At 40.9% G+C, this 140,457-nt stretch overlaps 1 protein-coding gene across 1 annotated transcript; it reads left to right on the top strand.

Moving 5' to 3' along the window:
- Window positions 1–38,437: 38,437 nt before the first annotated feature.
- Window positions 38,438–133,526, top strand: fgf11a (fibroblast growth factor 11a). Its single transcript, XM_031735019.2, has 5 exons — window positions 38,438–39,553; window positions 86,121–86,231; window positions 104,696–104,799; window positions 129,501–129,699; window positions 131,317–133,526. The coding sequence occupies exons 1-5, from the start codon at window positions 39,361–39,363 to the stop codon at window positions 131,457–131,459; spliced, it is 750 nt and encodes a 249-aa protein (XP_031590879.1). The 5' UTR covers window positions 38,438–39,360; the 3' UTR covers window positions 131,460–133,526.
- Window positions 133,527–140,457: the final 6,931 nt, after the last annotated feature.

Below are 140,457 nucleotides of genomic sequence, written 5' to 3'. Positions count from 1 at the left end.
TCCCTTTTAACAGGAAGAAGCTGTATGCTAGTGGAGCAAACCATTATAAACACAAAAGGGTGTTTATATGTAGTTAAACGTCTGCAAAAATAAACATGGATGTAGCTTCCGGCTGGAAAAATTAAGCCCTAAAAATGCATTCTATGTGAAAGCCACATGATGATGATAGCTGCGTTTGTTAAAAGATTTCCGCTTCTATAAAAGTCTCTTTTACACATTTAATAAAAATACTGTTAATTTTCACGTAGTTTCAACAGAATTTTGTGTGCCACCCATTGTTTCTGGACTTGGCCACCACCATCTTGGAGCCAAAAAATATCATGTTATTGATTTATTGGGTAACAACCTTGATTAGCAGCTGACATTAATAAACTGTACAGGTACAAAAAATGATACAGGATAACTGCTAATTCCTGATAAGTAACACACTAATTAAACACTACAATTTCGCTTACCAAAGCTGGAGCACATCGTTCTTAGATGGACTGTACCTCACAGAAAGCCAAATATTTTGTTAGATATTTTGATAGATGCTATAAAATGAACCAATTGCACAACCTTAATCGAGAGGTTGAGTTCAGTAGCTTGACATGGCAGAGATTAGGCATAGTAAACATGCTTTTTAATGTAAAGTTGGGCAGTTTTAAGAAGCCTTGCCTTTTGCGCATCGGTGGAAGTGCAGTTTTTAGCACTTGTATGCTAGCTTTATTTTTCAGCCCTGGGTGCTACGTTGCATGCTAGCTATTGTCTATTGGCTAGCCTTGGAACCAAACACAGTTAAGACAAACCTCTAAGCTATGTCAGGAGCTTAGACCTTACACCTTTCTCGTGGTTCACCTGCATTTTCTTGTAACTTTAAAGCATTTTCTCAGATGTCTTTGTACCATGAGGACGACATTTGTTAGGTATGATTCGCTAGTTTGAAATAATCGTTGTGCACAGAGATGATTAATCTGAGGAAAGAAGCTAAGCTGATTTGAATCCTCTTGAAATTTGGAAATTTTCTACATACAGCTAGCATGCTAACACGTAGCTTCACTTGTGATTAATGGCTACATATTCCTGATCCCTGTTGGCAACACATTTGTAAAATGATATAATAGGTACAAATTTATTTTATGACTCAGTTTTTTAATATTTTTTTGCCACAGTAAAATTTGAGCACACATGTACCGTGAGAGTAACGGGACTCTGGCTCATGTCGAGTCTCTGGTGCTGAGTATCTAGTGATGTGTACAGTAACAGCCAGCAGCAGCAGCGAGGTGACATGAGGTGGCTGTCATTCAGCTCTATCTGCATATATAACATGTGCTCCTTTGTCTCAGCCACTTACTCCTCTTGTCCATCAACGTCTACATGTGACGGAGCCGAGCTATGGCTCAGTGCTTCATAGACGGAGACAGAATGGGGGGGTGCAGGAGCAACTACAGGAAGGACAGTGAGGGAGACTAGAAGAGAAGCAAGTGCTGCGCTGAACACAGACAGCAATTCACGTCTTTCACACTGTAGGATGAGTCATCGCACTCGGCACTGCGCTGTGAACGAAACAGAATGGGGAGAGACACCTGCAGAGAGGGGCTGTAGAGTGTGACAGAGGGCTAGAAAGCATCATACAGTCACATAGAGGAAAAAACAAACAAGCAAACAAGCAAAAAAAAACCCCAACAACCCTAGTGTCTGCCGAATCTCCTGCTGCAAATGGGAGGAAAAGGCATCAGTGACAGACAGGAGGGGGGGCAGAGTGTTTGAATAGAAACCGCTCTGAGTTATAGAGAGAAATTGAATCTTGATGCATTTGTGCAAAGTCAAATATAATATATAAAACAAAAAAGTATATCAAAGTGATTGCTATTAAGTTAAAGGTTCCAAAGTTGTACGTATGAGATGCTGAATGTTTGTAATGTTGAAGGAAAACTTTACAGAATTGTTGAAATGACTCCTGTTTTTATGGATAAGTCGTCATCTTAGAATGATCCTGAAGATGCTTGGTGATGATCTGTGGAAGCGCAGATCATCTCCAGTGCAGCTCACTCTCTGGGCAGTATTTACTTTTAAGGGAGTAGTATTATATTTTGTAAATGTTCTTCAAATGTACTTTAAGAAGTGTGTAGTGCAGTAAAGATCACAGACATTATGTAGGAGTGGGTAATGGATAATTGATTTGTAAATAACTTGAGCTTATTAATAAAACATTGCACTACAGTATATTTCTGACTAACTAGACAGCGCATTCTCTTTCTCTTGACAGTATCTTTTTTAGAGATGTAACACATTTTGGGGCCAATTTGAAAGAAAGGCAGATGTGAAATGTAAAGAGAGGTCAGAGGTCAAATTTCACATGATAGTTGGATGGAAACTATAAGAATTAGAATCTCCATATAGCAGGATGATTTCCTAAAAACAAAACAGCAGGACAAACACTCCCAGAAACATGACCTCCTTGGTGGCAGTAGCTAACTACATACCCATCCTTCACCCCTTTATTTCAGAAGAACTTTCTATGGTTGTTGGTGGAGGTGTGGTCTCTGGCTCTGCTGCAGGAGAGGGGTCATGCAGCGAGCTCCAGGGGCAGTACCGGACATGCTGGCAGAGCAGCTGTGGGCAATTTACTAATCAAAGGTCTTCCATATTCAGTGATGCCGGGACCAGAGCTACCAATGACTACTGGTAAGCTGTTGGACTGGAGCTGTAAATGGACTAATTCTTACCTTTTACTCTCCTGCAGCACTCAATACAACATGCCAGATTTACTTTCTTCTAAAGTAAATTCTTCCTAACTACATTCATACTCCGATGGCCACATTAGAGAGGATTGGGGTTAGTATCGTAGGATACCTGACATACAGACTAGAGGAGCCAGGGATTGAACCACTAACCTTCTGATCAGCTGGTGACCTGCTCTACCTCCTGAGCTACAGCCACACCTGTAGCTTCCTGTAGTCCACCTGAGTGTTACAGTAGCAATACAAAATTTGCTTACGAGCATGTTCCATCTGCGAGTGGTGACTGGAGTTTACATCATCGAAGTGCGTTTTCCAAACATTATGTTCACTTTAAAACGCTTTATGTTGAACCCTAAATGTAGTCTATACATGTATTAGTGCTACACAATGAGGTTGCCCATTGGTTTCTCATTTTTAGCATTGTGTCAGTCGACATTTTAAAGGGAGAAATTAATTCCAGAGGCCAGAGATCAACATGCTTTTGAGCCTCCCTCAGTTGGCCATTCAAAGAACTGCACTTCCATTGCAATCGCAATATATCAGCCTCAGGTCGATAAAGTGGATGCACCTGGTGATCCAGGTTACCCTTCACAACTATAAATACTTTGTATCGTTCCTTAAGCAGTTTTAGGTGCAAAACATTTCTTCTGGTAAACAGTCCGTTTGAGCAGGCACTCTGGGATGGAAGATCTAGCAGAGGACACTATGTTGTCAGGACCAGAGCATTATGGATCCCTGCCTCATGTTTTTCTCCCCCCTTTGATTTGAGTTGACAAAACCTTTTCCAGCCAGCTGGGAACAAAAAGATCTTCAATTACAGGCTTTCAAAAGCAAGGTTGATAGCAGAGGACACGTTTGGGTGTGGAGGACGAGTTGATCCACACCATTATTCAACAGTACACTCAAATGTATTCAGTAAGTGTATGGGAGCAAATCAAGGGGCCTGGGTGGAGGGTATGGCAGGAGTTGGATTAGTGTCGTTAAACAAGGACATAGGAGAAGCTGAGCTGGAGGAAGATGCAGAGGTGAGAACACATGAGTCATCTTCAGACTGGTCTATCTGAAGGATTCTCGCACTGTCCTCTCACAAAATTATGCAGTTCAGCTCATTATGGAGGAATGAGATTAAAGCTGAGTTCTGAGATGGCAGTTGTGTTGTGTCCATGGCATCACTTCTGACCTACAATTTTTGTACTGGAGAAAAAGAAACAAAAACAGGTTAAAAACATTTTAATCTTTGGTAACCATTGTGTCTTCCTTTATGACAGGAACCAAAAGTTAGCTGTAGGAAACAAAGCCGTAAAAGTGTGTTGATATCACAACAGCGTCCTTTGGTGGCACTGTTGTTCAATTATAGCACCCTGACAAAAGTTTAACTCGATAGTTGTGCACTTCCTGTTGCCAGTGGTTATTTCCTGTCATCAGCACATGCAGTCACTGAAATGCCACTGACTTTTTTCATCTCAGCTAGTTGGTTTCTATGAAGATGCACCTTTAGTCTGGATTAAAAAGTCTTTTATCAAGACTTGTCACGGAGAGCTGCTGCATCTCCCTAAATGGCTGAATAGGAGATTCCTACAGCATGCATGAGATTGTGGATACTCATACAGTCAAGTCTTTAGTTGGTATTGATTAAAGTATATGCTGTTGTTTTTCCTTATCTCGAGGCATTTAAATGGAGGACATGAACCAGTTTTAATTACAGGGCAATAATTTGGTCAATCAAATCAATTATTTGAACCAATCGCCTGTGTTGTCATTTGTCACGGTTCACTAGCTCCTATTGAGTGGAAAAGGGAACCCTGTCAAAGAGTAACACGAGTTAATGGGAAAACTCAAAGGAAAGTCAAAAATTTTGTGGCGCTACGAAAAGCAGATCAAAGCAGAGCCATCAATATCAAATTGCGAATGGAAGCATCGGCTGAAACGGATAACGACAAAACCACAAACAAAGGAGAGCAGATCGATGAATGGAATTGGAATCTTTGCTGAGCCAGTGGTTGGGTCAACGACTTGAAGCTGGATGGAGATCTATAGATGTGGTTCCTTTGAGTTACACTGATAAGAGAATGGAGCTAAAGATTAGGGCTCCATCGGGCTCCACCCGCTTGGTGTTTTCTGTTAACTCTTCTGTTGTTGTGTTGGGCTCATATCTCATGTATGATGCATACTGCAAGGCATATTCTTTTAACACCATGCTCTAAATGTTAGATTTCAGATTTCTACAGCTTGCAGTGATCCCAAAAGGAGTCACAGCTTTTTACTTATATTTGCATTCAGAAGTCAAATATAATCAAACTTTAATAAATGATAAGGTAGCATTAAGGTCAAATACTCTGTATGGAATTGGTGCCAGGAGCCAATAAATGTGCTCAACATACATTTAATTTTGATTAAGCCCCTTTAATGAGAAGTAATTACACCAGTCACTATACACAAGGTCTATGGCTTATGGGCAGTTTGACCTGCTAGTCCTTTTAATAATGTATTTAAGTGTAATGGGGCGAAAAACATTAGATGATGACACAACAACTGTGTAGTCTGAACAAATTGCTTTTGGTATGACAATCAGCCAATGAAGATATAAGGTGTCATTGAAAAGTTCTGACACAGGTCAGTCTGGCCCTGTGGTCCAGTTCCTCTGTGGAGTTTGCATGTTGTGACTGTGGCTGCTTGGGTTCTCTCTGGGTCCTTCAGCTTTGTCCTTGAGTTCAAAGATATTCATGTTGAAATAACTCACGATTCTGAGTCAGGTGTGAATGTGAGTGTCATTGGTTGCGTGTCTCTCTGTGTAAGGTCTGTGTTATACTGGGTGTACCCTGCTTCTCGACCAATGACAGCTGGGATAGATTCCAGTTCTCATCACTGGAAGTGATCATTGAAGCAAAATTTGGATCAGTCTGAAACAGAACTTTGATGATTGCTCTTTGTGCAAGTTTGAGCTCCAACATAGAATGTGAAACCTGGACATGGAAAAAACTGGACATCGAAAACCCGGAACATGAATAGACAATCTGACGAGGAACAAAGGGAAACTCACAAAATATAAACACACAAAGGTGATTAGGGAGAGAGGAAACACATGTGAACCCAGAGGAGGCAAATAGACCAAACGACACAGGGGAAGCAAAACTAAATTCAGTTCAATTTCAATTCAATTTTATTTATATAGCGCCAAATCACAACAACAGTCACCTCAAGGCGCTTTATATTGTAAGGCAGACCCTACAATAATACATGCACAGAAAACCCAACAATAAAATGGCCTACTATGAGCAAGCACTTTGGCGACAGTGGGAAGAAAAAACTCCCTTTTAACAGGAAGAAACCTCCAGCAGAACCAGGCTCAGGGAGGGGCGGGGCCATCTTCTGAAAGAAGGAAGACAGGATAGAAGACATGCTGTGGAAGAGAGACAGAGATTAATAACAACTCACTGAACATGGGATGAGAGACTGTCAAATAAAACAGGAAACACACTAAGATATACTAAAACTCCCTTGACACAGAACAAGGACATGACTAGGACACACAGAGGGCAAAGGACGTAAACACAGATGACACAACAGGCTCACACAAGTGACACAGGGGTGAGACGAAGACACAAGAGGAGTCTCGCAGCCAATAAACCATAAACTGGAAATACAAGAAAAGTCAAAAACAGAAAAAACTAAACCCAAGGCTAAACTGTAAAACTTGAACTTAAACCAATATTACAAAGACTCAAAAAACACAATAAATTCAAAGTGCTGGGTCAAAAGTCCCAGCGCCCTGACAATGTGTTTGTGCTGGTGGTAACTTTTTGGCATTTTAATGGAAGCAGCTGAGTTTCAATATGGCCTGCTGTGAGGTACAGCCCATCCAAGAAGTTTGTGGTTTAGTTTTAGTGTGTAAAATCCTAGTATTTTATTAGTCGCTGATGTAGCAGTGTTAGTGTGTGTCTGTGCATTGCACCTGTATGGTTTAAGGATGCAGCTTGCAAAGTGCAAAGTTAAATAATAATTCCCCGTGTGCTCATAATAGCTACCATTTTCACATCACATACAAATATTCTGCTGTTAATGTAAAAATCTTGATTGATGTGGCTTCAAAGTTACATGAAATGAAAACTTTATGCTGGAAGCCAGCTGCTGATTTATGCATGACAAATGTTAGAGGCCTATATTTTGGGAATTGGTTATGGCACTTCAAAGATTAAAATTCAAAACTGAACAGCTATATGTTCAGGAATAATGCATTGTGTTACTGACTGACCCTGTGTGTGTGTGTGTGTGCATCATTTGCAGAGGATGCTTGCTTTGTGGATGTGCATGTTCCTGGTTTGTTATATCACACTGGGGTTAATCACAACGTGCTGTCCTGATTGGTTTGAAGCTAATCCCCCCTGGAACATTAGCACTAACGGACATCCTCACACAGATGAATGCACACACACACACACATGCACACACACACACACATGCACACACACAGCCTTTGCTAGACACGCTTGTATAGAGCCATTCATCAGTGAGTTTTTTCTCTGCTCCGATCCTCAGGCGAGCTGGTACTGCTGATGAAGATTTAGGACCTCCGCTATGAGGTGTGTGTCTCCCTGTTAACACTACGTCTGTCCCCTTCCCCACACAGTCGCCCATGTGAATGCTGACATGTATGTAAGCTGCCCACAAAGGCGCTCTCACTGTTTAAATGAAAGATGACACTTCTGAGTTTTATTTTCCAGCTTCTTTTCATGTCTTTGTGCGTTGCCAACAGACAGAAAATGCTCTGGTAATCTCTGTGTGTGTCTGTGTGTCTCAGTGGTATTGCACAAGACGTATAAGAAGGATTGTGTAAGAATTACATCAGAGAAACACTCTGCTCTGATTGGCTGGTTTTGGAGGTTCAGAGGCGGGGTGCGGTGCATTTTGTTTATCAGTCCATTACCCTTGTAGGAAGATAAGGATTGTCCACTAGATGTTTGGGATGCACTTGTGTAGCGGTGTGCAACTGCCACACACATGAACAATTCAGATCTGCGTACAAAGTGTCCCCTTGTGTTTTCCAAGCTGGACAAGGTCACAAGAGGCATCTAGAGTATTCCTCCACGCAAGCAGTCAGTCATAGCAGAGCTGCTGATCCACTCACCTCTGTAGAGGTCATATTTGCCATCCCCAAAGCCCCGAGGCCTTTGAGGGAACATCAATCATTACAGACCTTGGATACATGAACACACACGTATACTTTAACACTATAGAACTATAATGTGCCATAGGAACAGCCATGGCTATCCCTTTCACCAAGGGATTTCTGTTCCTTTAACACCCAGGTTGTATTTCTAAAGGGCATGCATAGAATAATTTTCACTGTTGTTGAAATTAGAGCGGTTTGATGTGACGTAAAATAGGTTCTTTACAGGCTCCTGCTGGCTTGACTTTGGTAAGCACAAAATGTCAAAGCATCTCAGACACAGATCAAGGTTGTTTCTGTTGCCCTCATCAGTCACTGTAACATCTGCAACAATTTCACACCCTTTGCAACATAGTAAAAGCACAAGGACATGAAGGCTTCTCTTCCTTACAATGTACATTAGCACTACCTCAAAAATAGAGCCATTCATTTTTCGTTTGTGCACTACATTCTGAATACTACTGAATATTGAAAAAGAATGGTGAATGTGGGACTGATGGTTATCTGCTTGAATCAGAAGAAGGTGCTCTTGTGTCTGTGCATCTTATTATAGAACGCAAACACAAGATGTTACAATCTTTTGTTGCCAGACAGACACATCCACGCGACACTATAGTATGCCCAACTCTTTTCCAAGTGGACTGTGAGAATAACAGCTTTAGTGCGATGTTTGCAGTTATCTGGATGTGAGTTTGCAAATGTGTATAATCCGGGTCTTGAGCTAGCCAGTTGTAGCTCTGTACCTAATGCACAAGCAAAATAGTTTTTTATTGGTGAGCAGGTTCGTCCGACCTACGCTGGACAACTTTAGATTAACTCACTTTGCTTTGAGGAAAAACTAAATAGAAAAAGGTTAAACCGAGCTCAAGTTGTGAATTAAATAGTTACACACATGTAAAAATGTCAGAAGATATTTTTCAGACATTTCATAAAAAATAAAAAATACTGGTATAACGAGCAGGCCAGGACTTTATAAACCAGACAAAATTAATTAAAAACTAGAGGAATAATGTACAGAAGAGGCTACCACAGGGCCCTGTGAAGTTTACAATTTCACGTAGTAACGAGAACTGCAAACCAAACAGAGATAAGTGCTGTGGCCTAGATTGTACGAGTTCTCGCCTGCCTTCCAGCACAGTATCAGCACTACTGTTACTTATGCATGCATAGCTGGTCAGGGCTGCACAGATGAAGTTGGCTCGGCTTAGCAGAAGCAAAAGCCATCTTCTTCAGATAACAGCAAATACTCTTACGGTAATTTATATTTTAATTTTTGTCTTAAAATATTCAATCCCCCTACCCTTACACGCGCACAAACAGTGTCTTAAGAATTCAAACCTTCTGGCAATCCAAGCTGTTTGAACTACAGACGTATTTAGCTGACTAATATACAGAGCTAAAATGTATTCAAAATATGGAGATATTAAACCTGAATATATTTACTGTCCAGTACAGTCAGCTGGAAATTCTACTTTGTACAAATTGTGAGCAGAATATCATTTTAAAGGATGTGTATCATAGCAATGTATGACAGTGCCACCTGATTATAGCCCAATCTTCAACCTTCCTCTGAAGAATTCTTGAAAGAGTAGTTGTCAAACAGCTGACTGATCATCTGCATCTTCAGTCAAAATTCATCACAGTACAGAAACAGCATTAGTGACGGTTACTAATGATCTTCTTATGGCTTCTGACAGTGGACTCATCTGTGCTTGTCCTGTGAGACACGAGTGCAACCTTCAATACCACTGACTACAATATTTTACTGCAGAGATTAGTGCATGCTGTAGCTACTGCACTGCAGTGGTTTGAATAATATCCAATGTGTACATGTACTTATGGAGCTCCACAGGGTTCCGTGCTAGGACCAATTATTTTTCATTATACATGCTTCCCTTAGGCACTATTGCTTAAAGCTAGATGTAGATGATGCCCACCTTCATCTATCCATGAAGCCAGATAACACACAACAACTACTTAAACTTAAAGAATTTCCTGCTTCTAAATTCAGATAAAACTGAGGTTATTGTACTCCGCTCTAAAAATCTTAGAAACAGAGTATCTAACCACATGCTTAGTCTGGATGGTTTTACCTTGGCCTCCGGTAACACTGTGAGGAATCTTGGAGTCATTTTTTGCCAGAATATGTCCTTCAATGCACATATTACACAAATATGTAGGACTGCCTTCTACCATTTGCATAATATCTCTAAAATTATAAAAATCCTGTCTCAGAGTGACACTGAAAAACTTGTTCATGCATTTATTACTTCGAGATGTTACTATTGTATTGTTCATTATTATCAGGATCTCCTAAAAACTCCCTGAAAAGCCTTCAGTTAATCCAAAAATGCTGCAGCAAGAGTACTGACAGGGACTAGAAAGAGAGAGCAGATTTCTCCTATAATGACTTCTCTTCATTTGGCTCCCTGTTAAATCCAGAATCAAATTTAAAGTCCTTCTCATCATATAGAAGGTCTTGAATAATCAGGCCCCATCTTCTCTTAAAGACCTCATAGTACCCTCTCACCCCATTACAGCACTTCGCTCTCAAACTGCTGGTTTTGAGAAAGCATATAGTTAGAGCTAGATCAGGTGACTCTGAAGCCTCAGTTCATTACTTTGCAATAGACCTAGGCTGCTGGGGCCTTCCCATGATGAACTGAGTGTTTTTTCTTCACTGACCTCTTTTAAATCCTTATATATTTTTACACCACTCTGCATTTAATCATTAGTTATTTTCAAACTCTGGCTCTTTTCCACAGTACATGTTCACCCTGCCTCGCTCTATTACCTTTTTACTACTAACGTTTTCTCTGTATTATTGTAGCTTACAATATAAATGCTACTATAAAGTGTATTGAGTTGACTGCTGTTGTGATTTAGTGCTATATAAATAAAACTGAACGAGAACTGAACTGATTAAAAAAACATTTCACTATAATTTATGATCTGATATCTGTTTGGGTACATTTGAAGCATTTAGATTGTTGAAATTATGGGATTTGAATGAACTGCTCTCCATTTAAGAAGGATCAAACTTATTTTTGATGTTTGATGCCTTCATAAAGCAAAACTAAAATATCTTAAATATTACAGTCATAGACAAATTCTCTACCTTTGAAGTGTTTAAAAAGAGATTTATGAATTAAATGTATTAGTATTAGTAACCAAATATTTCACTCTCTCCTGTGGTGTCCTCCAGGGCTCGCTTCTGGGACACCTGTTTATTCATTTTCTACCTGGTGTCCTTGGAACAGATTATTAAGCATTTCAACATGAACTATTACTTAATTGCTCATGCTATTCAGCTTAACTTGTGACTGAAATGATAAGGTTTACAGGTTATCTAGGTTAATGGACAGTCTAAAGACTGTCAAATACACTGATGATAAGGCAGAATTTTCAATTGTTGCACCAGAAAATGCAGCCTACATGATAATCTAGGGCCCATGTCCTCTGCTGTTTACATCAGTGTGTGTAATCTAAGATCTTTGTGTAAAACAGCTCTGTTGCTGCTAGGCTACATCCTGGAACAAACAGATGGTTCCACATCACTCCCTCACAAACGGTTTCCTCTTCACTGGCTCTGTATCGACTCCGTTTAAAATTTTCACAGCACAGAGACTTGCATTGTCAGTTGAAACACGGTCGAGCTGCTTCGAACTCTCTCCCATATAAGTCAGCCGGTCTGAAATGACTGTTTTTAAAAATTAATTCAAAAATATTGTTAATAAACAGTCTCTTCCCCACGGGTCTCTGTTTCAGCACATCTGAGATACTGAGCTGAAGGTGGTTTGTGAAGGTGGCCCGAGTGTTTTAGACATGAAAAAGTGTTGTTTATTAACAACTTTTCACATGGAAATCATGTAAACACTTTGAGGAGGGGGAAATGTCATTTCTGTAAATTCACTTCTCACTGTATTCATTTGATCCTCTTATAATAGAAAATATACTGTTAACTACATTTATTTATTTTGCTTCACAACAAACTGTTGCTGACTTCAAGAGAGATCCGATCCCAACCTGTGATCCTCAGGCGCCCGCAGAAACATTAACTCTCTTCATGTAAAACAGATGTTCCTCATTCCTCAGCTCCGGCTACAGCTGCTGCTCTCCACTCGAACAGCACAGAATAGATAGGCTCTCCAGGATATTTATCATTAAGTAATTGCGCACGGATCCAAGTGAGAGTCATTATGCTGAAAGTAGAAAATAATCTGGGGTGATTTGGCTCCCCACCCATCAGCCTCCCTCTGCGTTCTCTCCCATTGCCAGCCATTTTCCCTCCTTGGTCTTGCCATCCTTTTCCACTTAATCCACCTTGTTGTGCCCTCCCCCTCTTTGCTGATCTCCTCCCTACTTTTCCCCTCTCTCTCTATTCTCCTCTCCCCCTAAAAGTGACCAGATGCTGGCAATTTCATGACTGTTGACTTATTTACATTTTTGCAATCATGGGAACGCATGAATATTTATGCCGCTGGTGTCTCGCTGCGGGGCATCTGCCTATACAGCCTGCTTATTTGATGTGTGTTTGAGCGCATCATTTCCATGATACCGTGTGTGTATTCACAGTTGCATTCTGTGTGTTCCTCAGCCATACATTTCAAGTGTGTACTTTTGTCAGCAAGCAGCGAACAGCTGGTGTGTGTGACTGTGTGCAAAGCGGTACTGTACTTCGTTCCTCCTTTCTGTGAAGGAGCGTGAGGACGCAGATGAAGAAAGCCAATCACTGTTTTATGAGGACTAAACCCTCATGGCACACACATTCTGTCTTTTCTCTCCCTGAACGCTGCTTATAAATGGATTATTTTCAGAGCGCTGGAGGATGTGCAAGGAATGAACTACCCTGAGTTTGAGGCTATAAGTACATCTATGCTTGGCTGATACAGTACAAGTTTTTTAACATAGCAGTTCTCATAACATAAAACTATTTCATACTTTAATCATAGTGTATTTTGGCTCAGTATGTTTTGTATTGAGCATATTTCAGGCATGTAAAATAGGTTTAGTACTGTAAATGACAGTTTATTCAAACAACTCGTATTTTTGTTTCCTCGATTTAGAGCCTCTTATGTTTGCAAAAGTTGCTACTTTCCTCACTTTGAAGCAGCTGGAACAAAGTGAATTGGCACGCTGTGTTGTTTTGTTATCTTTTCATTCCTTGCCTGAGGGGCAGCTGCACGGTGTAGTGGTTAGCACTGTTAGCTCACACCAAATGGCCCTGGTTTCTAGTCAACTGGGCCCCACTGGGACCTTCCAGCATGGAGCGTTCGTCCTGTTTCTTTGTGGGTTCTAACCAGGTAAATACCCCCAAATTAAATAAATTAGGCCTAAATTGGCCTATGGCATGAATGTGAAGGTGTGATTGTCCATCTCTTTGCGTTACTGCTATGATAATTGGCAGTCTGTTGATGGTGAACACTGCCTGTCACCCATAGTCACCTCAGGTAGGTACCCGCCTCCTGTGATCCAGACTTGGGAATTTGGTTAAAAAATGAATGGATGATTATACGATCTTCCAGTCCTTTTAAATAAATATCAAAATCTATAATGGCATATATCATGAAAAGTTCCTTACAGAACCATTCTGTTATCGTCGCCTTTATGATTAAGGTTTAGTTCAGTTCAAGCACAAAATACTCAACTATGATGGCTTGAGCGAACACAAACACACTGCAACTTAAGAAAATACAAGGAAATAGAAACATGTTCCAAAAGCACACAAAACATCGGTCTTATGAGGCAGATAAAGATGTAAGGTAATCTATTTTTAATTGCATGATTTATGTAATATTGTAGATACATGTTTGCTATTAGCTGTTCACTGTTAGCTTGAAGGGAGGGTTACTGACTTTGCTGTCCAAAGGCAACAATTAACAGGATTATTCTTATCTTCATGGCAAACTCAGCCATATGTTGTTTTACACTCATGTATTCAGGGCTGATGTACGGGGATTGCAAATCCGCCAAGACTCAAGCTGGTACATCAAAGTAAATAAGATCAAACACTGAATTTCATTTGTCAGCAGGTAATATAATCCGCCTAAATGATCATCGCTGCTTTTCACAAACAAAAGCGTCTTTATATTGAGACCAAAATGGGGAAAAGCATTTAGAAACACTGTCAGATTTTTCATGTGGTTTGTAGTTTTAAAGGATGGTTCTGATGGCTGTTGGAACACCCTCATTCACAAAAGAGGAAGTGGTTTTCAAGTCTATCGTAGGAAAAAAAGAGTTTTTCTTAATATTCACTATATTTACTGTTTCCTATGTCTTATAAACAGCCGAACTGGATGTGGCTCACGTGTCACAAGTTAATGTAGCAGATGATGGATTCTACCTTTTCCTTTAATGCACTTTTAAATTGGCTCTCACCAACTTTCTGCCACACTGCACATACCACACAAATGTAATTAAATGAACTTCCTGCTTTACATTGATGGAGAAATTCTAACTTAATTCTAAACTAAAAGTCAGATCCCTTTAATTCTTTATATAGTTTAGTTTTGTGTGTTTTTCTTTTATTCCGTGGTGACTTTTAATGATTTTTGATGTGTGGTTTGTTGCAGTGACTCATCTTTTTCATGCAGTTAAACCTCACAATGAAGGTTAAAGACTCTTTGTACATGTGTTTTTAGATTGTGCACCGAGGGAGAGAGCTGAGTGTGCAAACAAAGGTGACATGCACAAGGAAAAACATTAGCGCTATTTATGCCACTGGCCGAGGGAGCGACTGCGTGCACACACATACACGCTGCAGCATGACAAGCGAGGGCTGTATGATTTAAGACTCTGGTCATGTTCTCCTCCATTTCCTCTTTAGCATAGCCACGATAGCTTGCTCTCTCTCTCTCACACACACTCACATACACAAAAAACATGTAAAATGATATAGAGAACCTCAAGCTCTCTTGCATGATAACAAAACATAAATTTGTGCAGACCCATCCGTGTGCACCCCACAGTAAACAATTCAGGGTTTGCTGAGGTCATGAAAGGTTAACTGAGTGATTTCACCCAGTAATTATTCCTATCTAAGAAGCAGAGGATAAACAATCACTTGCATCTTCCACTCCTCATTACCCCCTTCAACCTGTCCCACTAACCAAGCACAACACTGCACATAATGCATGGTGTTCACTCTGTTTTCAGTAAGCCACCTAATACCTTGAAGACCTTTTAATGTAGTCTGGAAATGATCTCCTATATAAACTTCTTCATCAAGCTGCTGGTTAATTTAGATCACAGACTCAGCAAAACGTGGAATAGTTATGTTGGTTCACAGTAAACCTTGTTGTGGGGCTTCTTCTTGGAACAGAATTCATCAGCACACACATCAACACATACCTAAATTATTTATTTAAATGTATTAATTTATTCTTTAGGCACTTTATTACTGGCAGCCTGTCACAAAAAACATATCACTTGTTCCTGTTTCTTTAGTAAATTCTATCAAAAATGCCAAAGATAACACAGTTTGACAGGCAGACATTTCTGCACCAAAAAGTGATTCCCAAAGAGATGTGAGACAAATATTCGGCATGGTGTGCAGTGTTTCCTTAAAAAAACAAAGAAGGAAGGAAACTGGACAAGTGGAGGATAAAAGAAGAGTTCCAAACCTAAAAAGAAAAATATCTGCAAAAGATTAATAGTATCTAAAAGTCAAGTCCTTAAAAAGTAGGAAATAATCCAACAAAGACCTGACACCTGCGAGTCTCCATCTAATGTTCGCTGACGGCTCATCAGAAACATCTCAGTTAAAGGGAAATATAGAAAAAATGCTGAGGTAAATTACACAAGAACTGGACGCAAAATGAGTGGCAACAGGTCTTGTAGAGTGGAAATGTCAACATTATTGAAGCAGTGTGGGATCATCCTGACAGAGAACGGAACAAAAGGCAGCCAAGATCCAAAGAAGAGCTTTGAATGTGCTTCAGAGAAGCGTGGAGCACTCTTCCTGAAGACAAGAGCTGAAGTATTTAGAAGAACCTACGAGAGTTCAGGTTGTGTTGACGAATAAAGGTGGTCATACCAAACAAACTCTGTACAAACTCTGTTTATGCCTTATTTACTGAATTTCCATATACTTTTGCATGTGTTAATAATCTGCTGTACTAATTTCCCTCAAATTCCTAAAGACTGTTACAGATCACTGTAGATATTTTTAATCATCTTTCCCGGCACAAAATCAACTAATGCTATCTACAGAATGTTTTACTTTGAAAGGTTTTTAAACAGAAGACTTGACAAAGAGTACCCACAACAAAAAAGAAAAAAAAAAGAAGCAGTTCACTAGCTGGGCCCACGTCATCATTTTAGGTTTCACAGCGTTTTAGTAGGTAAAAGTGAATGCTTTGACATGAATTGAGCTGCGGTTTGGGGAAGGCCTCGAAGGGGACTGGCGATGGCTCGCAAGCCTGGCAGATCCCCATGTACTAAATAGGAGTGAAGAAGTTGAAGAATGGAGAAGAAGGAGGGAGGAAGGGTGGGGCACGTAAACGAGAATGATCAGATTGCAGAACTAGGGGAACCTATATAGATGGCAGCCGGAAGGAGCGTGTCTGGAGGCGTGGTCCCGCTCCTGAAATTCAGATACATAATCTCCAATACATGAAATGCTGAAAAGTGTGTTTTGTTGTGTTAACTAATTATTGAAAGTAAAATCACATTGATTTAGTGATCATTAAATGTGTTCAGAATTTGCAAGTATTGGTAGCGGCAACACTCGCCCTGTAGTTTTTTCCTTCAGAAGAAGTCTACTTGAGAGAGCAGATTTCTCCTATATTGGCTTCCCTTCATTGGCTCCCTGTTAAATCCAGAATTGAATTCAAAATCCTGCTCCTCACATACAAGGTCTTAAATAATCAGGCCCCATCTTATCTTAATGACCTTGTAGTACCATATCACCCTATTAGAGCACTTCGCTCTCGCTCTGCAGGCCTACTTGTTGTTCCTAGAGTATTTAAAAGTAGAATGGGAGGCAGAGCCTTCAGTTTTCAGGCCCCTCTTCTGTGGAACCAGCTTCCAGTTTGGATTCAGGAGACAGACACTATCTCTACTTTCAAGATTAGGCTTAAAACTTTACTTTTTGCTAAAGCATATAGTTAGGGCTGGACCAGGTGACCCTGAATCCTCCACTGGTTATGCTGCAATAGATGTAGGCTGAGGGGGATTCCCATGATGCATTGAGTATTTCTTTTTCAGTCACCTTTCTCGCTCACTATGTGTTAATAGACCTCTCTGCATTGAGTCATACCTGTTATTAATCTCTGTCTCTCTTCCACAGCATGTCTTTATCCTGCCTTCTTTCTCTCACCCCAACCGGTCGCAGCAGATGGCCCCGCCCCTCCCTGAGCCTGGTTCTGCCGGAGGTTTCTTCCTGTTAAAAGGGAGTTTTTCCTTCCCACTGTCGCCAAAGTGCTTGCTCATAGGGGGTCATATGATTGTTGGGTTTTTCTCTGCATGTATTATTGTAGGGGCCTTATAAAGTGCCTTGAGGCGACTGTTGTCATGATTTGGCGCTATATAAATAAAACTGAAATTGAGTTTAAACTTGTAGTATCAGATCGATACTAAACTTTGCAGTATGGACAATCAATACTTTGAATACACTCTTGCAGTATAATATGTGCTTAGCTCACAGAAAGTAACACTTTATTCCATTTCTCATGGTTTTTGTCCTTGTTCATGGTCAGAGTGTAATGCACTCACAAGACACGTAGGATTGTTCTGTGTAGTACAAGCACAAGATAATCAATCCTTACTTTGTTCATAATTCCTTTCAGACTGCTTGACCCAAAACAAAAATAATCAGTAAACATAATTTCTTACACATGTGATCGTCATTGCTGCAGCTAAATTCAGTATTTTTGGAATTTCACTTTTGCCAGAAAGTTTAATTTTAGCAGCCATGAACTTCCATATCCTGTAATATCTTTTACATTTTTTTAAATGTAGTTTTTATCTCCTTTGCTTCCTCCGAACAACCCTGAAAGCACACCTAAATCTAACAAATACAGCATCCAGGATCTATTTTTACTTTCATCAGTGCCATCGTTCAGCGCACTTCTTCCCCTCAGGAGCTTGACTGCCTATGAGCCTTTCATCATCTCACCCTCATAAAGTCAGCTCCACCATCAATGGTTTATTAATAACATTATGGGCTTCTAATCAGATTATCTTCTTGAACTTCATCTCTGGAGAACTCTCATTATCCAAACAAATGCTAAACAAGCTTCTGATCCGGGACTCAATTTGATCTCCAAGTAGCCAGCCAATCAGCTGCTTCTTGAACTTTTTCCAAGCCTCAGGAAACCACCCACTCAGTGTGTGGGCCTCATCCATGGTGACCGATCGGCTGTTGACCAGGCTGTATGGATGACTGTCCCCTGGCTACTGCTGTCAGATTCGAAAAGCTCAGCAATAATGGCTAATCCAATTTAGCAAATCCCCGCTGTCAAAAACTCAACATACAGCGCCCAATACAGTGGGGAACATATCTGCAGAATACACATAAGACCTCATGCTGTGCCATGTTTCATCATGATTCATCATGGAGAAAAACTCTCTAAGCTAGTAACATCAAAGGCCGGTCTCTGGGCTGTCTTCATGTGCCAGGCAGACTCCAACAGGACAGAGCTGTGAGTACAGAAGAAGAAGAAGAAGAAGATCTTCTACAACAGAAGATGTCATAATTGTTGAGATCAGGAAATAAAGATGAAAGACTGAAAGACTAATTTACCCAGAGGGTTGACTGCCTTCTCAAGGTAACACAGAGGTGAGATTACAAAGACACAGAGCCTGAGGCGAAACCGCAGGAAGACAAAGGATGGAACATGAAGTGATGAGAACATACTGGGGGAAAGAATTTCTGCATGTGTGTGTGTGCTGAAGTGATACAGTGGCTGTCATCCAATCATTAAATATAGCAAAGCTGGGATGCAACCAAAGTGCAATTGTGTGAGGAGGGAATGTGGAAGAAAAAGGAAGAAAGAACTTCTCTTCCTCTCTACTTTAGAGCATGCTCCTAACATCGCATGAAAGCAGCTCTACAGCTCTATCTCCACTTCCCTCTCCATCCTTCGCTTCCTCTTCCATCCCTCTTTTCTCCTGTGTGGATCATGGCAGACTAATCTCAATCTGTTTCGCTGAGATATCACACAACAGCTCTGTAGCTGCAGCGGCGCCAGCCCATTGGGCTCGCCGGTCTGCCAGCCGGCACCGGCTCGCGGCAGCTCTGGCGCTTGCCTCACTTTAGTGTTGGGGGGGGGGGGGGGTTTCCATCAGCCGTGCACAAACACTCAGCTCAGCTGCTCCAACAGCGTCTCTCTGCCATTGTGCCGATTGTTCCGTCCCCTGCTTCACTCACCGAGACGTTCACACTCGGCTTCCCAATGACACTGAGACTAATTAAGACCGCAAGTAAAACGCTCAGGCTTTTAAGCAATCCTATAAATTTTTCTAAACTGAAATTAAGGTTTTTTTAATGAACACATGGGAAGCAATTGATTCGCTTTGATGGGGTTTCACATAAAGTTGCTGAATTTTCCCAAAATCCCAACAGTTTTTAATGACAGTTTCACTTTTAGTGGCTCCGGTTGATGTGTCACCACTGAACCAGCCCTTGATGGGAGCTCCTCTGTGAACAATTGCTTAAACGTGTTTAATTAGATGCTACACTGTGTGTCTCTGCGTGTCTGCGTGTCTACGCTGTTACACAAAGTGAGAGTACAGTCTGTAAAACTGTGCCTCTGCTGAATTTCCCAGGTGTGCACACCTTCATTTCTATCACTTTTACTGCCGCTACAGACTTTTAATCACAGATTACAGCTTCTTAATGCCAATTAGACCAAGATCACATCATTATTATAAGTTCATTAGATTTAAAAGACCTCTTAATATTTCTGAAACTGTGAATGCAATACTTCACCGCACTCTTTATTTTAAACTTTTGTTCTTCTTGAGGCGTTCCCAGTTCATTTGGCTTATGACCCCTTCCTCACAACTTGGCACCAGCAGCATTTTTCTAGGAGTGGAGGTAAATCAAAGTAAATCAAAGACTCATAATGTGCTACCTGAATACTTCATAGCAGGGATGTCAAACTCATTTTGGATCGCAGGCCACATACACACTTAGATCTTGAATCAGTGTAAAGAAGTGTAGCATTTCCAATGTATGTCAGGTTTTCTACGTGATAAAGAAATGTTGCTGTAGATGAAAGACATCTGTCAGCATAACTCTTTGGGCTTTCTAAGAAATAAATGTTTAAAATTAGAGAAAAAGTTCTGGTAGCACACTGTCCTGACTGCCCTGTAGTTATAAAACAGAAAGTTTTATTGAATTCATAGAAAAGTAGCGTTTTAAAAAAATGCATATCCATTGTAAATAAAGAAATGTTTCCATTAAATTGTCTTTCATTGTTTATTTATTGCTTTATTTCTTTGTTGTAGTATGAATGAGTAATTGAGAAGTCTTTATTAGGAGGAAAAGTTGTAAAACTTGTGAAAATATAGTTAAAAGTCCAAATTTTATGACCTTCTTCACATTTTCCAAAGCAGCACAGAGGTTCAGATTTGAGTCTTTGCTGGCCCCTGAGCCTCATGTTTGACACCCCAGCTTTATAAAGACCTGAACCTTAGAAAAGAATAAAAATAATTCTGGATAATATTGTTTCTTGATCTCCTGCTGCCCCAGATTTACTATGACACATGGGTCCAAATCCAGAATGGCAACTACTAAACACAGGACACCAATTACCTTTCCACCCTAACAACCAGTCAGTGGCCTAAACTAAGACCAGTGTGCCTCAGTTTTGCAGTCGGTGCTGCCCAAAGGCTCATGATGGCTGGTTTCTTAAAGCTACTATGGCTACTGCAAAGTCGTTTCACAACAGGACTCCCCTACTGAACCTATACATCCATCTATTACCTGCAGTCTTTGCCTAAAGGTGAGCTAGAACATAGTTTGGCAATGGCACTGATCACCAGAGGCAGCTAACGATTTCCAGGACACAAAGAGCTGCGGTTATCTCAAGCAGAAGGCTTTGTGGGAAGCATTTCAGTCTGGCAGTTATTCCTACAAGGCATCAGTTTCTGTGCCTCCCTGAGGTAAACAAAGTTCTTGGTCTGCCCACGTTTTACAAAACCCAGGATCCAGTACTTCAGCTACTATTCTGCTCATCCCCAAACTACCACTTTATAATTTGAAATGGTCAAGATTGTAGGAGTTAATTAAAGTTATGCTTTTAAGTTAAACAAATCTAAAGAGTAATTGTGGTTTGTTACAACTTTCATCTCATTTTGCTTCTTTTGATCATTAGTAACTGGGTAAAAATTCAGTTGTTTTACCAGTTTGAAACAGTCTGTTTTTTATTGCATAGGAAAACACAGTAAGTGTTTGCCACGTAGACTCTCAGCTTATCCCTCCCTGGATATATTATTCAAACAGAAATATCTGCAGGTGGATGTTGGGGCGGTGGAGGGGTTGAAACAGCGGACAGGGATGCAGTTCCACTGACATGTCAGAAGGATATAAGTGACGCCTGCCTGAACTTAGTTGCAGTTCCGTTAGTTTCCCACTGCTCATGTTTTTGAATGTTTTCACAGCAGTTTCACCGACGTCCCCAGATACGAACACTGCTACTTAGACGAATGCAGGATAACCGGGTTTGTGAAGATTTACCAATAACTGGACAAAGCTGTGGATTTATCCGTCTTTTCCACAGCGTAACCCATCCTCACTTTGACCATGAAGCTGTTTTCATTTTCCACTCCACTTAATCTGTACTGCATTCATCTCCTTAGCTGTTTGTCAATAAAAACTCCCCACGTATCACTCTGCATATCTACACCAACCTCCTAAACACCCAGAAGTCATCAACCGCTTTTAATTAAAACTTGAGGAATAGCGCTCATTTGCGTGGAAGCAGACATGCAGCAAGCAAACGGTGTGATGGGGGGAAAAAAAACAAAGTTGTATCGTGCTCGCCCCACTTCTTCCACAACTCTCAAAGGGAGTAAAGAAAGTTGTAATGAACAAAATGAAGGAGCTGCTGGAGGCCTCTGAGCTGCGCCCAGCGCTGTGGAGAGATTGTCCGCTCTGCTCGACTGGGTGTTCGTATCTGCTTGAGACAACGGGTCAGTTCTCTTCCTCCTGTCTCTGTGTTGCTCAGTCCGCTGTGGCTCTGTAAGTATTCAGAGCTGTTAGCCTTCTCTTCTGCTCCTCTAACTCTGTCGGTTTAAGTGGCTCTAATACTCCCTTGTCAGCTTCCCCTATTCTTCTTCCTTTTTTTTCCCATCTCCTCTTTCCATTTCCTTTCATGTCTTCTTTCCCTCATCAGCATATTTCTGTCCGTAGACATAATGTCAGTGTCTCCTCGTGTCTCCTGGCTTCTCTGTCCCTTTTTCTTTCTTTTAAAATGTCATATCTGTGTTGCATTTTGTTGTCCTGTCACGTCCTGTCCTGCTCTGTCTCCTCAAATAAAGCGTCAGTGAACCTACCTGCTCTGAACCTCTGCTTATGAGTCTAGCCTTACTGTCTGTGTTTGTGCCCACACATGAATATTCATGGTCGTGCCTGCAAAGGAGACACATACAAAGAGGCAGTGTGTGTTTGTGTGTGTGTGGAAGAGAGTGACTGGTTCGCAGATGGAGCTTCTACTCTTCGCCTCATACTGTATACTCAGCAGCAGGAGCGCACACACACACACACAGCACTGTAGATGAGAGGAGAGGGCTGTTCCTTGATCCGTGTATTGTTTTGGAGATTGCCAGAGAGCCTTCTGAACTGAGTCACTTTTATTTTGCTGAAAAGAGAAGTTTGTTGTAGCAGCAGCTGCTGGGATCCTGCCTTAATTGCCTTGATTCCTTAGGTATCTCCGCCCCTTTGTTCTTAACTGTGTGTTTTTATAAGAGAGCAGATCCACAGAGGCACCCGCGATGTAAAGTGCTGTAGTTGGAACATTTCTACAGGGAACCCTTCGAAGTCGAAGAGCAATACCGACTGAAACATTAAGTGAGCTTCCATCCACCTAATTTTAAAGTGACCTATATACAATATTCTGCCAAAACAATTCACTCAGCCATCCAAATCATTGTATTCAGGTGTCCCAATCACTTCCATTCAAGATTCAAGATTCTTTATTTGTCACGTGCATAGTTATACAAGTACAACACGCAGTTAAATGTGACCTGATACGATCCACGACTGTGCAAAAAGGGGAAATGGTGCAGAACCTTCTGCCTGATTGCAGAATTTGTAACAGTTTATTGCTGGGATGGGACGGGTCCTTCCATATCTGAGCTGCTCTAGTCCAGCATCTCCTGGTGTAAATGTCCTGTAGGGAGGGGAGAGCAGCCCTGCTGCAGCGTTCTGCTGTAAGGATCACTCTCTGAAGAGCTCTTTGGTCCTTAGCTTGGCTGTTCCCATACCAGGAGCAGGCCACAGGTGTATAAAATCAAGCATGCTTCTGCAAACATTGGTCGCTCTAAGGAGCTCAGTGAATTCCAGCTTGGTACCGTGATAGGATACCACCTGTGCAATGTCCAGTCTTGAAATTTCCTCACTACTAACTATTCAATGGTCAGCTGTTAGTGGTAATATAATAAGTGAAAGTTACTGGGAATGACAGCAAAGTGGTAGGCCAGGTAAAATCACAGAGCGGGGTCAGCGGGTGATTCACTGGAAAAGCTGATAGAAAAGGTTCTTGTATAACATTTTTGTCTATTAATAAAGCTGCCAGTAACCATAGATGGATTCAAGTTATAGTTATTGAGTCATTTATAAGTTATGAGTCATTTCTTCTTTGATGTGTTGCCCTCTGTCATTACTTGGCATCTGTGTCCCGTGTCTCTGTGTCCTTTCTCAATCTGTTGTGTCTGCTGCTGAATGGGAAGATCACATAGGAAAACAGTTCGTTCCAGTATTTTGTACTTTGAGAAATAGTCTTAAATCATCTATGATCTCATCATCATACCTGTCTTTTCACAATCCTGATTGGTTGGGTAACCACTTGCTCCCGGCAGGAAAAACAACCTTGACCGGAAGTCATTACACCTTCATCTCTCAATAAATACACAGTGTCACAGAAACAGTCCAATGTCTGGCTTTGCTAAAATAAATGGCGACAGAAGGTAGTGCAATATTTATGACAAGACAATAACAAGTCCTGCCAAACCTCAAATCTAATGAAGCTCTTAGCAGCGCACAATGTTGACTCGAGGCAAAAAGCTGTGCTGTGCTTTTATGCAAATACAGGCATTTTTGTTTGAAGCTGATATCTAGCATTAATATCAAGCTTTGCTGCCTTGAATGTTTAGAAGAGTTTCATATTTTTATCTGCTAAAATAGAGCAAGAGTTTGTATTTTCAAAATAAAAGAAGCAAAAACAAGCTAGAAGGTTAATGTCACTTTGTTTGGTGAAGACTAAATAGCGAAAGATTGGGTCCAGTAAGAATTAAGCACATTTATTCTGCTCATATAGCATATCAAGACTCACACTTTTCTCTTTAGCTGAAACTAACAGCACCTGTACTCATTAATTGTCATTTTGGTTGCAGACTTTGGCCCCAGGCTGTTTGCAATGTTTTTTTTCTTTTTCTTTTTAATTGAATTCTTAATGAATTTCTGTGAGCTGCTTCCTTGTTACTTGTCCTGCAGACACAGAATTGAAGGGATGGCTGCTTTACTGCACCCACATAATCACTTTTTGTGAGGAAAACAGGGGTTTAGTTCTTTCTGCATGCTCAAATTAGAGATGAAAAAGTTGGTGGGTTGCACAAAGGATGCAGAAATTGTGGCTAACTAGATGGGTAACTTGCTAAGCAGCAAGCAGTACACATTCGTGTGTGACTACTGCTGTGCAGCTTAGAGTAATGTGGTTGAGCACTGAGAGGCTGGCCAGCTTTGTCACGGGTACAGCATGGATTACAGCTGGCCATGCTGTTTCTGGCTGTAACTGGTTAGATCGTATGGTGTTGAGGAGGGAGTACTTTCACTGTGTGTATAGCTTCTGCCTGACTGCTTGAACAGCTGTGTCAAGTCTAGGGGCATCCACATATAGTAAACTGTTTGGACATTTGGTACATTGATAAGAATTAACCCAAAGTCGTCTTTAGTCATAACTCTGTGATATCAGAAATCTTTTCAACATTTTCTCCCCAGTCTTGGCAAACAGAGGACAAAATAATGCAAGTAAGGTCGTAAGTTTCCACGCACTCATCATGAACTTAGGTGTCATCATAATTTTGGGTTTTTAATCATTTCTTTAAACTGTTCTTTTCCAGAGTGGAATAATTGTATAGCACAAATCTGACTTTAATAATGACTTTAAAAGGAAGATTTGGGTTCAGACGTTGGAAATTATATTGAGTTTTCTGTATTCCAAACAGGCTCAAAAGTAAACATATAACTTACCTAATATTTGGTTTAATGTCTCCTAGCAAGTCGCACAAGTACTAAATGCTTTTAGAAGCCATTGACAAGCTTCTGGTATAATTCTGGCTGAATATTTGTTCACTATTCTTGGCAGAATTAGTAGAGATCATTTAAATTGGCACGAACCAGACTTTTGGGCATAGTCCACAAATTTTCAATGGATTGAGGTCTTGGATTTGGGAAGGCCATTCCAGCAGTTAAATTGTAGCTTGCTTTATCTATTCCAAAAGCAACCTTGATGTGTTGTTGGGATCATTGTCTAGTTGGAACATGCACCTGTATGTAGTTCTCCTTCTTCATTATTCTAACCACTTGTACCATGGTAAATGGACTCCTTCTTATATAATGCTTTTCTACTCTCCCAGAGCACTCAAAGCTCTTTATACAACATGCCTCATACCCCCATTCACTCCCATTCATAGAAGCACTTTCTTCTTTACTTAAATGCTTTCTATCTAGCATTCACACCAAGGGCGTAGATTTGGTTTTGGCATCGGTGGGGACGGATGATTCAACCACTGAACCCTGCCCTGTTTCTGTTTTTTTCCTTTTTGTCTTTGCTTCTTGATAAAAAAAGGAGAAATATACTTGCTTACAGATGATATTCTACATGCTTTTAAACCATTTAAAATTACAATTCATAGTTTTATATGTGAAGCACTAAGGGAACACTGAATGTGACCTGCTGGTTTATGTCCATAAAACTACTCATCTAAGATTACCACAAAGTAAAAGATCTCTCAGCAAAATTCTGCAACATTTTAGGCACTATTGCCCCGATCAAATCAGTGAGCTGGGATTTTTTATTCTAAACATGAACTACTGTTACAGCAACAGACATGGACTACTGGTGCCCCACACAACAACTCAATGTCCACTATGTGAAGGAGCCAAACTGGAGCCTGCTCCTCTTGTTAACTGAGACAAACTGCTGGTATATTTGTTTTCCATCTATACTGTCCAGTCTCTCCTGGTGAACATGGTACAGCCTCTGTAAATTAATATCCTGGCTTGCTCGAGGCTGCTGTTTTCTCTGACAGTTTCAATCAAAATTAGAAATGCTACTCTGGGACTGAGATAACTAATAGTGCTGCCTGTTGTGCAGTTAGTTTCCAAAACACGTTATTCATGGTTACATACAATTTTAGACTGATGTGGGCCAAAGCCTAGCATAGCCTGTAACGATATGATGATGGACACATTTTATGAGTGAACTTGACTTTAAGTGACTTACAGGTTTCTTTGAAAAATACTTTCTTATATCCAGGTTCTTCCTTTTTGCTGCCATCCTCCTCTCCTCCTTGCAGGTCCTCGCAGCGCAGGCTTGCCGCTGCTAAAACTAAACAGAGCTCCCTGAAAGGCACAGCCAATCACATTGGCCATATTTGTCACATGAGGTAGGACTCCAGTAGAGAACGTAATTTAACTCTTTCTGCACCGCTGGGTAAATGAGACATTGACAGATCGTTTTTTTCTTTCTATCGGGTTTGTTTTTCTTTACTCGAAGAGATCAAATTATTGGTGGGGACAATTCAATAATCACTGGATATTGGTGGGGACATGTCCCTTCCGTCCATGCCAAATCTACACCCTTGATTCACACACATACATACTCCAAATTGTAACTTGGGGTTAGTATCTTGCCCAAGGATAGGGCTGTAATGGTCCAGGTGAGCTCCAGTGTTTTCCTATACCTTCCTGTGTTCTCTGGTATCCGCCCTGAACGGAGAACTTGTCATGCTACCTGCTCAGCTCACCTGTTCCTGATCCACAAGCTATCGGCAGCTTCCTCATCTTTCCTTTGCCAGTTCTTCAGCTAAAACCTCATGTTGGTAGCAGGCCTCCTCGTTTCAGGTTCTTTGTGAAAGACTCGTACCTACCTTACCTTCTCTGCGCTTCTAGTTGCCACGTTTCTCCATCATTCTACTGCCCGCAGCTCAGGATCTTCTGGACGCTGATCTCCATGACAAGAGTTCATTTTATCGCTGCGCACTTCAGTGCTCAGGTTTGCATCATTCACCATCTTGCTTGTCCTCCTGCCACCGTCTCTTGTGAATCTCTGGAAAACCAGGTTGGGATCTTCCTTCTCACTCACCACTCTGGGAGCTCACCTGGCCATCCACCTCCCCCAGAGCTGTGTACGGTCCACCAGCAAAGTAAGACTGCTTTCCAATACTCCTCACTTCTCCTGTCTAGTTTCCCCTACAATCCTCTCTAACCACAATCTCCCTCTGCCCAGTTCAGACCTGCTCTCCTCTGTGTTGGCATTAATTCCTGTGCTCAATTAAAATCAACTAGTGGAAACCTTACCATTGCCTTCTGTACTTGAATCTGCTTTTGGCTTCTCGCACTAGCCTCCGGGCTCTACTGACAGTAGCAGCAGGGACTGAACCACCAACCTCCCGATCTGCTCTACCTCCAAAGTGGGGACACATCTGAACAACTTGTACTTGCCTACAATTGTTTGAACTAATGATTTTTGAATCTGCAGTTGTGTAGAAAGCGCCCATTAAGCTTTTAGAGTTGACTTCCCAAAGCCATGACCTCAAACCTATTGAAAATTTATAGACTATACTTAAAAAGCCTGGTTTGTGCCAACAAACCAGCTAATTTAAATGAAATCTACCAATTCTGCCAACCAAACATGGTTGCTGGTGAATGCAGCTGCGTGAACCAGCTCTTCACTTGTTCTCCCAGTTGCACTACTAAACTTAGGAACCTCCAATACAACGAAGAAGGACAAACAGGGGATAACACAAAGCATGCATGTTGCCTTGTGCCTCGTTTCTTGCACGACACAAGGTAAACACAGATTAGCATCCTGGTCCAGTCTCACTTCCCACCACTGAGAGATTTATTTGCAGCATCTAGGGAGGTCAAAGCGGTGGATACCTTCATTATGTGTTCATTAAAGCCCCCCCACAGAAATACCCTCCACATCAATCCCAATTCGGGGCTCATTTCTCTCAGGCCTGTACGAGTTAAACAGCACTGACTGACACAAAGGAACGGTGCATTATTGGATTATTTGAGACAGCGCAGAGCCGCTGGGGTGTAATTTACCAGCATCTAAACCACAGCTGTACCTGGAGATTTAGAGGTGAGAAGGGGAGAACAACACCAGCAATCACACATAACGAGGAAGCGGAACTCGTACACCATTTATAAAACACACAAATGATAAACACGCACTTTTTCCAGCCTTCATATTGGCTTTGACACGGCTCCGTTTATGGTTTTATAGATGCGTTGTATGTATTTTCTATCTTTATTGGGTATATTTATCTGTGACACCAAAGTCCCAGCATGACGTAGGTTGAAATATGGCGCCATAATGCATTAGCGCCCTCAGCTACCTCCGTGCAATTGCTGATGTCGAGATGACAAATCCTGAGCTATATGTTGCATAGCTCGTATTTTTTTCTGTACACAGTATAGATGCTTGAATGCAATAAAAAGCATGCACTCCTTCATTGCTGCATGCCTCAACACACATCCCGAAATTCCTTCCTTTGAATTCTTCCCCAGCATGAGACTTTATGAATTAGCCTCGGGCTTCCTGCTATCACATGCAGTATATACTGTGTATATATGCTAATCTATATAAGACAAGGCTGCAGCCCTCTGCACTGCTTTCTTCTGCTGCCCTTCTTTACACACACATCCACTCCTGCTGGCTCACAGCAGGGGGAGAAAGGGTGGGTGACAGATAACCATGCATGAATACTGTACAGCAAATGAGCCATGAACCGGTTAGCACGAACCATTAGTTTTATTTTTTGAAGTGGTGTTTTTCACTTTGACTTTCCGCTGGTGAGTCACACACCGTCACAAATAAATGGCCGTGTTGTTTGGGGAGGTTAAAAAAACACAACAAGGAACTTAGCTGTCTGTAAATGTGCAGTCTATGAATTTTCTTCCAACATATGTTACAAACAGTAGTTCACAACCTTCAATCAAAGATTCCTCAAAGCCACAACTTGTATATTTTGTCCAGCACCAAGAAGTGTGTGCCAGTCAGTATCCAGTTTTATTCACATTCAGTCGAGCAGTTTTTACCTTTTCCATTCCCTGCTGCTTTTTCTGGCATTTTATAGCCTTCGCTGAATCCCTGAAAACTGAATATCATTGAGCCGCCCACAGCGAAACACTCACTGTGTCATCATTTTTTTAACTGAATGCCTCCCATCTGTTTCAGGGAAAACAAAACAAAACAAAACCGTGTAATTGATGCATGATATTCACTCCTCAGCGTTAGATAAAACAGACAGATGATGAAGAAAAGGATGGTGAGGAGAAGTAGAAGTTTTGCAGATTGTTGATCGCTGACACTCACTTAAAACAATGAAGAGCTTTACATTACTCACTCTTGCTTTCCTGTCATTACAGTTTAATGTAAACCTTGAGACACAAACAGTTTTTTTTATAATGGGAACTCCCCCTTTGTACATTTTCCTGAGGGTTGCTGACAGAGTTTGTGAATCACTTCTTACTCTAAATTAACTGTCACGTTTTGAGCTAGCCTGAGAATAAATTAGCATTTAGTTTTCATACGTATCAATCAATATGACGACTAATATCCTGTCATGCAGGGAACATAAACTAATGTAACATATTGCGTGAAAATAGTTATTTAATATTCCCACTTGATCCCAGTTCTTTTGATAAATTCGTGAAAGAAAAATAAACTTGCTAGCACCCTGTGAGGTTAGAAACTCCATTGCTGACAGGAAAATAATTTCTAATACTTCAAATTTATTTATATGTACAAAGTTTCAAGTACTATGACTTGGACTTCAAAAGTGATTTCTGCTCTCCTCATTTCATATCCCGAAAAGGCGAATCATCGTAATCTGGTTAAATTATAACTTTGGAACAAAGTCAAAAAAACTTGTGTGTTTGTAACCTGTGTAATTCTCCCAGACTTCTTACGGGATTTAGTGCGTCCACTTGCAGCCACAGTCTTTGCAGTCTGTGGTGTTGTGTGTCTAACTAAAGAGTGATGAGTAAGAGGAAGCTTATGGAAAAGGGTAAACTGTCAGTTGGGTGGCTAGATCTGTGTCATCAAATTCACTTGTCTCACACACACAGACCCACAAATGAAAATTTGCACATCTTGTCCTCTTTGACCTTCTTTGTTTTATTGTCTCTTTCTCTCTCTCTGTATTTATGTCTCTGTGTCTTGGCCAGCGTTTCTGCTCATCTCCTTGGCAGTTCTGTTCTCCCTACTGGCACTATCTGTACTGTGTCTTGACCCATGGGCGCCAAGTAATGTCTTGGGCCTCTCCACAGTCTCCTAAACCAAAAACCTTGATGCACCAGTTGTTGTTGGGACTGGACCCTCTAAGCTGCCAGGCTTAAAAGGTGCCAGAGCTGGCACAAGGGATGATTTAAAAGATATGTCAGAGGCTGATCGTGGTAGGATGACTTGTGATGCGGGTTGGTGTAATTCTGTAGAGAGTTATGGGATGGCCTGGGGGTGGGATGTTTGGGAAAGACACCCATGGTGCTGTAAGAGGAGAGTGCAGTGACAGAAAGAAAGGTAATTACTATTTTTAACAACTTGGGAAACTGCAAGACAAGGGTGTTATGTGCATGTATATGCAGGGCTAAGTGGTTACTTGCTGGGGGTGGGGAGGATCCTGCAGTCCAGCAAAAACAGCGAGGAAGAGCGACCAGTGACAGGTTTGCCTACAAATCACAGAATCATCTTCCATTTGCCTTCTCAGGAAAAAGCTGGCTGCTCCGGGGGCTGACACACTCTTGTTTTCCTGCCATTACAGTTTAATATGAATCTTGAATCACAAACAGGAGAAGATCGGGGCTCCATTTTTCTTTTTAGCTTATGTTGTGAGTTTTATCATGGGAACTCCCACTGTAGTAAATATTTCCTGATGGTTGCCAGTAGAATTTGTAAATCACTCCTTACTGTAAATTGACTGTCTAGGTAAATTAGTATTTAGTTTCTCTTCACTATTCAGGCTGAAATCCTATTCATGTTTTGCGGGCTTCTACATTCATATCAGGCTCGGCTAATCCGGAGTGTAGCACTGGTCTGACTGATCCCAGGGTACGTAAACAGTGATGCAGCTGCAGTTGCTAGGAGTTCTTAAATTAGCCCTGGGGACTTTCTCGTAAAGAAACAAACACTGTGGCTAAGTTTAAGTGCTGCGAAGCAGGTGCCATATTTCTTCAGTGGTCCCTTTTTATGGACGTTGCAACACAGAATCTATTTTGGCTCTGTGCATAAATGATGCTCTGAGTGTCGTGTCCATCACCGTTTCAGCTGTTCAAAACTAGATAGTCCTGATGTGCCTGGGAAACATATTAGTCATACCAAATGGGAATGGGAAAGCGTTTGCTTTTCTACTCTTACACTAGAAATACACTGGGTATTGGGCACCGCTGAATTTGTAAGTGTGGTCAAAACAATAAACAGTCTCTAATGTTATGGTAGTTTCATTTTAACGAAGAGAGACAGAGTATCAACCAACAATCAAGAAAAACATGTTACATAAAAGTTATAAATAGATTTGAATGTCATTGAGTGAAATAAGTATTTGATCCCCAACAAGCAGCCAGAACTCTGGCTCCCACAGACTGGCAGTGTGGCCATGCGGCACACAGATCACAACCAACCAACCAACCAACCAACCAATCACAGATACTCCTGATCTCTACTTGTATTTTGTATAAGGCATAATTGTCAACAGCTGTTAAAGGTCAGGGACAAGACTGTCGATCTGCACAGGCTTGAATGGGCTACAAGAGCATAAACAAGAAGCTTTATGAAATATAACAACTGGTGCGATTATTTGGAAACGGAAGAAATAAAAACCATCAATCACCCTCGGCTGGGAGCTCCATGTAGTTTTGTGCTGCTTCACCACCTTCCACATAGTGATGTTGGCAGATGGGCCAATTGTGGTCATGGGGTTACTGACCACTCAGAGCTCTTCATCAGTCTCTTGACTACAAGTCACATTTAACCCATAAATTCACATACACAATGTACTTGAAGTACTTTATGTACCTCAAATCCATCGTTAACTAACCAAACATGCATGTATTTGAAAGTAGCTGGAACACCTACAAAAAAAAGCCACATAGGCGCAGGTAGAATATACTCCAGATTCAAGACCAGGATCTTCTCCTTATCAAGCACCACCTGTTCCCCACTCATACAGTACCAGCTTGTCATTCACACAGTAAGCCTGTGCTGAAATCAATCCATCAAAAAATAAAAAAAAAACATGTACTCTATATTATATAGGATATATATGCCACGTTTTAACATTCTATATAGCGTATATTATAATCTGAATATAGACTTATACAGCTGCACTTCTTGTTGGAAATCATCAGAGAAATCATCCACTGCTGGCCATTAGAAAAAAGAGAGGTTTAAGACACTTCCATAAAGATTTTTGCTTGATATGAAAAGTAACATTTGATGGTATATTGGTGAAAATATGTGTTAAAAGTAGTGATGGGCATTTCAAGAAAAAGTGCGGGTTTTACTGGGAATTTTTTTAATGAATTTTTTGATTATTTCAATATCATGGCCACCCCAAAATGGTGTCAGATGTTAGTGCATAGTTTAAGAGAAATTCGAGTCCTAACTGCAGAGCACCACACATGCTTTACTGGTCTGATGCATGCAGTCAATAATGTGTTCTTCTATTTTTGTCGCTAATGGGACTCAGCAAACAACTTCTAGGTGCATTGATGGGAAAATATTGGCAATGAAAAACACGTTTTAGACAAAAAAAACAGCTGCAAAAACTTTATGAGTATTTGAAAATTTGAAAAATACACTTTACAGCTCTTTTTTTAATTTATTGATGAATGTTGAAGAATATAAACATATATATATATATATGTATTTAATATTCAATATATAAATGCAGAAATGTTTGTGCCTCTGAATCGCTTCACCATCAGTCAATTACCTCTCAGGGTCCTTTACATATAGTCGAGTGGATTTCATTAGTCTTTCTTTGAAATTACTTACAAAAGCTTGTACAGTCACACGCCTTGCTTGATTTGAATAAGAATTGTGTGGTAATTTCATTGTTGCTACTTAACTCAATTCTTATTGGCTATATAATCACTGAATAGGTGAACAGCTTGATAAATGACAGGTAGAGAGGTAAGATGTGATTAATTGCCATAATTTACCATATTGCTACATCCTTGGCAACTGAGTGATGCCCTGCTGCCAGCTTCCCACCTGTGTCATTCAGCCTGGGCATTCATAAATTTGCCCTCCGGGATCAAAATTTGAACATGGGCCAAAAGAACAGAAAAGGTATGGAGATGTCAGCTGAAGTTAGAGGCAACTGCCAGTTCTCTCACAAGATTAAATGCACTCTAAATCTGTAGCTACTCCTGCCTTTCACAATCACCTGCTCAAACCCCCAAAGTGCTAAACTTGTTTTTCTTTCTTTCTTTTTTTAAATTTAGGCTTTAACCAGTGTAGTCTTTAGAGATTGAAACAGTTTTTATCTGACAGAGTAAGAGAGTCTTGGTGGAAGTGGTAATTACAGGATGTTAGCTGAGCAAGCAGTCAGCACAAGTATGTTTATTTTTTAAAAGGAATGACTTACTTGGATAATTGGTGGGTCCAGAAAATTTTAGGCATCATTGATGGAACATCAGAAGTGTCACCCAAAAAATACTACTCAAGGTCATAATGCTCAAGTTTTTCTATACATTTTACGCACAAGTCATGGTCTTCTTCAGCAAGTTGAGGCTACGTCCAGGGGTATAATTTCCAGGGGGGATAAGGGGGTTATGACCCCCCAGTAATCAGACCCAACCAATATAACCCCCCCAATAAAATTATGAATTATCTTGCATAAATAGGCTGTTGATTTTCTTTACTCATTTCAGGTATTACCAGCAAAATAGTTGCATGTTTAATCATCTTGAAATTTACCCAGATTTATTTATTTATTTAGACAGAGATCTTGACCCCCCCAATGTTCAGCACAAAGTTACGCCGATGGCTACGTTGACACTAATCCGGATAAATTTGAAAAACGGCGTTTTTGTCTAAAAACGCTCCGCATCCACACTATCGTTTTCAATCGTTTTCATCCACACTGAAAACGCTACGTTCCTGTACTGTGCATGCGTGAAACGTAAGACGATTCAGCTTGTGTCATTTCCGTCTGACGTTTATTTACTTTCCAGCTCTTTGACACGTTGCAGCAAAATGTCGAGGAAAAGTGCCAAGTTTAATCTGGAGCTATCTGGAGCGTGTACAAACTTTAATAGGGCTGTCAAAATTGAGAGCAAACAAAACAACTGCTGTACAGTGCCGTCCGCCATCTTAGTTGAACTGGTCACATGACTGCATCATATGACTAAAATGCGTCATCGTTTTCGAAAGCCTCGGTTTTCGCAGTCCACTGTGACCCTAAAACAGCATTTTCAAATGTATCCACTTTGGAGAGCATTTTCAAAACGCTCAGTTTTCCTTGACCAAAAACGCGGACAGTGTGGACGGGAGGCCAAAACTGAGAGAAAAAGATGCGTTTTCAAACACACTCTTTTCAAAGAGTGGACATGGCCTGAGTTCTCATGTTGGATTAAATGTTCCTCCAGGTTACTTAATTGATAATGCTGTTATTACAGTAACTAAAACTTCTTATAAGGGAGGGTTGGCTGCACTCTAAGACTGTAGTTAGAAGGATGGACTATGTACTAGTATTGTATTGTAAACACCTTTCTTTGGGTTTTTAGTGAAAAAATATTTTTTAATTAGCATTAAACACAAAATACAGCGTTTGTTGATGATTGTATCATTTGCTTTGAAATATGAAGGGATCATAAAATAGACTGTGCTAGTCAGTGCAGCAGATGCTGACACACTGGGTGGAGTTGAACTTTTTTTCTGACACAACCTGGTTTAATTATGGCTGTGATCCCCTTCAAATCGACTCTTTGCACTTAGAGTCCAGTACTCCTAATATGATTGGAGTATTCTTGATTTGTAGAAGACTTGATCTGATCAACTTTGCATCTACCATGTATGCTAGATAGAAGCTGGACATAACAGCATTTCCAACAAAGTTGCAGGCGAGCCAAAACTAATAGGCAAATAGTGCACGTACAGTGAGCTTGTGTTTGTTGGTGTGGCCAAAGTTTTTTCAAGTATGTAGGCCGGTACCACAGAGTACTTATAATAGACCTCAGTCTTTATATGCAGAATGACTTTATGAAACGCAACCCCGTGATTGACAAAAAACAAACAAACAAAAAACCAACAAACTCTGAGGACACACCTGATCAAGCTCCTGAGCTGATGTGCCAGTTCAGGTTTAGGAGGTAGAGCAGATGTAACAGGGTCATAAATTACATATTGTTATAATTACACAAATTTTATTTGCCAGTTTATACCTGACTTTTAGGACCTTCAAGCCTGTAGTTATACATAAAGTACTTCAGCTGGAGCCCCTCCTCATTGTTTTTCTTCTTCTTTGGTGCAACCCTATAAATACAGTGTAGCCCTTTGGCCTCTCCCCTTTTCTACAATTGCCCTGTGGGAGAGGTTGGTGTCATTTCTTTCTAGATACTGTACAACACACATATAATGTATATTTAGCGACCCTATTGTTTCTGATTGTGTGCGTTTTGTTTTTAGTTCAACTATTGTGATCATTGTGCCTGTCTTTGCTAGATGCTGTAAATGTGTAGTACGTGTGCGTCACATATGTGTTGTGGGGACAGTCTATGCTAGCATGAATAGATAATTCTTGCTAGCTTGGAAGTTGTGGTGGGTTGAGCTAACCCTCTTCCCTACTGTTTGCATTTGGTTGCAGGAGCTGGAGTGGGCAAGTTAATGACTTGGAGGTCTTTGTTTCTTTTACCTTTCATTGTCAGACACAACACAGGAACACACCGCTTACACTGATCATCTAATAATTGAAAGGCTGGTTTTTCCATCCCTAACCCCAAGTTGCTCTCAGATGAATCCTTCAGAGTGTAAAGGTTAGAGAGAAAGTACTTATTTAGAAAAAGCACAGGGGGCAGGGAAAGTGTGGTAGTGTAAATACAGCAAGTTGTACAAAGTGCTTTGAGCACTCAGGTAGAGTATACCAACGTCTTTGTACTCAGCTACATCACTCAACAAAGTCAACAGGACCACATCATCCACAAAGCATAGATATGATCCTGACACCACCAAACCTGATACCTTCTAGGCCCTGGCTGTGTCCAGAAGGTTTTGCAAGAAATAACAGTTGGACACTGACACCCAACGGGTCTAATAGCACCAAAACGCTCCCAAACCAACTTTCCAAGTGATTTGGTTGAATTCCTTCTCCAAGGCCACAAAGTATATGTAGGCTGACTGGACAAACTACCACACACCCTCAAGTATCCTTGAGAAGTTAAGGAGCTGGTCCATTGTTCCATGAATACAAACTTTCAAGACAATTCATCAAATATATTAATATTTTATTTTTATTTTGTACATATTTTTTGTCTTTGTTCAGGTTAACTGCACACATCTGGGAATGTGCATTAGTTCAATATGGTCAGTTTGGTAAGAAACCGAGACACAGTGGGTCAATAATTTTGTCTTATTGGAAGAACGAACAAATGCCATCAGAAATGCTACACGTGGAGCGTTTGAGTGGTGTGCTTGAGCTGCAGGAAACTGAGCTCCAGCCTAAATTACAGAAAATGAAACTAAGAAGAACAGACAGCGTCTTGTTAGCTGTGGCATTAAAAGTGAGTATGTGCCTGTTCTAAGTAGAGAAAAGTGAGTTCTGGGTAAATTTACATGATGTTTAATGTACTTTACTAGAGCGTTTAATTAGCTAGCTGTCTAGCCTGTCTTCCATACTGGTGTCTGTACACAACCTTACAGTGCAGTTTAGGCCCATTAACAAAAGTCTTGGTGTAAACACTCCTGTTTCATTCTGCGTGATATGACCCCATGATTATGTGATGTTGTGTTTGTGTGCAGATAACATGACGGCAGAGATAGGAGGTCCTGACTGAATCAGGCTATGTGTCACAGCATCTGTATGTCCTCATCACAGCGGAGAACGCAGCACCAACAGCCTTGTTTAGTTCAACTCTTTAAGGCAACATCACTTTAGATGTTTTGGAGTGGAGGTGGCTCGGTCTGAACTGGTATAACATATGAGAGGTGATAGATGGGAGATAGGGGAGGAGGCGACGGTGAATCTCAGACGTGGAAGGAGGGATCTGAATGACAGAGGGGGAGGAGAAAAGGGAGGGAAAAAGAAGAGCAAAGGGGAGGGTTTAGGGAAATAGATTTCAGAAAGAGTGAGGGAGGGAGTGTCTGTGTGTGTGTGTGTGTGTGTGTGTGTGGGTGAGAGAGAGACAGACAGAGCGAGAGAAGGGAGGGAGTGAGCGTGTGAAGCACGCTGCCAGCACACGCTCGGTAAATGCACTGTGAACGGGAAAATGCCGGAAAGCGAGTCACACACTCACATTAACACACACACACATGCCCGTCGTCTGTGTCACACACCCTCACACCGGTACACCTTCAAAGTATATACACATGCACACACACCCATCTCCCACATTCACTCCCTTGCACGTGTGCACTGGGGCTGAGAGAAGCCTTATACCGGAGACACAGACTTTCCTCTCACACGGACGCCGACTGTGCAGATGGACTCGGCAGAACCACACCACACTGCTGTCACCCACCAGTAGACACTTTTGCACGCGCACCGGCAACACAGCACCCACCGTAAGGCAGAGCTACCTGCTTGCACACACCCCCCTTCCTCTGTCACTCCCTTCTCCTCATCACCTCTCCCTCCCACCGTCTCTCTCTGTCTTCCTCTATTCATTCATCTCTCTTCCCCCCCGCTGTGAAGTGGCATGAGTTTCTGAAGGACACAGCGCTCGCTCTGCTGTGGTGTAGTGCGCTGCTGTTAGAGTTGGAGAGCCTGATCCGACAGGGGGGATAGATAGACTCACTGCACTCCCTCCCTCTCTCTCTTTCCCTCCCTCTCTCTCTCTCCCCCTCTGTGTCGCTGTCTGTCTCTCTGTCCCCGCGCTCTCTCGTTCATGAATGTCACCTCTGTCTCTGGGAAATGCTGGATTTGTCAAGTCTCCGTCTTTTTCCCTGTCTTCTCTCAGGGCGCGGGTGAACGCGACGGGGATGCCAGGGGAGCCTGAAAGATGCCGAGGAAACAAGCCGCGCTCCGTCCAGCAGAAGCCGCATCCCTTCATCAGCTTGCGGAGCTGATACCTCAGGTCGGACAGTCACTACTTCTTCCTCTACTTCTCTTGCTCTGACTGTGTTTGAGGTGGAGAATTTTTACAGGTGAAGGCAAAGAAAGGACGGGAGTCACAGGCTGTCCCAACAGTGATACTCCTGTCTTTTTGGAGAGTTAATGTTTGGACCCCTTGTTTTTTGTCCCAGTGAACTGCATCAGGCTTCTTATTTTTGGGACTGAGCAGGTGAAGAGGACTAAATTTCATCTTTTTTTTATGGTTCTTGTTTTATAATGCGACGAGTCCCGTTTTAGACGGGGTTGAGACAAACTTCATTTGTGCTCGGAGTACTCTTAGACTGGGACAGAGATGTCAGAGGGATAGCGGCTAGACTGCACTGGAATTTGGGTGGATAACAACATGACTCGTCCTGGCAGAGGTAGAGTGACGTGCGAAAGCTTTACTTGAACCGGTCTCCCAACCACAACGCACAAATCCCAGAAGGACATATAAAGGCAAACGACCACTCATCCAAACCTCCGTGAGCAGTGGTTGTCAGACTTGGGAGGGCTTTTAAAGGATCCACCCTTCTCTTTCCTCCACCTCCAACTCTTCCTCCCTTTCTCTCCTTATTTTTCTGCTCCCTCCCAGTTGATTCGTCCTAGGAAGCCCCCTCCTCCGCTCTGCACCCCTCCCTCAGCGGTGCTCCGTCGCCCTGGGTGAGTGGGCAGGGGGGTGGCCCACGGTACCCCCCGACACCTGGGTGCCACCGAGCCGCCAGAGGCTGGTGAGGGGGCAGCTGGGTCAGCACTGGGAAGATGGCCGCTCTTGCCAGCTCCCTCATCCGCCAGCGCAGGGAGGTCAAGGACCCCCAGGCAAACCGGCAGATCGCCAGCAAGCGAAAGCCCTGCCCGAAGAGCAACAAGTCACTTTGCCAGAAGCAAATCCTCATATTAATATCAAAAGTTCGATTATGTGGCAGTCGAGGGAGAAAACTGGAGAAAAGACCAGGTGAGTTCCTAAAGGCCTTCCTCATTCAAATCCCGTTTTCCAGTTTGGCACTTCCCCTCTGTAACCCCCACCCAATCCCCTCTTTTTCTTTGCTCTGTTTGCTGCCCTTACTGGATAACTGAATTTTGATAGTTGACTTGCCAGACTACAGATTAATCCTCAGCTGTAAAGCCTGTAATTTCAGAGTTCAGGACTTAATCTGAATCTGGGAAACATTCCAGCCCATCTTCCTGGTAGCTGTACCCAACATGTCCTGCGTTTATTGTAACAGGGCTCATACAGGAAATGGACAGAGTAAATTCCAGCTAATACACTCAGCTCTGTAACACTCACCACAGGCATCAGCCAACCTGTGCTGTGACTTTAGTGATGACTTTGTCGGGGTGCATGTGGACACATTTACACTCACACACCCGCACAGACACACACACACACTCTGGTAATCTGCAAGCCTACGGTAAATGTGGCCCATGCATGCAGTGATTTACTGGGAAGTAAAAATGTCAAGAGGTCGCTCATTTGTAATTCTGACAGCCATTACTCTCCCTGTGCTTCCTTCAAAACAGGTTAAACACACTTTGGACTAACATGTCTTGTTTGCATGTTCGGTCTAAGTTTATTCTTTTTTTAATTTTTCACACTGAACTAAACGAGACAGTTGATTTATTTGATTAATGTGACCTTGCTGCACAAGTTGCACAAAAGGGGTAGTGCCCCTGATATAAACCTTTGGGGTCTGTTAGAAAATACTTTTCTAATTTTAGATAAAGAGAGGCAGGACTGGGTGGTGAAACACAGGCACACGTACACGTGGAGTGGACTGGGTCAGTGGTCAACTGACTTACTTGAGCCATGTGGATTAATCTTAAAATAATCATTAAACTCAGTGAATTATCAAAGGATTAGGAATAGGTGTAACTCTGAGTTTATAGCTAGCCATATATGCTTTAGAGACAGGGGAAAAAAACAAAACAGATAAAGCACATAATTTTTCAGGTATGTCATTTTATTATATTTGTGCCTTAATTTTTCAAGACATTTTTTTCAGATTCAACCCTGCCAACAGATTAGTATGGAAGCCCGTTTCGGCCACTTAAAGAAAAAAAAGTATTGATAACTCAAAATTCAACTTACTTTCTCAAAATCTTGAGGAAAGTAACGCGAAAATTTGAGTTAGCTCTGCCAATCAGTAATCTACGTGAAATACACCCTCAAAATCGCAACAAATTGGCTCTTTCGAGAGTACGTTTGCTGATAGTAACGCCATGTGATTCAGCTAATAACACAAGGATTTCATCATTTGTGAAGCCACGCTGAAAATACTCAGCAATTTGTGCATTCATGACTGGCTGTAATACTGGTAGCTTAGCTGTAGCATTTTAGCTGAGGGCTTCAGCTTCCGGGTAACAAGGAAATGACGTTATTCGCGTAGATTACGGATTGGCAGCGCTAACTCCAAATTTGGAGTTATTAACTCAAAATTTTGAGAAAAGTAAGTCAAAATTTCGAGCTACTTTTCTCAAAATTTCGAGAAAATAACTTGAAATTTCGAGTTATGGATACTTTTTTTTGGTGGAACGAGCTTCCATAGATTAGGGATTGGGGATCTTAAAACTTAATAGTATTTTTAATTATTTGTCTTTCTTATATTTTTCAAGCATCTAATTTGCGTTTAAAAAAGACTTTTAGTAGTCTTTTTTTTTAACCTGTTTTTGAACTCAGATGATTGGGAACTACACTGAGGAATATCAACATGCTGCTGTCATTACTATGTTTCACATTATTAATAAAACATTAGACAATCTGAACAGTTGTGTGTGTGACCGGAGGTGATAGTGGACTGACCGGTTTGGACGTTGCCTTTTCCCGTCTACTTGCCCTCCGCTGTCCTTTATTGCTACTCAAAGTATGCGTGATTCTGTGCGCCTGTCTGATATTTATTAGTGGTATGCCGAGTTCATTGTGATAATTACGTAGGGAAACCTCTAGCGTGTGAAGCAGCATCTGCCATAGAGGCAGCTGCTCTCTATATTATAATTATGGTTGTAAAATATGTTGGACAGGCCGTGGCATTGCCAGCTCCTTGGGAAAAGGCCACGTGCGCTACCATTCCCATTGTTTAAAGCCATTTACATCCTGCTGGCTTCACTGCTTCTCACACTCCTGTGGATTTATTATCGTAATCACGGGCACGTATGGAGGCTGTGGTTTGAGACACATTACCAGCTTCTCCATTTCAAGTTATGATCTACAGAGGCCTGTGTTGAGCACTGTGTGTGACAGGATATCTTCATCATGTGTGCATGTGTCATGGACCCCCCCGTGTGTCTGTGTATGCTAGCTGGTGAGTGCGAGTTTGAATCCTCATCGTGTGTGAGTTTCTCCCTCCCTCTCAGAGATTTACCCGAGGCTACAGTTGACCCCTGGCCAGGAATAAACAACTAGAATATTCTTACGCTGTGGCCTCTACCTCCTCCTCTTCTTCCTCCTCCTGGCATCACTTCAGACCAGCTTGCTTACAGCTTGCCTTCACTTTGCTTCCAACTGCCTTCCATTGTTTCCATGGGCTTCATTTGCCTTCTTTTGGCTTATTCTGCATGCTGTGGCTTACAGTCTGTTGAATAGTCATGTATTTTCATTGGTTGCTGTTATCTGTCATGAACTTCCTTTGGCTCTGGTTACCTTTTATTGGTTTCTGTTAACTTTGAGACCATTAAAATAAAATTCAGCCCAGATTTAACTACAGACAATCTGACATATTACAACAAGAGAGCTTTCACAGACTTTTAAGTAAAAAAAAAGAAGCTAAACACATTAACTTATGATGAATAAGGTGCACATGTGCAAGTGTCCCCAAGGCAGGTAGAGAAACACTGATCAACCCCAGAGCAACATGAACACACTCAGGTTATACGTTAGTCCACAACTCACCAGAAAGCAGCAGTGAACCGGTAACTCTGAGCCAACGTTGTAACATCAAACCACTTGCAATGTGATCTGTGCTGCTTTTTTTCTTTGTTTTTCCATTGTTCATTAAAAATCCGTCTCTGTCACCCTTACTTGTTGCCATCTGAAGTAACTGGACCTTTTTAGTCCCAGGAAGGCTAAAATGTTTGATGGGTCTTGTTGCGTGTTTAAAAATAAATCCAATATTACCAGTCTGCTGGTTATTGAAGAGATTGCAAGGTTAAAGTGCTTCTACACTGGCTTTACCTTTAAGAACCTGGAAGTTAATCTATCTCTGCTTCCTACTCTACAGGGAATGTTACACAGCTTGAGTTATTGTTGAATGTTCTGATATAATCTATTGGAGAAAAATGTGGAAAAGTTGGTAGTTTTGATACCACTTATGATGTGCTGCAGGTCTTTTCCAAGGAACCCCAAAGGAGATTACACAGCTCGCTGCAAATTTAGGTGGGGATTCAATCCTTTGACAAAACACACAAAATGCCATATCCTACAATTAAGCAGAAAGCATCAGTGAAATGATTTATTCAGCCTACCAGGGCTCATTTAATTATGTAATCTTGTAGTGCCATTTTGAATACATTAACCGATGGAAAACTTCAAATCTAGAGAGTTGTGTGGCATGAGTCAGCACAGATGAGCTGCTGTGTGCCAGTTTAACAATCTGCCCACTGTATTTACAGACCAGTGTGTCAGGCACTCTCCACAGACACCTCAAACGTGCACCTCAGTCTTTCCGTATGCGTGTTAAGTGTGCGTGTTTACGCTATCGTGTGTCAACCGCTCTCTGCTAGTACGTCACTGCATTGTGACTGGATACTTCAGGTTCCCTTTGTTGAAGACCATTTGAGGCTGTTGCAGGAGAGGAGGAGGTGTACTCTGAAACAATTGTGTGTGCGTGTGCACGTATGTGTCCTCAAACATTCGCTTTGTACCTGCGCTGTAGTGACGGCCGGCCGGAGTGACGTGTGTTTGTGTGTCCTGGCCTGACCCACATACCTCTCCCCCTTACCTTCCCTCTTATACTGTCATCCCACATCTTTCCCCGCTATCTCACTCCTGCACCTCCACACGCACAGCCTCTAACCCTCACCTAAACCATACTAATGATGCCCCAGCACTACAGCCCACTCAGCTTATAACAAGGTCATCTTGCCCCGCACAAACACACACACTTACACATACACAAACCACCCTGAGCAGAGACACAATTTCAAGTACAAACATACGAACCCACACACTCATACAGGGACAAACACAAACAAATGATGAGATTTTATGATAATTTAGGTAGAGTGTGTAGGAGAGAGATAATTTCACCCCGGCTTTGTGCTTGTGTGTGTATGCAGGGTTGATATGATCTAATGAGGATGTTAAGCCGCCTATTGGATATCAAAGCGAAACCAGAATAGCTTGTGTTGTCCTCTGACTGCCTGCTGGAGCTGCTGTGGAAACCCTCCTCTCTTCTGTTAACAGGATAGAACAACACTCGGAGTTGTTTCGGCCAAGTGTTCATCCAGCAACGGCAAACTGGTGTGTGTGTGTGTGTGTGCAGGAGAGAGAAAATGTGCGTGCGTTTGTTTCAGAGACAAAAGACGAATGACAGCGTGACAGTAGTGGGCATGCACACTTCAGCCTGACTCTGTGTGTGTGTGTGTGTGTGTGTGTGTGTGTGTGTGTGTGAGTGTGTGTGAGTGTCCGAGGCTCATTGTTGTGTCGTGATACATCAGGGCACATCAGCTCCTCTCATTAACACACACTGATTTATCAATAACGTGCGGCAGCGTTTGGAGAGCACACATTGAACCGGGGCGATTTACTGCCTCGTAGACCGGACACTCTGGACAGGCCACACGAGGGAGGACTATATTTCTTTCTCTGCCTCTCCATTTGTCTCTCTCTTTATCAGCATTCTCCCTCTCTCCTCCTGCTGGTCAATCTATCAGCTTTCTCCTTCTCTCTCTATCTCACCTCTCTTTTTTTCTCTCTTTTTTCCCATAGCTTTGATCACCCCGATCTTCCTCCACACACACACACACACACTTATCTTTTCAAGGACATCTTGCTTTCTTATAACTGTCCGTCTCTCAGTGTCTTCCTGTGTCTAATCATCATTTCTTTGGTCCTTTCTTTGTCAGTTATTCACTGGATACCAGAGAGTCTCTTGTTATTGTGAATCCATGTGATGTAACAGTGGTTCAGTTGTTAACTGATTAGGTGCGTTTGCAGTCTGGGTTATTCAGATAAAGTACAAAGTGACTGGAAAGACAACATGTCTATTGAATTAACCCTTTAATGCATCAATTATGACAAAAACAATCAGGATTTCATGCATGAAAGGGTTAAATAACAATAATTACAATGAAACACGTCATACATCTATAGTAACATTAAACAACCAGTGGGTGGCAGGATATGGAGTGCGTGAAAGGGTTAAAACCACAGTCCTTAACCAACATCAGAAAATGGCCCATGTTTCATAAATGCAACTATAGGCAGGAGTTTAAAAGACAACACTTCAAATAATGTAGCTCTTTCAAGGCTCCCAAAACTTTTTTTGTTCATATTGAACAAGAAAACACACTCTGATATCACTTGAATTAATTGCATGTTTAAGAAAAATGCATGGATGGATTTAATGGAGACATTGTTACTAAAAAAACCTCTGATTCAGCTGCTCATGTGGTGCGAGTTGACAGGAGCCATCGTAAAGCACTGTTTGTGTACCACATTTTTATTTTCAGTTTCTCTGTTACTGACAGTTAGTTAGAGATAACCAACCTTCAGTCTGCTGTCAGCCAAACTACTACTACCACATGCTTCATGCAGTGCATTAGCAGCTGATTACATCCATTGTTTTATAACCGGTTCTGCCCTCCGTCTTTGCCAGTGCGGCAGATGTTGCGTATGAAATGGGGCCCAGAATAAATGATTCAGAGATGCTAACATTTGGCCTGTGTGATGATCAATGTGGGCTTTCAGTCCCGCCCCTCCCAAACAATTGATTTATGGAGACAACCGCCGTTTGTTTTTGCTGCAGAGTTTTTTTGGATCAGCATCAATCATCATTATCAAACAAAATCGAATATTTCTGGTGGAAGTGCTCGTATCTGTGTGTGTGTGTGTTGTATTTTATCTGGCATCTGTCTGAACTGTGTGGGTGAGCGTTGATTGGGACGTGTTTGGTTTATGAAGTCTGTGGTGCCCTGGTAGGAATGAAGCGAGCTGCTAGTATGGCATTTTGTTGGCACGACACGGCACAGCGAGGCACTGAGCGCGTCAAAGTGTAATTAGAGCAGGGCAACGAGTGCCACGATGAGTTTCAGATCTGGAGACGTTGCTCTCCAAATGACCTCCAGTAGAGATCGTATCACACACAGCTGAAACGCAGTGTTTGCGTGTGCATGGGAAGACGTTTGAGTTCATCAGTCCCAATACTCAACATCCTGCTTTGGCATCAGACATTAGGGTTTTACCATCTTGAGAGCCCAAGTAACAAATAACCGGCGAGTGTCAAGCCAGCGCTACCACCATCACCACCAACCCACCATTGCCCTTCTCAATGTCACAACCCCCTACAGGAAGACTGTCCCTTTAATCAATGCTTGTAGTTTAACCCATTATATTAACATGCTGAGGGCAGCGAAGCCATCATTTGCATTTGATATGCAATCAATTTGCCGCATGGTCTCCGTGCGGAGCCGGGCGAAACATGCGTCACATGGCGATGACAGTTTAGTGGTACAGGAAACACAGACAGATGTACGACTGCAGCAACAATCAAACGGCACGAGACCCTTCTGTCTAACATGATGACTCACAGCAGTGCAGGGAGATCCACAAAAGCACACAACACACACACAAACGCACGTACATGTCGTGGTCACGCGTCGGGAGTCTGATCTCTCTCTCAGCTCCACCACTCAGTGTCCCTGACCGAAGTGAGGCTCTCCAAAAGATAACTCATGAAATCAGATGCCATTTTTATCTCCCTTTCTTACTCTGTGTGTGTGTGTTTGTGTGTATAAACCTCTCATTCTAACACATACGCACCACATCAAAAGTGCTGTCGAGTGATGTGCAAAGATAAACTGGCCTTATGGGAAAAGTCTCTGTGTGCATGTTTTTCTGCTTGCGTCTGTATCCGATTACGTGCTAATTTACTTTGATCACGCGGATGGTGGCACCCAAGGGTGGTGTAGGATTTACTGACAGGTGCTCTGGACCGCGGCAGATCAGCACACAGCACAACGAGCAACCCTTTTCTTTATAGCTTCTTTATATAATTCTTTTAAAATATAACTAGTCATAAGCAGTAGCTCTCCAGGCTTTCTGAAGGTCTTTCAGAGTTTTTCTTTGGACATTTCTTTTCACTTATATCAGTCCAGTCCTTGCACATGACCATTTTCAGAGGAATAACTAAAAGGATGAACCAGTGTTATGTTGCACATAACTGACAACTTAACAAATAATTTTAAATCTTTTTTCAGGCACTTTGTTACTAATAACCTGTCATAAAAATATAATTTGTTGTATTTTCCTTTAATTGAATCAACAACAAAAAAATACCACTACCAACAAGATGACTCTTAAAGAGCGCTTAGCATGTCTTGCTAATCTGCTAAACGCTCTTTAAGAGTTAGCATGTTAGCATGTCTTGCAGATTAGCATGTCTTGCTAATCTGCTAATGTCCCTAAAAAATTTGAGGAAACTGGTTAAGTGAAGGACAAAAGAAGAAGTGGCAGGCCTAAGAACTACCTGCAGCACATGAACAGCATAGAAAGTCATGTCCTTAAGAAATAGGACAAAAAAATCCAGCAAAGACCTGACACGGGGCCTGAATAGCTTCATTTATTAGCATGACAATCCCAAACACGCTGCCAGTTAAAGCATACCTGAAGAGGAAAACATGCCATCGATCACTGAGAGCCTGGACATCAACATTAATAAAGCAGTGTGTGATTATCTTGACAAAGAATGAAAGAAAAGAAGAGCTTTGAATTCCCTTTAAGAAGCCAGGAGAACTATTATTGAATACCACTTAAAAAAATTACAAGAAAACCTGCCTAGAAGAGTTCAGGCTGTGTTTTTCAGGTTTTTATTTAACCTTTTTATGGTAGTTTAGCATGTTTTTCAACAAATCCCTGCACCTACCTCCCGTTTTCCTAGCAAAATATAAAGAAATGAGGTGTTGTTGAAGACTTTTGCACATCCAACCAAAATGTGATCTAGTTTTCAGTCTATAAACTTCAGCTTGCACAAGTTATTCAAAGTAAATTTATAACAGAAAACCTGCCCAATGAGCTGGGTTTGGACTTTAGCAGCCAGGGGCTTCTAAGACTGCTATGAATGATATTAACCTAAATTACGAGATCCAGAGCTTCTGGCATATGATCCATCCAAAGAACTCAGTGTGGCAAGTGGACCACTGCTGCTTTCATTCCAATTTTAACTAAATTCCTCATGGAAGTGTAATACTGAATCGAGTGTCCCTTTTATTGATGTCTGAGCAGGAGCGGCTATATGGCAGCATACTGTATGATAAACAGGGCTGCTTCCAATATATTTGTATTTTGCAGTGAAGGGAAACATATTCAGCCACAAACACAGGGAGACACAAGCACACGCAGGTCCAAATCCCCCACAGATATTTACCACTTGTCCTGTACTGTAGTTACAGTGCTGTTTCCAAGTCACTGCATGAATAATGCTGCATTACGCCACTTACGAGTGTCTATAGAGAGGCAGCAGAGGCAAATGTCTTCCTTATATAATCATAATTGATTGTGTTATTGTACAGACATTGAACAGGTACAGCTTCTCAGACAACTCTCCAACGGATACGCACACAATGTGTGCACAGTAACACAAACACTACTGTACTTGTTTTGGAAAGAAATGTGGCAAATTACATAGACAGACTTGCAGTTTACATTTGCAGTACACACACACACACACACACACACACACACACACACACACACACACACACACACAGGTGATAAAAGAGCTGCAGTCTACAGTGTATCACCCTCTTTAGGCAGGTCTGTACTTTTAATACAGTGTAAATCTTAAACTGGAACCTACAGCACATGTGTTTCTTATGGAAAGAATTTTCTGTTAATTTCTTTTATATGTCACACACAATTCATGTGTATATGCATGTGTGTGTGAGGCATCTTGCTGATTGCGGCATCCTGTCTACCTGTGTGTTGTTCCCCAGCGGTACACAAGCACAGGTGCATAACGTGCCGTTCACTTTAATGTGCCATCAATCTGGAAAGCTGGAGGCAAGCCAAAGTGCAACCTTCCCAACCCACTGCACACATCACGTATGGAAACACGCAGCCATACGTGTGTGTGCAGTTAATGTATGGTGGAAATGCTTGCTTTCACATGAGAGTTTGCACAGAATCGAGAGGAGAATTTCTTCTAATCCCGGGCTTTCCCTGTGCCATTAAATTATCCATCATGCAATTAGATTCTCATTCAGCAGAGATGGGCAGAGACGGATCGAGAGCGATAGAAGGCCCTCTTCGCCATTTATTAAGTCTGCACTGAGCATTAAAATCTTATAAGTCAAATGAAAAATTTAAAAATTTTGTGCTGATCAACCTGCTTTGTTATTGTCCTTAAACCAAGCAGACATATCAAAAATGTCATCTCTCAATTTTAAGCAAAGATGAATTGGCGTAATAATCTGTAACCAATTTTTTTTAAGGTGTAAATTGGACATGAATAAATGCTACATTATATGGTTGAATTTTTCCGTGTATAAGCTGCAATAATTAGCAGTCTTACACCAACTATGTTTTAAGCATCTAAATCAGTGGTCACCGAATGGTGCACTGAAGCTAAGCGATTATATCATAATTATTATTATAAGTCACGGTCCTTGAGATTTGTTGTGAACTGGTGTAATTGAAATAAAACTGAAACTGGTGCTTTGCTAATTAGCATACAGGGAGTGCAGAATTATTAGGCAAGTTGTATTTTTGAGGAATAATTTTATTATTGAACAACAACCATGTTCTCAATGAACCCAAAAAACTCATTAATATCAAAGCTGAATGTTTTTGGAAGTAGTTTTTAGTTTTAGCTATTTTAGGGGATATCTGTGTGTGCAGGTGACTATTACTGTGCATAATTATTAGGCAACTTAACAAAAACAAATATATACCCATTTCAATTATTTATTTTACCAGTGAAATCAATATAACATCTCCACATTCACAAATATACATTTCTGACATTCAAAAACAAAACAAAAACAAATCAGCGACCAATATAGCCACCTTTCTTTGCAAGGACACTCAAAAGCCTGCCATCCATGGATTCTGTCAGTGTTTTGATCTGTTCACCATCAACATTGCGTGCAGCAGCAACCACAGCCTCCCAGACACTGTTCAGAGAGGTGTACTGTTTTCCCTCCTTGTAAATCTCACATTTGATGATGGACCACAGGTTCTCAATGGGGTTCAGATCAGGTGAACAAGGAGGCCATGTCATTAGTTTTTCTTCTTTTATACCCTTTCTTGCCAGCCACGCTGTGGAGTACTTGGACGGCGTGTGATGGAGCATTGTCCTGCATGAAAATCATGTTTTTCTTGAAGGATGCAGATTTCTTCCTGTACCACTGCTTGAAGAAGGTGTCTTCCAGAAACTGGCAGTAGGACTGGGAGTTGAGCTTGACTCCATCCTCAACCCGAAAAGGCCCCACAAGCTCATCTTTGATGATACCAGCCCAAACCAGTACTCCACCTCCACCTTGCTGGCGTCTGAGTTGGACTGGAGCTCTCTGCCCTTTACCAATCCAGCCACGGGCCCATCCATCTGGCCCATCAAGACTCACTCTCATTTCATCAGTCCATAAAACCTTAGAAAAATCAGTCTTGAGATATTTCTTGGCCCAGTCTTGACGTTTCAGCTTGTGTGTCTTGTTCAGTGGTGGTCGTCTTTCAGCCTTTCTTACCTTGGCCATGTCTCTGAGTATTGCACACCTTGTGCTTTTGGGCACTCCAGTGATGTTGCAGCTCTGAAATATGGCCAAACTGGTGGCAAGTGGCATCTTGGCAGCTGCACGCTTGACTTTTCTCAGTTCATGGGCAGTTATTTTGCGCCTTGGTTTTTCCACACGCTTCTTGCGACCCTGTTGACTATTTTGAATGAAACGCTTGATTGTTTGATGATCACGCTTCAGAAGCTTTGCAATTTTAAGACTGCTGCATCCCTCTGCAAGATATCTCACTATTTTTGACTTTTCTGAGCCTGTCAGGTCCTTCTTTTGACCCATTTTGCCAAAGGAAAGGAAGTTGCCTAATAATTATGCACACCTGATATAGGGTGTTGATGTCATTGGACCACACCCCTTCTCATTACAAAGATGCACATCACCTAATATGCTTAATTGGTAGTAGGCTTTCGAGCCTATACAGCTTGGAGTAAGACAACATGCATGAAGAGGATGATGTGGACAAAATACTCATTTGCCTAATAATTCTGCACTCCCTGTACGAGATGGTTGCAGCTACAATAACATCAAATGTTGGTTCGGAAAAACCCGTTTTGAAACTGTGAAATGAGTGGTTTAGCTGTCTTGGTGTTTTGAAATCGTCTATGATGACAAGAGGTGGACGTTACTCTTTCTGAAACTTGCAATATGGACTTGGATAGGGTTCTGTTGGATAGGGAAGGTCTCTCCTTCCCTTCCCCCCCAAACAGTCACTAAAGATGCCTGCCCCTTCCTGAAGCTGCCCCTTCGTGCTGTAGGTTACTTCCTGTTAAAAGGGAGTTTGCCGTTCCCACTGTCACCAAGTACTTGCTGTTAGGGGGCTGTTTGATTGTTGAGGTTTTATTGTATTATTGTAGGGTCTTTACCTTGCAATATAAAGCTTGGTCAGTTGACTATTGTTGTGATCTGGTGCTATTTAAATAAAACTGAGTTGAATAAGCAGAAGAAAATGGATAGATTGACTTGATGTTTTATTCAGTATGACAAAAGCGAGTGACTGGGCCCATAACTCATCAGCAAAGTATTTACTGAGGTCAGGGCCTTTTTTCCCCATTAGACTTCTATAGGACTGTTTGCGCAGTCACAGTTCAAGTCAGGTTTGATTTATTTAGGAGTTACTTAAACAATCAGAAAGTCTTTACGCAGTCTGCTTTAGTCTGATTTCGTCATTGATATGGTTAAAGTGTTTACCTGTTCTAAATTTGCATACAGATGTAGAAATGAAAATTATACCCAGTAGCTCAATGAGCTGCTACTGATATGTGTGGTTATGTGTTAATGAAAGGCAGCCAGAGTACCTAGCTGTTTTTATCCGTAAGTAGAAAGACACAGTCTTACAGGAAGTCTATTAAAATGGTTTTTACACATATAAGTAAACACAGTTTCAAAACGGGTGTGTGAATAACAGCAGTAAGGCAGTTAAAGGGCAGAAGATGAACAGAGAGGGGTTTGAAATCTTTGCAAGTTGAGATGCTGTAAGCCCCCTAAGGCCTTTGCGCCATGAAGACAGCCATTCAAAGATATTTATCATCATTATTTTTAAAGCATTTCAGTTTCATTAGACATTCTGAAGTGGTAAATGATGGGAGTGTCGGGTGCTGACATTCAGTAAGGTCACAATGCAGATTTAGACTCATGATGTTTCCTTCCATAATGACTCAAATCTCTAGAACATCAATCACGTCTTTAAAAACTAATAAGTTAACCCATGTTTTCATGCAGGCATAGGTGGTGAAGCATTGAATACTTACATAACTTATAACTTATTTAACCCCTTTTTCATCACAAATTTATGTCCGTCTTCTCTTAAATGTAACCTCATCATTTCAACACACCTTATTGCAGATCTGCAATCAGTTGTAGGTTCATCGCACATTCATACAGGCCGAGGTGTTTCACATATGTTTATGACAGACTAACAATCCCCTCTTTGAGGCACCTAATGCAGAGCTGAGGAAATTCCAGTGATGTGTACCAACTCTACCCATGCACATCAGGCTATGACAGCATCTTACCTGCTTTCTCTTGAGTGCAAGGACGTTTCTTGGTTGATTCTAATTGAAAAAACAAAACTAAAAAAAGACCTTGTGATTAGGGTTGGAAGACCACACAAAGAACAATTCTCAAAAAAGTGCTCCAGCTTACTACACATAAGTTCTTGTACAACTATAATCCAAGTGAAAATGAACATTATGTGGCATTTTTTTTATTTGTATAGCTCTCTGGCACTACACCTCTCAGATGCCGGTAGGCGTTGTTGTTACTTTGCTGTGTTCGGCTAAGTTTTGTGCTTCTTCTAACAAATGCAGAGAGCTGAGCTGAGCTGAGCGGTGTACCGTGTGTCTGACAGGTTTTCTTTGTGATGTCTGGTTCAACAAAACCTAAGATCCCAAACAAAGATGATGGTTATCATGGCATAAAAACACCCTTTTTCATTAAGCTACGATTTCTGCTTCGGGCTCAGTGCACAGAGCCATAAAGATGTCTGACACTAGGACTGACACTTGACTCTTCTTTTACACAAAACAAACCTATCAGGAAGAAACCAGGACCAGAGATAAAAGTTATTCTTGCATCATCTAAATCCCTGAAACAGAATTCATGTAAATTCCTTTAAGTGCTTACAGTTTGTGCTTCTTTAATGCGACTGCATGGGGCCATTTGGGCGTATCAATCCCACAGGTTTCATGTATAATGTGTTCTGTGATCTTTTAGTGTCACTTTGGTGCTTTTTATAAAAGATTTTTTCCATGACTCTGAACATAACCTGGTCCACAGCTTGTTATATGTTCAGCATAAGTTACAACGGCAATTCTAGTACCGGAGTTAGATGCCCCTCCCACTGTCATGGAGGATATCTTGGCCTAATCTGGCAGATGATTGGCTGACAGATGTAAGGAAGCTCACAGGGGCGTAGAAAAATACAGAACGTTTCTCAGATGTTCTCTGGTTGTTCCTTCCTTTCATCTCACATCAACCTTCTTTGATCTTTATGTTAGTTCATGTTTAATAAATTCTGTTTTCTTACAGTAGTTCTCTTGTGTCAGCTCCCTCTCTGTCATTTACCTTGAGCCATTTCCTGACAAATGGGGGTTCTCATCATCTTGGGTGCAAGAGATGCAAGGCAGGAATGCTGGATGATTCTCCTGTTTGACACAAATTTGCTTGAGGACATAGATAAGTGAGAAGAAGTGACTGGACACAAGACAATTTCTTAAATAAAAATAAAGAAAAATAACCATAAACATAGACTGTGGGTAATCCCCAGCGGTACAGTTTCATAATAGAAAAATGTATTCAAGGATCACATGGTTGCATGTATGTGATTTGCTAGCACAGCTCCTTTCTCCAGTTGGAGAAATGATTGACCAGTTTACTATGGAGCCAGAATTTTAAACAGGGGAAGCTACCCATCTGTATTCATTAGAAACTGCAACAGGGTAATGACCACAAAGATTGCATGTAGCAGACGGACAAAGCTGTCTGCCGGTTTATTGCATGCACTGGCAACACAGAGAAAACAATTTAAATTCAGAATATGTGTAAATAACATGAACAGCTGAAATCAGCAAACATGAACACAATGTTGGGCTGAATGAAGGAAGGGAAACACCAGGGCCCGACTGCACAGAGGGCTGTCTCACAGAAGGCCGTGTCTCTGTCCATATATGCTACCATAAAATAAAGTGTGATCCATGTGAATTATGCTATTAGTACAGCTTCATCAGAGTTCCTGGCAGGCTCATCGACACAAACATTTGCTGTTTTTCTAAGTGTGAAATGAGGAAGCCGCTGATTTTACTATAAAACTGTGCAAATGCTGTTTTTAAAAAAACAAGAATGTGGGCTATGAAGTGAAGCATCCGCTGCCTCCTCTTGCTCTCTCTTAGACTAAAATTGAGATGGGAAATGGTGTGATTAGAGCAGACGAGGACAGACTGAAGTTTGACCTCTAGCTGAGGATATGGAGAGAGTGGATGAGGAGGAGGAGGAAGGAGAGATAAAGAGAGATGTAAGTGGGATCCCACAGGTCAGAGGGCCAGCGGAGAGAGAAACGATGATAGCTGTGTTTTTAATGTGATCAGAATTCAGATGGAGGGATTTTTCTTGTGCTGTGCTTTTCTGAGCTTTGCTTCATTGAGCATGAATTGGACAAAAAGGTCTATTTTGGTTGCTGCTTGTCATGTCTGGGTGCAGTAGGTGCGATTATTTTTACAAAGGTGGAGGCTGATGGAGGGTATTGACTTTTTGTCAGCTCTTGTTGAACTAGAGACTTTTTGGAGGGCTTTAACTTTGAAGAGCTGTGAAATGAAGACATCTCTGTTTGGACCTGGAGATAAAATAAAAAAACACGCCAAATCTACTTGAACCTTTGAGCACACACACACACACACACACACACACACACACACACACACACACACACACACACACACACACACACACACACAGAGAGGTCCTTTTCATGTACTGCTGCTTAACCTACACACCGTGCTGGCTGCTCTGCCATCAGAGGTAGAAGTAGAAAAAGAAAGTCTTAATCCAAGAAATTCAGCTTCATACGGACCATTACTCATTCCTGTTTTAATGGGCTAATAACTGAAAGCTTTAAGTTAAGACAGAATGATCCAAATCAAGGCACCTCTACAGGTTTAGTAAGCTAGTTAACACAATTTGATTCCTCTTGAACCCCAACACCACCGTGACTGGGGGCAGGAGTGGGAAAATTTGGTGTTCGCCAGTGTGACGCCCGTGCGTTAGCCCCAGAAATGACAGGATCTCAGCTAAAAGCTCATACAAACCATTTCTACGACCAACAAATGCAGCTAAAACAGCAAACTATTAAGAGAGCAGGTAGGCACATTTTGCGAAATGATGCAAACACAAAGCTTCAAATACCCATTCACTCGACGGCACGTAACGCAAATTAACTGGAACCAGCCACAAAGACCAAAATCACGCTTCACGTTTGAAAAACAGTAGCATGAATTGAGCCTTCACTCCAAAACTTAAAAATCTGCGGTTATGTCTCATTCCCTGAATAACTCCATTTCCCACAATGCCTCAGAGCTGTTTCTCATCAAAACAGAACACCAGTTTTCTGCCCAGTTACAGAGATTTAATTGGATGACGGCGAGTGTCATGCATTTTGCGTCACATGGAATTCTCGCCTTCCGATCTGTGATTTGTGGGATTGATCCAAATGTGGTGATGTTACTGTAATTCTATTGGCTCAATTACTCAAGATCATGATTGGCTCAATCATGCTAATAGAAGCCAAAGTTACTGCCCCTCAGAATTTAAAGTCCCAAAGACTATTTTCATTGTGCAAATTACATTCATGCAAGCCACATTACGCACATGTGTGGGCAATTCTTTAAAAAATATTCAAAAACAATCATTTTTCAAGCAGGTAAATAAAGTAAAATCATTTCTGCTGTTCAATACTAACAAAATTTCAGCTCTCACAGACTGGGCCAAATGTGCCAAACTGCAAAACGCCTGGCTATGTCTTCACTAAAACCTCTGTAACTTTGGTTAGTTTCACCTCAGCAGCCTCAGTCTTTGCACAGATAATCTGCACACATTGATTCATGATTTTCTGGAGTTTTTTGTCTACTACAGCATATTTTCAAAGGGGTTATATTCTAGGAAATACAAAAAACAAAATGGGCAAGGAAAAAAAACCATATTTTTCTGTGATCCATCCTCACTTACCTTTACAAAGTACCATCTTCTTTAATATTTACATCTCTGATGAAGTCTCACAAGCATTAGCTTTATTTTGATACAAAGATTGTTTATACAGAGTTTGTAATTGCAGTGAAGTTCGGCAGGAACTTAAGAAAAAAAACCCCTTGGGGTTTAAGAGGTTTAAAGGAAAGGGAGGAAAAAAAGTTTCAAGGATTGAAATTTTTCAGGAGCTAAGGAGATGAGAAGGGTATAGGAGGAAAGGAAGCAGGAGGCAAAAGCCATATATCTTGGAAAGCCAGAGAGATACAAAGATAGGGAAGAGGAAGTAAGAACTAAAAGCACTCTAAAACAGCGAGGAGGAGATAGTGAGATAAGGATAAAGAAGGACGGAGATAGGCAGGTGGAAGCAAGGAGGGAGGTAAGAAGAGGAGGGGATGGAGTGATAGGAGGAGGATTAAGGATGGAGAGGAGGAGAGAAGAAGGGAGGAAAATTGGGAAGGTGTAAGATATGTTAGGGGAAAAGGTTCAAAAGTCGTGGAGGGAGAGAAGAAGGCAAGGCTGGGAATAGTGGTGGTGGTTAAAGGTAAACAAATTAAGCTGCAGTCAGTCTCCGAGGAACTTTTATCAGATAGATTATCTGAAAAATACCTGTGTGTGTGTGTGTGTGTGTGTGTGTATTAATGAAGGTTTCAGCAGTGAGCAGGACCTACATGGATAAGAAACAGAACATGTGAGAAAGATTGGATGTAAATATGAACGTGCCGTGTGTGTGTGAGCGCTGTAGTGTAGCTGAGATTAGAGTCCGGGGGCAGGGCCCTTACTTTAGGAGAAGATAAGCAGACATAATTAAGAGGCCATTAATAAATTTGCTAATAAGCACTCCACGTAACAGACAGACGGAGAGAGCGAGGATCATGTGTCATCGTGCATGTGTGTAACGCAGGGAGGGAGGGAGCCGTGCTCACTTTGCGAGCGTCTTTCATATTTCCTATCAGGCGTATCTGCTGGCTTAGATAACTTATCATTATGAGATATATCCTGCCTGTGACACATACACACTGTCGTCTCCACTCCGTTTGCATAAAGAGAGCTTTTAGCGATGCCCTTGTACCCTCAATGACAGTATCTCTGCATTAGTCAGTGTTCACGCACAGATATCCTCACGCAGAAGCATTGCGTATTAATTGCTTAACATTCTGCCACATTTCAGTGAAAGGATGCTAATGAACGCTGAATAATGTTTACCATGAAATGCGGAATTATTCAGTGGGACAACAGCCTCACAGACGGCCTCTCAGTGAGGTCCAGAAAGCCCAAAGACGCTGAGGGCAGATAAGGAAAGTGGATATTTGGTAATGAGCCTTTTTATTTATTTTTTAGCAAAGAAATAACATCAGTGGACATTTGGTGCTTTGCACTGAAAATGAAAGTCAACAGAAATATGACTGATTTATGTGGATGATAAAGAACAACCGTCAGTGGCATTTCTGAAACTTTAGATTTCAGTTTAGAGTGACAGGTTTAATAAAATGCATACGGACAGAAGAGTTTCTCTAAATTCTGAATGAGAGTTTGGTCCCGTAAAATAAAGCGTATCACTATTCAGCAGGATATACTGGATTTAATTCACACCAGCTGAATCCTCTTCCTCCTTCTACATGTCGAGGTAAAGTGAGCTCTCGAGCATCAGCGGCAAATATTCTGACCCCCTCCCACACACTCACCCCGTGGATCGTGTTTTGCTACGTGTGACTTTCAGCAGAAGTCTAACTGTTAAGATTAATGTCAGTCAGGGAGCTGGGGAGTGCTTGTGTCGGAGAAGTAAACAACGTGTTGAAGTGCATGTGTGTGCACGAATCACGGTTTACATTTGATCATGTGTGAAGTTCAGGTCACGTGCGGGGAACCACCCTGGGAAACACTGACTGGGCTGCAAAAAAGAAAACAGGAGGAGCGCTGATTCTTCCTCCACAGAGATCCGATCTGATACCGAGCTTGTGCACTGCTGAGCTGGAGCTCTCAATGCATTTTCTTTTTTTAGTTCTTTTAGTATCTGTTTGAAAATCCAAAAAACGTCTGTCTATTAAAAGGCTCAGCCTGACATGCGAGTCAAAACCCTGCTGTGGAAATGCAGCTAATACTCACATTACTGTATGTTTTATTCTGTGAATGCAATTTCCAAAAGATTGGCATTCAATTTAAGAATGTGCACACGTTATACTTACACACTTGGACACTTGGGCAACTGCTTTATTGAAGCCTGAAGTTGCAGCGCTCAGACTGTAATGTGTAATGTCAGCATGATGTACAGCCTAGAGGTTGTCCACTGACAGTGAGTTTGTGGACTTCCATGTGTGTCTGAATTTATAAAATCGAACAGGCTGTAATATTGTAATCAGTCCAAAAGGAAAAGCACTACTGAGAGCTCCTGTCCAGTGTCTGGTAGAGCTCAGTGATTAAACATAAGCTGATAATGCTAAATGCAGCTTGGCAAAGTCCCAGCCCTAAAAGTCCCTTATGAATCCAGTATATTACATACATTCATCTATTCATTTGTCACAATTGGTTTTATAGGGTGTAACAGCGGCCATAGGAAAAACAAAATTAGCTAATTTATGCGCTGCCCAGCAAATAAAGATTTCTGTCTACTTGCTGTGTAGTAATAAAGCTTTGTGATGGCTGAGCACTATTTATTCAATACAGACGGTGGGATAAGAACATGGTTAAAGGAAAATTGAAGTTTATATACGTCACTCTCCAAAAGTTGAATCTGTTCATCTGGACGTAGCGTTTTGTGGGAGAAACGTTTCGTCACTCATCCAAGTGACTTCTTCAGTCTCAGCTGACTGCAGGTTTCCCCAAACCTTATAAACAGTACATTTGCATAATGACTGAAACCAGCCCACTGAAGGAACAATGGGCTGTGAGGTCAGTTCCTTAATCATAATTATGCAAATTCCCATGACCATTGATCAACAATCACTGACCAAAACCCACTGATCAAAGAACACTGATCAATGGCCATGAGTACCATTCACAGAGAGCTGGGGAATGGCTGCAATCACAGCGTTGTAAGATGGCGAAAGATGTACCCTAAGGCCCCCTCCTCGATTCAGAGATGGTCTTTCCCTTTTCACGTAAATGGCCTCCTTGACTCCGCGCTCAAACCAGCGTTCCTCCCTGTCCAGGATGTGTACATCCTCATCGTTGAAAGAGTGTCCACTGGCCTGTAGGTGTAAATAAACTGCAGAGTCACTGAAGAAGTGACTGAAGAAGTCACTTGGATGAGTGATGAAACGTTTCTCCCACAAAACGCTACGTCCAGATGAACAGATTCAACTTTTGGAGATTTACTTTCCTGGATGATTGAGAATGCATCAAGACGTTTATATACGTCAATTATTATAAAACTGCACTTTATTTGCTGACCCTGCCAAACTCTGTCACTGCCCTTACCCTGCCAGGCAACCAGACTCTTTTTATGCATACATGAATGTGCAGTGTTAATCACAAATTTCATAATACATTTGCATTTGTTTCTGCAAAGACATATCTACATTTCCGTATATATATTTTTTTAAATCCACACATTTTTTATTAAGATTTGTCTTCATTAGAAATGTATGAAAATACATAATGACAATATAAATTAATAAAACAGAGTAAATTTTAAAAATGTTGCCAACATTATAATACACTGACATCATGTTAACTAATTTAAGTTTTTTCTACTTTACACAGCAACATGGGAATATATTTTTATTTGATGATAAAAAATGTAATTGTTTACTAACTAGTAAAAGCAAAAGATTAGAAAGAGTAGAACACCAGGGTGAAAACATCATCCAGATAAAGGGAAAAAATGAATGTGATATCAATAATATAATAATATATCAATCATTTTTAAAATACTATTTTTAATAGTATCGAACAAGCTATTCATTAGCTCACTGCTAACAAATGATTAGCTAAATGTCAATGTGAAACATGACGTCTGTGCAGTGAGATTTTGTTGCAAAGTTTTATTTTACATAATGGTTGCACAGTTTATTTACAATGAAATCTGAATAGCACATTGATAGCTTTGGTCAGGGGTGGGCAACTCCAGGCATCAAGGGCCGGTGTCCTGCAGGTTTTAGAGATCACCCTGGGTCAATACACCTGAATCAGATTAGTTCATTACCAGGCCTCTGGATAACTTCAAGACATGCTGAGGAGGTAATTTAGCCATTTAAATCAGCTGTGTCGAGGCCTGGAGTTCCCCCACTCCTGGCTTAGGTAAAGCTCAGATCGACACTGATAGTCCTGATCACCTCTTTACACAACTGGTTTCTCATCGCGCCCATACTACTGGTGAATTTAGCTCGTGAGATGTCATGTCTGACATTAAATGGTTGCTATTTTAGCCAGTTTACATTAATGTTCTGGTTGTAGTAATATAACCGTTTTACTTAAGGAACATAATTATTAGTTTAAATTAGTGCTGTCAGCGTTAATCTCATTAAAATGAGATTAACGCCATAACCGCATTAACGCGGCAAATCTCCGTTAGCGTGGATCGCCCCTTGCGTGGGGTTGCACGGCACTAAGGGGTTAACAAGCTAACCGCGCTAACGCGTTGACGAGATTTGCCGCGTTAATGCGGTTATGGCGTTAACGTCATTTTAACGAGATTAACGCTGACAGCACGAGTTTAAACTATTATTAGTATTAGCACTAATAACAGTACTACTCATGTTAGATTCTTTTTTTTTTGCTAATAATTCTGCAACGAATGTGTCACATCTGTAAAAAAACCAAAAACTTTCTATACCTCAGCATCTTTTACTGACAATGCAAAAAGTGTCTCAAATCACAGTTTACTAAAAGTGCTTTGTAAACAAGAGGTGAACAAGAGACTGGTTTCAGATGAAACATATGCTTTCATACATCCATGGATTGACAGTGTTTGCCGTGATGTTTGACTTTACTGCAAAGCTTGTGTTCCCCTTTAAGCTAAAGCATTTTGTTATCCTCCCCCATTTCCACCTTTCCCAGCCTCTCCGCTCTCAGTCCTCCTGGCTTTTGGCTTAAATGTAATTACAAAACTCTACTCCCACACCTGCAGCAATTAGACCGACAAAATGGCTGAGGATCTGCCGCCTCCCACTCCCCACGCCTTACCAACAATTAAACTACAGAGACAGAGAGAGGAAAAATGAGTAAAGCAACACAGGAAAGCTGATCATGTTATTGAAAACCCGCCTCTCTCTTTACAAATTATTCCTGTTTCCCTGTCCTGTTGCATGACAGTAATGATCGGAATAATGATAGCAAATATGGCTTTACATGTTGTGCCACTGTACAAACTTGCTGCCGGATTCTTTACATTTTCATCCTTGGCTTTAAAAAAATATTATAATATTCATTGTCAATAGTTATAATGGCCTTTCATATTCCTGATCCTGCAGTCCTCACATACTCTGTGAATAATGTATGAATTTGACACAGCTTTAAACATTATTTTAAATTTCTCTCCACACTTAAAAACAGATTGTCATAATTGTCATTCTGTTATTATCAGTTCTATACAGTAGCCCTGAAACACAACAAAAATAGAAAAAATACTGTAAAAGCTTGAAAAAAACCAAACAAACCCACAATCAAAGTGTTTTTGGGGAGACAATAATGTGACGGACCAATTGCAGAAATGACAAGCTAACAGTAAAGCTAAAAGCGAGCATGTATCTGCATTTTATATGAATAATGTGAATAAAAAACACATTACTTTAATCTTTTTTTACCTCACAACATCGATGAATCCTCTACTTCTTTTAAATTCTCAGTTTATTCAGCTGTTTTTTGTCTATTCATGTTGTGTTTTATTCAACATCCAATGTGGTTCTTGTGCTTCTGCAGCATTTTATTACTGGCTGGTGTTTTCTTATGTCATAGTAAATTTGACCTCCCAGGGCCACCATAGTTCTAACGTTTTTTTTTTAAAGATACTTTCTCAGAATTAAAAATGCATTTATAGTGACATTGGAGACAGGCAGTGAAGATGAACACACACGGGCAGAATCAGTGCCTTTCTGCACTTGTATAATTATCAGGCATAAGCACTGTTACTACAATAGCTGTAAGGTGCTAAATTCCTAATATTTTGTCCAGCCAATGCATCTTTATTACTTCATGCATATAGTGCTGATTTTAAATTTCTTTTGTCAAAACTAGTTGAAAGTAATGAAAACATTTTGACAATAACGCTTTAAAAGTATCAGAAAAGGTAGAATGTGCAGTGTCCATTAAAACCAACTTTTAATACTGTATAAGGTCGTGCTTCTGATTCTTGTCAAATGTGCGCACTGGCATGTGTCCAACTGCCTCAGCCAACGGGCTCAGACATTATTTAGAGCAACGCTGATGGTGACTCAGGTTGATCGTCAGACTTTAACATAGACGCAATGAAGTGTGAGCAAGCCTGAGTGGGTTTTCTGTTTTCCTCGTGTGTGTGGGATATTTAATTTCATATTCACATGTGTCAGAAGACAAGTGTTATTTTCAGCACAATATGAAAAGTGGACAGAATTTAATTTCGACTCTGGCTTAATCTTGTAGTGCACCTGAACGCCTCATTAACTCACCCGCAGAAATACAGTCAGCCCTTCTGCGCGAGTACTCGGTTACTGCTGGATAACGTAGCGGACTCCCCTAAAGCCAATATAAGCTGCGAGCTCTGAGGCGTAACACATGGATCTGTGGCCCCGTGGGCAGCCCTGCTCTGCTGCAGCCTCGTAGAGACACATGATTGCATGAAACGAATCACTAGCGGTGAGCCAGACAGACTGACCTACCAGCAAAAAGGAGGAAGAGATGTACTGAGGGGACGTCTGGGAGAAGATAAGCGACAGATGAACAGGCGAACAGATGTAGGAGGACATCACCGGCTGGACATGACGGGGTTGCCCGGTTGGATTTTAAAGGGGAGGCCTGCCTCCTTATGCACAGAGGGAATTATCCACGTCCAGTCCAATAAAGTATGGTGTATAATTACAGTGCAGTTTAGTAGCTGGAAGGAAATTGAATCCTTCAGAACCGGGACGAGAGCAGCGAGGGACAGAGAGGGAGTTAGATAAGCAGGTGAACAAAGGGGGAAATTCTAAAGAGAGGAAGCCTACTGTAGCTTCACTTTTTCTATTATCTTGGAGGAGCAAATTAGACTCCGAGGCACCGGAGCTACTGTACAAACTGTGCCTGTGTGCTCTCTCTAGTTTCCTGTGATTAGCTGTGGCCACTTTAAAAAAATAAGAAAGCTGCTGCGCTGTGAGGATATCCCCATCTAGCTGCTTTCATTTTAGCTGACAAATGAACAGCAGCCGGTGACAATTTCCCCCTGCTCCACCCACCCCGAGGTGTCACTCCAGGACACTTTGGGTGGCTGTTTGTTGTTGAGTCATCGCTGTTTGGCGTCACCAATCAAAGCGCGGTTGTACTGGATGGGAAACAGCTGCTTTGATGAGATCAGGAAATAATTAGGAGTAACATTTTGCGAACTGCGTGGCATTTCGGTTGATTGCAGAACTGCCAACGAGAACATAGTGGAACGAGCGTACGTGTGCATGTGCTTTGGTATGAGGGCACGAATGAATTGAGGACAGACCAGAGGAGAGAGTCGCTGCAAATCAGTTTAATTAAAGAGTACCGATGCATGAGATTAGATTGGGAGCCTATGGTGTAAAAGATATGATTACACAGTGAGAGAGACACAGAATAGGAGATGGAGGGAGAGGGAGAGAGAGAAAGGACAGAGTTAAAGAGAGAGAGAGAGAGTGATGGTGAGAGGTTCGGGAGCACACACACAGCAGCACACTCCTGTGGTAGTTGTCGCCTGTGGTGATGCACAGCATGCCGGTCCCACGGTGCTCCTTAGGTTACCACAGCACCCGGGGTGTTTCCTGTCTTGACGATTTGGTACCTCCCGAGTCAGGAGGGGTGTGCGTGTGTGTGGCTGAAACTTCTCTGGCTGTGCGGACTGTCTGTCGCTGAGAGCCTAATTAGTAGTGTCGTTCAGAATCTGGTGACAAGATTCAGCACAAGTGCTGCAGGATACACACTCACAGACACACACACACACACACACACGCAACGTCCTTGTTCGTGAGAGAAGTGAATCCCACGCGCACTTTCTTGGATGAAATCCTCAGACCTAAGGCGACTCTTTTAATGTCATTAAATAGAAAGCTTTAGTCAGAAGTCATGTTTCAGCTACAGTTTTCTACAGTCTTTGTTACAAATTGTTACACTGATGATTGCATAACCTGAAATTCAGGTCTGAGTAATACACTGATGAGGTATATGACCACTGACATGTGTAGTGAGTAACATAGTAGAGTAACATTATGTCTTCATCACCGCACCTGTTGGTGGGTGGGATATGTTGGGGAGGAAGTGAACATTTTTGTTTAGAGTTGATGTTTTAGAAGCAGGAAAAATAGGCAAGTGGAAGGATTTGAGGGAGTTTGCAAGGGCCAAAGTGTGATGGCAAGATGACTGGGTCAGAGCATGTCCAAAACACCAGTGACAGGGTCATGAGTGGCCAAGTCTCAATGAGTTTCAGTTTCAAGTTTCAAGTTTTATTGTCATGTACAGATAAACAGTGTAGCCACATTTATCCAATGAAATTCTTTGGCTCGTGCTCCTTAGCTTTACATGAGCATATTGAGAGTGTGCAGTTATATTAAGAAGAAAATAACAGAAGTTAGCAGTAGTAATACAAATTGGTGATGCACATAATGTGGTGCGGTCCAACAGACAAGCTACTGTAGCTCAAATTGCTGCAAAAGATAAGGCTGGCTTTAATGGAAAGGTATCAGAATACACATTGCATTGCAGTTTGCTGCCTATGGAACTGCATATTTACAGTCTGGTCATGGTCAGGGTGCTGATGCTGACCCCTATCCACTACCGAATGTGCCAACAATGGACACATCTGCATCAGAACTGGACCATGGCCGCATGATGTGGATGACTGGGTAAAGTGTGCATCACTTATCTGGGGAATACCTGGCATCAGGATGCACTATGGGGATATGGCAAGCAGTGTGATGCCCAAAGCATCACACTGCAGAGGCAGTGTGATGCTTTGGGCAATGTTCTGCTGGGAAACCTTGGTTCCATTGATCACGAGTCTGATATGTTGACTTGGTCTCCAAATTAAATTAAATTAAATTAAATTAAATTAAATTAACTTATATAGCATTGGTCATATAACACTGATTCACAACAAAGGTTGCCTCAAGGTGCTTTGTATTATAAAGTAAAGATGCTACAATAAAACAGAGAAAACAGAAAAAATCCCCAACTTTCATATGATCCCTAATGAGCAAGCACTTGGCAACAGTGGGAAGGAAAAACTCTCTTTTAAACAGGAAGAAACCTCCAATAAAAAAGGCTCAGGGAAGGGCAGCCATCTGTCTGGGGGGTTTTCTAAAACAAATGCATGTGTTTCTGTTGACAGTAAAACTGTTAAAACCTAGCATCTGCTTTCTTGCTACTCTTCTATGACATACATTAGCAGCTAGTTTTCCTGTTTTCTTCTTCTTATTGATCATCTTCTTACCCACTTTAGATCATGGCGCAGTGCCTTTAAAAAAGTGTGACTGACAACTGAATTACTTGACCTAATATAACAATGACTATGGATGCTAAAGCATACCCTGCACTAGGCCAAGCTAGTTTGGTCCTTGGCCATTAGCTGTGAACTAGCCAATTTCCGGAACCAACAGTATCAAGTACTCATAAAGCCTCTAAAAACAGACATGATAATTTAAATAATTTGTAGAATACATTTCACATTACTATAGACATTGACCACGTGATGTCTGCCACACATTACACTCAAAAAGATTCATAAGCACTAAGCTAGCAATATCTAGCTTTGTGCTAGCAGTAGCTAGCGTCATGTTTATGAGCTTTCTGTCTCGCTAGCTACTGCTAGCTTCGTGCTAGTAGCAGTACCTCACGATTTGCAGGTAGCTGACAGCACCTGTTGAATTGTAATATTTGTGTTCTTGAAATTTAAAAAATAGGTAACTGCATGTATGTCATACATTAAGAAAAATGTTGTTAGGCATTTGTTACTTTTAAATTTGACAAGTGTAGGATGCAGCGTCTCCACGAAAGACAAGATTTTATTGGCATTTAATGGCGGATATCAGCCTGATTTATCACCACTGTTGTTCTGCTTGCAGTTAGAAATATCACAGCCAGCATGACAGATGGCTGTGAAGGATTACGGGTATAACCTGAGGAAAAAAAAAGGTATTATAGTGGTATTATGGTTACATGAGCGCCGATGGCCTCATTTGGGACCTGATAAAGGGATAAGGAAGACAGGGGGAGGAAAAGTGAGGCCGCTACACTGCGAGGCAAAGTTTGTTTCCCTTTTATGACTCCAGTCTCTCGTTAAAAGGGGTTTTTCTAGCTTGTAGGAGTAGAGAGAGAGAGGAAGTGAGAGGGAGTGTATGAGGGGCTGATTAGCATTGTGCCCCATGTTCCACTGCTGCGGCTTGGAGAGAGAGAGGGCGAGAGCATGAGGAAGACTGAAAGAGAGAGAAGTGCTGGCTCAGCACCGTACCAAAGGAAGAAGGAGAAGACGAGAGGAGGAGAAGGAGAGGAGAAAGGAGACGAGAGGTGTTAGTTCCATATGTTTAAAGATGACTGAGAGGAGAAAACAGTGTGGGGCAAAAAGGAGAAGCAATTAACTGAGATAAGGTGCTCCCTCTCTTTCATTCTCCGTGCACTTTGTGGTTCTGTGCTGTCCCAGATGGAAGCTGACAGACGTGGAGACTAACCCTTGTTCGAGCCAAGGGAGAACAAAGGCAACAAAGGCCGTCTATTTCAAAACTTGAAGACGCAATTATCACAGTGAGATTGTTGCCACGATTGACATCGACAAAACAGCCAGTCACAATGCAGCGGAGCCACACCGTCTGCTAATAAGGTTAACTTCACAGGCATGTGCAGAACGACTGTGTGAGCTGGAGGCATGTCTGCAAGATTGCAGAGCGCTGTTGTTAGCTTGCACTAAAATTCATTCTGCACGCTACAGCGTTTGCGATGTAACTACCGTACATGTGGAACACCTTTACCAGACATGCTCATACGTCATAACAGAATCACCGCAAACACATGCAACATCTACTCTGAGCTGAAAACTCATTTAGCAGCACATCAGACTGATATCCAATATAGTTCACTTTATAAAATCTATATTGCCTGTATGATTCTGAGTAGTAGAAGTGAGTCCGCTCTTAGCATGTTAGGCTTTCTCTTGCTGTGAATTGTCTTCCAGATGTTGGCAAATAATCTGCAAAGAAATACAAATGTGATGATATATTATAGTGTACTGGATTATTCTGTCTACAGATAGAGTGCTAAACCATAGGTGGTTAATGGTGATAATTAACAAATGCATAATAGGATAATAATAGAATGTAATATGTTAAGATACTGACTGTAGGCACACTTTTGTTTTACTTCAGATTCAGTCTGTCATTTAATTTTCAGCTGTCAGCCTGAGTTTCCTTTCTCCTGGTTTTTAAATGTTAGCTCTTGCGTTACATCGTTATATTGAACATTATCATTATATTAACAAGATTAACAAGATGTGATGATACAAAAGCACAAATGTCACATTTATATGTCATGTTCCTTTCGATTATGTGACTCATTATGTTTGAGATTACATGATGATGATCACTGTGCTCTAAAAAACTTGTTCAAAAATGCTCATATTCTAGTTTTTCCTTCCCCGCAAACTAGACATCGGAGAGCCTTCAGCTCAAACACTTTCGTGATTTGTCTTTGAGTTTATTTACAGTTATTAGGGTTTGCTTGTTTCATCTTCCTTTTTTATTCTTCAAAAAAATAATTAGTTTAAGCATAGTTTTATTGTTAGCTACAGTATTAATATTGTCGTATTTTTATTATTTCAATGTGGATTCATTAGCAGAAAAATCTGATGAGCTAATTGATGATGCAGTGACATTTTTTAGGACAGTGGATTCATGATTATGGCTCAGTGGTTGTGGCCCCATGCCCCCCTTTAGACTCACCCCTGTTTTTCACAGAGCTTCGCTTTCTAACAATGAACTGCTACAAAGTTTGGTTTGCTTCATGTTGGCCTTTGTCGAACAGGTGGTTTGATTCAGCATTCCCACAAACTTCTTCCTAGAAAAAGTCTTAATGGTGATAAAATTAACAAGTGCTACAAATTTCTTTCACTTACTGTTAGGCTCACGGTCTCAGTAAAGGCTCCACCTCTTTAGTCTTCGTCGGACTCCGCCCCCATGTTAAACTACGTAGAAAGTGACCGCTGAGAGCTACGGAGTCGAGGATTAAATGAAGCACTGAAACAAAAAAATTTGCACCAAGACGTTTTTATAATCGAGTTATTTGATGCATCGTAGGAACCCTAAGCTATAATAATCGTGTAGAGAGCCACATAATCACACCAGGTGATATTTCACCAAGTTCTCGTTACCACACAGTTTTGTACTGTAATAACTCAATCCCACATCTCCCTGACATTGTTATTAGTGGATTTATTCTTTATCTGCTACTTAAAATATTCCCCAACAAATCATTATGTCCTTCTGTTTGAATAATATTTGCATATTCCTGCAAAGCCGGTCTGTGTTTTATGTTTCAAGCCTTAAAATATTAGTAAAATAGCCACACATCTATGAAAGGATCATTTTAGTTTCGCAGTCCTTTGGCGCCTATTCTTCACCTTTTTTTAGTGATAGGGTTGTGATCTTCTGAAACATTGCGTAAGCTGGTCTTTACATTGAGACACTGCAGTTAATTTCTCCCTGATCTCCTGCTTTCGAGAACCAGCACATACCGAGCTGTCAAGTCTCTCATAACAATGTGAGCGCAAAATTGATTTGTCCTCTTTCTCTCAGCAACTCTGGATGAGATCCAAGTGAAGGACTGAGCAAAGAGTCCTTCTGGGTTGTTTAAATTCGTCAAGTCATCGTCGATTCACCCTTTCCCGCAGCCCATTATCCGTCTGCTCCTACGCACTCACGCTGCCGCTACTTGAGGATAAAAAAACCCACCTGAGTGTGTGTGTGCGCGTGTGTGTCAGAAGGCAGGAAATGGTCATTAACTAATGCACGGTGGGGAAGCGTGTCCACTGTTGCTGGCCTAGCTGAGGTCGGAGGTCACTGACGCAAAAGCACACCAATCCCTTGCAGGGCCGACTCTGTCTCATCCATCTCTGTCAGAGTCTCAGCCAAGAACACACACACAGACACACACATGCACGCACCAATGCACAGAGACACATATGTAGGTTATCCTCAGGTCCATGTGTGAACATGCAGGCTCGCATGTCAGACGTGCGCACAAACACAAGCGAGTAAACATGCATGGCCTGCGATCTCACACACACAGTGAGCGCACACAAACAGATGGAGCATCCGCAAAGCATCTGGCATCACTTCCACGTGCGATTTCTTTGCGCTCTCATGGGAAACGATTGTGAAGCAGAATGACAGCAGCAAGTGTCATGACCCATTTCTATTTATTTCTTAGTGTAAGGGGATCTTCAGCTGTACACATTCATGAACCCAAAGATACTTGATGAACGTTCACGACTCACAATGAAGATATTGAGCTGGCTCTCAGGAACACGGAGGCCTGCGCTTACTCTGGAGCATGATAGCATTGCAGAGATCTTCGTTTAATGCCTTTATTAGCATCATTTAAAGCTTTTTTGCTGTTTACTCTGACTTTTATTGGTGACGTATAGCAAAGCAGTGCATAAAACAAATGCACAAAACAAATGCATAAAAATGTTCTGTCCAAACTGAAAGAGTCCAAGGTGCTCTCGTATTACGTGAACTCATCCTTGACCTTTTCTTTGTGCTTCTACTAAGGTGCCCTAGTTTATCCGCACAAAGACAGGCGACATTAAAGGAGCAAAGTACAAATTCGGTGTTCTATAGATTTCAGTGCTTCAGCTAAAAACACCATGACCTGATCTCACAGCGGAGACAGTGTGAAAACACAAGTATTATTAACCTGTGTGCACAGAAATATGGCAGAATTCTGCCTTATTGTGCCAAAACATGTAAGATGGTAAAGTAAGAAGTATATTCTTTGACATTGTCTTTAGACTTCAGTCTGATTGGATGATACCCAGAATCAAACCAGCGACATTAAAGCTAAACACATGTAAGTCAAAGAATACTGAATTGAAATCAATGGGGGAATGTGTAATAGCAAAGATGGTGGCATTAGAACTTTTAAGCGTTTTTATCACACTTTACTGGTGATTCTATAATTGTTTTTTTTAATAAACCAGTAACAACTGAGGTGTTACTAAGGCGACTAACGAGGGTAGTCTTTTTTTTTCAGATTTACAAAGTTTGACTTACAGCTACAAACTCAAATTATAAGTCAGCATCAACCTAATTTGCAGCTATAGTGTACTGGCTGTAGCTCAGGAGGTAGCTCAGGGAATTACTGATCGGAAGGTTGGTGGTTCGATCCCTGGCTTGAACCACCACCACAGGGTTAATATCCTTGGGCAAGATATTAAGCACTTCAAAGCATAGAAGATGGTGAATGCAGTATGTTGTATGAAGTGCTTTGAGTGCTCCACGAGACTAGAGTCCAATCAGTCCAGTTACCAAAACAAAGAATTTGATTGGATGGGGCACAGTTTTGTTAACCAACCAACACAGGATGCTAAAGCACAATAGTATTAGCAAGCTCTTAATATCACGTGTGACATAAAGAGATGCAAATGAAAAGTGAAAATAGGCCAAATAAAACCTTTTATTGCTGATGATTGATTAAAATTTGTGCTTTGTTTGGCATGAACCTTTCCTGTTTCTGAAGTTGGACATGCAAACATAATTCATATCGAATTAGATAATTTAGGGATGACCCCATGCTTGTCCTCGTTTTTGGGTTTCTCATGTTTCTGTGCATTTGTTAGTGTGTTATGTCCATCAGGTTTGGGATTGATGTGACTGTAAGATAAATTTCGGTATGATGTGGGAATTATTTTTTCATTGCTGTGAACAGATGATGCAGGTTAATCTCACAGTGTCTACAACAAAGATTTATACAAACAAGGAAAAGATTTTGTAATGCAGAAATGCACCAATATAACTGCAATCCTATTCCAGGTGGTTTTCGGACTCGAAGCGCCCCAGCTTTACACTTTTATCGGTGGGAGTTATAAACTTCAGAAATTTGGCCAATTTGTGTCTTTAGGGCTGTTTCTCGCACATTTTCATGCATGATATTTATTTCTTCCACTTGCGCGTTACTCTGAGTTATCGCATAATGTGGTTTAAGTGTCATCCAGAGAGCTCCTATAGACAGAAAATTGGCTTGGATTTGCCTCTAATGGGTCCAAAGGGAATATTCCTATTTATCTCCGTGTAGGTCAGCACTTACCAGGAAAGAGCAGAAATATAGCGTGGTGTTAAAAGGCTGAGAGATGTAAGGTGTTGTTAAAGGGAGCGAGGAGGAAGGAAGCAATAAAGTGAGGAGGACAGAAACACGTTGGGAAGGTTTTTCAGAGAAGAAATAGAGAGATGCTGGCGAAGAGAGAAAAAGTGTGTGGGTGGAAAGTTTGGTTCCCGGCCATTGACTCTTTTCAGTGTTACAACACCAGGGCCACTGGTGATTGATCTCTCCACTCGCCTCCCACCCTGCTCTCTCCCTCTGTGATGGCCCTCTGCTCCTTTTTCTCTTGCTGATTCACTTCTCTCGCTTTCATCCCCTCCTTCTGCAGATGTTTTCACGTAGTTTATCTCTATCCGTCGCCCTTCTTTTCTCCCTTGCTGTTTACCCTGATTCCTCATTCTTCACTGTCCTTCCTTCCTCCTCTGTTGTTCCACTTTGTATCATTAATTCTATTGTTCTCTCATTACTTGTACCTCCTCTCCTCTTCTTCCTTTTCATGTTGCTCTTCTTCGTGGTGCTCTTCCCTTCCTTTCTTTCTCCTCCTCATCGTTTTCCCCCCATTGATTCTTCTCATGCTTTCAAACTGCTCTGCCTTCTCATTTTCCTTCTCATTTTCCTTCCCAAGTCCATTGCGCACGTTTGCAGTGTTTCTCCACAACAGTCCGCCCATCAGTCATTGTCACCCTCTTCTCTCGCTCCTTTCCCACTTCTCTCCTTCCTAACTGCTTAATTTTCTCCCTCTTGTTTCCTTCCTTGTCCATTGCCTCCTTTTCTTCCTCGCCCTTGTCTCTTTGTCCTTCCTCCTTCCCCCTCAGGTGATATTGGGTCCTGGCCTGGGTGGGCACAGTCTTCCTCCTGATCGTTACTGTAATTAACATCAGTAAAGAAGGGTCCTGGGATACTGAAAACCTCTGCACTGGCTGACTCACATTGCTCTCTATCTCTGTGTTGTCTTCGATCAGGCCTCTGCAGTATTCTGCTACAACACAGGCATTTACAATAAAGACATAACATTGGAGGACTGGCTCATTTTAATCTTGCAGTTTTTATTTGATTTTATTCAAGAAATGTTGTATTGGTTTCACTATAAATAGCAAAAGTCATCAGTGTTGTGCAAGTTTCTGTAGCTCTAGTTTGGTTCATTAGTAGGTCTGGAGAAGAAAAAAGGATGTTTTTCAGGAAATCCTCCAACACAACCACTCATCTAACATCCAAACTGAGCCATTCAGTAAAATCCTGGATTTTACAATATTTAAGCACAGCAACCATTTTCTTAAATGAGACCAGTTATGCTCATTTGAGGCTATTATTTGTTATTCTTGGACTCTAGAGCAGTTTGGCCTGGTTAATAGTTGGTGTTAGGGTTCAAATATTGAGAGAGGAATCCATAAAAACCACAGATCCAGGCGTGTACAATTTAGACGGCATTTTAATGAATTACACATGTGTGAGTTCAACAACCCAATCAGTATTGAACTGCTTTACCATATTCAGACAACGGTTTTATAGGGTTAAGATAGTACAGCCCCCTTTTCTGTTGCTAGGCAGATTTAAACAAAGCATACGTCACTCCAAAACCACAATGACTCTTAACATAGTCTAAAACAGAACATCTTCTTCGGGTCAACGCCAGGTGCTTCCTGTCTCCATCCTGCCCAGGCTGTCGCTTATCTTCTGGGACATCTGGTCCACGTTCTGCACAAAATGTCACTCATGCACAACTTTGCAGTCATAAACTCTTACCTACTAAATGAGTCTATCTGTGTGTGCGTACACGTGCGGGGGCGCGTGCATGCTGTGTACTGCGTACGTGTCGGGACCTCTCTAACTATATGTGTCTGTATGTGTATGTCACGTCTGTCTGTGCGCAGAGTTTGCATCTGCTTTCTGAACCTTAGTTGACCTCAACTTAGGCAACCAGGCTAAGACCATCCTGTGTGTAATGATCTTAACTTCTATGTAAAATGTATAAAACAACTGTTTCCAACTACTTAAAGCTTAAATCAAAGATAAATGCATAATAAACACCCTACTCTTTGGCTTGCACTCACTCTGCTTTCGGTTTCACTTCTGCAAAAGCATGCCCTGCAGACGTGTTTCCTGTCAGCCTGCAACTCCGCCTGTCACCCACTGAAGACTATGTGTAAGAATATAAAAACATTCAAAAGCCTTTAAAATTATAAATTCAACTCCACAGTTTGAAGTGGTTCTTCTTGGACCTGTAATAAAGACTAATATAATACCCATATATTTGAACATCTGAATGCATCTGAATGCAACATCACTCTCAATCATGAAATCAATCATTGCTCCTGGTGTCCATGCTGGGTGGGATATAAGCACCAAATTAGTTAAATGAAATATTGAAAAGTAGAGTCAACAACGGAGGAACCAATCATAAAATACCTCAAATGACCTGCAACTGCCTACTTAAAACCCAAGCTGTTGGGCCTCATTTACACCTCATGAATATGGGACAGAACAGAAATAGCAGCGGCACTAAAACTAGATTTTCACACTTTAGTTTTAGAACCTGTAAACAGGACCTTGAGATCAGGTAATAAAACTGGAACCACCGTTTTAGTAGTTGGAGTGCTTTAATGCCCACTGCCAAGTTTTCACTTACTAATTAGAAACAATTTAAGTGCAGAACTTTTGAGCTTCTTGACTTTTGATTCGTGGGGTTATTGCCTGCTTTGCACACATGCTAATTAGCATTACCTTGCATTTACTATCTATAGCTATATTTATTCATTCACATTTGTCGGTGGCACATTTTTTATAATTTTGCCTCTGCATTGCATTGCAGTGGATTTAAGATGAATCAATGAGACATGCAGATATTTGTCTTCAATCCAAAAGGGATTAACAAACATGTTATATCTACAGCCAACATAGCTTACTAATTTTTGGAGGAGGCCACCTACTGAGGATATCTCAGTAGCAGTAGCAGATAATGGCCATTTAATCAACATTTTGAGCCTCAGATTAACCAAACATTGATCGTAGAATTGATCAGTCATGATTTTTAAGACACTGACAAATGACGCATGAATTTTACTCAGTGTAAGAGGCTTCCTGTTGGCAATATAATCAGTGGTGATTTCAAATGTCCACGTATGTAAAGCAATGTGATGTAGCAGTTTCGTTTGAATTCAGTTCCATTTTCTTTATAAAGCTCCAAATCATAAGAATAGTCACCTCAAAGTGCTTTATATTGTAAAGTAAAGACTCTACAATAATGCAGAGAACACACAAGCAATCAGACGACCCGCTAATGGCTCCAAAGGAACCTAGCAGGTACTTGGCGACAGTGGGAAGGAAAAACTCAGTTTTAACAGGAAGACCGCTCCGGCAGAATCAGGCTTAGGGACGGGAACTGCTGGGACTGGTTAGGGGTAAGGGGAGACAAAAAACTCATTATGGAAAAGAACCAGAGATGAATAATAACAATTACATGTAAAGTGTCATATAAACACTTACTAAGACTTACTGGTAATGTTGTATGTTTCAGTGCTGGGTATTTGGTAGCTTTATTTCTCTTTTCACTTCCGGAACATAACCTCTAAGTTCAGACGGTTTTCCTCTCTGCACCCACCTGGGCCCCTAACTTCTCTCTAACTTGTATGTTTGCCTTTCTTGTACTCCCCACATCTTTGTGCATATTTTGCAAACACACTTTGCGACAGTGCCGTCCCCCTTCCTCCTCCTTCATCTTTGCTCTTTTCTTGATTTATGCCCACCGTCTTTGTCCCACTCTTTCTCCTTTTCATCCCACTTTCTATCTTGTTCTTTATCCCCTTTCCTTATCTTCCTCTCCATATACTCTGCCTCACTCATTTTCTGAGACAGCTGCTTTTGTTTCTGTCTCGTCTCTCTCTCTCTCTCTCTGACTTAATCATTAGGCCATTCATTTAAGCTTTAAATCATTAAGCTTTAGAGTGCAGACTGAAAAAGTTCACCCATTGCTTTTCTAATTAATCCACAATGTCTCGCTCTCTCTGCCCTATAAATGTGTGTATTGTGTCTCTCACTGTTCAAGTAGTTTCTAGTTCCTGGTCCCCGTTTTTCTTGTTGTGTGCATTGGATCAATTTGTGCTTGTCCAGGTGTGGTTGCTTTGTCAATGTAGTGAATCATTTTTGTAATTACTGTAGAACACAGCCCAGCATTCATAGCCATTATATTCATATTGGAAAATCCTGGCGGGCACAATTTACACGCTGTCCCAGTGTTCAGTGTAACATATTTTCTCAAAATGATTCTTGCATACTAATAATTTGTTCAGAAGTACAAAAGCAAATGACTTTTGCTAAGGGTAGAGAGAGGTTTTAGTTCATAGTAAATATTGCGACATCTAAAATATTCTGTCCAGTCTGTCATTTGTGTTTTTAGAATCGAATATGACCCCAGAAGCAGCAGTTATTTCTCTAGTTCTTAAAAGCTCATACTTTATAGGAATCAATAGGACATACAGGAAAACAACTTACATATGATGTAATTAAACCATTTCACAGAATTGCATGCTATCATGTTTTGCTCATTATGTTTTGATTTGGCAAATAAGTAGATACAAACTGAACGCAGCATCAGTTTAAGCAGGCCATGACTCATGCTCAGCCACAACACCAACGGCTCATCTTATGTTGATGCTGGCTCACGTCAGCTGCTTGCTCAACCGACACCTACCGACACCTTCTAACATCAAAATGTTAAATCTCATATAGGATGCACTGTTTAACCTGCTGTAGATTGCATAAAGTTGGATCTGCAAGCTGCTTTGCAACCCGCTGATACCAAGATGCCTGTTCTGTACTGTGCTGGAGTCTCGCTGATGCTCTCCCTGCTTTACAATTTCCACAGATAGGATTAACAGACTTACTTTGGCTGTAGTGGTCCTGAGCAATGTTGGTCAAGTTACTTGAAAATAGTAATTAGTTACTAATTACTGATTACTTCTCCAGTAAAGTAATCCCAATACTTTACCGATGACTTATTTTCAAAAGTAATTAGTCACTTTATTACTTAGTTACCTTTTAAAAACATGATACACAACTTGAATATGTAATAAAGCAACAGACCTTTCAGACCAAATCTATTTTTTCTGCATAATCCATCATATAAAATTGAATCAAATGAAAAAAGTGTTAGCACGCAGAGTGCACAGTGGACGCTAATGTTTTTGTCACTTTTTACAGAATCAAACTCAAAGTAATGTCAGTACTTCCACGCTTTAAACGCTGCATGGTCGTACTCTCTCCCGCACTCCATATTATCCATTGTTGATCTGCACACGTCTGTTGCTGCCTCGGACATCAGACGCTCGTACGTCATCGTCATGAGACACTCCCACAAACAAAATCATGGTTTAGTAACGCAGTAACGCAGTGTGCTTACTTTACTTTTTTTGCAACAGTAATCCCTTACTTTACTGGTTACTTGAAAAAAGTAATCAGATTACAGTAACGCAGTACTTTTAACGCGTTACTGCCCATCTCTGGTTCTGAATAAAATGTGATTTATATGACACAGTTTTGCAGATTGTCTGTGAGGACAGTAGTGTGATCTTTCTGAAGCCAACGTGAGGAGTAGGAAAACTAGGAACTTCAGGATATACACGAGGGTACGCATGGGTCTAAACTGGTCATCCACGTATGCTCATGTCAGAAGAGAAAACACGTTCTTACAACATTTATAAATAGTGTGAAGTATTGCCCATAGCTTCTAGTATATTCTTCTAAAGCAGCTTCTCACGCTGTAGTTTGCTCAATTTGACTGTTGACTTTTTTTGCATCCGAAATGTAACGAGAAGACTATCTCACACATGAAAAAGTAAAATTTATGGCTTAATTGTTGCTTCACTCTCACTCCAAAAAGTACACGCATTACAGTTTCACACGCTAACCGTCTATCTTCATAGCACAGCTTCCAAAAGACACGCACCTAAAGTATAATAAGAGAACTGGCTCAATAATGAGCTAATAATGATGATAGCGGCCAGCTTTTCGAGCCAGCTGACATTCTGTTCTCCTCAGCTCTTTCTGCTGCTGTTTGTGTGGGGGCATTGATCTCTCCTCTGCAATACAGAGTCTGACACATCAGAATCAGATTTTCACACACACGTTAATTTAATCTTGCCTTCCTGAGCAGTTATTTTCCCTGCAGATTTACTGGGTACCCACTTCTTCTCCACTTCTCAGCTAGCCACTGTGCTTTCTTGTTTTTCTTTTCTCTTTTTCTTCTTCCTTTTAAAAGGTGTTATTTTTGTAATTTTAATTACAACCAACAGCATGTCTTAAGTGCGGGCCTGGTAAACTTTAAGCAGGATCACACTTTATCAGTTTTGTCAGTATTGATTTTCCTAAAAGCTGAAGTTGGACCGCAGTGGGAGAGAGAGAGAAAGAGAGAGAGATTGAAGGAGAAAGAGGGAGAAACAGTTTGCTTTGAAGGTATCCCGCCCCTTTCTCGCCCTCCATCCTATGAGGGATGAGGCTTCTGGCGGTTTGGAGATGATTGATGCTCCTTGTAAATATGGCCATTACCATATAGGCTCTCCCCACCTCTATCCCCATTATTCACTGTCAGCTGGGGCCACCGTGAACCCCTAATTTTATGCAATTTAGCAGCACGCTTAATGTGAATATGAAAACACGAGAACTCGTGTGGCACTTTCTCATCCTGAGTCCGAATGTTTTTCAGCTTTCTGGAGGACCATTAAAAAAAAGAAATAAAAAGGCTTTTATTGTGATTTGAAAAATCATACTCCACTTGTTCCTATTTCAATACAGGATGTGTTATTGCTTTTGCGGCTGCTGCCGAGCGTTTACCAATGGCTGCAATAAATGCTGGGAGATGAAATACTAGCAGTTGTAAAATCCATATGTCCATGGATTAATAGCATCAGGCTTTCATGCTAGTGGTGAGGAAGACAATATTAGAGTCAGTGGGGAGTTACAAGCTTATTATCTGAGGAGAAGCTGAGAAGTGTTTCGGGGACCAGTGTGCAGAAGCATGACGTGTTAAGTAGCGGTGACCAAGGACTGAATTACGGTACCCACAGAGCTGTACATGATGGAAGAGAGATAGGAGGAAGCAATCTTTGCACACTGGATGGGATAAACAGAGAAACTGATTTATGGCATGAAAGAACCGAACAAACCAAGTTTGCTGATGAAGATGTGAGATGCACGGCCCTGGCTGCAAGAGTGGGTTTGGTTCACTTGTCTTGGCAGGAAATTACAGGGGTGAAATGGAACTAGATAATATATTACGTATGTATCTCTTACTCCTTTACAAAGGTGCACTTAAAACAAAGGATGTGTGAGACATTTCTTTTCTCCTAATGCATGATTACGGAGGCAGGAAGTCTGTCCACAAACAACTCGTCAAATTTCTAACTTCATTTTTGTGTCTTGGTCTTGCTGCCCTATTTACAAAAACCCTGGAAAAGCCCCTGGTACTCTTGCCACTGCATGACACAATGGCAAGAGCAAGCGTGGACCGTAAAGACGACACTCTTTCACATGAACAGCATGCAGCTGTAAATTACTGCTGCTCTGCTGCTCAGCCTCGAGGAGTAATTACCTGAAAAATTCAACTGTTTTTTGTTTCCACCTGTCACGCGGCACAAAGAACAATCTGTCAGCCAGCTCACTGAGTTACAGTAGGTGTTTCAGAGGCAATGCGGCTATACAGTTGCACTTGGAGGCTATGGATAGAAACAGCCCTTACTTTTAATGCAGTTCATTTCCACCACTGAACTTTTAGTCACATCTTAATAAAAAGATGGAACTAAATTAAAAATATAAAGTTTTAAATGATTGGTAGTTAGTGGAAAAGATTCCCACACTTCCTGTCAGGATTTTAAGATTCAAGAGCATTATTGTCAATACAGTAGTATACACAGTATACAGTGTACCGAAATGCTGTTTCACCCTAAGCCCCCCATGGTGCATTTATAAATATATAAAAAATATATCTCCAAGAGATATAAAACTAGGAACTACAAATAAATAACGTGCTAAGTTTTGGTAAAATTAAGGAATAAAAAGGTACTAATTACTAACTATACAAATCTATACAATACTATAATGGTAACTATACAATATTAACTGTACGATAAACAGACATGACAGAGACAATACAAAGTGGAGTTATTGTCAGGATATTATTGACGAGACATGACAAAGACATGCAAAATGCAAAATGTGCAAATATATGATTTAGATGTGTGATCAGAACTATGTGACTGAGTGTGCAAATAAGCATGTTGTTAGTAATAGTCAAACACTGGTATTAATGTTTGACTAGAACTGCTATTTTTCGGTTGTTCGTACATACCACCGCTAACCTAAATACTGTCATTGTCCAGGTTTAGCTTGATAGGTGAAAAAATGACTCTGTAGGTTATTTGTGCAAGCAACTCATTATGAACCATGAAGTTTTATTCACTTAACAATAAAACTTAATGGTTCAGATTTTGTGCAAGACAGTAAAAAGATACAAAGGCATGTTATTAACGAAAGACAGGGATAATTTAATATTTTTTACCACTGAGTTCATCTAATAGAATGAAGGTTTTATATTTCGAGCAGGGTAAATGAATCCACTGTTGCATTCATAGCATAACATGACATAATGCGATGCAACAACACACATCACAAAGTTCATCCTTACATTAAAGCCTTGTGCAACATTAAGATGTAGGTTCGTCATAGATGGTTTTTAATGTGATGCATAAAGCTGCGGATTTTCTCACAGGGAAGGTTTTTCTTTTAATTGTTCCGAGAGTTAATGAACTACAATGACCATATTTCATAAGTGATGTTGCACATCTGTGCTCCCTGGAGTTTGACTGTGCCGCTGCTGACAGAGACTGAACAGAGAACGCGTAAGAAGACGACTCAACAAACAGATGGAAGTATAATCATCAGCTCTCGCCGCAGTGCCATCAGCTTCGAGAGCTTTGGCAGTCTTTAGTGTGCCTAAAGGAAAAGAAAAGAGTTACAGTGGAAGCATAAATGAAACATCAGTATCTTTAGTGTTTCCCAGTGAACTTACTACCTGTGGGGAACACATGAAAACACATTATGGTCCAATCATAGATATCTTTCTCTCTCTTTCTTCTTCACCATGTCTGCCTTGCTACATCTAACTCCTCTTCCTGCCTGCTCCTCTTCCTCTGAGTGACAGTCTGTCATTCAGCACTCTCTGCTGCCGATTAAGTGCTGTTCCCCCTCTTCTCACTGCTTCACTATTTAAAAACAGCAAAAGTAAGGATTTCCCTGCAGGCTAGGCATGCAGTTTTTGGGGCTGAGATGAGTGAAGATGGAGAAGAGCAAAGATGCAGGAAAAAAAGGAGCGCTCAAAGAAGAGAGAAGAAAAAGAGGGGAAAATTAGAAAGAAATCTCTGAATTGACCAGTGTAGATGGGACTCTTATGCTGTGAGGACACTTAAGATGGGAAAGACAGTCAAGGAGAGAGAAATATTTCTACTGTGTGTGTCTGATGTGTGTGTGATGACTGAAAGACAGACACGATCCTTGGCAGACCATCTCTGCTTCTTCAGCCAAGTCCGTTCTGTTGGAGGTGTCAAAACACACACACACACACACACACACACACACACACACACACACACACACACACACACACACACACACACACACACAAACTTTAAGAATTGCAGTGTGTAATGGCCATGAAAATAACACTAGCTACTGCCAGTTGTCATCTGACTCGAGGCATCGGGCAGCTGGAGGGTTCAGGGTGACTTTGATGGTTGAAATTCTTAATAAGTGAAATTAATCCCGCTCTTTATTAAGGTCACTCCATAATTGGCGTTGAATGTCTGTGGGATTACGAGCACAAATCCTTGTCTGTATAAACACACGCACATGCTCTTGCGCTGCAGGATATGATTCGCAAACTCTGTTATCTGTTGACTAATGCTGCGATTTTTCCGGGGATACATTCTGATGGGACAGTGTGACTGCTGTCCGCACAAGCACGAATTTGTTTTAGCTGTAAGAGGCTTTTCCACACTGCCAACAATAGAACTCCAAGGGAAACTCAGCAGAGTTGTAATTAAAACAAAAATAAGTAGATGTCAGTATGAGCTTTAAAAATGTCTCCTTCAGCTAAACCCAAGCTTGATTCAGTCTTTGCCCTCAACTCACAAGGAACCCAGTCCTGGACAAGTGGTAGCACTTACCGTAAGCAGGATTCCAAATGTTTTTGGCAAAGTGTTTGCTTACAGTCCTACAAAACCCAATAGTAGCCTAACAGGGATGTTGTTCTTAGGTCGAATGCTGATTGGTTAAAAAGCTGGCCTGAACGGGAAAGGAACTGATATTGGAGTTCACCACAAAGAGGCAAAAGGGTGAAAAGACAACAGTGGCTGCTGTGGATGATTTTCATTGATTTGAACACACTTCACTCTTTATAGGTTATAACTTTTCTCCGTGACTGGAGGAAGGACAAACAATGGCTCACGCAAGAGGAGCCCACACACCACTTGTTTTCATATTTCTGTGACCTGCGTGAAACATCTGCAGTCAGCTGTGCATAGGCTCTGTGAAGATGTCCTGGGGGACAAAAAAATTCTAAAAGACAGTCTGCATTACAAAGGAAATGAATAAAGGGACTATAAAGATGCTATAAAGTGTGTGTTTTTAGAGCTTTGCAGATGACTAAAAGCATTTTCACACCTGACTGGTTTGTTTGGACAGGTGAGATAGCTACCAATTGGAACCTGGTGAGAAACAACTGGACTGAGACTATATTTCCAAATGTCTTTTTGTTTACTGTGGTGCAGTCTAAAAGCAAAGAGAAAACCACGATGTTATGTGATAGCAGATGTGTGATTTTAGCATGGAAAGCACAGGAAGAGCAGCGTGATCCGCTGTGAGTCATGAGGGATGAGGCATCGAGGATGAAGGATTACATCAAGAAAGCTGCATTACTTAATAACTTTGTTTATAAAACATCAGTGGGAATATGATTTAAATCTTTATATCTTTCCTTTGGTCTGGGTTAAATGAAGCACACTGCACCAATGAGGACATGAAAGTTGTGATGTAAGCTTGTTTTTTTTGTCCTAGCTTGATGGGAGCTCTGCTGAGAGACAGGAAATGAGGGAGAAAGTTGAGGACTGACATGAAAATGCTCTCATAAACAGACAAAAAGAAACATTTTTAATAAAAAACTAAACTCTTTATAATCATAGCCCCAGGATTATCCATTTTTCTCTTTTGACGTCAGAGGATTATTTCAGAGAACTGAAGTTACGTCTTTATTAGCTGACTTGTCTGTCTCATTTACTGTGCTCATTTCCACTTCTGTGTTTTCTTCTTGTGAGTCTTTGTGCAGACCCTCAGTTCACTCCTTGTCTGAAACAACTTTATGTGATCTTCTCTGCTGGCTGAACTGTAGGTTGTGGGACTGCGGTCGAAATGACCACGTTAGGGACACCCACCCCTCCTCGCTGACGTCACACAGATCCAAAAGTAGAAGAAACTTCCTGAAGCATGAGCTTTTGAATCATTGAGAGTACTTGTACATAGACTGACCTCATTATTTGAAACTATCTATATTTAATATGAGCATGCAGCGCTATAGCAGTATATTTATGACAGAAACTAGGTCCCCTTTAATAACTTTACAGCCACTTGCTGATTAATCAGCTGCTTGGCTATCAGCTGAGTGTAATCTTAAAATTCCCTCAGGCATGCAGTGCAGCCATTATAAGCGCGTGATACATTCCTCCTTCGACTCTTAACTCGATCCAAGACGAAGTGTTTCAGAAACTAAATGTGTGATTGCTGAAACTGTTTCTTCAGTATCTCTTCAGGGTGAATCTTCGAACTGCAAACAAAATGTATTTATTATTGTGCTATCTACTGTACAATATAAAGCGCCTTGAGGCGACTTTTGTTGTGATTTGGCGCTATATAAATAAAATTGAATTGAATTGAAAAACAAATTCAGCTTCAGTGACTTCAATTTTATTTTAAAGACAAAATGCAAACCATGATTTCTAAATATTATAAAAAATGTGTCTGTATTTAGTTTAACATTGTTGGTAATGTTCACCTTTTTCTGCAGCATCACTCTGGATCTGTTTCTAAGTGTGTGTGTGTGTGTGTTTGTGCGCATTTAAACTCTCGGTTTAACTAACATCCTGCCTGAGGTATGACTCAAGGCAATTTCTCCTCATTTTAGCTCAAGCGATGCTCTACGTGTGTGTGAATACAGTATCTGTGCTCTGCACATGCATCAGCACTTCCTATGTTTTGAAACACGGCATCATCACCAAATAGCCACACGGAGGCAGAGTCACGCAAAAGGTCAACGTCAGCCTCCCACCTGGTGCCCGTTTGTCGCCGGGCTCTGCCCTTCCCTGTAGCAGATGTGTTAAGCAGCACATGGCCTGGTGTGTGAGCTGAAGCTTAATTTGGGATTAACACTCAGGATATTACAGATTACCTCACTCTGCGTTTGACCTTCTGTGTTTAGTCAGCCAGCGTTGGATGGATGAGCTCTTATCTTTTAGTAGTTACAGCGACTCAATCTCGCCGCTGAGGCCGGAGCCTCTAATGAAAAGCTTCCAAACATGTCGTGTCACGCTGTCGGCATGAAAGGAAGGATTACACATCACAAGTCTTTTGACTAATTCACAGATATAGAGGGGGTTGAACATTTAAGAAGTAATCAGCTTCAATTCATAGATTTCCTGAAAGATGTTTGAGTCACAAAGCAAACAAATAATTTCAATCGCACACTGCATCGGTTTTGATCGCAGATGTACTACAAGTGTCAAAATGCTCCAAGTGTTAGAGGATGTATCTAAGTCACTTGTGTCGATATGACGCTTTCCTGGTTTTTTTTTAGGAATCCATTAGCGTTGGACCAAAAAGATTGTGCCTCTTTTCTTTATTCAGCTCTTACTTCAGAATGCTTCAGTGCTCTGTAACTGCAAACAGTAGTTATGACAGGCTGAAATATAAAAAAACAGACTTTTTTTGATTAGTGAGGTTTGTTTGTGTTACGTCATTGTTTCCCATGTGCTTCAAGGGATGATTTAAATTTGAATCTCTCTGTTTCTATCATTCTCTCCCTTTACACACACACACACACACACACACACACACACACACACACACACACACACACACACACACACACACCCTGCTGTCAACTGAGGGCCAACTGCCAGCTGCCCCCATACTTCTCTGTCCTCATCTATATTTGATGCACCTCATTAAAAGTTGATTGTGGAAACACTTCAGCATTCCGACATTCCTTTTGATCCACTATTTAGTCTCCCTCAGCACTTCGGACCGAAAAAGTCCCCTCAGTCATGCGTGAGTCAGTTAAAGGCAGGAAACAGAGCGCATGAGGAGAGATGAAGACATGCCAACTTATCTGTAGTGCGACAGCTGGTCCAATACAGCTCGTAGCTGAGAGCAGGCTAAACAAATGTAGGGAGATTGTTCCTTGCCGACTGTCAGTCATGTTGCAAAAACCAGTGAATTTAAATTTCCAAAGCAATTAATGCTCAGAAGACGGAGAGGAAACACAGATGTGGAATTTTTGGATGGATCTAGTAACTTGTGTTAGTATTTAGCCATCTAATCCTACCCTGCACTTTGGGAGGGCAGCACCAACCACTGCTAGCAAACAGTGCTTTCCAATATCGAACTAAAACAAATACCTTTGAGAGTTAAAGTAAATTGAATGGTAAGTAAAGTGCACACATATCCACTGATTAATCAACAGACCAACAGCATACCAGGTGACATTTAACTTAATATGTGGCTCTGTGGGGATTAACTTGCTAGGAGCCAGTTTTGAGTGGCCACCCAAGGATCCACAGTTTCTAGTCTAACCAACAAGAACAGTGTTTCGGGCTGATATACCACAAAGGCTTTACCTCAGTGAAATTTACTACACGTCTAAAACAAATCTTTTGACAAAAATACTAATAAAAAATAAAAAATCCTGCTCTCATAGATATATTTTCCTTTAGTATCCCTCAAACAGCTGACCTCTCTTTAAGTTCTAACACTTTTCTACGCGTGTTAGAAGTGGTCACCTTTTGAAGTGACGTGCTGCTGCGAGGCCTCGCGTGCACGAATGCGAAAACGCACACGCAATAAAGCATCTTGAACAGCTTGCCTCCCTCGCTTGAGCCTCTCTGTGAAAGATGCATGTTTTTACCCAACGCCGAGGTCCCATCAATCGTGTTGAAGGCCACAGTCACACACGCATATACGAGTACACACACTTCACTGTTTGACTGTTTCGCTGGGTAAATATTAAGACCTGCCTCTTAGGTAGCTGTGTGCATTAATATATGTCACCTGATGAGAGTGTATGTGTGTTGTCGGACGTTAACGTGTTTCACATTGTGTTTGCTCTGCAGAGCCTCAGCTGAAGGGCATTGTCACGCGGCTCTACTGCAGACACGGCTTCTACCTCCAGATGCTGCCGGATGGCACCATGGAAGGCACAAAGGACGAAAGCAGCTCCTTCTGTAAGTAAAGGAGGACAGACTCTTAGATATTGTTGCTGTACAAGGGTTCTATTTAATGCCTGAGTCAGTACATGCACCTCTAGGAGTTTCCCCTGCTTCCATGCCAAAGTGTGTTTAAAAGGGATCTTCGTGGTAAGACAGATTAACATCCTGAGAGCACACAGAGGCACGACAACCCTGCCATGCTTTCTGGTTTGATTTGCACCAAGATCGATCAGGCTGAAAATGCATGCACACTTGGCGAGGTGGACTAGGGGAACGGCAGCCAAATGGGATTCATTCTCATTGCATAATATATCACCGAAGATCTCTGGCACTGATTAAGCTCTTCAAAGACATGCTTTTAATTGTTTTGCTTACAGTCATTCTGACCTTCAAGTTGTAAGCCTTATGTGCCCATGAATAACTCATCTGTGAGTATACACACTGCACTGTGCATGTTGTGCTCTCAGTGTCAGGCACAACACCCTGAATTATGTAGGTATATGTGAGAGTGCAAATTTCCAACAAAGTTCAATGAAACATTAAAGGGTCTTTAATCTGCTGGGTCCATGTGCTGTTGGAAGAATCCGTAGCAGGAAATCTCAGCTAATATTCTGGTGTTTTGTCACTAGTAAGTAGATGTCATGTGACGTCTCCTAAATGTTCTATCCAGGCAGTTCAATCACCACACAGACTTGATGTCACAGTGGTCACAGCTGTTCGTTGGAACAACGTGTCAATGCTGCCGCCATATCGCTCAAGGGGAGACAGGCTTTCTAATGCATGCGCATCTGCCGAGGCTGATGTCTTTACACAATTAAAAATCCTCATTAATCACTGACTTTTCAAGTAGCTTTCAAGATGATTTTTTTGTTGTAAAAATGCTTTTTAGCAACAACTCCTATAGTCATGTTTATTTCCTATTAAATGGTGACAAATTGTGTAGCCTGGCTAAATTAACCAGCCCAGAACACAGATTATCTTTGGGGTTCTTTTAAACTGAATGATAAAGTAAGCGCTCAGAAGAAAATAAAAAAGGTTGTAAAAATAAAGAAATAAAATTGTTACAGACAGTTCTTATCCAGTAACAGCTTTGTGCACTGGTAACCTACTGCTACTGCAGGTTATTTCCCCAACTTTATCAGCGTCTGGAACTCAAGGATGTCTAGCGTCAATTTGTGACTGATATAAACCCATACAGAAATATAACAAACTTAGCAGTGCAAAAATAACTGTAGTGGCTTCTCCTGCTAAGATACAGAGCCAAGATTAAACAGTTAAGCAGGTACATTTTCTCTCTTACCCACAGAGATATTATAATACGAGTGTGAACTCAAATACATACAGTGCATTAATCCAGCAGAAAACGGAATACAGATCCCTCTGAGATGAACGGTGAAGTTGGTTGCAGCAACTAACTGTTCCACACTTTGCATTTAAAACAGACCACGCAGCGAAAAACGGCATTGCACACCGACATAACACCAATGCAAGCTAGCACTTCTGTGAATGTCTCCGTAGATCCCCATCATCCCTTGGTACCCCCCCAAAAAACAGCGCCCTCCAGTGGCATGTCCCATAATATTGACCTTCAACCTGGCTACACTTGTAAGGAAAATACATTTGTTGGTTGAAAGATGTGGGTTGCACCTATTAAAAACTTGCCAAATCTTCTCTGCCAATGCCAAACAGCTTATTCTGCTACTGCCTCGTCTTTGGTGTCGTTCAGTTGATTGGATGGTTGAAGTATGAAGAAACAAGACATTCTGACAATTTTACAATTTATTCCTTTAAAAAAATAGGGGCCCTTCTGTATCATGTGGAAGAACCATGCAAAGCCACAACAGCCTGGTAGTCCTACCATAGGTAGTTGAAAAACATCCCCTCCGAAAACACAATTTTACATTATCTGAGGTAGTGCTGTGCTTCTGGTGATTTTCGTTGGTAAGTTAGCCATTGTTTGTTTCTGTCTTTCAGGTCTGACTTTTCTCAGCTTCAATCATGGTTTTTAAGAGAAACTTAACACCCTTTAAGGCACAAATACTGTAACTGAATTATCCTGTTAAATTAACATGCTCGATCTATGGAAAGGACATTTCCTATCTAACTCTAATGTTATAGTTTTATTGTTAGCCATAGCTGCTAACCGCTACCCAATGATAACTTAATAGATGGCTAATGTGGCTACTGGATAACTGCTAACAGTTAAAAGTCTAACAGTAATGTCTTTGCTGGCTGGGTTAATGATTTTGATAACTGTTTAATGCTTCAGTGTGGTGAAATGGGAGATTCTCTGACCTCTCGAAATTCCTCATGAAACAACGTTCAGTATTGTGAACATTGACTATTGTTGATGTGTTCAGCTGCTAGCGAGGGGCTGCCTGCAGATGCTGTGTAAAGCTGTGTGTCAACTGAGGATGTTAAGACTACCTAACCTCATATAAATTTTTAGTATAAATATCTGAGAATCATTTTTTTTCACAACCCCGCTGTGCAAATTATTTAAATCTGAACCCGAAGCCGTCACTTTAATACTATTTTGTGAAGTATGCCTACATTCAATTTCTAACTAGAGTATTTCAAAACTACTTAATGGTATCAAATAACCCCTCTGAAGATTTTATTGAGGACCTACAGTTCTTAACAGTCACACAAAAACCTGCTGCCCTTCTTTGGTTGCTGAGTTTGTGATTGTGCACACACACCTAACCCTGCGAGGGGCATCACCTACAACATTAATGACTCAAAACATCATATCCCATGATTCCCTAGAGTCTCTGGATGGACTCCAACCTTTCCAAAGAGATCAATATTATATTACAGGAAATCCCTGATGTGGCAACACAGCAGCTTTTTTCTGTCAAAACACCAGTTTGGGTGGAAAATATGAGCTTAGCACAATTTGGGATTTACAATCTACACAGGGAGGGGAGAAAATCACACGTTGACACTCAGCTGTGGTTCCCCTGTACAAAGATTATATTTCAGCATTCTATTAAGACGTCAGAATACTTGTGACAGCAGGATTGTTACTGGGTTGGAATAACCTGGATCTAACCTTGAGGTGTTCGTTGTGAGGTTTTCCCCTGGCATTTGTCCTGGAGACTAACTTATGTAACTTGGCAGGATGATATTTGCTGATGGGAAACATAGAGTATAAAGTGTTTATTTAGTGAAATAAACGATGAGTGAAATATTTCAAGACAACTCTCCAGAAGACTGATTCTCCAGATTCCCACATAACAATCCCCGGGACTGTTATCCCTGAAAGCTGGTTCGGCACCGAGGTTATGAATCCTCTAGCCCAAGCAGCTTGGTTAAACACCTCCATAAAGTGATTAGATCTGCGCTCACCTCTCCCTCTTATGTAACTGCACACCTACGCTGAGGCAAATGTCGGCTGAACATTCTGTCTGAAGTGATCACATAATACCGCTGGGCACATCTGAAGGCGAACAGGGCTCATGCCCAGACAGATGTAAAGACGAGCATTGTGTAACAGCACCCCTAGCGTGCAGTGGCATTAAACTTCAGTCAGCGGAGGTCAGACCGCAACTTGTTTGCAGGGGTTAATTTTATAACAACACTAATTCCATCAATGCCAGTATCTGGTGCATGGCTTTCCTGAGCTGTTACATTTTCAAAGGTGGCATGTGATAAGCTCTGCAAAGCCCAAACTGTGCACTTTCAGATTATTTATTAATTCAAGCAAACAGTCTTCTAGAGATTGACATCAGTGAAATAGAGTATCAATCAGAGACACAATCATCCACCTGGCTGCACAGAACATTGAATGAGCAGAAATTGCTGTGTGAGCATGAACTCTTATAAACTGTATTAGTGTGTGTGCATGAGAATGTGTGGAAATTCAGACCATAAAATGCAAAGTGACCGAGAAACAGACACCTTTTGCTTTAACTCATTTTCACTTGCGTCTAGAATTCGGCTTTTTTTTTTTTTGGGCACTGTTATTGTTCAGTGGAGTTGTATGACTTTCCTGATCTTGCTGTTATCAGGTTCAAGATTTATTATTGTCATATACAGGTAACTCACTAATCACTACGGACAATTACAATTTTTAGACTCAGAGCCCCCTCAATATTGTAAAGAAGCAAATGTTGCACATTAAGTAACACTATATAAAGAATAAAAACACAGAGGTAGAATAACTAGAGGTTACTAAAAATACCTTAGCAGCTTTAGTGCAGAGATAATGGTCTGTACATATACAGTGTGTATAATGATTGCATAAAATATCATCTGCAAACTTTTGTATGTGAACTGTTGTGTTCAAACTCTCCGTTATTTCAACAATTCAGAAGCCTGAAGGCATGTGGTTAGAAACTGTCACTGAATCTGCTGCTGTGGGTCTGGATGCTTCTGTACTGCCTGCCCAGTGGCAGGTGTGTGAATAGTGTGTGGCTGGGATCAAAGATGATCCGCTGAGCCTTCCTCCTACTGTGTGTAGAGGTCCTGGTTGGCTGGCAGTTCAGACCTGTGTAGAGTCACGATACAGCCAGAGAGAATACTCTTGATGTCGCATTAATAGAATCTCCTCAAACCTCCTCAGCGGCCTCAGAAGGAAGAGTTGTTGTCTTACTGCTTTTGTGACCAGCTCAGATCCTCACTGACTTATTCTCTCCACCTCTGAAGAGAGTAACCAAGCAGTGTAACCTGCTTGGTTACACACTGAGCCCAAAAGCCATTCTATTCTACCAACTCTGTTCAGTCTGTCCATTGTTACTTTCTCTCTTGGTGCTGCTAAAAATGAAGTAGCTGTGACACTGGGGCTTTCTGTGTGCTTGGCCTTCTCAGATCCTTTCAGTCTGTTCTCACTCCTGTAGTATCAAATGCTATAGATGGTAGAAGCTGTCAGAATCACAGAGGTACACAGAAGGCATCCTTTAGTGTCAGTTCCATGAACCACTGCCTGTGGCAAGAGTAAGATAAATCTCAGCGTCCCAACTTGACACATACATTTAAAAACAGCTGATATTATTTTTTGTTTAGGAAAATTCCCAATAGTTAACTGAAAACTAGGAATGGCATATGAGGAACTAACTTTCAGAATAAAACATGAAGTAAACTCAAAGGACAATCCCCCCGTAGCAGGAGGAGGAAGAGGAAGGAAATAGGTATTATTCCCAGTCTTTTTACTTTACATCTATCAACATATACCCTTTATCCCAAACTCTACACAGGTTACAGGTGATCTATCTTAAGAAGTTAATGTATTTGGACTTTGCAAATAGACTAATCACTGCCTAACATTTAAAGAAAAAAAAAAATCCTTATTGATCATGGGGCCAAAAGCAAACCTTAACCCAGGTTTAGGGGCAAGATTAGGGTCAATTGTTGGATGTTAAAGTCTTTGTAATTTTGTAATTTTCTTATATCTGAAACAGATCAACCTTTATATGTAACAATAGCCAGCTTCTACCACTCATCAGCTTCAGATTCAGCAGTGATTATGCACCCCACTGAAGTGTATAACACAAAAGTGTGTAACACCAAAAAAAGGCCAAATCAGCAGCAAATGGGATAAATCATTAAGGGAGGAACAGGGAAGTTCATATCTGAGGTGCTGGCCCATGCAGCCAGCTGTGATACTCATCGGCTGATCTCCAGGATGAAACTTTCGCCTGTGACCTGCTGCAGTGAACGACCTCCAAGGGGCAGGAGGGAGCCCGGCCCATTGGCTCCCTCTTGTCACCTCTCTACCTGGGATACCAGGCTTTACAGCAGCTACCTTAACCTTCTGTTTCTCCCGGACCCAAATGTGTCAGGAAGGCAGGACACTGAAAGGAAAGCCAAATGGAGGGAAAGAAAAAGCTGGGAAGAGGTACAGAAGCCCTGAGGGGATGTAATAGAACAAAAAGTGACAAGAGTGGCTTTTGTATGGCCTTGGAATACTTTTATCACTTTTTTAAAGCAAGCGGCTTCAGGGATTTCTTAACTAGGTGACAAAGGAAGCTGTCACCAAAGCACACTATATTTTTGCAAGTGAGAGAGGGGTGGAAACAAAGAATAAGAGGATCACAGAGGGAAGACGGGCCAGAGCAAACTGAGCCAGTGAGACAAGATGGGCTGGCAGAGGAAGAGAGCGAGTGAGACGGAAGGAGGGGGGAGACGTGAGGATGACGGAGAAAAAGGCAGAGGGACAGGAGGGAGTGATGGGGAGCACGAGGAGCAGCTGGCATACAGCTGATGGCTCCTCAATCACTGTGTCTCCCCCCTTTGGTGGGAGGTCAGAGGAGCTGCCCCCCTCTGCTCCTCCTCTCCTCTCTCCTTGCCTGTTCTTGGCTCTTCCAGGCTGTTATATAATAAAGCTGGGAGAGGAAAGAGGGGAGGAAAGAGAAGCAAGTTTAAGAATTACTTAATGAATACTGTGTGTTGCTCTGGCATGTCTTAGCCACTTTAATAAAAATCAATTACGCTTCATAGTAGGTTGAAAATTTGTTTAAGTGCAACGCAGATTCTTGAGTTTTTAAACTTTCTGTTCATTTGAACATAAAAGTTCATGGAGACTCTGAATTTAGTTTACCCTCTGGGGTCCAGGGTATAACTGGCCGTTTTTGACTACTTTTGATTTTACCTCTATATTTCACCTTTAAAAACTGTTTATCTTGCCTTGTTTGGTATCATTATTTTCAGCACAACCACAAATATCTGAAATTTGAGTTATTTTTTCATTTTGGTATACTATATTAGCACAGTTGATCTAAATCCAGACAAAAAATTCAAAATCCGAGTAGAAAAAAGTTATATTTTTTACTGTAAAACCCACAAACATGTTTAACGAATCATTTTCATAACTTGAAATGCAAATAGAAATTGTACATTTCTAAAAATTATGCACAAGTTTTGCAAACAACAAAGTTATATGGTACTATTTACCTAAAAATGCAGCCAAGGCCTCAGGCGTTTTTTATATAACCATTTAAATCTATTTACAGAACAATCAGGTGTGCTGCATCAAATAAGAAGGCACACAAATTATTTGTGCCAGTCCAAAAAGATAGTTTGTGTTCAGTATAAGACAGAGGAGAACACCAAAGGCCTAAACCCTGCAGGTCTGACAGCAGGAGATGCATCAGTCCAGTTTTCCATGCGGAGACAGCGTTTACACTGGAATCTGCCTTTGGTGGCTTTTTTGGAGCAAATGTGACATTCAGCAGTATAACTGACACACAATACAGAACAATAACTACACAACACACTAACTATAGCCTCCAAACACACTAAATGTCACTAATGTCTCACATATGAAAACTCGCTCTCTCTCTCTTTCTTTCGCTCGCCCGCTTTCCGTCGCGGGTGTCACTCCTAAAACTTCCCCTTCTCCCTAAACAACCAAATGTCACATGTTGCCATACGATTTTTTTGATTGGCTGACATGGTAAACTCTAACACCAATAGGGAAGGGCTGTTTTTTCTTTTTCTTTTTTCACTCGCAAGCGGAGAGTGTTTGCTAGCGCTGTCTGTAGAAAACGCCGTTTTTACTGTTCTTCCCGCTGTAAACACCACTGTTTTGTTCAGAAAAAAACATTGCGTGTATTTTTTTATCATAACTCTGGTTTTATGTGGCCCATCGACACAATTCAGAAACTGATATATAGTTTGAAGTCCGCACTTTCGACCCAAGTTGAAATGGAGACTCCGAGTCGCTGCATCTTGTAGCTGTGTCGTCTTAAATTGGTCATCTGATTTTGACGCGCCGGCGCGTCCGTCGACCCCGATCAAAGAAGGAGTTGTAAAGAGATGGGAAATAATTCTACATCTAGTAGGGCTGCCACAATTAGTCAAGTAGTCACGATTCGTCGATGACTTAATTAATAGCCGACGCGTCGTTTGAAGCTCTGTAAGATCCTGAAAGACACAGGAATAAGTAGAAGGATTTAAGAGTGTAATAACGGACTGAAACAGAAGATGGCAGCTGCCATTAAACGCCAAAGAAGAAGAAGGAGCAGTCTCCGGTATCATAGCTATCCCAGAATTCATAGCGCAACTCAGCCAATTCCAGTTTCAAACAATGGCGGCAGCTACTTACTTTTAATATTACTCTTTCTGGGTCTTTTAAGTTATTTTCAGGTGAGAATGTAGCTGTGTAAACTTCAAATATCTGCTCGATCTATCAAAACATCACATATTTGTAAAAGTGCTCTGACGTTTTTGGAGACGTCTGTTACCCACCACCTTGATAGCTGACCGGGAGGTCAAGGTTCACCAGAGCCGGCGAGAACACCGAACCTCCGGCACATCTTTTTCAGACCCCCCGCAGTCTTTCGCTACTCAGGTTAAACATGATATATAATTCACTTAGATAACTTAAAAATGTTATTGTTTGGCTTTTTTCAGTGTTTTATTTGTTCCTGACCAACTGAAAGTCCCATCAAAGGAGCAAAGAATGCTGGTAACTGACATGTGTCTGTGCTGGAAATGTCAGATGGTTACCAATTCGCCCAAAGATGCTAAGGACTAAATCCAAATCAAGGGGTGATGAATAAATCGCTTTCTACGTAAACAGTGTTTAGTTATTGATAAAATTGTAACTTGAATAATGTGCCTCTTCAAGAATTTGCAGTTGAGTGGTTTGACTGTACTGCTGCCAAACAACTGTGGCTACATTTAAGTTACATTGTGTTTTTATAAATGGCCTCGGTCCATTTCAAAAGTGTGTCAAAAGGTCACGTGTACCTGATATCAGTACTGGTACAAAATATGAGACAGTTGACAGAGCAAAGGAAGATTTAAAATACCCTAAAAGAAAGAAGGGAGAGAATAAATTCTGTGGATAGGTCATGAAGGATTGATCTTGATTTCTTTCGGAGGACGAAGAAAGCAAAAATCCCAGAAGGAGACAGTTTGATGGACGCAGAGAAAATGGAAGAAAAATGGACACAAGAGAAAGACAGATGAAAGCTATTGACTCTCAGCGTGTACATCGGGAAGCTATGAGGAGGAACTTGATTCCCAGGCTTTTATCCACTGTAATTACCATCTCCCACAGTTGGAAGGAAATTTTACTTATCTCGCTCTGCACTCTGGAACAAGTCTGCTCTTTTTTTCTGTAACTTTCCTCCAGTGCTCGATAACGCTCCTGCGCAGAGGGCAGGGAGGCAAAAAGCTTGAAAGGCAGATGAGGGAAGCTCAGCTCTGTGTGAGAGCTGAAGCGTCCAAGGAGGAAAAGCTGTGAACATTGAAAGCAAAAGCTCCATCTGCCAGACGAGGAGAAAGGTGGAAAGAGTAGCAGAGTGGGCTCACAAGGATGAGAAGAAGAGCATGAAGAATACCAAACGAGAAGAAGAGAGAGCGACGGAGAGCCAGACAGATGAGGCTGCAGGGTAAAACAGGACAAAGATGAATGGACGCGGATGGGACAGCATTGGTTTCACAGGATGGGGAGAATGACAAGAGGCAACAGGGGAACTGAAAGGGAACAAATAAGGAAGAAAAATGGAGAGACGTGTAAAAAAAAACAGTAAGATAAGAAAAAAGGATGTTAATTCATGACAAAGAGGGCTGAAAAGACAAAAAAACACCAGGGAAAGAGAGGAGAGAGGCAAAAAAAAAGATGGATGGAAGTGAAAGGAAGACAGATAAAGGCACAGAGAAATCAGTTATGGAGAGGAAGGCCTAGGGGGAAGAGGTGGAAGTTAAATAACAGGACTGTGAAAGTAGTTGTCTTGTCATCAGAGCCATCGACCACTGGGGAAATCAGGCGTGAAGCTCAGCTGCAAGTCATTTAATCTGCTCTTGAGCCATTAAAGCTCATTTCTTTCCAACACAAATGACAACGTGCGAGTGGAGAGAGGCTATTTCATTCGTTGCCAATGCAAATCCACTTGTTTTCAGCAGCTTTATTAGATCAAGTGTCACGTTAATGATCCCAGTGCAGTGGGCTGTCGGAAAAAGACTTTATTTCATATTCTTGCGACTATGTTGGGATTTTCATGATTTAAGTATAATGTTATTAAACAATGTCGTAAATTAAATAAGATCATGAATATCATCCAGTAGCTTTCAGTGCAGCTTAACTTTTGATCATTCTAGATAATAACGAATTATTCACGAATACGTTAGAGTTCGCAGCTTGACGTTAACTCGGGGCAAAAATACACGTTATTTAAAGTCATGTTAACATATCCAGTTGTACTGTGGTAAGTTACCACTGCTACATATCGTTACCTTTAAAACTTGTTACATTAAAGGATTACGGTCAATAATAAAATTAAAATGAAATTTCTGGTTTAAATCGATGTCAGTAGGTATGGAGCGTCTAGAGCAACCGCCACTATTAAACACAGTGGAGGCTGTGTCATGGTTTCAGGCTGCATCTCAGCCAGTGGTGTTGGAGATCTTGTTAAAACTGACAGAATTATAAACACAGAAAAGCACTCAAATTCTTGGTCAGCAATGCTTTACCATCTGACAAGCTTCTAATTGTCAGCGGCTTTAATTTTTTACATGCCAATGATCCCAAGAACAGTGCAAATGCAGCATACCAAGGAATGAAACACTGTAAGAGCCTGGAGCTCAACATTATCGAAGGGCTGGGGATGATCTTAACAAAGAAAAAAAAAGACTTTAGGGATGATTCATCCCTAAAATAAGAGCCTTTGGGAACTGACTTGATTGTGTAAACAACCAAGAACTCCAGAATTGTCATGTAACCATTGGCTTCATCTTTCAGCTGAGGAGGTTACTGCTTGGATTAAAACATCATGGGTCCCTTTTTTGTCGAGTTTGCATGTTCCCCCTGTGCTCAGTGTGGGTTCTTAGCTGTCAATGTAAACACGAATGGTTATGCAGCTCTGTGCTGTACCTCTCTGTTTTAACAAGATAGAACCTGGATTACTATTCCAGGCTATATTCCGGTTCTCACTTGTTGTGAGTGGGGAGAACCTTCAGCTCCTCTGTGACTCCTCCTCACGACCACACTGGTAGTGGGAATTCCACTATGCTTGTCCTTTTGCTTGTCCTTTAATAAACACACTCTTCACCAGCCTTACAAGGCCTGTTTGAACGGCCGCTGTCTTATCATACATGAAGATAGCAGTGTTCATACAACCCGTAACATTACTTTGAGTTAGGGAGTTAAAAATATGAGGTCCATGTGTCCATGTGCAAGAACGTTTCTCTCACACTCCACAGTTAGCAGTGGTGCACACCTGTGACATCACTAAACACTAAACTAGTTTTTCCCAAGGAGACACCACACAATTGCGACTATTACAATAGGTAGCACAGCAAATGGACAAAAGCTATAGGCAGGCAGCAGTGTGTCTCTGTGATCCTCTTGCTCTACAGTGGTAACACTGTACAGAAAAGAAGCTACAATAATCTAAAATCAGAGTAAAACTGAGTATTTTGTTTAGAAAATATTTTATAGCCAAGATAATTGGTGAGTTACTTATCTGCTCTTATCTCTTATAGCACTGGTAAATTGACCATTTTGCTAAAGGTAGAATGATTCTACTTAAAACCTCCTTCAGTTTCAAATGCCTGCCCCCTGGAAAATCTAGCATCATATGCAAATGCTATTCATGTGAAAACTTCTAACTGCTGAACTTTAGATGTCACCTGCATCTGAGCGTATGTATGCCACATTACACCGACCCGAGTCGTATACTGAGCCGTGACTGGCTTCTCAACCAGTGGTGATGTCACAAAATCAATATCTATAGACACAGAGAAGGTCAAACATCTATGTGTGGCACATTTTTAAGCAGCAGGGAACTTTAAATAACTGTAAAGAGGGATGTGAGGTGAAAAGGGGAATGTTAGAAAGCAACAGATGGGTGAAAATATTGAGAATTACTTACTGCTGGAGACAAATCATTTAATCTAGTTTTATCTTGCATGCTAACAGCAAGTTCATTTGTATGTTTGCTTGAATGAGCTGGTTCAGCCTATAGGAGTTTAGCCTAGTTATGGAACAGCCTGGACGACTTACAGTGTTTGAGATGCATGAATCATTTGAGCTCACATTGTGTGTCATCATTGATGAAAACTTGTATCTGTATATTCCCTCGATTTACTCTGTGACCATCGACATAACTCATAACTGAAGGGTATGAGTGGAACATGTGCAGGAACATTATAATCTTAATAGCGTAAGGATCTCAAATGCAAGAACATAACTCGTTCACAGTAGCTCAGCTTCTCTGTAAGCCCTGTTACCGTTTATGCATTCTTTAGTCTGTTCAACATAAGTAAGAAATAGTTTAGACATAACCTTGAAATGAGTCAGTTTTAGATGCATCAACATCTCATGACAGTGCTCTTATCCAACCAGCTTCACTGAGACTGGAAACTAAATAAAGCGCAGCTGTCCATAAGTTAAACTCTGTGTGACTTCTCACAGATGACTGTAATCCTCTTCTCATTCCTGTAGAGACCAACTGTGCTGCACAATGCAACACTGCAGAGCAGCAGCGCAGAGTGCAGGCCTGCAGAGGCCCTCCTTACAGCTTAACTCTGTGTCCTGCTCCTGCTTCCCTGTGCTGAGCCACCCCTCCCTTTCCTCTTCCCATCTCTACTTTCTCCTTGTTTATTTATTGTGTAGATGATCTCAAGCCTCAAATTGACTGTGGGATTGATTTGGCAACGGCCTCCCCTTCATTTCCCTTCCCCTCTTCTTCTTTTCCCTCCCTCAAAAGACTTTTGATTAATCTAGCAGTGTCCTCTGTGCTGCTAGGGAAAGAAGCGACTCAAATGTAACGACGGAGAGAAATCCATGCAAACAGTTATATTATACATGTGATAAGCAAAGCTCTTTTTGATGGAGGATAAGAAGGAAAAAAACAGTTTGAAGTGTGAAAGCAGGAAAAAAGAGAGCGAGAGAAGGAATGAAGCAAAAACTAAAGCCTGATTGTTCTGACCTTCTACTGGTGTTCTCCAAATACAGCTTATAATGATATCAGGGACATGCACACACAAATGTCTTTGTTATTTTGTTGAGGGCAGAATATTATTTTTAATGGCTACTATCAATTTTGAGCCTGTTTTACTCCCAGGATGTCAAAGTATTAAAAGAATCAGCAAAAACAAGGCAAAGTACAGTGCAAACCAGCGGCTGGACTGCTACCAAAGGATAGCTTGTGTTTCATAGAGGCAGCTTTTGAAGTAACAAGAAGTAATGTCTGATTTTTATATTCATAATTCTGGGAGTGAGAAGAAATTGCAATCTCATATATCGATTTTAAAAAGACAAAAAGTATTTATAATATTTTATAAGTGATAATTTTTTCCCACCTGACTAGCATTAAAACATGGATCATGAATGTTACTCAAAGAACACATAATTATATACATGATATCTTGCTAGAGAAAGATACAGGCTTCATGCTAACAGCATCTTTGTTCCTGTTCTGCATGTAGAACAAAAAACATTATCAGCAATGTGAAATGACACTTCTATCACACGTTTGCTGTTTAGCTACATGATGATAACTTCCCCAAATCCAACAAAACAGGCTAACGTTAGCTAAAAACTCTTATGCTATAGCTGTTTACATAGACTGATGACTTTTATATTGTCACAGCTATAACCCTTCAAAATATCCCATATTTTTACAGAACATCTAGTTATTTCTGTAGGTTGTGTGCTAGCTAGAAATGCTAACTATAAACATTTTGTATCTTTATGTTTTGAAAGGGTCTACTATGTAAACTTGTCATGCAAGGACTACAGCTCATTCCTATCTTTATTAACTAGGACAGTGTATTCCACCTACATTTGCTGTGGTGGTTTTCTTCCTGTGTGTATAGATAACATGCAGTTATCGCCACAACAGTTCACCTAGCAATGTTAGGAAGTGAGAAGCAGGAGTAGGAGGGTGACAAGAAGGTGGGAGGCAATGTGTGTGCATGTGCCCAGCTCTATTTGTCATCCCAGCCATGCTCATTGGTGACACCTTGTTCATTTGCGAAACCAACTGTTTGAGATGCAGGAATCGATCGAGCAAATAGAAGCAACGTGCTGAAGATGGAGAAAGGAAAAAGAGAGAGAGAGAAAGAGTAGGGTGGGCTGTCTCAATGCAGGTGGTAAAAACTGTATGTTACAGTGAATGTTCTGTGGAAAGTTGGAATATAATGTAAGTTTTTAAGTTTTCCTCAACAAAAAGTGAAAGAACATAAATGCTGCTCGAAAAGAAGGAATGTGTTTTGTTTTTCAAGTTGCCTTACTAGAAAGAAAATCTTAACTCTTAAGAGGTCAGAGCTTAATCTTCATCAGAAATAATACTGACAAGTTGTTAGTTTTTAATCACTGCCAGCATTGACTTTCTGACACCATCTGATAACTTAACTTCCATCCATTATGTTGGCAGAACTTTTGATTTGAAATTGATTTGTCTATTAGTGGCTAATGGCTTCATGAATCTAAAACATGCTCCTTAGACTTCATTTTTCATCCGTGTAAGAAATCTGTCACTTTGACAACTGGGCTCTGACTGTATAATGCACTCTTGCAATTTGTCAAAAGAAGACGAAATCACTCACACATACTGCATCCCAATTATGCTTCAGTTTTCATATTCTTGACCAGAGTTTAAACGAAAAGCTTAGCAGCGTTGTCTGCTTTGGCCTTTAGGACTAATGGCAGTATGGGAATTTTGCCAAAGTCAAAATCAACTTGATTGTAACAGACATTGTGTAAAGAAATGAGTAGTTGCTGGTAACTATGTGATGGTGGAATGCTTCACAAGACAACAGCAAGTAGAAGCTGATACTCAAAAACACAAAATATGAGCACCTCTCCTTAGTGTAAGAACTAGAAAAGTGAGACACAATACGCTGGTAGGTGCATGAGTCCACCTATCTCCAAAACCCAGTTATTAAAATGTTCTGTATTATTTATTCAATCTTTATACAAAGTCTGAGGTCGTGTTTTTTGTGTGCAGCAGGCAGGAAAGGATCCAAAGTTCAGACTCACCGGCAGAACTCAAAACTCAGCTTTATTGCTGGACTTCAAAAGAACAAAACAAAAACTGGGATACACATGAACTAAACAGACAGAACAGACAGCAGGGAATGAGGGAGAACGCAACACTGGACAGACGGAAACAGGGGGCTTAAATACACCAGGAATGACGAGGGAACAGGAAACACATGGGAAACACAGCTGAGGCAAATTAGACACAACGAGACAGCAGAAGCAAAACTAAACACACCGAACATGGAACGCAAGACTGTCAAAATAAAACAGGAAACACTAAGACGCAGACTAACTTACAACATGACATGGGAGCTGAGAGGAAAGAACAGTCAGGGAAGCTAGATGGATTAAGGAGGCAACGGGAGGAGATAACGAAGGGGACACAGGAACAGTTAACGGAGACAACACACAGAGAGACAGCGAAGAGCAATGATTCGAGACAGCATGAGAGAGCGACAGGAGCGACAGGAGAGACATGATATGACGGAAACATGGGATAAGCATGACAGGCAGGGGAGGCATGGAATTAAACATAAGGAGGAGAACATGGGAACAGAAAAAGGAAAGAAGACACAAGGACACAAGGGGAACCTGATAAACAAGGAGGTAAAACAATGCAACCTAGGCAATACAGAATAAACTTAAGACTAACTAAATGAACATAAACCATAATACAACATGACAAGAAAACAGAAGAACTGAGAACATTGGGTCAAATGACCCAGGACCCTAACAAGTCTCAAGTCGTGTTTTTTACAGAGTGGTGGGTTCACAGGAATGCTTGCTGAACTTTCTTGGTGAGATGCAGTAGCTCATAATTAGCATAATTTCTGACAGATTTCAAAGGGAGCCTTCAGGAGTTGTTGCTTCCAGACAGTAATACCAGACTGAACACTCTTACGGCCAAATGGGCTTTAACTGAGTGAGTAGTAATTGATGCAGACAGGAGATGTTAATATGTATACAACCTGTATCCTTTTGGTAGATTATACCAACAAAACCTTTGGTTTTCTGTCAGTGGGTGATGGTAATATTACTAGCTGTTCTATTAAAATGTCATATTTACTGTAGCATAATTTTCTTTCAAGCGAAATGAAGCAGAGTAGTCATATCTGACATTGTTGACTAAAAAATATTGTTGAATTTCAATAACCGAAAGACATTGTTGTCCAGCAGTGTGAACACAGACGTGACATTTCTATCCACACTCAAACAGGACACAAATTACTGTGACATGACTTCAGACTGTCAAGGAAGAGAGACAGCTCTTTGTAAGCCATACCACCCTTGAAGGTGTTTGGTTGAAAATTGTCTCATTGTTGACCTGCATAGAAAAGAACAGAAAAAAGATGCAAAGCTGAATGTAAAAATTCAGTATATAAGCTTTTACCATTTGGTGAGCATTTGGTAACTTATGGTAATATATATGTATATGTATATATATATATATATATATATATATATATATATATATATATATATATATATATATATATGTATATGTATATATATATATATGAATGTCATCAGGTCACTACTGACCTATCCAGAGTTAGGGTTATTGTAGAAGGTTAGTTTTATTTTAGAAACCTGATAAATAAGACATATTAGAAAGTAGAAGTTGCTACATTTTGAATGAAGTCTCATATGGTTTATCTACAGAAGCATTTGGGTGTAACGTTCTCCTAATCCTAGACGGGTCACCACTTATCTGGTAGATTTTACGAGCTTAAGTGCTTTTCATAATTATATTGTTTTGTTTGATCTTTCAAAACTCATGTGTATTTTTTGTCTCGTTCCTGGCTCCATCCATGTGCTTCAGGGGCTTTAATCATCTCAGTAGCATTTGGTCATCATGACATTGTGACCACAGAGCAGCTGGCAGCCACAGGCTGTTTTGTCAGTACCGTTCAGCTTACCATGTCACATCATATAAGAAACTTTTTCAGACACTCAAACGATCTACTTTCATACACAGAGAGCTTGTGCATCTACAGGAACAAAAATGAGAAGAAAACAGTGGCTGTTGTTCTGGTGTCCAGGCTGAAGTTAGCTCATATGCAGAGCTATGCACGTAGGAGATCCAAGGTTTCACAGGAGGACATTCAACAAACTGCATTACAAAGTGCTGTTTAGTGTGTCGGGATGCAGAAAATGAATTCACTTTCTAATGCACGCTATTCTTAAAACTCTCTGCTGAGCTACCTTCTCTCTCTCCTTCTCGCTGTGTCTCTCCATCTCTCTGTGGCATAAATCTAGATTTTAGGGAGAATCCAAAGGCCTGCCCCGCGACCACCACCACACTTAACCTTTTCACTAAAAGGCTATAAATGTCAAACTATGGAAAATTCTTTATCGCCTTAATGAGTTTTGGGGGGGGATTGCATTCCTCTCATTTTTAGCCTAAGCCAATGACCTGCATTATTTAATAATCCGGTTCACTTTCAAGCTACATACAGCCTTTAAAATATGTGGGACACCTTGGGATGCAAGATTACAGAGCTTTGATTAAAATGCTGATTTTTCTAATAAAATGTTCACGTACAAGTTCTCTGTGAAAATATCAGTATGACTGTCAGAAATCTCAATGATTAAAAAAAAAATCACAGCTGTGCAACAAAGACGTTCAGCATAACCAGCATGTTTTCCTTTTCTGACTTTACTTACCCCAGTTCTGGTAATCAGGCTAAGCTGTCAAACAAAGGTGGTTATTGAGGTTTTCCTAAGATATCAATGAGCACATTTGCAGAAAAGATGCATTCTTGGTAATATGTATAAATCACAAACATGGACAGCTCAGCAGCATTGCACCTTATTTTACAAAGACAAGGCTGTAATAGAAATGATAAGAAAAATACAGTCTCGTAGAGGCTCTTTGTATCGCTGCCATCAAAGCAGCAGTGTGTGTAGCTTGAAGAAATGTGTTACTAATTTGTGCAAATATTAATTATTATCATCAAAATCACTTTGAGTATCCAAGAAAGCAGAATAATACAATATAAATAAGTCTGTATAAACCCAGGTAATAAAAGCATAAAACGTGATGATCTGATGTATCATCATCACATTTATCATTGTGGATTTCATTGTAAATGCCACATTCAATAATAGATTAATGTATTGCAAATGAAAGTATTCCTATGGCATGTAGGGCAATGCTCTGTTTTTCTGATGTACCCCTCGTGTATTCAAGAACAGATAAAAGAAAGCAAAGGAATTTGCCAGGTCTCTGTCCTAAACAAGGCACTCAAAGGTATCCTGATATCAAACATTAAACATATCGCAGTCTTACTCCCAGTCCTAGAAAGGCAAACACAAAATTTCCCCTAAATCTCTGTCTCCAAATCCTTTCCGCCCTCTCTCTTTGTCTTTTTCACAAACTTGCTTTTCTCACCTTTGACAGATAAACTGTACAACAGGGAGTGTGAAACAGGAGACAGCTGGAAAGCGATTGTCTTTTTATGCCATGAGAAAGCACTGCGAGCGGTTAAGAGACAGAATGATTGCTCTAACATCACTCCTCCCTCTCTGTGTCTTGCAGTGCAGTTCAACTTGATTCCTGTGGGGCTCAGGATAGTGGCCATCCAGAGCACCAAGACAGGGCTCTACGTTGCCATGAACAGCGAGGGCTACCTCTACACTTCGGTATGAATAGCGAACACACTTTACAGTCATTCCATGTTTGTTTGCTCCGATAGAGCTAACGCAGTATATGCCCAGAGTTTACAGGCTTTTCAAGTTCATCTGTGACTTTCTTAAATTACTGAGTGACATGCGATAGCTTAGGCCTCAGTCACACAGGAGTACAGAGTGGTTGGAGACTGCTTTAGGGAAAAATCTGCATTCCCTTACCAGTTTGCGAGTGGTTGCTGGCAGTCACCGGGTAAAATTGGTCTTCCAGCAACTACTTGCCAACTGGTTGGGGAATACATATTTTCTCTAGCGTCTGCAGACTGCCAGATGTGAATATGGTGACTACTCTTTAAGGCATAATTAAGACAGTTCTGCTGATCTATGTACCTCAGAGTTACCATTATAGTGGACTGATAGCAGTGTATTACATGAATCCCCCTCCATACACACAACTTTTCTGAATAACCAGCTTTGCTCACAGTCAGTGAGGCAGAGGTGGAGACGTCTGAATCTGCGCAGCGATTGTAAAGATCTGTACATTAAACAGTTTCCTGCTCTCGGTCACAGCAGCACTTGTATGCCACCGTTTTTTGAAAAAGCACAAAAGGCACTTCCGCTGAGCTTTCGTATTGATGTGAAGATAGAAGCAGCAGAGCCGAGCCACAGATTTGAGCATGGAATAACAGATGATCAGAGTGCACTCTATCAGGATGCAGAGAAAAGCTTTTCTTTTTTTTTTTCCAGCTGTTTTTTTCCTCCTCTTGGCAAACTGGCAAAGTGTGTGCGATCTTGTTTGAAGTGCATCGGTGCGCTCACTTCAAAGTCCATCCAACGCTGCCTGTGCACATACTGCCAGAAATGAGGAGGGGAGGTAAAGGGTTTCTGTCAGGAGCAACAATGCAAAAACAAGCCTGGATAGTGCGCACATACATAAATCATCCCCCTGTGCTGCCACACATACAGTATGTGAACAGCAGTTTGTCCTTAATTCTAGCAGCTCCTCACTTTGTCAACCACGAGCTGCACTGAGCATAAGACAGTTCTTACTTTTAAGTCGTCCTGGCCTAGAAATCACATGATATTAAGTAAAGTTAGTTAATAGGTTTGTTACCTCATGTTTGAATGTATAGATAAGTTGAATGTAGCCTCACTGATACTATCTATTGATTGCTGGACTCATTTTGAAGCTTCAACATTAGCATGTTGTCTTTTTGGTGTCAGGAGTGACAATATGTGGATGAGAACTTGCCCACAACCACAAGCAAACTTGGTAAGTGAGCCATGTCCACAGACAGTATGAGTGCAATGCACAGATGGATGCCTGCTAATTAGTAACAGACCAATAAATACTAGAAAAAAAGAAAATAGGAGCACAAAATTATTGGATGAGATGTAACATGCAGCAGGCGCCAGATATCTCTTGTCAAACACCACAACCACGGTGAAGAGGTCCAGTTCACTTACTTTAACTTAACAATAGTTTAGTTTAGGTTTAGCACTTTAATATTTAAAAAAAAACTACAAACATATTATGTCGTTGGCTGAAATTGGACATTTTAATATGGAATTCAGTGGAAATTGAATGCGTTGGAGACTACCTCAAGTGTCAGTTAGAGGAAATGGAGAGGAACTGGCACATGAGCATTTACTTAAAGCTAAACCAATCTAGCTGTTTTGCTAGGTGACTTTGCAAGCTAATGCTACATTAATATCATTATTCATAATAATAGAGACCAGCTGAAAGATGCAATTAGACTTTAAGTAACTGTAATAAAATGTGTTTGCAGACTACTTATGATCAGGGTGGTTTGATCACTTGTAGTCAGTTGTCAAACAGACTTTGGTTGCTAGCAGTCTGGGGGACACATGAGGGGTTTGTCTAAATGAATCAGTTAAACATCTGATAACTGACTTCATCATTTATTTGTTAATTTTGTCTTATTATTATTTTTAGAATTTACCTGCATTGATAAACAATAACCAGCAAATAGAACAAAAAATAAAAGACTGGATATCTTCATGCTACACTGGAAGTCCCTGAAAACCGGTTGTTAGCAGGCTAACTGAAAAAAATCCATGCAAAGGAATATACCTTCCCCCCTAATGAGACCCAGAAAATGGTCCTTGCATGACTTTTCCAGGGCTTGGAACCATTCCTAGATCATAAAAAACCTTGAATACACACACACAAACCTTCAAACACACAGATGCAGAGGTTATACTTACCCAAGCATTCTCCTGACTAAAAGAAAGGTGACCCATTTTCACTAAGCGAAATAACCACAGGGAAAGAGAGTGTGGAGAGAAGAAATGTTTAAGAAAATCCCTCTGAGATGGGAACAGACGGAGGACAAAGGAGTGGTGGAGGATTTTTTTTTGCTCTCCGTCACCTCAACTAGCTGCTCTGCTATTGTTCTGCACATGTGAGCCCCAAAGACAGAGATGGGGAAGAAGACCCAAGGCAGGTTTTGTGCTCACCGGCCTCGGGATCTGGAGAGAGGGAGTGTGGAGTCTTGACATCCTGTTATGCAACCATTAGTGTTTCAGGAGCCTGCATAATTTCTTGAAAGATAGGGGAATTTTAGGAAGTGGTCTCAGAGAGAGAGTTTAATATGAACGTCTAGTGGAAACTGCTGTGGGACATGGGAGAAGGAGAAATACTCAGTTGTTGTTTAATTTATCTGCATCCTTTAAAGTTTCATTGTTTTTGGAGGTAATGCCTGTTGGTGGTTGGTTTGTTTTACATTTGCCTTGGAGCTGAAGTTGGAGTTATGATTGCTTGGTATGAAACATTGGTGTCTCAGTTAAAAGACAGTAAGTTCAATGAAAAATGAGCCAATGTTATTTTAACTGGCTGTTTCTAATAGTTAGTGAATAGTTAGGAAAAGGCAATATAGAAAACATAATGTAGTAAGTTGATAGTAAGTAGCATAGAAGTTCTGCTTAACATAAGGCAACTGACAGCCACACAGCAATTAGACAGTAAGTCTGCTATCAGTATGCAATTCAATGAGATGAAGTTGGCAATTACATGCTATCAGTCAGTGATAAATATGAGATCTGTTGCTACCAGTTGCAAGTGATCCATACCATGTTTTTAATATGTGCATTTAACCCCAAACCACAATATGCACATGTGAACCTCAACAAAGCAGTTTCTGTGCCTAACCCAAACCCACTTGCTTTGGTTCCTGTATCTTATCAAACACAGAGACACGGATTAAAGATGAACATGATCTGCATCTGTAAGGAAAACCTACAAACTGAAAACTGTAGCTAAAAACGCATTAACTGAATATAAAAACAAAAAATTAGAGTTCATAAACGACTGAGTGAGAGCACTGTTGCTACATTCATCTTTTATGTACAGTTTGTGGTTACAACACCATCTGCTATGAATTCTGTTTACACCAGTTTGCATTGTCCAGAATGAGTTTCTGGCTATAAGCAAAAAGGATCCGTTGAGGGAAGCGCTACGTTAATGTGAAGAATTAGTTGAAAAATGGCACCTGCACAACTGGGTAACCACTGTACTTTACAGAAGTGTATACAATGTATCTATACTTTGGTTATATTAGTGTTGACTGAAGTATTCTCCAGTAGGATTGTAACCAAGAGGTGTAAAGTTGTTCCCGTCCTTCTCCCTTTTGTAAAAATAAGAAAAGCTCACATAGGCCACGACATCACTGCAGTGGCTACTCCGCATGAATCTTTCATTGGCCTCTGTGGTGGATGTAATGTCCTCTGCAACATGCACGGTAAATAATTCCAACATTTGTTTGAAAGACCTGAAAATGAAGCACGTTCTGGGTATTTTAGGCAATCGCTCAGACAAATGAGAAAAGTAGTTTTCTGTTTTCTACCTTGGTCTTCCCCCAGAACTGTAATTTATCTTTATTCATCAGTTGCATCCTTCCCATTTGTTGCTCCTTTGTTGTAATTTTCCTCAGTATTCTCCATCTGATCTGTTCTCATTTTTTAACTCAGCACTCCTCTGCTGCCACAGCTCATTTTCCCCACGAGGATCACCGGGATTTAATATAATCACCTAATCCAATTTAATGATGACACCATTTAAATACTTCAAATATTTGTGATGACCTCAGTTTATCTTGCAAGCTGTTTAAACAGCCTCAAACAAAGATTTTGTTTAAGTCAGTGTGCTTATATTTTGCCTTTAATTTGTTGTTTAATCTTGGACGCCAAAAGAGAAAGGAGCCAGTGACCGAAAGAAAGCAAGGAAATAAGTAGATAGAAAACGACTGAGTACCTTAAGCAAATTTTTCTCCTTTCCACAAACAGAAAGGTCAAAGCTTCAGAACTATCCTTCTCTGCTCTGTAACACAAAATGGCTTGGAACCAGGATCCAGTATTAGAACCACACTTTTTTTGAAGTAGAACAAGTTGCAGCAGTCGACCAGGTTTGTTGATTTCTGCGAATAACTCGTTAAGGAGCAGCATCATAAATGAACTAACCAATCAAGGGGACAGTAAATGAAAAGCTTGAAGGAGTGGTGTGTGCTAGTGGAGCGTATGGCTTCACCTTCTTGTCGCAAAGAGCTGTCTGATGGCAAAGTGTTGAAAATGTTCTGACTCTAGCATGCACGTAAACCAGTATTTCTCAGGTGGCTAAAATCTGTTTTGCTGCTGTTCATATCAGCACATGGCTTCACTTTCTAAATCGCTCAATTTTCTGTCTGCTTGGGGGGAAGTTGCCTACAGACATCTATTACTGCGAACGCACTCACTGTGGAACAGACAGCACTTCAAAGAAAGCGAACTGAGTGAAGTATCCCAGCTGAGTGGACAGTTTATCCTGTGAAACGGGTATTACTTTAAAAATCAAAAAGAAATATGACTCATTTCATGGAAATCAGTCAGGGCCTCCCACCTGAGCCCCTCCAAATCTGCTTTGTTTTGTACAATAGCTGTAGAACATCTAATGAAGCCATGCAGAATTTTACTTTCATATTATGAAAATTTCCCAGTTACAGGCCCTGAAAGTGCACAGCGGTGCACTGAAATGTGCCGCTTTTAAGTTACTTTCAGCAATGACTCAGATACCAGTATTTGCCATTAGAAAACAGTAAACATCTATATACAGTACATGAGGTTGATTGCTTTAGATGGCACTGTGCTGTGACCCACACACACACACACATCATGAATAATACATATTTTTCATTATACAATGAATACCCAATTCCACAGCTTGTTTTGTTTAAACAATATAGACAACCAGACACAGCATTAATGAAAGAACCTTCAAAAGAAAAATAAATAGAAATGATTGAAGAAGTATTTTTCTCTCTTGAGTGTTGACTTACCTGCCTCAGCAAGAATAGGCGGCCTTGAGAGATATTTAAAGATCACCAAACAACTTTGCCTTGCTTCTTTTAGCAGTTAGCGAGACAGAAAAGGCTGGGACGTGTGCACGTTGCTGCAAAGTAATCTGTTGTAAAGAAAAATAACACGCTTGTAATACCTTAAAGCATAGGTCAGGAAGTTGATGTGCACGAGATAAACAAGACAATGTGGGAGCGACAGGCCAAATGATGGAGCGAATGTCCTTTTGTCCCTACATGAGCCTCTTGTTTCGGGAGGATAAAGTGAGATGATAATAGAGGTGAGAAGGAGAGAAGAGGAGTGAGTCACTGCAAAGGATTGGATTCTTTTTGCATTTACATAAAAATATGCAGAAAGGAAATGGGGTTTTGTTTAAAAATGAGATCCTGACTTAGAAATAAGCTTAGAGATTGAATTGAAAGATGAATTAAAAGCTGATACAGATGTAACATTTTCAGGATTTTCTTCCATGCTGGGTGGTTTTCATGAAAATCAGTATTCAAGGCGAGGGCCCCTTAAACTCCTTGAGAATAGAGTGGCCGGTGGGGCAGTTTGATTGACTGGAATGGCTGAATCTTAGCACCAGTAATAACAAACAGGGCTGACTGTTGAAAGGAAGGAAGACGAAAAGATCGGAAGATGCTGGGGAGAGAGAAAGGGCGAAGGATGGCCTGACAGGCCCAGACTTGGACCGAACATAACGTCCCCTCTGGGAGCAACAACCACGGCCATGCTCATCTTTCTTCCCCCACCCTCCTCCTCCCTTAACCCCAACCCCCCCCCCCCCACCCATCTCACTTGTATAGCTTTTACTTGCCTGTCAGTCTGTCTTACTCTCTGTCTGAACATTCGTGTCTGTCTGCGTCTCTTGTGGTTTGTCCTTTTTCTGTTCCCTCCTTGCTTTTTGTCACTAGCATATCACCGTCTTGATGTGTCCCTTATCTGCAGTCGTTGTCCTTGCTGTGTCCTGTTTGTCCTCGTCTGTCCCTTTGTCCCGTTCCACCTCATCCTGAAACTTTTCCTTTCTGCTGTCAACCCTCCCTTCTTATACTTTTATCCCCTCCCAAAAAATGCTTTTTACGCTTCGCTGCAGAGAAATGAGATTTATTTGTATTTATTCAAGCATACAAATGTTGCTGTTGAAAATCACGCAAATTTATTACATTAGATACCATCTTCACACAAATGCAGCATCTTCACTCTTACAGTCACTAGATTAATACGACTGTGTAGGTTTAATTGTTGATTAATTCAATGTGCCAGAATACTGTTCCTGATAGTCCCTGCCTACTTTAACCCACGGCCCTATGAAACCTGCGTTGATGCTTTATCTCAGTAATAGCTAAAGCTTGACTCTGTGATCATAACATGCACAAACAGAAACTTCGTTCCTTCAAGAGACAGATAGTCCAGCTGTATGAGGAAAGAGGCCAGATGGTCTGTGTGTATCCATCTGTCTTTACACATCCACAGCAATACACAGTTCCTCTTTATCATCCTCCTGTCGCCTTCACCTCTGCAGTATCTTTATTCATCTGGCCACCATACATTTCTCTTTATTTCCCCATCTAGCGCTTCTCTTTCATTGTCGTCTGACTGCCTACAAATTTTAAATCATGCATATTGAGAAAGCACTTAAGAGCAAATGAGCATGTTGCAGTTATCTGCCATTTATTCATTCTGATACCAAGTAGTTAGGAAAGAAATATTATAATACTGGGACAGAGAGCAGGTCTGTGGAGTTCTGTGCAGTGGCTGGGCACTGCTCTTGGAGAACTGGGGCATGTGGTTCAGCTCAGCAGAGGTTAATGGCGAAGGGAAACTCCTTGTCATGGTTCTATTGTCTGAGGCGGCTGGGACCCGCTTACCTGTGGGCACCTCCTGAAAATTGCTTTCTGATAAAAATAGTGCTCAGCCGTGGACCTGGCCCACTTTATTAGTCGTATGCTCTGGAAAAGCCTCCGGGGTAGAGAGATGGCAGCGGAGAGGGATGGAGGAGTGATGTGTGAAAGGGGTGCGGGTGGTGTTTTGAGATGCAGTCACACACACAAAGCAACAAAATGAACCTGTACACCACACACACCCACACTCACATTCCCTTGTGCAATTTAGCCACCCTCCACATCCCCACAAACACACATGTGCAACCAGGTATAAACAATCTGACAGAGGCAGGCAGACATAATTGGGCCGGACTCCGATACCCGGGACCGGCTCTGGCCAAGCTTTCCGCAGTTAACAGGGGAAAGTTGGACAAAGTAAAACTTTGCTCGAATGACATTGCGAATATACACCCTGAGGATAAACGAGCAGAGCCCCACTTCTGTCTTCGTTCACATGCGAAACATACTGTATTGTACTACCTGAATAAGCTGTTATTGCAGGATCACTATTACACATAAGTAAGTTAAAGACATATTCTAGTTTCCCTTTTATCCTCTTTAGCTCACAACAACATTGAAAACATAGAGGTTTTGAATTTCACAGCTTAAATTTAAGCTTTAATTACTGTTGAAGAAATATATATATAAAAAACTTGAAGTTATGGTTTGTGCTAATATAATGACCTTCTAAAGTAAAAAGACCAGATTGAGAACCTCTGCTATCATAGTCCAGTTGGTAAAGGATAATCAATGGAAGCAGCTGCATAAAACTATACAGACCATAAAACAGTAGGTGATTAGCTAAGCTGTCGATCCACACTGACCTCCTTCTTGCTCAGACATTGTAAAAGCAACATCTCAGGATTTCCTTCTTTCCTCCCGCTAATTGTTACATATGCTAAAGAACTTAATCACACAGTGCACATTTTTAGTACCTTTAAAACAATACAAATAAAGAAAACAAAGAATACAGCATGCAAACTGTTTGTATGCTGTAAACTGTGTTTGTATGTAAAGGTTTGTGGATTGTTGGGAGAAAGGAGTCATAGCAGTGAACATTTTTGTCCTTTTAGCAGTCAAGCTAAGCTAAGCTAAGCTAACTGCCGGACATGCTAAAGATTTGCATTAGTTAGACTAGTTTACTAGCTAGCCTGCTAACTAGCCACTTCTACATATGTATTTTGCACTATGAACTGACTGTTCTTTGCTCTTTAGTCGGCTGCACTGTTATTATCACCAGTTATTTTTGAGAATAGTTACAGAAATACTTGAAGTACAGTTTATTTCTCTCATGTTGTTGTTCCTTTGTTCCTTCGTTCGTGTTCTCTGCACTGTTTGTGACCTCCTCTAAGCTCTCCACTGGGAACTTCTTTTGAGATGCATTGAGGTACAGGTCACTAAATTGCCTTTGGTCATAAGACCAACCCAGGAGAGGAGGTAACGAGACGTGAATTAGAAAAAGGAGAGAGGGGTGGTGAGGAATGCCTGCAGGTAGGCATGTGGAAGAAATGAGAAAGGGATGGCACAGGAAAACAGTAAAGGAAGATTTCATATCCGCTTTATAATGCTGCAGCTACAGCCAGAGCAGGCACAATGGCCTTGCTACGATTTGACAAGAGTTACGGCTGTCCCAGTGAGCTGAGAGGGTAAATCCAAGCTCTGCATTCTGATCAGTACCAGCAACTAGTAAACACGCGCACACACAAAGGGGATAACATGCACACAAGCAGACAGCTATATTTGTAGACACATTTTATACAGTAATTTATAGGATACCAAACATAATTTAGAAAAGGTTCAAGTAGAAAAGCCTTTTACTGTAAATTAATTCCTGTAAGAGAGCTTTCCTTTATAAATCTCATGCTGTGGCATTTTGCTGCCATGTCTCACAAAACCAGTTAATTGGGATGGATGGTCTTTGGTGATATAGAAAGTTACCACATCCATCATTGCATTGTGTTCTATAAGAGCAAGCAGCTCCTTTCTCTGTAGAGACTGGCTACGAGGCAGCGTGTATGTATGTGTGTGTATGTGTGTTTTCCCCAAGATATTTAGTTCACTTTGTTTTCCTGCAGAGATGTTGTGAAGACTTCTGTGCGGGGATAACAACACCAATAATTTCTGTGTAGCTCATGAATGAAAATCACTTTGATTTGAATAATTTGTAACTGACAAAATGCAGAGTTTTTGAAGAAGTGTGGAACGATTAGGTTTAATTCATATTATCAATTTAGCAGTTAAATTTTTGAATGCGCTGTAGTTTCTATTTGTGACCCACATATTTATCCAGGAAACATCAATAAAATATTTTGTTTTTTTGTTTGTTTGTTCCACCACCTTTATAAAGTTACATTTGTATTCGTGTGAGTGTGAAATTCATTGTCTTTTACCTCTGCTATGCTCTCTAGAATAGAATAGAATAGAATTCAACTTTATTGTCATTGCACATGTCACAGGTACAGGGCAACGAAATGCAATCTACCAATAGCTGTGGGAAATGTTTGGCTAACCAGCTGCTCTATACTCTGTTTATGAGCTCTGATACATTTGTCTGTATTGTATAAAATTAAAATAGTGAGCAGAAAGAGACAACATATTCATTCTGAATAGTATTTAGTGTATACGAGTCAGACATCAGGTTAAAGTTAGGGAGCAAAAAACACCCAGGATCAGCCTAAGATACCTCTCCTCTTATTTCTGGCAACAGATTCGGGACCTTCTTGCTTGTGGCACTGTACAAAGTGTCCTGACAATTATAACTAAACATCTTCATTTTTTTTGTGTCAAAAGAAAGATTATTTTGTCATAGCAAAACTTACATGTTATCATATGTTTTCATTGACCTCTAACAAATACGCTGGCTTTTGTTCAGCTTTTTTTCTTTATTTCCCTGCCCGTGTTGCACATTCACATTTTTAAACTTACAGAGCGTTATTGCCATTTTCATGAGTGTTGCAGGGCTTGAATCCTTAAAGATTTTCATTTCCAATCAGGACTTTCGTTTGTATTAGTCATGCACCGTTACATCAAAATATCATCAAGCCAGGAATGTTTGACTTGAATAAAGTAGCTACAGTCTTACATCCATCCATCCATCCATCCTCTAGACAAGGGGAGACTCCACATAAAAAGGACCCCGTCAGATGGTGGAGTCAAACTCAGGATTTACCTTAGAACTGTAACGTAAAATTAGTGTGCAATGTTAAAGGTGCTATTGTTGCACTTGTTGTGAGAATTACCTATTAAAGATTGAAAGCAAGTTACATCTCATTGTTTTTGGCATTCCAATCTGCAACTGTCCATTGACCACTGCAGGCATTTTCAGGAAAAAAAACAAAACAAAAATTGAAAAAATTATAACAACCCACCACCACCACCACCACACACACACACACAAAAACACTACAGCCTGAGAGGACAGACAGTTAGCAATGACCTGTTAAATACCTTTGTATTTCTCCCAGGTTACAGCAAAGAGACCCTATGTATCCTCAACAGCTGTTTAGCAAGTTACACCTGTCTCCAAGAAAAGACCAAATGTCTGTGAAGGGAGGCTGGAGCTGAGTAATGAATGAACACAGGGCTTTGATATGAATAATTTAAGCCACAAAACTGCACAGTTAGTCTTAGGAAGAATGACACTTTAGGCTAAACAAGATATTTCACAGCATTAGCCATGTTGTAGAAAATCATCTCAGAAAATCTTTCTGTCAATCTGTGCATCAGTGGAAACAGCAGCAGGCTCCTCTGTGGTTGTCTCCATCAGTGTGTCTCATATACCATGCTGTATACACCTGGTTCTAAATAGCTTCAAAGCTGCAGCTAGGGGAAAAATGTAAGCTAGCTGTCTTCAGATGTTGTTGGTAAAGTGCTGCTAAACCTCTGAGCCATGAATAATTTTTCTGTCCATAATTTCATCACATATAATACAATTTGGATGCCCAGTATAATGGAACATATATGTATGTAGCATGTAGCATCATTCACCAGCTTCTCCTCAGCCCATACTAATACATGTCTGTGTGCCCTGTCACGCACAAACTGATGCTCCTGACAGGTGGCAAACTGGCAATTAGTCAGTTCTCTCAACAAAGTCTACTTAGAGTATGACCTGAAAGCTGCCTGCCCACACACACACACACACACACACACACACACACATTCCCAGCTCCTGTCCTCTGACCTTCCTCACCCACCCATGGAATCAGAAAATGCTTATGTCTTTTTCTTTGAGTCAGCACTCCTTTTTCCTTTCCACCTTTCTCTCTTTCTTTCTCTCTTTTTCCTGGTCTTTTGCATTTTGACCCCCACCCCACAGCCCAAACTAAGTCTCATCTGGCAGCTAAGATGTGCAGACACGTGACAAAGAAGAAATGTGGTGAAATGTGAAGCAAGGCAGGGATGATACCAAGATACAGAGAGAATAACAGGGTGGTCGGGGGGTAGAAGCATAATATAGAAGGAGAGATGAAAAAGATATAAAAGGCAGCGTACAGGTAAAGACAGGCTATCTTTGGCTGCCTTTGGAAAATCCCCAAATGCACAGCGAGGGTCTGGCAGTCAAGGTGAGAAGCAGAGGACATCCCTCCCTCCGTATCCCTCTGCTTCTCCCCCCTCCCACACCCGCCTGCACCCTCTCCAGCTGTTCTCATCACATTCGGCTTTTTTGTGTGTGCGGGTTTTTTTCTGCTTATTACGTGTCTGCTTTCTGCTTCATGTGCACTTGTTTATTCATCTATTTGTGCAGACAAAAATCATGAACATGTGTTTACAGACATTCATCTTGAATATATTTTGTTCCTGTATCTGTGTGAGATGACACAAATGTCTGTCTGGATACCATGACCTTTCATGCCTGATCGAGCTCCTATGCCGTCCCCTGTAAAAGCCAAAATATTATCAACAACAAGACGTTGCCAAAAAAAATGTTTCTACTCTCTGTAGGGTGGCAACCCAGATGCTCGAGAGGGTTCAGCGAGAGGCCAAAAGGTGGAAAACAGACAAAAAAGGCAGAGGACAGACTTTTAGAAAAAGCAGCTGGGTTGTTATTATCCTGTCAGATCACTGAAGATTCAGTGTTCCTTAAAGAGAAATAAGCTGGTTGTATCTGAGAGCAATCTGGAACATGACTTGGATATCCAAATCTGTGGCAGCTGGTGTCCCCCGGTGTCATGTTATTTTATTTATGTTGTCAAATCTCAGTACTTTCCCATGGTTGAGAAAAGTTAACTTTAAACTCAGTGAAGCAATAGACAACAAGTTTTCTTAAAAATAATCACTGTGGGCTGTAGAGGGAAATGATCCTTAGTTTAGTGTGTGGTCAGAAGACTGTCAGCATCCAGTTGCTGTATTAATGGCTTGGATGAACTTGTGGCTCAGGAGGAAGAGCAGGGCAGCTACTAACTGGAAGGTTTGTGGTTTGATGCTCCAGTCTGCATGACAATGTATTTTGATTCCCAATGCTTGAGTGTTCAAGTAGGGAAGAAAAGCGCTATATAAGAATCAGTCTATTTACAAGAACTACAGTTATTAATTTAGGCAATGTCTCAATGCCAATTGATAATTATGAATAATTCTTTAAGTTGCTGCTTTTGTGCTGTTCAATTCTATTCAATTTAATTTAATTTGACCCTATAATAATACATAGGGTCAGAAGAACCCAACATACAGAGAAAAAACCAACAATCTTATGACCCCCTATGAGCAATCAGTTTGGCGACAGTGGGAAGAAAAAACTCCCTTTTAACAGGGAGAAACCTCCAGCAGAACCAGGCTCAGGGAGAGCTGGCTATCTGCCGTGACCATAACATACAACCATCTACAAAAGCATTGGACCACACTTCTTAATGTTTGCATTCACATGTCTTCAGTCTCATTGCAACAAGTCTATAAAATCAAGTATGCAGACTGCCTTTACAAACATCTGTGAAAGAATAGCTCATCCCAGGACCATGGTACTGTAATGGGATGCCACTGTTACAACAGGTTAGATCAGGAAACATCTTCCCTCCTACATGAAGTGTAAGTGGTTTTACTGCAGAGTGAAAGCGTTCAGTAGCCACAGCAACTCAGCCACTTTAGGAGTTGTAAGTGAAAAGACTGCTTGGATGGACAGTTATTGACCTAAAAATGCATAAATAAAATTAAAACCTGTCACTCTTTATTAATACTTTGAGTTCCCTCTGTCTGTCTTAATAATTACAATAGAAGCAGCTTAAAGCATCAGCGGACCAGCCTCCTCTGATCCAAATGCAGGTGTAATAGATATCCAGAATGTTACTGAGAGGCCCTTCAGAAGCAGCTTACACAGTCTTTTGTGAATCCTGTTATTTTTTTGTAGCATACTGTCCTACAGTAATAGAGCATACTTACACAGCTACAGTGAGGATGACACATCCTTTTTTCAGAGTGAAGCATTTTTTCGCCTCTGAAAAAAAGGTCCTAACAGCCCCGCGTACAGTGGCAGTCCAAGTCAAGCAAAAAAATGCTGCTTTTGAAACTCAAGCAAACAGGCTCTTTTCTGGTACTACAGCCAGGTTTGACAAAATTGCTTTGAATGTCAGAGCTTGTTTTTCATTTAATGGCTGTAGATGTTGATGCTTTTTAGCACTCGAGCTGACTAGTTTATCCGCTAGAGAGTACAGCGCTCACTTGGAGATGGAAGTTTCCTTACCTAAAAGCTGAGCAGCTGCTTAAATGCACAGTTTGAAAGAATGGTGCTGATGACAGTGCGAAAGAGCAAAGCAGCAGGGCTGTATGTTGTCCATGCATGAAATAATAAATGATAATTATGCCTATCTTTAGAGAATTGTTTTGCGAGCTCCTGTGATGCTTCCTCAGCTGTTTGTCCTCAATTAAAGTTGTTTTTCTGCTCATTTGCTCAGATAATAATCAGCTTTTCTCTAAACAAGCATTTGTGAGGCTAACCTTGCTCTGTGTGCAGATTGTTATCCTCCTGACAAGAGTTTCATCTGTAGGTAAATATTCAACATGCACTTTACAGGGACACAGTCATTGTTGTTTTATTCCTCTGTCACGTATGTCCTCTGCCAAGATGCTGCACTTCCATATTTTGTTAATTAAAATTTGAGATTGGTTTTATTAACCAGTCATTTTCATTCATCTTCAGAATGACCACTAAAGTAGAAGCATGCACAGAACCAAGAGCCTTTCAGGCGAAAGAAAACAATTCATGTTCAATTCAGAATATTTTACAACCCAACTATCTTCTTAAACTTTTGTGCCCTGCAGGATATTTTTATGACACTTCTTTTTTTTTATTCGATTGTGAAGTGAAGAGACAAGATAGATGTGACAGAGAAATGAGGGCTGATAATTTCAGCTGACAGTCGTCTGATGGACTTAAAGTCGTGAAGCCAAACTTGGCCTGTAGACCTTTGTGATGACACGATGCACTCATCCACACGAAACACAAAGGAGGTTAAAATAACTCTGTGTGACTTTGAAGCTGATGAAAATGTGCACAGTACAAAAGTTTTGACCAAATGTGCACTCATCTTATAGTAGTCACATTTACTAAACATAATGTTAATGGAGATGAACCCACAAAGAATTATCAGCAGATTTCTGTAGGATAGCATCTGTTTACCAAACGCTTGCATGCCTGTCCCGCCCTTTTAATGAAATGATTGTGTGAATGTTGTGTTTACAGTTTTTTCTGCTTGCCCCAAGTAGCTACAGACATTGATAATCCAACTTTTAACTAGAAAAAGTTGCATTTCCTGCGAAAATGCAGTGTTAATGCCGTGTAGTGGAATCTGAAAACAGCAGACGAAGGAGAACTATCTGTTGAAAACGCTGTGTAGAAGCTGAACTCTGCTGAAAACTGCTTTATTTGAAAGACTACACTGAAGAGTATCAAGAAAGCAGGGAGAGTGCGAGGAGGGAAGATGTACGGCAAGAGCCACAGGTAGGATTTGAACCTGCGCCACCTGGTCTCAAGGGGACTGCTCATCTCACTGAGCCAAACTGGTTCTCAGCAGAAGAGGCTGAGATTTGTGCTGATAAGAGGTGAAAAAGCGGAACTTTCTGCAGGAAAGAGGTGAACTTTTTAACCTTCTGCTGAAAAGAGACGAAGAAACAGAAAATTGTGCAGAAAAGAGGTAAAGAAACTGAAAATTCTGCTGAAAAGAGCAGAAGAGGCTGAGATTTGTGCTGAAAACAGGTGAAAAAGCTGAACTTTCTGCTAAAAAGAGGTTAACTTGTTGAACTTTCTGCTAAAAAGAGATGAAGAAACTGAAAATTCCACTGAAAACAGGCCAAGAAGCTGAAAATTCTGCTGAAAAGAGATGAATAAGCAGAATTTGTGCAGAAAAGAGGTTTCTGCTGAAAACAGCTGAAAAAGCTGCAATTTGTGCTGAAAAGAGGTGCAGACACAGAAAATTGTGCTGAAAAGACATGAATTAGCAGAATTTCTGCTAAAAGGTAGGTAAAGAAGCTGAAGTTTGTGCTTAAAACAGCTGAAGAAGCTGGAATTTGTGCTGAAAAGTAGTGAAAAACTGAAAATTCTGCTGAAAAGAGGTGAAGAAGCTGAAATTTGTGATGAAAAGAGTTAAAAAAGTTGAACAGTTTACTGAAAAGTTTTTGTCACGAGCAGGATTCGAACCCGGGCCTCCCGCTCTGAGAACGGCTGCTCATCTTACTGAGCTAAAACATGGCTGAGCCTGGCAAGCAAAACTGGTGATCACACTGATAATGTGGTCCCATTCAGCAAAATGGGCCAAAAAATGGCATAAAAAAACTTAATATCTCAAAAAGTATAAAAGTTATGAGCACCAAAAGATATAGCTGGCATTAGCAGAAAGAGCAGAACAGTTTAAAGTTTGAATGGCAAAAATTGGATAAAAACTGAGGGAGTAGTTTTTACAGGAAGAAACTTCCAGAACCTCATGGAGGGGCAGCCTTCTGCTGCAACTGGTTGGATGTGAGGGGATGGACACGGGACAAACGACAATGTGGAATAGAGGCAGAGTGTAACTAAGGGTCACCTAATCCAGCCCCGACTATAAGATTGATGCTAGAAGTTATGCTAATGCTAACAAGCTTGGTTAGCAAGCTGCACTGTTAAGCTGTACACGCTAATTAGTGCAAAACCGAAGCACAAACTCAAATGCTCCCAAAGGTGCCAACACCACAACCAAAGTTAAGTTCAGTGACTTGAATGACCAGAGATAAGGCATAGAGCCAAACCTTTGTATATTTTTAGGAATATTTATTTATATACATATAACATATGTTCAGAAATTGTCCGAAGCTAAAATCAAAAGCAACTCCCTTCACGTAGAGGAGGAGATGGTCTGGGCAAGCTTCACACATTTCACATAACTTCCTGTACTGGTGCATGAGGCGTCCTGTACTGTAGCTCTTTCCTTAACCGTCTCTGCAATGTTCAAATGAGGTCGCATTAATGTAAAACTCAGCCATATGTGAATGGCAAAGCCATCACTTTAACTGCCTAATGAAGCCGGCAATGTTACATAGTTGACGTCTTAAAAGGACTTTACTGGGTCACCGGAATTAAACACCTCAGCACCTCATCTGATTGGTTTCACTCCACCAAAGCTGTTTTTTTTTTCCTTTGCATTTTGAAACTAAGCCAAATTTTTGCAAAACTTTGTGGAGGGATGGTTGACGAGCAATGAAAGTATCCATTACATTTTTATGCAGTTTATTGTGCCTTTAAGAAAAACAAAAAACTGGAAACTGGATATGATCTGGATCTGCTGCTGGATTTAAATGTAACAATATTTTTTGAAAGAGATTTTCATGACAAAGGTTGTAACAAAATATAAGATATAGATAAGAAGAGCACATAATAAGTTGTGTAAGGCAGTCAAACTGTTTGCCCTTGACTCCACAGCCGTGACTTTCTCCTGTTGTTATCCAAATGAAGGCTCATTATTTTAGCCCATATTCAGATTATCACAATTTCTCCTTTTAACATCTTAAATAAAACATGTAACACATATCTCCGACCAGCAGCAACAATCCATAAGTGTTTGTGACTTTGATTGAGGGCCATTGATTTAACCTGCAGTGTCAGCTCAGCTTACAAATTGTTTTAAGTTCTTCACGCTTGATTGTGTTGCCCTGCCGTGTCACATGTTGTATAGAACTCTAATCCAGGTTGTTGATTTGCTTTTTTCTGCGGCAGAGCCTTTTGTCTTTTTGCGAAGGTCTCACATAAAGTCGGTCCCCCATCTAAGTGAACGGGAGGTTCATTGTTTAATAGCAGCTGTGTTGCTGAGAACAGGGCTGAATGATGTTTTTGATTATAGTAAGAGAGTACTCCTAAAATACTTTCTCAGTTTCTCCTTCCTCAGCTGTCATGTTTCTCCCCTCGTTTCCTTTATCCTCATTTGCTTTTTTTACCACACCTCCTCCGCCTGTCTCCCCCCCTCCCATCACTCACCCAGTGATCGGTCCATCCGTCACTATCGATGTCACAAGTGTGGTGTGTGTGTTTGTGCGTGTCTATATGCATGTCATCTGGCACCGGGTGGCCTCCCACTGATGTAAGAGGGATCTGTCATGTCTCTCTGTCACAACAGCAGACACGCATGAGTAGATGTACACACACACACACACACACCTAAACGCGCATGGTGGACTTGTCTCTACTCAGTCTGTTCTTAGTGAATGCATGAGCAATATTTCCTCTTTTCCTTCCATCCTAACCCCTGAGATTTCCTAGACGTTTATATTTTTCTGCTAAAACAACCTTCAAAGCTGCCAGTAGGTTGTGGAGTTGTGGAAGTTATTATTTGTTAGGGTTATATCCACTTCTGCATCCAGAGGCATGAAATACAACATGATGGGACATTTCGACTAAACTCTCCTTAAAATGTGGTTTGTTAAAAAGCTGCAGAGAAAGAATCCCTGGGTGGATTTGTGGCTGTTCTCCAGCTCGAGTGGTTTTTAGCAGGCTAAACGAAGCCCTTTGGGGAGATGCGGGTGTTACGGAGTGACAAGTGGACACCGGTTAATTTTGTAGCATCGGGAGCTGCAGCAGCAGCAGAAGCCCCGGCTGTGTGTTTGGAGCAGCACCTGCTGAACACAAGAGGAACTGCACTGGAGATGCTTTAATGTAGTTTGTCTCTTGGATGAGGGGAATGAGGGGTTATTGGGCTCAGGTGACAGATCGTATTCCCTGTTATTAGACTGAGGCTTGTTGGTGTCCTCAGTGAAGAGACACGAGGACGGCTGCCTTTCCTCAGCTTTGATGAAGGGGAAATGATCAGTTAGAAAATCAGCCTGAAGTCCACTGAGAGCAAATCATGAAGACAGATGCTCATCTGTCCCCTGTGTGTGTGCTGCTTGAATAATGTGTGTTAGTGCTTAATTTTGTAAAGTCTAAACTCTATAAAACAGCATTGCTGATCGCTCCCCGAGTGCATGCTTTTAACTATGTGCACAAAGTTTTCTTCTGCGTACAATTATATGATTTATTTGATATGTTCGATACAGTAGTGGTCATTTTAATCTTTTTTTTTAGTCACTTACTAATGTAAGATGGAAAAAAATATCTGTTAATTAACTATTTAATAGGGCTGTGATAGACTGGCGACCTGTCCAGGGTGTACCCAGTCTCTTGCCTTAGTACAGCGAGGATACGGTCCAGCCAATGTGAGACCCTGAACAGGACAATGAAGATGACAATCCATCTAACTGAAAAAAGAGTCTTATATGTGCTCATGCATACAGCCATTCACTTTAGTGCCCCACTCCAGATAGTGTGACTTAGTTTGAAAGCTTCAATTAGTACACTTTTCTGTAGTACTACTGTATGTACCGATTGTGTGGTACTGTAGTTACACTTTGACAGCACAGTAAGTGACTCCAATCAAGCTGTGCTCTTTAAACTTGACAGTTTGGGAATGGACTGGCTTTTATATAAGCCAGTTTTCTAGTTGTACTACACTTACTATACACTTTAAGCACTTTATCTACCTCACATCCACAGCCAGTTTGAAATCACCAGTTGATCTAGCGTGCATGAAACCCATACAGGCACAGGTAGAACATGCTAACTCATCACACAGAGGCACCAGCTAGCCAGGAGTTTCAAACCAGAAGTCTTCTTGCTTCTTTGTGACTTATCTCCATGTTATACGTTTAATTCTTATTCATTTTCACTGTTACTTTAATATTTTATATTTCTGTATTATTTTTTTTGTAGTCTCTGGATTTTGTTTTGTCTCTAAGTTGGGATAGCTATCATTGAGGAGCAGACTGTAGAGCCCAGAGTGCCTAAATTGCCGGTGTAAAATGTGGGCTGGCAGATGCAACAACAACGTGATTGTCTTAAAACCATACTTGACTTGTCCTGTGTACTGAATGGAGATCTTTTTCTCTAACTAAGATTTTTAAAACCGATGTTTAAGATGTCAACACTTATTTTAGAAGGAATTCAAAGCACTGGCTAACCATATATTTGGTCTCACCCACGTCGAACTCTTAGTTTGTTTTTATTTTCTGTCAGCGTAGACACTGAGTCAAGATGACAGATGAGGGAGCAGCCTGCCCTTTAACATCAGTCTGCACCTCAACTTTGAGTGGACTTGGCATTTTGTTGAGGCTGAGATGTTAAGAAGACACCAGACACTCACGAGCACATTTTGCACATCTAGCAAAAACACAGTAACTGTTATAAGAAATGGCCCAAGAAATTTAAAATGTGGGGGAAAGTAGCCCTAATCTCTGGTTTGTTGCAGACATGACACATGGTTAACAGAAAACTCATAATGATCTCACACATACAGTTAAGCCCATAATTATTCATACCCCTGCCAAATTTTGACTTAAAGTTACTTTTGTTCAATATGCAAGTTCTTTTTTGAGCAGAAATGACACAGGTGTCTCCCCAAAGATAATAAGACGATGTACAAGAGGCATCATTGTGGAAAAAATATTTCTCAGGTTTTATTTATATTTTAGCAAAAGTATCATGTCCAGAATTATTCATACCCTTCTCAATAATCAATAGAAAAGCCTTTATTGGCTATTACAGCAATCAAACACTTCCTATAATTGCAGACCAGCTTTTTGCATGTCTCCACAGGCATTTTTGCCCATTCATCTTTAGCAATGAGCTCCAAATCTTTCAGGTTGGAGGGTCTTCTTGCCATCACCCTGATCTTTGGCTCCCTCCACAGATTCTCAATTGGATTCAAGTCAGGACTCTGCCTAAGCCACTGCAAAACGTTAATGTTGTTGTCTGCTAACCATTTCTTCACCACTTTTGCTGTATGTTTTGGGTCATTGTTGTGCTAAAATGTCCACTGGTTCCCAAGGCCAAGTTTTTCTGCAGACTGCCTGATGTTGTCGTTGAGAATCTTCATGTATTGCTCTTTTTTCATGGTGCTGTTTACTGTGATTAGGTTCCATGGTCCATTGGCTAAAAAAACACCCCAAAGCATTAGGTTCCCACCACCATGTTTGACAGTGGGGATGGTGTTCTTTGGGTTGAAGGCTTTCTCCTCTTTACGCCAAATGAAGGAAACATCATTGTGACCAAATAATTCAATTTTTGTTTCATCTGACCATAACACTGAAGACCAGAAACCTTCTTCTTTGTCCAGATGAGCATTTGCAAAGGCCAAACAAGCTTTTTTGCGTGCCTTATCTGGAGAAGTGGCGTTTTCCTTGTTCTGCATCCATGGAAGCCAGCAGTGTGCAGTGTCCATTGGACTGTCTGCCTTGAGACATTGCCACCAGCAGAGCCCAGATTCACCAGAATGGCCTTGGTGGTGATCCTTGGATTCTTTTTCACCTCTCTCACTATTCTCCTGGCCAGCACAGGTTTCACTTTTGGCTTCCGACAACGTCCTCTGAGATTTTCCACAGTGCGGAACATCTTGTATTTTTTAATAATACTTTTCACTGTAGCTACTGGAACTTAAACATTTGGATATGGCCTTGTAGCCCTTTCCTCACTTGTGAGCAGCCACAATGCGCAGCCGCAGGTCCTCACTGAGTTCCTTTGTCTTAGCCATGACTGTCCACAAACCACCTGCAGAGAGCTGCTGTTTTTCACCTGTTGAGTTGATTAAAACAGCTATTCCCAATTAATCAGGGTAATTAGGATGCTTTAGAACAGCTTTGACTATTTGGAATGGTATGGAACTTTGGATTTTCCCAGAGACTGTGACAGTTTGTGAAGGGTATGAATAATTCTGGACATGATACTTTTGCTCAAATGTAAATAAAAGCTGTGAAATATTTTTTTCCACAATGATGCGTCTTGTACATCATCTTATTATCTTTTGGGAGACGCCTGTGTCATTTCCAGTCACGAAATAACTTGCTAGTTGAATAAAAGTAACTTTAAGTCAAAATTTGGCAGGGGTATGAATAATTATGGGCTTAACTGTATAACTGCACCATTAAGTTACAGTTAAGGTTTACCTCAAAGAAAACTTTTAAAATAATTCGAGTAAAGGTCAAAATTTTAAACAGCTAAAATATCCACAAACCACCAAAACAATCTCTTTTCATATACAATTAAAACATCTATTCTCTGGTGTGGTTATACTGTACTGTACGGTTTCAGCACACCGGTCTTCAACAGAGTTCAACACACTGAACATGAATATGTCATGAGCACAGGTAACATTAATGACTTCGTGGATAAGGACTGAACTTTTGTCATAGTAACCCTTCTACATTACAAGCCGTTGAAATTGACCACATTAATACAAAGAGACGATAGACAAACGTGTCTCGAGTTAAGGGAAGCTTTGTGATTTATAAATTACAGGCCACTAAAAATCCGGGTTTAAATGAAGGCTTTACTTTGCTTTTTCATAAACTTTACCTCTTTGTTATAATACTTATTTACTTTTTATGATGCATTTATGTTAACTAGTCGATGCCATGTGTGGTCTTTATCTTTTCTTATTTCGACTTGAATGTGTTGAATATTTGTTAACTGTAGCAGCCCCCAACCCCCGGGCTGGTCCGTGAGTCGTTTGGTACCAGAGAGTAGAGCCTCGGGTGTGAAATGTATGTTTTTTTTCCCATATTGTAGTTGTGTGTCTTATTTTGAAAGAAATATTTACGCGTTACCATAGCGACCAGAGATTAATTAAGGGGCAGAGAGGAGGATGTTACTCTCAAAGTTGTTGGCAGATTTCAGGAGGACGCTGCTAATAAAGTTACACAATTACACAGTGAATTCGCGTTTATTATCATATTTACAAAATACCACAGTTTTGTCTCGGTCGTGTCATTTTATTTTGTTGTATTTATCTGTAACACCTTAAAGGCCGGTCCATGAAAATATTGTCTTACATTAAACTGGTGCATGAAAGGTTGGGGACCGTTGAACTATAGCAATGCCATGAGAATAAAGGCATGTTAATTGTATGTGAAGAGAGGGCCTTGGAGCTATTTTATGTTTTACCTTATATAAAATGCACCACCAATCCAAGTGCTCCTTTTAAAACAGTTTAAAAATCACATTTGTTAGAAAGACACTGGTCACTCAGAATGATTTAGAACTTTTTGGAAGTGGAAAGAGTGTCAGAGAGGCAATCAGTGAGGATTGCTTTGATGCACCTGAAGTCATCCTACATCTTCAAATGTAGATGTGCCTGCACATGATGGCACTCTGGAGCAGTTCAAGTCATTTCCATCAAACGTTCTCCCCTGAGGAAACTGAGGACTTCACAGTAGGACCCTGTGTTGAAAACATGGTCCTGGTTGGAAACTGTGATGTGGGCCAGTTCCACTTTTCAAAAAATGTAATAAATGGGGTGTCCCAAGAAAATGAAAAAGTAAAGCAGAAGAGTGTCTATGTGAAAATTATACCAGGAAATTACATTGACAGGAGTGCAAGAACGCTGGGTATTAGAATACAGTCAGTTTATACATCTGTGTTCACAACCCTGCAAGAAAGTCTTTAACTATTAGATGGTGGTTGGAGGTCCAGCTCTCCTCATCTTTAAAGATCCTGCACAGAAAAAATGTCAAAACAGCAGAGCTGATGAATCATCCACTGAAAACTATAACAAGTTAAAATAAGCCAGGATTATCTTTAAAATCCTTAAAGCACACAATTTAATGCAATGTGATTACTTTGTGTTACTTCCCCTAATCATGTGACCTTTTGTAGCCTGCAAAATAACTGAGCCAGCTCTATCACAGTCAGAAAAGGCGCTGCATCTTACCACACTTGCTTACTTGTGAGGATCTCCTTAGTTTGCTTATCTGTTTCGGGTTCAGTTTAATTCGCATAATTAATCAATTAATGGTCTTGAGCATGCATGTCTGATGATGGTGGTGGTGGGGTGGTAATGAGCTGCTGATCAGCTTTAAAGTTACCTTACAATCCTTTAAAGTTCCTCCACACACACACACACACACACACACACACACACACACACACACACACACACACACACACACACACACACACACACACACACACACACACACACACACACACACACACACAGCACAGAGAGGATGAGGCACATCACACTGCAGCGAAAACGCAGTTAATGATAGCAATCTGATTACACCTTCAGAGACACTGCAGACCTTTGGATTTCACTCTGTGCTAATAGAGCTAAGGTAATGGGTGGGCAAGGGAATGAATGGCTGTCTAAGTGAATGGATGTGTAATTAAAGAATGGGCGATACAGTCGATGTAATTAGCTTGTTTATGTGTGGTACAATGGATATGGGCAGGCGTGAGGATCTGGGCCTGGAATGGCAGACGGAGAGAGGGAGACGAGATAGGAGACGGCGAGGAGGGGCGAGAGTGGGAAGGAGAGAAAGAGAGGGAGCAAACTCCTTATTCAGGCCTTTTCTGCTCACCCGTCACATCAAGGCTCGAAATCAATCCTGCAAATTGGTTTGTTCCTCGACAAGGTTACCAAATGACGGAGGGATGGAGAGAATGAAGTGGAGAAGGAGAGACGGAATATGAGATAGAGAAGGAATATGTGAGAGCTGTAACCAGAGATTGTGGGGAGAACGATGAAGGGGAGGAGGGTGGGGATGTCCCGCTGTTGACGTATTGCCTAATGCGGGGGCTCTGTGTGTGTGTGTGTGTGTGTGTGTGTGTGTGTGTGAGCTGAAGGCCAACAGCGAGGTCATTAAACTATGGAGGAGGTGAAGGATCCAGTTGATTGTTGTTTGTTACAGGTAAACGGTAGAGACTGAGTTATGACCTGCTGGCTCACAAAACACTTTGTCCGTGTGGCAAAGAGGCATGTACATGTTGGGACTGAGTTTGTCTGTGTGTGTGTTTGTGTGTGTCTGCGTGCATGCCACAGATGTTCCTGTAACACTGTCACAATGAAATGTGGAACCCATTTCCTCCCATTCCCAGCTGAGCCAGTGGAATCAGAGAGTAAATACATAAATAAGAGAGCAGATAAAAAATGATGCAATCTCCAAATGTGTTATTCTTCTCCATTGACCCGACGTGTCTTTTTGTGTGTGCGTTGCTTACAGGAACACTTCACACCTGAGTGTAAGTTTAAGGAGTGTGTGTTTGAGAACTACTACGTCACCTACTCGTCCATCCTGTACAGACAGACCCAGTCAGGGCGGGCTTGGTACATCGGCATCAACCGGGACGGCCAAGTCATGAAGGGGAACCGTGTCAAGAAGACAAAGGGAGCTGCTCACTTCCTGCCCAAACTTATTGAAGGTACCATACCGTACATGCCGCTCCTATGTAAAGCATGTTGCTCTCTATCATAAAACAATAACAATTTCGATTTCAACAAGGGGGCAGAGAAAAAGATCCAAAATAAAAAGACAAAAGGTCATACAGAAAGAAAACCATTAGAAACATGGAGGAATGAACCACAGGAGTCAAAGAAACAAAAAACAAGGACAACACAAAAAATAGCAACTGTAACAAAGGAAGCAAGGAATTTCATCAGTCCAGAAAACCTTTTACTTTCCTTAACCTTCATGCAGGATATGAAAATAATAAAGATACAGGATAAGTTATAGAGATTAAAAGTTACATTAAAACGATCAACGTGATCACTTCACGTTGATCATTTTTTAAACCCCCATGAATAAAGTAACACTCATAATCTACTTATGACCTCAATCCATTGTTGAAAAGTTTGAACACATCAGCATGTCAGGATATTTTTATATTATCATGATGATCTGAGTCACTTATGTCGATCATGTCTTTTCCTTAAATGAGTTTTAGTGCAGAACTAGAGCTTTACATTAGATGCATGTATTGCGATCATATCATCACTTATTGGAGAACATGCCGCTGAAACTTGTTATCATTCCTTTCTTCTTTTTTATGCTTTATGAGTAGAATTTATAACAACAACAATAAAAACCTACGATGTTTTTTAAAAGCCATTTAATAGTGCATGATACTTCCTCGTTGCCCGGCACAGAACAGGTGCTGCACCTGCAGATAGTGAGCATGGATCAGTGCACACTCAGCGATGGTGGGGTTTATAACCCATGCCCACTAAGACTAGCTGGTTTGGAAAACTTTTATTTACTTTGCTTTATTTGATGATTTTCAGTGTTTATTTACTCCTGATTTTCGAACTGTTGTGTGTAGTCTATATTTTGTATAACCTGTACAGCACTGTGGTCAGCTGAGATTGTTTTGAATGCGCTATGCTGTAGAAATAAACTTTGACTTTATTTGACCTAAGACAGTGCAACCTACAAGGAAAAACACCAGCAGAAGGATCTATTGCTCCTTTTCTATTATGTTATAATGTCCACTCCCTAAGCCCAGGTCTGGTTTCTTCCTGTTAGAAGGGGGGTTTTCCTTCCCACTGTCGCCAAATGTTTGATCTTAAGCTAAATTTAAACTTCTGCAGGAAACCTACGTCCTAGCTGGTGTAATAACCACAAACTGCTTTAATCCCTACACCACAGCCTTCCATGCCTTTAGACTTGTTGTGGTATACGTCATCCCAGCGTATAGTTACATTTCTCAGAAGAAGCACGCAAGGTTACGTAGAAGGTTGCAGCGTAGGGTTAAAATAGGGTTCTGGTTATGGCGTCAGTTACGGCATAGAGTATAATACAGTATTAATATAATTCATGTGTTATGGGGTCATCTGATTGTTTTTCCTCTGTATTATTGTAGGGTCTTATCGTAGGGTCTTTGGGGGTGGCCATCTGCCATTACCGGTTAGCGTGAGAGAAGGAAGACAGGATAAAAGACATGCTGTGGAAGAGAGCCAGAGATTAACATATATAATATATGCATTTATGTGTCCTGGATTACCCAATCTTTCACGTCTAATTTCTCTTTCTCCCTCCCCAGTGGCTATGTACAGGGAGCCCTCTCTACATGACGTTGGTGAACAGAGTCCGCCCAGAAAAACGCCCAAGACCTCCAGTGATTCGCCTGTGCTCCAGAACGGCAAGAAAGATCCTCAATCCAAAACCAAAACCTCCTCCTCCTAGCGCTCAGAGACACAGGAGAGAGGAGGGGTAGACAACACGTGGACAATGGGCACCAGCGGACACCTGAACAAGTTTGTTAGGGCTACCCTCCCCCCACATGCTGCCTGTAATACTGATCCCATAATGCACTGGTGACAAACTGGGTAAAAAACAGAAGCAAGTCCAGGCAGAGTGGAGTTGGCCAGTGGGAGGCCCCTTTTACCTTTACAGAAGCCCATTCACACCAGCCCTCCATGTTCTTATTTAATGACCTTTGTGATTAGCAGAGCCTGGGATCTAAAAGCAATAACTCCGCAAAGAGGTGAAAAGTGGCCTAACATTGTACAGCATGTCACCACAGCGTGTTCAACCAGCTGGAAGGGAAACCCCCCCACACCCTCTAGACATCATCATTGAGATCCTTCCAGTCAACCAAATATCCAAACAAAGTCTTCCTGGGTTTAACACAAAGAGTGCACTGGGTAAATCTGTCCCTCTGCTGCACATGCTCCACAATTGGGTTATGTTTTTATTCCCCTATGGGGTTTAATGCTAACGTTAGCTTGACACAGAGTCATGCTAATATGAGGCTGTCACACAGACCCTTTGGTTCTAAAGCCATCTGCTCACTCCACATCTTCAGCGTGTGCGTCAGCAACTTTGTGAGATAGCCTGAATATGTGTCAGTCCTATATGTGTGTGTGTGTGTGTGCATATGTGTGTTCCCTTCTTCCATTCACCTTTGCTACGATTTTATTAGTTCGTGACATGGACTCAATTTTCCACTCTGCGGCACAAGAAAGCCCCTCCCTCCTCTGCGGCTCCGTTAATGGAGTCTGGGACTGATCAGAATCTTTCGACCCTTAAACGAGGGGTCAAAAGCTCCCCCGGCACATTGCGTAACCGCATAACCCACACTCATTTATACACTTACATCTACACATGCATGTTTGTGGTGTGTGCAGCACGTGCACACACTTTAGAGCCCAGATGTCCATGAGCATCGACCGCTGAAAACCATCTCACACCTTAACACACTTAACAAAGTGACATGCATTAACACACACACACACAAACACGCACGCTTGTGACTGCACCCACTAACATGCCGATACAGTGGTGAGTGTGCGTGCAGGTTCTGGGAGATGATGAGGATATCATCAGCGAAATGGGTTGGTGATGGAGCCTGGCTGTGCGGTTTGTGATTGTGCTGCAATAGCTGTTTTCACTGTGGCCGGCCATGCATTGCACAAGCCCTCAAGGGCCACACAGTATCTCTGCAAATCATCTTTTGTTTCACTGCACACACACACATATATAGAAATGCCAATTTTGTATTTTGTCATCATACTCTGCCATCATGTTCAGGGGGTCTGACTTAAGATTTTGACCTAATACTGTGTAAAATAGTCAATATTCACACATACACTGATATTCAGTGAAAGGCTAAAACTAAGAGAACAACCTTTCATTTGATATATCACAATCAGTAATCCTTTTAATCGGATTTAATGTCAAGTGGCTGTCTTGAAACTAAAGATAAATGTGAAAATAATATATGACAGTTGGCTACGCAGCTCGGTGTGTAAAGTAGTCTGAAAGTGTCGGCATTTTCTGAGTTTTAAGCTGTTTCACTAATTTGTCATACACTAAGAGTTATCTTACATCTGTATGTGAATTACACTTCCCCAAATTTTTGAGCTGCATAGCATTGTTCAAATAAACCATGTTTATTCCTTAAAGATAAAGATAAAGTTACAAGACATTATGGAAAGCAGCTCTGGTGGAAAAAGCTCAGTTCCCCCTGAGCAATGTGGCAGCAACACTAAAAAAGGAAAAAAATTGCCCAAAATGCTGACTTTAAGTAATTTGATTTAATGTAAGTTTCCATCTATTTTTTTTTTTTTTATCACGTAAGTACAATGTAAAAGGTTCACTTTAATGGTCAAATGAAATTTAGTTGATTGATATACATTCAGTTTATACCAAGGCGATCCTTATTTGAATAAAAACCTTTGATTTTAGAAAGATTTAAAAATTGTATTTTTTATTTTTAAACTTGTAGTTTTCAGGCATGAGTTTGGGAGTTTCAAAAGTTACATTTTCAGAGACTTTATTTGCATATATTCCCAGATATCAGTTTGGGAAGCAGACTGTACTTTGAAAGAGTACAATTAAATGAACTATGCCACCAAATTGCATTATGGGAAATGTAGTAACTTGTGTTCTGTTTTGCTGGAACCAAAGTCATTATTTCTTCAGTTTCTTCTGCACTGATTTATCATTCAAAGCTCCCATACTTCATACATAAATTAGTGTAGGGTCCTCAGTTAAATTACTGTAACATTAACTAAAGAAACTAATGCCTAGGAGTCATTTGTTTCTGTAATTTTTAACATTTTTAGAAATGAACTCAGCAGTTTTTTGGGGTCTGGTTTTATAGTAAATCGCTCCCAGAGAGTTTGATTTTGATGCAAATAGGAATTCAAGCCTTCTTTACTTGTCACATCCTCACAATTATTATTTAGAGCTTATATATTGTGATCCCATGATATGACTGAGGCAAAATTAATTAAAGTTGTATGAGCATAGACGATGGTACAAGAATGATGGCTCTGAAAAAAGGAAACTTAAGCGTCTCACATCTTTTTGCCAGTGTTTATTTGTTAGCCTCTCCTGGTAAAGAAAATCACTAGCATATTTAATATTTCACTCCTTTCTTTCCGGAGACCTTGTTTGGTGCATTTCCATTTGTTGTTTCCGTTCAACACAAAAAGCAATCATTTTTCATATCAAACTTGCTACAATATGCCAGGCAGGGTAATTGTTTCTGCCTTATGTTTATGTACTGTGGGAAGCGAGGGAGTCCTTTGTGTTCGGGAGGTAAAGGCGAGGCGAGATTGATCATCAGGGCACGGAGAGAGAGAGCGAGAGAGAGAGAGAGAAACAAAAGAAATGAGCGAGAGAAGAAGAGAAAATTTTGGGAAGGATAATTATGATGATGAGCACAACAAAAAGAGATTTAAAAGGGAATTATGGTAATGTGGACACTCTTGCCTGAAGACACACATTTACTAGCGCTTCTCCTTATGCGCGTAATCCTCTGCCCCCATGCAACCTGTGGTTGTAAATAATAATAGCTGATAACCCAATCAGGATGGAGGCGAGGGTGCTGAGCAATGTAATCTTCTACCTGAGAATTGAAGCAAATTGTACCTCTGCTTTCCTGAAGGAAGAAAGGAAGGAAGGAAAGAGTAATCCAGTGAATACTTAAAGGAAAGGAAGTGGTCTGAAAGAGAGGAAATAAATAAAAGAGGGAATGAAGGATATAAAGGAAGGTGATTCGATACATATATGATTTAAAATAATATATATTTTTTAATTTATTGTACTTAAGCTACTGTTAAAACCTCACTTTCACACTGAAGACCTTAATTAAACTGTTAAATAGACATTCAGGTTGATGTGTTTGACCAGCCACCCTCCATGGATCACACGATCCAGAACACAGTGTTTGACTATTATTTGCAGAGTAATTAGTGTTTAATTAAAAGAGGCTCCCTCCTCCCAGAACTGAAGCAAGTCTGTCTGAGACTGGATTCTCTTAGATGGAGAGAGGAGTAACTCAACAAACAGAGCTTTTGTAACTTTTGTAACATCTATATTATGTTTTTTAAGGGCTGGGAAATCTGTGTTGCAATATTTTTTTATGTATGTCTCATGACTGTTGTTTTTGAGATTTAAAAGGAGGTTAAGGGCTAAAGTTTTAGTTTAAATAATCCTTGTGGAAGAGTTTAAGGAGCACTCCACTGATTTTGCAGATTATTTTTATCATATAGATAAACAAACATTTGAAAGTGTGTTCAGACAGAGCACCACCTTGCCAGCGCATTGGTGTTACGATGATAAATGACAAACTTGGCTCGTGTATGCAAAGTTAAGCCAGTGTAGGAGTGCTTTAATCCTGCATTCTCTCTAATGGCCAGCAGGGGGCGACTTATCTGGTTGCACGAAAAAGTCAGATTCTATAAAAGCCTATGGGACAATGACCCAGGACCTCACTCCATGACGGTCTCGTTTGCTAGTTTCAAGATTTAATCCCATGTAGAGAAAAAATGCTAAATCTCAAATCAGTGGATCACAAATGAAAAAATCTTTTCTCAAACTTTTTATAAAACTAACTGGAAAGAAAGCACTATTATACAAACAAGAAAAAGCATATACCAGTTAATGGCAAGCCAGTGCATCGCTTTATGTTTACGTGAGAGCTCAGCCATTAGCTCATCTTCCAGGAACTATGCGGTCCCCCTTTTTCCTCTATTCTAGAATACTCTTGATATTGCTACATTCATAAGGGTAATTATAAAAGTGGCTTTTAATTTAAAACTGCCTCTGATGGCTTTTTTGCTCATGTCCTTCCGCCCACAGCTGTTTTCATTTGCTAAACCAGTCATCATCTCATTAAAAAGGTGCCCCGTGTCCTTTCTGAACACACCTCTGAGGATAAAATGACTGTGATGAAGTCTTGATCCTCATTTTTAGGTTTGAGGTCTTTTGACAGAAAACCTTCGATACAAAACTAAAAGAACATAAGAAGCAATGAAAGTGGAGATGTGTCAATATGGGAAACGTGGGGTCCTGCTAGTTTGGATCTTGTCTCGTGAGAGTGAGAATATATATTTTTTAGTCCATTTGTAGTCCTTTCCTGACTTTGAAATACAGAAAATCACTGGAGGGGCCCTTTAACTTTCAAAATAAAAGCTGTATGAGAGCAAATGAGGTAAAAAAAATATTTCATTTTTATGGAGTAAGTGTAGGGCTTCACTGACCCCACGTCAGTCAACACTGACATCTAGTGAGTGATGGATTCATAGCTAACTAAACTTCTGTGTGTTTTGCACGTGTGTGTTGATTCAGCAATTAAATGCAATCCATTAGAAATGATCCATCAGCCACTTAAAGCTGCATCAGTCATCTGAGTGTCCCACTGTAAAATACGCAGACACGTTTGATTTTTAGCTGACTGTTATTTAAATTCTACCTGCAGCCTGATTACTGATGTTAGTGCCCATATTTTTTTAAGTAACAACTCAGATTTCCAGTTAATAATATCATCGTCATTATTATTATTTTTTAAGCTCAACTGAGAAGTAATCAGATTAATCCTGGAAGGTTTTATCTGTTATTTTTAGCCTATTTCAAACTATGTTGGAGATCTTAAAGAGGATGTTGCTTTGTTTGCAGTGTTATTGATTTCACTTTTGCGGTGGCAGAAAAGTAGAATTACTAAATCATTTATAGCAGGTGGAAAGTTTGCGCAGCCACACGAGTGTGTACTGGTTTGTGTGTGTGTGTGTGTGTGTGTGTGTTTTATGCTGTGTTCGTACACTCCCTCTTTTCCCTCTCTCTCTGTCCTGCGAGTCTTTTGTGAAGCCTGAAATCAGCCTGTCCGCTCTCAGCCTTCAGGCTTCACTTCAAACGACTCTGCGTAAATTACAGGATGTAAAGTTTGCCATTTCTCTCGGCGGCCGTCTCTCTGAGCACATGTTTGATTAGTGGACACCCCTCTCCCCTCCCGGGGCTGAATTTACTGCTTTTAACTGGCTGATGAATGTCTTCGGATTCAGCTCTAAACGTTAAATATCGGCCCTTTGGTGAGCTCGGCGTCACTGCTTCTTTATATATGAAAGGGATGGGAGAGGTGTGCCAGCTAGCGCCTAGATATCGAAGGGAGCTAAATGATTTCTATCTGATGCGGCTGCACCCTTCGCACACACACACACACACACACACACACACGCACACACACGTACGCACGCACCAATCTCCCCAGGGACTCCCTTCCCTCCCATTTCTCCCGAGTCAGGGCCCTCCCTGCTTACTGAGTGAATTACAACTGCAGTGAGAGTGAGAGGGTCATCTGGGGTTGTGAAGGACTCAGAGAGAGGCATGTGTCACATACTGTAGAGTGGCTACCTCGCGCCCTCAAAGCCTCTATTTGAAGTTCCATTTCCTCTCGGTGAGCCTTTTTTGTATACAGCTAATATGACTTCCCTTTGACCTGGAGGCAGTGTGTGTGTGTGTGTGTGTGTGTGTGTGTGTGTGTGCGTGCAGATATCCCACCTGCCAATTCTGGTAATCGTATGTAATGTTTGTGTAGCTGTTACTGAATATTTCTGTGTGTCCTTTATGTGTATCCAAGCAGAGAGAGAATAAAGTACAGAGAGCGAGAGAGAATAAATCAAGAGGCCAAATCAATAAGCATGAGTCCTTGGGCAGAAAGCAATAAACTCTTATTAACAAGGTGCAGCCACATTATCTGGGAGGGTGTGGAAAAAAGGGGAGAAATATTGATATAGAGAAAACAACTGCGTGTTTTATTAGAGCTTTTATTTTTCTAACACTTTGCCCTCTTTTGTGTGTGTGTGTGTGTGTGTGTGTGTGTGTGTGTGTGTGTGTGTGTGTGTGTGTGTGTGAGCTAGCCGAGCTGTTTAAGCGTGCATGCGTGCGTGCATTACTTCGAGGTGGAGTCCCCTCACCACATCTGCAATGCAGCAGAAAACACAAAAAAAAGAGAAAGGGAGGAAGCGAGAGACTCACGTGCTCTGACAAAAGAGTGACGCCTTCCTCGAGTGGTTTTTTTTAATGAAAAAAAAAAAAGAGCTTTTAAATTTGAGAGCTGGAGTATTCAATGTCACACCCTGAGAAGCATTAATGAAACTTCAGCTATAAAAGTTTTGCATTTTTGTTGTTGCTTTTTTTTTCTTTTTTTTTAAAGGCACACCCCGCAATCTCTGGACACATCTGCATTGCACACACACACACGCACACACACACACACACGCACACACACACACACATCCCCCTGCATAGCCAGCGCAGATGTGGCTAAATGGGGTGACCTTTACAAGCAGATCATGGAAGGACTTCACCTCTTACAAGCTAATGCACCACCCACGCTTTAGTGGTGACTTTACCCTGTAGTGTTTCTTTACCTGTTTTAAAAGTGTCATTTGTCAATCTAAGTACTTTGGGTGACTCTCAGTGGAATTACTGTGATTTATAATGATATGATGTGAGGTCACGTGTGATCCATGTAACTCCTGGTTAGTCATATTCATGCGTGTTTGCTGATTTGATGTGGTTTTGTTGCTGTTTAAATACATATCTGTCTTTTACTCTCATGTTGTGGAACTAAAAAGCTAGATCTATAAAGAATGAGAATTGTGGGGTTTCAAACCCCCCAGAATCCACCTGTCTGTCACGTACCGCCTGACTGACCAACCTCTTCACTGTCATCTGTCCTTCAAACACGCACACGAACACATTTCACGTGTGTGTGTTTGTGTCTGTGTGTTATTCTCTGATCAATCCTTCACTCATTATTTTTTCTTTCCTTTGGTTTTTATGGACGATCCAACTTATTGCGAGTCTTCCAGAAAGAATTTTAAGGAAATCATCTTAACATTATTTTAATGTTAGACATCTTCTTGTCTTCCAAATGCAAAAAGAGTGCTTCAGTCTTCCAGCTATCAAAGCCACAATGACACTATTTTTGTATTCGAAATGGGGCAAAAAATATATCTATATATCTCTCTATATAAATATATACACGCAAATGTGGTTGGGGTGCAGTAACTCCCCCTGTTGCTGGCAAGGTGGAACAACACAACATTGAAACACCATCCAAACCCATGGATCGCTTGGAGGAAGGAGCTGAAAGGACTACAGACAGCCCCGGGAGTTCGGGCTGAGATGGAGGATCACAGACGGGCTTGACTACAAGCATGCATGCGCCAATCATTTACTGGACACCTTCAAAGAAACAGTCCTTCCCCAATATTTACTCTTTGACACCCTTTAACCCCTTGACCCTCCCCCTCTTCAACACTTCTACTATCCCAAACTCTTCTCTCTGCATTTGCTATATGATCTGTATTTATTTCTATAATAACTTACCCAAAGTCAAAGGAGACATATTATTGGATATAATTGAATAAAACAAACTAATATATTTGTATGATTGTAACACTGGTCTCTGGAGTTTTTTTCTCTTTTTAATCAGGTCTTCCGTCTCACTACATCTGCTTATTAGCTCTATGTTTGATTTATTAAAAAACATCTAAATATCTACATACATATACATTTAATACATGCAAACAACTCAATTTAATGCCCATTTAATGAGCAAGAAGATACTTTTGGATGTGCCCTTATTTCCCAAAGTGCTGATGCAGTGGATGGCTCCACTACAGTTTACAATATGATATAGTAACAAAATATGTCCTATAGCAACACCTTTTACTTCTTATTTTACTCACAGTATGGAAGATGGATGTAAATGCCCCCTGGTTATGTAATCCACACGTTAAAACCTCAATATTAGCCATTTTTTGGAGCTAAATGTTACCATATTTGATGGAAGAGTAGAGTGTGAATTTATCAGCTTGGTTAGCAAGCTCTCTTCATACACTGTAACACTCACAGTCACAGCCAGTCGAAGTAATAGAGTAATAAAACACAAGAAGAACTCGGAAAGCGCAAACCTCTGCCAAGGTAATACTTACTTTTATGGGAACAGCATTTTATTTATGTAAATTTATTTTGTTGCTTTTAAAAATACTTTAGAATTTGCAGTGCTGTAAAAATCAGACGAAAGGAGCATGACAAACTGTTACTTTGATTCCACAGACATTCTGTAGGAGTAGTAATGGATAACATGAATAACTTGCGCTTATTAAATATTATTCTAAAGTATATTTCTAACTAACTGCGCACTCTTTCTTTTGACAATACTTTCTTTAAAGATATAAAGCATTTTGGGTTCAACTTGAAAGAAAGGCAGATTTAAAACGCATAAGTGAGATCAAATGTGATATGATTTTTTGAATCTTTATACAGCATATATTGATAATACACACTACAGTTATTAAGACGCTAGCTATAGGTTATAAGGCTTTTTGTCTGTTTTTGACCAATAAATCATTGCTTTGGAAGACCTTAGTGGATGTAAGCCAAA

The sequence above is a fragment of the Oreochromis aureus genome, linkage group 3, assembly GCF_013358895.1.
Source record: "Oreochromis aureus strain Israel breed Guangdong linkage group 3, ZZ_aureus, whole genome shotgun sequence".
Taxonomy (NCBI): domain Eukaryota; kingdom Metazoa; phylum Chordata; class Actinopteri; order Cichliformes; family Cichlidae; genus Oreochromis; species Oreochromis aureus.
Note: the sequence above shows the minus strand (reverse complement) of the source record. Positions and strands in the feature narration are given on the sequence as shown.

Coding starts and splice junctions, on each gene's coding strand:
- fgf11a (XM_031735019.2), top strand. CDS start 39,361: ATGGCCGCTCTTGCCAGCTCCCTCATCCGCCAGCGCAGGGAGGTCAAG. Junction 86,232..104,695: donor GGACGAAAGCAGCTCCTTCT/GTAAGTAAAGGA, acceptor TGTGTCTTGCAG/TGCAGTTCAACTTGATTCCT. Junction 104,800..129,500: donor AGGGCTACCTCTACACTTCG/GTATGAATAGCG, acceptor CGTTGCTTACAG/GAACACTTCACACCTGAGTG.